This window comes from Onychomys torridus, chromosome 8 (assembly GCF_903995425.1).
Source record: "Onychomys torridus chromosome 8, mOncTor1.1, whole genome shotgun sequence".
Taxonomy (NCBI): Eukaryota; Metazoa; Chordata; class Mammalia; order Rodentia; family Cricetidae; genus Onychomys; species Onychomys torridus.
In genome coordinates this window covers 106123653-106263360 of record NC_050450.1, presented here as the reverse complement: position 1 = coordinate 106263360, position 139708 = coordinate 106123653, and the positions used below count along the sequence as shown (strand labels likewise).

The 139708-nt window shown below is 50.5% G+C and overlaps 6 protein-coding genes across 14 annotated transcripts in view; 5 read left to right on the top strand and 1 right to left on the bottom strand.

The window, feature by feature from the left end:
- Window positions 1–2964, top strand: part of Cant1 (calcium activated nucleotidase 1) — a 22411-nt gene extending 19447 nt beyond the window's left edge. For 4 of the 5 annotated variants that reach the window (XM_036196632.1, XM_036196630.1, XM_036196631.1 and 1 more), the window contains exons 4-5: window positions 151–354; window positions 1073–2964. In XM_036196632.1, coding sequence (XP_036052525.1) covers window positions 151–354; window positions 1073–1443 — 575 coding nt within the window. In that variant the 3' untranslated portion in view covers window positions 1444–2964. The remainder of the gene's footprint in view (window positions 1–150; window positions 355–1072) is intronic. The other variant, XM_036196628.1, reaches the window with a different exon arrangement.
- A 3971-nt stretch (window positions 2965–6935) lies between these two features.
- On the top strand, window positions 6936–16589 carry LOC118589293 (galectin 3 binding protein). The gene is made up of 6 exons (XM_036196451.1): window positions 6936–7184; window positions 9567–9640; window positions 10767–10958; window positions 11115–11246; window positions 11630–11882; window positions 15183–16589. Exons 2-6 carry the CDS (start codon window positions 9589–9591, stop codon window positions 16294–16296), a joined length of 1743 nt encoding a protein of 580 aa, XP_036052344.1. The 5' UTR covers window positions 6936–7184; window positions 9567–9588; the 3' UTR covers window positions 16297–16589.
- A 6017-nt stretch (window positions 16590–22606) lies between these two features.
- Window positions 22607–23162, bottom strand: LOC118590307 (low molecular weight phosphotyrosine protein phosphatase-like). The gene has a single exon (XM_036198219.1). The coding sequence runs from the start codon at window positions 23142–23144 to the stop codon at window positions 22668–22670; it is 477 nt and encodes a 158-aa protein (XP_036054112.1). The 5' UTR covers window positions 23145–23162; the 3' UTR covers window positions 22607–22667.
- Window positions 23163–48208: 25046 nt separating this feature from the next.
- On the top strand, window positions 48209–95195 carry Timp2 (TIMP metallopeptidase inhibitor 2). Its single transcript, XM_036197065.1, has 5 exons — window positions 48209–48744; window positions 82904–83004; window positions 86491–86599; window positions 90620–90744; window positions 92293–95195. The coding sequence occupies exons 1-5, from the start codon at window positions 48615–48617 to the stop codon at window positions 92488–92490; spliced, it is 663 nt and encodes a 220-aa protein (XP_036052958.1). The 5' UTR covers window positions 48209–48614; the 3' UTR covers window positions 92491–95195.
- Cep295nl (CEP295 N-terminal like) lies at window positions 68836–70727 on the top strand. The gene has a single exon (XM_036197064.1). It carries the CDS (start codon window positions 68958–68960, stop codon window positions 70638–70640), a length of 1683 nt encoding a protein of 560 aa, XP_036052957.1. The 5' UTR covers window positions 68836–68957; the 3' UTR covers window positions 70641–70727.
- A 12749-nt stretch (window positions 95196–107944) lies between the features above and the next one.
- Window positions 107945–139413, top strand: Usp36 (ubiquitin specific peptidase 36). Of its 5 annotated transcripts, none has more exons than XM_036196082.1 (21): window positions 107945–108080; window positions 109991–110122; window positions 112214–112475; window positions 113104–113325; window positions 115797–115907; window positions 116369–116471; window positions 121385–121452; window positions 121939–122009; window positions 122584–122666; window positions 123805–123916; window positions 124974–125114; window positions 125708–125808; window positions 126471–126609; window positions 129331–129999; window positions 130661–130791; window positions 133380–133943; window positions 134839–135038; window positions 135686–135787; window positions 136340–136455; window positions 136804–136955; window positions 137359–137420. In XM_036196082.1, the coding sequence occupies exons 3-20, from the start codon at window positions 112223–112225 to the stop codon at window positions 136933–136935; spliced, it is 3318 nt and encodes a 1105-aa protein (XP_036051975.1). In that variant the 5' UTR covers window positions 107945–108080; window positions 109991–110122; window positions 112214–112222; the 3' UTR covers window positions 136936–136955; window positions 137359–137420. The 5 variants fall into 5 exon arrangements, with proteins under 5 accessions (XP_036051975.1, XP_036051976.1, XP_036051977.1 ...); XM_036196080.1 differs by lacking the exon at window positions 137359–137420 and adding an exon at window positions 137429–139413 and having other exon boundaries at window positions 107946–108080; XM_036196083.1 differs by lacking the exon at window positions 137359–137420 and having other exon boundaries at window positions 135686–135786; window positions 136338–136455; window positions 136804–136870.
- Window positions 139414–139708: the final 295 nt, after the last annotated feature.

Below are 139708 nucleotides of genomic sequence, written 5' to 3'. Positions count from 1 at the left end.
CCTTCTGGGCCTCTCATGCAGCCTCCAGTGAACTTCAGGTGTGGTAACTGGTGACATCCAGGAGGCTTGGTGCCACTCTGGATGCAGCTGAGATCAGAGAGCCGGGCTGGACGTGGGGACCAGGGTCTCAGGCTCGCCCTCTTGTCCCAGGCTTCAAAGCTGAGTGGCTTGCTGTGAAGGATGAACACCTGTACGTGGGTGGCCTGGGCAAGGAATGGACCACCACTACAGGGGAGGTGATGAACGAGAACCCTGAGTGGGTGAAGGTGGTAGGCCACAGGGGCAACGTGGAGCACGAGAACTGGGTGTCCAGCTACAATGCTCTGAGAGCCGCCGCTGGGATCCAACCACCAGGTAAGGCTCTTCTCAACAGGCTCCCAAGTATGAAGGTCTCACAGCTTGCTGGGGTTTGTTGATGATGTAGAGTCTTCATGTAGGTGGATTCTGAGACAAATAAGCCATTCCTGTCTCTGTCCCTCACTAACCTCGACAGATGACCTCTGCACACTGAAGTCCCCCTCATCCACAAAATTCGTCCTTAGTTTAGGGCTCTAATGGCTGGGGTCATGGCCCTCATAAGCAGAGGAGGAGATGTTTAGGGCCTGAGCTGCCTTCCCCTGGCCTCTGAGGAGGGTGACCTTTGTCTGAAAGAGGCAGAGTCAGGTGTGGGGCAAAGGGCAGCAGAGAACCAAGACCCAGAGAGTTCTTCCATGCTGAAGTGGGTGGAGATGCTCCCCTGAGCTTCCTGACTGTGCTGCTCGCTAGGTTTCCCTTTCGAATCTCTGACCTTCTCTGGCCCCTGTGCACCATGGGAACAAAGGCATAGACAAGTGAAGGCTGCAGACCCCTGAGGGGACATGACGGCCACTGGTGGAGGATGCGCTGTAGACTCAGAACCGCTCTCCAGCTGTGCTGCGTCTGCTGGTGGTCCCAGAGCAGCTGTGATTGTTCTCACCAGAGCTGGAGATTAGAGGAAAGGTGGGGTGGGCCCCCAAGTGTAGCCTCTGGGGTGGCAGGATTCTTGAGAAGAAGGCCTGGGATGTGTGGTGACTGGTCTGTGCTGTGACCCCAGGCTACCTCATTCACGAATCCGCCTGCTGGAGTGACACACTGCAGCGCTGGTTCTTCCTGCCACGCCGGGCCAGCCACGAGCGCTACAGTGAGAGGGCGGATGAGCACAAGGGCAGCAACCTCCTGCTGAGCGCAGCCCAGGACTTCAAGGACATCACTGTGAGGCGCGTGGGGGAGCTGGTCCCCACTCACGGCTTCTCATCTTTCAAGTTCATCCCTAACACCGATGACCAGATCATCGTGGCTCTCAAGTCAGAAGAGGACAGTGGCAGGATCGCCACCTACATCGTGGCCTTCACGCTCGATGGCCGCTTCCTGCTTCCCGAGACTAAGATCGGCAGTGTCAAGTATGAAGGGATAGAATTCATCTAGATGAGAAAGTTCACATGCCCAGCAAGGTGAGGGCGCGTGGCCTGACCCACACCAGGACTCAGTTCCATAAAATCCAGAGGAATGCACTTTGGCTTGTTTGCTGATTTCTTTTTAACTGAGCTGTGTGCCTGGATAGAGATTTCCAGAATAGGGAGCTGAGTCCCAGGCCATGTGACACCGCTTCAGGTGACATTCTGAAACTGAGAGCAAGGGCAGGCAGGGGTCCTGGACAGGAACAGCAGGGCCACGTCCACCCACGCCTCACTCTGCACTGCCACCTTGTGGTAGCCATTGGTCACTGCTCCAGGTACCTGAGCCCCTGGCCTTCAAAATCTAGCCACGCTTCCTCCATCTCTTTCCTGGCCTCTTGCCTTTCCGTGAGTTCTCTGGCCAGTACATGTCTGAGGCAGCCAGGTGTGTTGTCCTAGCCTCACCCCGGGAGCACAAGGCGGTTTGAGGTGGACCTGCCAGATGGGCACCCACCCCTCTTCCTCCTAGGTGACCCTGGCATTCCACACTCAGCAGACCTTTGGAAAGTAAATGTTTACATGGCAGGGCAAGGGCCCCACCCTTGGGACACACCTGCCCACATTTCTGAAGCCGCCTCTAGCACAGGGTTTGCCTCCCATGGCCAAGGCCTCCTTCCTGCCCTCGGGAGGATTCTGGCCATTCAGTCCTTTGACTTACTAACTTATTAAAGTAATTTCCTTTCCTATAGAACAGAGTCACCAAACCTCATCACACAGCAAAAGTGGAGTGTCCACATCCCCCAGCAGCGAGGGAATCGTCCCCACAGCCGCAGCGGCGACACTGTCTTTTACAGAAAGGGAGTCTGGATCCTTGGCCTCTGCCTTCTAGCAACTTCAAAAGCTGCCATGCCTTCCCTTTCAGCAGTGGCCGAGGGAGGGCTCTGGTTCCAGCAGGCCTGCACCTGACTGGAGGCCATCCTTGTTGTTCCCTGCATTTCTTGCTGGCTCCCAGTGAGCTTGAGCAGCCTTCTCTCCGGGAGGCTTCACTGTCTTCTGCTGTCTCTTCCTGTCCATGCTCGGCAGCAAAGGCCACTGTCAGGGTCAGAGGTTGTCCTGTAGGGGGCAGCCACCTCATCATCCTGCGACACCCTTAGGACAGGACACGGGTGCTGCCGCAAGCAGAGGGCCCTGATAACCCTCACAAAGCCCTTCCACTGGGAAGCTGGGGGCCACTGCCACTGGGGGTGACTACCCACTTGGCAGCCTCTTACTGACTCGTGATGGCGACATCTTTGTGTATTCCTGTGTTCTGCTGGGAGCTCAGCCATTTCTCTTTGATGTGTGTCAGCTGTGTTAGAGTGTGGGAGTCTAAACTGGAAGGTGAAGTGAGGGAGCCCAAGAGAAGCCTGGGAACCCTCACTGAAGAGACAGTGTGGACCTGGGACAGGCAGCGCAGATTTCACACTCCTTCCTTTCCCAAAAGTAAGCATAGTGATTGTATCCTTCCCTCTGTCCATTTGTTTTGTAAACAATAAAATGTCAGGGGAATGTGGTTCTCTTGTGTGTGTTGACTGTTGCCAAGGGCTCTGCCCCAAACGTCTGAACAGGTGGGTTGCGAGCCTCGGAGTCGTCTCCAAGCTTGGATCTCATGGGAAGAGCGGTGTGTAGAGGCTGGCACCACCCCACTCCGTGTCTCCCCACCCTGCATACTGGAGTCAGGACAGAGCCTGAAGTGCTGGAACAAGGAACACAGCAGTCACAAGCCAGCCTTGGTGTCCCCACCTCCACAGAATGGCAGAGAAGGGTTTACTCGGTGTGGCCACATTGGGCAGAGGAACAAGGAAAAGGCTCAGCGTGGACAGTGCCTGCCATGTAAACCTGTCAGATCCCTTGGCACATGCCACCTCACTTACACTTATACACAAACACACAGAGAGAGGGAGCTGGGGAGAGAATGACTCTCCCAAACCCTTCTTTGGGTTCCTGACACACAGTTTAGGTTTAAACAGAAGGCAAGACTTATGCCTGGCTAAACAGGCCTGGTCAAGGTGTGGTCCTGCCCATCACTGACCCATCACTGTGTCTGGCCCTGGCTCCTCGGCTGCCTGGCCAGGTAGTCTGACAAGTGAGACCATGTGGAATCCTTTCAGGAGACCAGGGTCTTCTCTGCTGGCAGCAGGCCTCAGCTTTTCCCTTCTCAAGTGAGTCCCCCCCCCCCGTCCCCCCCGCCGAAAATTTCAGTTTCTTGTAACCTACTACCTCAGTTGTCTGGTGGGCAAGGAGAGGGATGTGGGTGCCTGTGTCTCTGTCCTCCCTTGGTCCATTTTCTATGCAGAAGGCAGGTCATCTTGGAACCACTGCCCAGGACTGCAGGGACCAGAGTGTGTTCAAATAATGTGCACATGTGGATCATTTGAGGGAACCTGGAAAGTTTGCTGACAAACGACACCAGAGTATGTGGAGAATGTGCCCCTCCAAGGATGCACAGAGACTGAGGCTGAGACTGAGGGCACTCCGGAGGGGTGAGGAAGAAGAGTTACCAGTAAATTGCCCCTTTTCATGAGAGACTCCCCTAAACAAAGGCTGTTTGGTCACACTTCAACCTGTTACCATAAGAGACCATTTTCCTTTCAGTGTTGAAAAGCAAAGACAATCATGAGTTTTCTCTGTGGCCAGAGAATGGAGAAGTGGGGCCTGGCTTCCAAGGCTGAGTGTGGGAAGCCACAGATACAAAGCAAAAGAAATGGGAAGCTGGAGGCCCTGTGTCTTCTGGGAACTAGACACTTCTTTTTGAAGTTGCTATTCTGTTGGTGTCTTAGTGACTCACAACTGTCTTGGCTCTGAGCCTCTGTCTCTTACAGTATTGGGAGGGGATTTGGGGTCTGCTAGAGGTCACTGTGACCCCTCTTCAGGGCATTATCCTGAAGAGGCTCTTGTGACCTCCAGGCCCATTGTTAAAGATAAGCACTGTTGGTAGGGGGAAACCAGGACGCCCTGCTGTGATACTCTGCCCCGGGTAACCAAAATTGCCCTTTGTGCCCTCAGCTTGCTCTTCCCTGCTGTTTGCTCTGAGTCTCCATATGAGTCATGGAGTGGCTGGAGGAAGCTGCATGTTCCTGGGGACTGGCCCCTTGGAAGTCCCCCTGTGTTTCAATGTCTGGACCCATTAAACATCCATCTGTTGGCTTTGAGTGGCCATCGAGCAACTGGACCTGCTGCAGACTCTGCACCCTGTGATGGCCCTGTCTCTGTCTGTGGTCTAGCATCCTCCTCTCCATGGGAAGCACAGGGCCCTGGGCCCCAGCTGGCTGACGGAGCTGACCCAGAATGGAGGCACCAAGCAGGCCAGCACCCCCTCCTCCCTTTCACATTCTCATCCGAGGTGGCAGAAGCGACAAGCCAGCTGGCCCCCAGTTCAACAAGCCTGGACATCTCTGCAGAGTCAGTTCTGTCTCTCTCTCTCACTCTCTGCATGGGTTTCCCAGAACTGCAGGGTCCCACACCCTGGAAACTGCATGTCTCAAGGGAACCAGTCATTGAGTTCTGACCTCTAGGCCGTGGGGCTCAAAGCTTTGGGGTGAATCCAAAGGGGCTGTACATCAGAATTTCCTGGGGATTCCAAAACAACAATGCACCTCTCCCACAGGCTGCTGTGGACATTGGTGTCTGTCACAGGTGATTCTGGCCAGCCCAGGTTGAGATGCGCTGGGTGTGAGTCAGGCGGAACCTTTGGTGTTCTGTACCCTGCCCCACTGGGGCCATCAGGAGATTGAGTTAGTGAGTGTGGGTGACAGTACCATTAGGTGTGGGGGGAACCCAGCATATCTGCTCACCAGCTAATGCTTGGGCTTGGTGCTCCCAGGTCCAGGGCTCCCTGTTGTCATGTCTGGAACGAGGAGCCCAAGGCGCAGGGATAAAAGGACTTCGAATCGCTGAAAAAGTTTTAATAAGGAATAGACACTAGGGATGGGCTGGAGAGAAGGCTCAGCTATTAAGAGTCCTTGTTCTTGCACAGGCCTCTCGTGAAATTCCCAGCGCCCACATGGCAGCTCACAACCATCTGTAGCTCCAGTTCCGGGGGATCTGACGCCCTCTTGTGGCTCCCATATGCACATCCTGCACATGGTGTGCTAAATACAGACAGAATGCTCACACACATAAAGTAAATTTGAATCTTGGAAAACAGTAGACAGTGAGGACAGAGACACAGCAGGTGAATTCTAAAAGAGAACCATTCACCTGAAAAGGAATGGGCTGATTGTATCTATGTCAGATCCTTTGGGTAGAGTTCACAAGGACAGCTCAGTGTCTTGAAGTAGTAGCTCTTACAGGGCTAGAGACTAGGGTGAGGTGCAGGAGCCGTTAGGAATCAGGCCCCCACTGTATAAAGTTATCTTAAGTCTAGAGAATTTTGCCTTTTTAATTTTTATATTTTAATGTAATTTATGTGTACAGGTGTTTTGTCAGCTGTATATGTTTGTGCCTCACATGTGTGCCTGGTGCTCCATGGAGATCAGGAGAGGGCATTATATCCTTTAGAACTGGAGTTATGGGTGGTTGTGAGTCACCATGTGGGTGTTTCGAACTGAACCTGGGTCCTTTGCAAGAGCAACAAGTATTTTTTAACCACCGAGCCAGCTCTTCAGTCCTCTTTGATTTTTATTTAAGGTTTTACATTTCTTCTATTTGTGACCACATGCATGCATACATGCTAGGGTACACATGTGTGCATACATGCAGAGATCGGAAGAGAACTTACATGAGTTGGTTTTCTCCTACTGTGAGTTCCAGGAATCAAACTCATATGTCAGGATTGGCTGCAAGTGCCCTTACCTACTTACTATGAGAACTTTGCTAGCCTCTAACTCCCAAAGATCCACGTGCCTCTGCCTCCCAACTAAAGGTGCATGCCACCATGCCTGATTAGCCCTGCTTTGTTCCCCCTTTAAACTAGGTATTGTAGGAACCTTTTAAGATTTAATTTTTCAAATTGTGTGTATGCGTGCATGCACACACTTGAGTGTGGGTGCCCACAGAGGCCAGACGTGTCAGATCCCCCTGGAGCTGAGTTACAGGCTGTTCTGAGCCAACTGGTGCTGGGAATTGAACTCGGGTCCCCTGTAAGAGCAGGTCATTCTCTTAACCACTTAGCCAACCCCAGCTCCCATCCCTGCTGTCTACTCTTGACCTTTTGTCTCTATATATGGCCCTCAGGCATGGCCCACTCTGTGGTCCACATACTTTCACTCCAAGCACAGCAGGTGTGTGTGTGAGCACAGCCAGCCTTCCCAGATCTAGGAAAGGACTGTGCTGCCCACGTCCATGCTCAGTCTGTTCCACCTGAGCCTCTGCTCCCAGGCCTGCTTGCATCATCTTTCCACCATCCTCCCCCGCTCCTCCCCCCTCCGCCCCAGGGTGCCTGTCTGGCCAGCCTGGATATGCATCTGATGGTCAAACACAGCCGTAGCCTAGGTGCATTATCTGCTCAGCAACAGGGCACTTGGGTGCCTGCCATCTCCCCAGCAGAGCAGCGAGTAAGCAGAGGGCTGCTAGCCTTGTCTGCAGCCAACCCCAGAAGCGGCCTCTGTCATGTGTTTTCTGGAAACCGAAACCAGACTAGGTTTATGAAGCATTTCCTGGGACCAGGCTGAGAAGAACCACATGGTGGAGCCTCAGCCCAACAGTCTACAGAAAGCTTCTGAAGGCAGCCAGCAGGGAGGTTCCAGGGCCACCATCAGCAGCTGCCCAGTCACTCCTATCTCTTGCTTCCAGGTGAGTCCCCACTCCACACAGCATGGTCACTGGCAGGCCACCAAGCACAGGGGCCATCTTGTTCCTCCTAGACCTGCAGGGCCTCTATGCAGTTGGGTGGGATGTTTGCTGAACAAGCATCAGCTAAAGGGGCAAGTGCGTTAGAACTGAGCCCTTGGCCCTCTCCTGGGTCTGTGGACTCTCGCCCAGGCCTAATCCCACTTGCACAGAGGTACTGAATGATAGACAGACTTTTGTAGTAGACTTGTCCCAACTTCCCACACAAAGGAGTCAGACAGGGGACAGCCACATCCACCTGCAATGTTCCCAAGGCCAAAGTTCCTGACCCAGCATAGACAAACCTGTTGACCACACCTTATAGTAAATGGAGAGGATGGGCACCCAGTGCAGTTTGCCTTGGGACTCAGGTTTCCCAGAAGCCAGTGTTCCCTGGGATTAAACTGGGTGATGTCTCAGCACATGGATATGGGGCTCTCTGGCTCTTCCCACCTCTGTCAGGGTCTGTTTGGTAGAAGGTGACCCCAACCTGGGACTCACTGGCTGTGTGATCTGGAGTCAATTGACTCCTTAGCTTCAGCGTGTTCACTCGGGATGTGGAAACTTGCTTATTGCTCTGGGGTCTTATTTATTGTATGACTGGCTTCGGAAGGCTGACGGGAACCTGCTGAGTGGGGTGAGAGGGTGCAGAGCAATAACGGCCAGGCTTCTCACCCATTGGTGTGTTACAGGACTCAGTGGTCAGAGCCTATGCCCAGACAGCTCCCCTGATAACCAGGCTCAGCCACCCATCCCCCGTGGTCCAGTTACGGATACAATAGTGAAAAGCATAAAAAGGAACTTTACCTAATGTGGCTACATTGAGAAGATGAACAGAGATCTGGCCTCCCCCTGGAGTCCATCAGGGGGTATGAACATGAGGTTTAGATTTAAGTGGAGGGCTAAAGTGTGCATCACTAAGCTGGGCTGTAAATCTCTTTCCTGGAGACGAGGCCCCCCATCGACGGTCACCAGACTTGAGCCAGCACCTCTCAGCATGAGACACCCAGGGGAGTTCCAGCTCTTTGGGGTGCCTTGTTTTAGTAGTCTGACAGCCAGAGGGAGGAGCACAGTCTCTCTTAGAACATCTTCACCCCTGCCAGGATAGCTACAAGTGGACTGGGACCCCGAGGCCCTTCATGCTGGTCTAATGCAGAAGTGTCTGGGGTGGTGGTGGCAGGGGAGTGAGTGGGGGGGGCAATCCTGGTATTTCTACTGGTCCTGGGATATCTCTGTTGCCCATCCCTGGGCCCCTGGTCTGAGTAACAGAGATACAATGAGGTTACCAGCTCTTTCCTAGTAGATAATACTCCCCGTACACCACCCGCTAGCTAGAACCAAGCTTGTGGACTGCTGGGCATAGAGTGGGTGTCACCAGGGCTGTTGCACTATTGGTGAAACTATTAAGGCCACTCCACGTAGTGAAAAGGGAGGTTTATTTTGTGGGGTAACTTACAAATGAAGGGATGGGTTGTAGGGTCTGGCAAAGGTATGGCGCAGTCCAGCGGTATTCTCTGGAGAACTCTGCTCGGTCTACCTCCAGCGTCCAGGGTCCCAGAGCCAAGAGAGACCTCTCCTCTCTATCCTGGGTCTTCAGCTTCCTCCCTCAGCCCTGCCCTGTGGGCGTGACCATTACCGAAGCCTCAATGGGGGTTGGAACTTCCAGGCCAAGGCTGGAATGGCTACCCACTACACTTCACCTTGCTCTGTGGGTCATCCCCCTCCTTGAAGGGGTTAAAGGACAGTGCCTGGGGTGGGGGGCACATCCTACAGACAGGCAAGAGCTTAAACCATAGCCTAAGTACTGAGTCCTCCTCTGCCCACTTCCTCAGAGCTGTCAGCATCTTGGGCGTTGGCTCTGACTCACCCCCCACTGACCCCCGCTTCACCATGGAGCCCCAAGCCCTTCTGCATTGTCTCTGTTACTACTCCCCTCAGGGGTCCCCTGTTCCAACCTCAACCACAGCTGCTTCCCCACTGGTATCCCTTGTGCCTCTGGGGTGCACCATGCAGGGGGCCGCTGCCTGAAGAGTCGGCCAACTGTTAACAGGCTTACACCCTGTTCATGGCCAAGGGACAGCCCTTTGTGCTTCCTGGGTCCTCGTTGCCAGGAGCCCTCAACCCTCCTCTTCCACCTGGGAAGTCTTCCTGACCTGAAGGTTGTCCCACAGAGCATGTGAGAGAGGGGCCTCATGAGAGCCATCACGAGGCCATCTGGGTCCCACAGCAGAGGGACCACCCACAAAGCTGTCCTGTTTTCAACAAGCAGGGCTGAGGGATGGTGGAATTACTAGTCTCCAGTAGAAAACCGTTGCTGGTCTCACTCTGCTGTGCCTTCTGCTGCAGGGTTGGCCTTCTAGGCCAGGCAATGGCTCTCCTCTGGCTCCTCTCTGTGTGGTTGCTGGTTCCAGGGACTCAAGGTAAGTCGTGCCTGCTGGGAAATGTCTAAAGCAGAAGCCCTCAAGGCTGCTGCACCTTGCTCTGTGGGTCACCCCCTCCTTGCAGAAAACCCAGGTGTCATTCAGTGAGGTGCCAAGTCTCAGGATTCTCTTCATGTGGATCCCCAGTCATCCCAAATAATGGTGGTGTGTGGGCCCCAGGGCTCCCCTGGGCCCAGGTGAAACTCAGGTGATGGGAAAAATGCCAAGGAACCTTCCCATCTCACCAGTGTGCCAAGGAGGGAGTGCTGGGCCTGTGCTGTCCTGGAATGGGTGGCCTTGGGACACAGGTTAGAATTCAGAGTCCCTGGGAGTGGTCATCCTGCACCCCCAGCTGAGTGTCCCGCCTTAGCATGGGTGACCCCCTAAATTCAAGCACCCAGCTATTTGCTGGGCAGAGATAGGAGCCCTGGAGAGTGTCGGGGGTGCAGGAACCCCTTGGCTGCCTATGCCCGAATGCAGACTGTCTGTGGTTCAGGGTTGTCTGCTTGAGGCCGACACTGTGGGGTGAGGTGGAAACCCTCTGTGTGAGTTGGACCACTGCTGTGTTACCCACTCTTCTTCTCTCACCACACTACAGCTCCCTCAGGGCCACACTTTGGAGGAAACAAGCAACACTGTGCTGTCCACTTGCTGAGTGGGGGTCCAGAGGCCCCGAGGATGAGATGCACTTTCACTTGAGACAATTTCAATTCACTTGGGTTGTCAGGGCATCGCCCTATCATCCGTCGAGGAGCATCTGCTCTCTGCCTGTGTCTAGGGGCCAGGGACCACCTATTCAGGCCTCTTCTTCCCAGTTCTTCCCAGGAGCCACCATCTCCACTCTACAGGCTGGAGAGCCAAGGTGTCCTTTTGGAGCAAAAGACCCAGAGCTGAGATAGAAAGTCTGTGCCCGTGGGGTCCTCACAGAGCTTTCATGCCTCCTCAGTGGATAACCTTTCACACCCAGAAAGGGGGCTTTGAAGTAGTTCAAGAGCAACCCTAAAAGGCCACTCCACCCCAGTTGGGTAACCTTCACCCAGCAGACAGCACAGAGCATGAGGTTCATGGGGGATAGGCACCAAGACAGGCCAGCCCTCCTCCTAACTGACCTCGACTTTCCTAACAGGGACAGAAGATGGGGACATGCGTCTGGTTAATGGGGCCTCAGCGAATGAGGGCCGCGTGGAGATCTTCTACAGAGGCCAGTGGGGGACCGTGTGTGACAACCTCTGGAGCCTTTTAGATGCCAACGTCGTCTGCCGGGCCCTGGGCTATGAGAACGCCACTCAGGCACTGGGCAGAGCTGCCTTCGGGCCAGGTGTGGCTGCTATCCCACCCCCAAAGCTGAGATCACTTAGTTATGCGCCTCAAACATCCCTACTGTGTCAGTGAGCAACCCTGTTGCAGGACCTGCCCTCCACCAAGGGTCCAATTCCTCCTCCAGTGTGGCCCCTGGCTTCCTTTTGTACCACAGGAAAGGGACCCATCATGCTGGACGAGGTGGAGTGTGCAGGGACAGAGTCCTCGCTGGCCAGCTGCAGCTCCCTGGGCTGGCTGAAGAGCCGCTGTGGGCATGAGAAGGATGCAGGCGTGGTCTGCTCCAACGGTGAGCTGTCCTTGCCCTCCCAGCACCAGGAGGAAGCAGTAGTTAAGCCCATGCCCCTGCCTGTCCCAGCACCCCTGAGAAGGGCACTCCTGATATGGCTGGGATGTATGAAAAGCCCACTTCCTCCAAGAGAGCCCCTTGGGTTACCCACGTCACAGAAGCTTTGTAGCAGGACAGTTTCACAAGGTTCAGAGGGCAGCTGCACCCTTCCTCAAGGCCTGTTCCATCCTGCATCTTCTCACAAGCCCTTTGAAGCAAAGCCAGGTACCAGGACAGCTGGTACAGGTGAAGAACCTGACTCCTGAGGTCAGACGGAGCTCAGAGTTAGAGAAAATGGTCTGTAGAGCCCAAACCCTCACACAGCCGTTCCCTCTGTCTCCCAGAAACCAGGGGTGTCCATGTCCTGGACCTCTCTGGAGAGCTCCCAGATGCGATGGGCCAGATCTTTGACAGCCAGCAGGGCTGTGACCTGTTCATCCAGGTGACAGGGCAGGGGCATGAGGATATGACCCTCTGTGCCCACAAGCTGATCTTGAACACCAACCCTGAGGCTCAGGCCCTGTGGCAAGCAGTGGGCAGCAGCGTCATCATGAGAGTGGATGAGGAATGCATGCCTGTGGTCAAAGACTTCCTCAGGTAAGCCAAGCCTTCAGCTGCAGCAGTGCTGGGCTGCATGCCCTTCTCCACCTTCACACTCCTCCTGACCAATAGAGCAACCACTATGCTAGGATGGGGCAGCAGGGTAGTAGATCTGTCCTGCACACTCAAGTGTGTTTCCATGCAATACCCATACACATGCACTTGTGCATCACACAGCCATATGCATGCTTCCTTACACTGCACATATCTGCACTCACAGACAAACAGCAACAAACTCATATCTGCAGTCACATGTAGACACACATCTGAATGCTTGCTGCACTTGTGTGAACACACATTCACACCAAGATGCTTCCTGCACTTACATGAAAGCATTGAATACTTGTATATCTGAATATTCACTACCTTTGTGCGCGCGTGCGCGCGCGCGCGCGCGCGCGCGCACACACACACACACACACACACACACACACATATGCTTATGTATCCAAATGTTTCCTGTACTTGTATAAACACATGCCCATGCCTCTAAGCCTTACTTTTACGTGTGCCTGTTTGTCTACTTGTCTCAGTCACTGTTCTGTTGCTGTGAAGAGACACCATGGCAGAGGAAACTTTTCAAATGAAAGCATTTGATTGGGTGCTTGCTTGCAGCTCCAGAGGTTTAGTCCATTATCACCATGGTGGTGGGGGTGGAGCATGGTAGTATACAGGAAGTTGCTGGAGGAGAAGCTGAGAGCTTCACATCCTGATCCATAGGCACAGAGAGATGGGCTTGTCATGGGCTTTTGAAACCTCAAAGCCCACCCCCAGTAACACACCTCCTCCAACAAGGCCACACCTCACAATCCTTCGAAGCCTTTCCAACAGTCCCACTCCCTGGTGGCTAAGCAAATCTAGGAGCCTGTGGAGGCCGTTCTCACTCAGACACCACAACATTCTTTTTGTTTGTTTGTTTTGTTTTGTTTTTTCGAGACAGGGTTTCTCTGAGTAGCTTTGGAGTCTGTCCTGGAACTCAGTTTGTAGCCCAGACTGGCCTTGAGCTCACAGAGATCTGCCTGCCTCTGCCTCCCGAGTGCTGGGATTAAAGGTGTGCACCACCACTGCCCAGCTCACCACAGCATTCTTATGTACAAGCATCCCATGCACACTGAACTGATGTACATACATGTACTCTCACCCACATTCAGTGTATACAAATACATGCATTTCACTATACAACTCTAAATACTCTCTCCTAATCACCATGGACTCTTAGGAGAAGTTTTTGATATTCTGAGGTCATGACCTTAGCATGGAGTACCAGACCTGGAATTGTCTGTTGTCCCCTGGGAGGGCATGTGGAAATGGACTCCAGGTGGGCACCGGGTAGCATGGAGCTCTTACAGCAAGGCTAGAATGAAGTTCCAGGCTTCCCCCCCACCCAGGGGCGTGTTAGGAAGGCACAGACAATGCAAGTATAATCCCCTCCCCTCTCTGTCATGTGTCTTGGGTGCTGCAGAGACACAATGGAAGGTTCTTGTGTGCTTGTGTAGGGGAGCCCACATGGCACATGCAGAGGGCAGAGAACAACTTGCAGGAGTAGGTTCTCCCCTTCAACTCAGGTCACCAGACTTGGTAGCAGTTGACCAGCTTCAGCGTGAGAGTCTTCCCTGCCCCGTTATTGGTCTTGCTAAGAGGCAGGCAGGAAGCCTTCAGTGATGTCCATGGAGGGAAGAGGGAGAGCATGCTCCTCCGAGGAGCCTCGCAGACTACCTGGCTCCTGTCAGGTCAGGTGCAGGATTCTTACAGATGAGAGGAAACAGTTAGTGGGGTCCACATTCCTCCCAGCCTCTGCCGCCAGCCTGCCCTCTACACCTCCCCAGGGATTGTCAAGATCACACAGGTTCCCCACTCAGGAGGAATTCCCAGGCTTGTGACTTGAAAGCAGGGATTTTAAAACAGAACATTTATTTAAAAGTATTCTCTCTCATCCTTACAACAAGATGCTTTATATAGTGGAACGCGACATTTATGAGAACAATACTGGCAATTAAAGCCAGATTAGAACCATTTGCTTCAGGCTAGTGTACAGACCTGGCAGGGATCCTGTGTCCTGCTGGTGAATTCTATGTCTAAAGCACAGTGGAGGGTGGAGCAGATGCCATCTCTGCCTTCCTGTATCCCCCCTCATCCCCTCATCCCCCCATCTATGGCCCAAGGTCTGGGCTCTTGTTCTCTCTCTCTTCCTCTCCTATTCCCCTTGGCTTCCCTCTGAAGACACACACACACACACACACACACACACACACACGCACGCACGCACGCACGCACGCACGCACGCGCCACAGGAGACACAGCAGTCCTCCAGCTGTCCCTCAACCACTTGTCCTTGCTAGCTTTAGACATGTCCCCTCTCTGAATATGTGAATTATACTTGAAAAGGATGGGCAGGGCTGGGAGATCCACTCTGATTTCTGGAACCCAAGACTGGGCCCTGAGTCAGGGAGGCTTGGGGAAACATGAAAACAGAGAGGCACTCACAAGAACGTGTGTGCATCTCAGCCTCGCTTGGCACTTAGAGCTGCCAGCAGTCTGAGAGACACTCTGGTATGGGATGAGGATTAGGAACTGGTGCCAATCTTTCTTCCTGGTCTTCCCTCCTTCAACAGCAGGGGAAGGTTGGTCTCTGATGTCAAAGCTCACAGTGACATCAGTGGGACCATGTCCTCCCTATGAGGTGATTTCAGTGAAGGGTCTTCATTGTGGGTTGTGTGGGGTGGATCAGTCCAGAGGAGAGGGTTGCCATCCTATCTCTGGGGTCCCGTGAAGTCAATGGCAGGCATCCTCAGCTCTGTTTGAACACTTGTGCACAGAAGGGTGCTATCCGGGCATGGTGGGCTTAGGCCCTGGCATGGCTCATAGTCCCAGGGAAGCAGAAATAAAGTGACCAAAGAAGCCATTGTCACCTGACAGGGAGCAGATGCTTGGGGAGAGAGAGGTACCAACAGGAACCCAGCCAGGGATCCATGCCCAGACCTCTGCTGACCAAGGCTCACAGTGACATCAGAGAGACCAGGAGATGTAGGTGGGAAGCTCTCCGGGGAGGGCGCTCACAGATGAGGAACTAAGTGGCTGTGAGTGTCTTTGCCAGCCATTATCCACCACCCCATGGCCTGGCACCCCAAAGTTGCTGTCAGTTGGTGTGAAATAGAGGATGACTGACCCACCAGTGGCAGACCCTGATGTGAGGTCAGTGGGGAAGGTGTCATAGGCAGCTGTGTGGGAGAGCGGGCCAAACACACCTGCTGTCTGTCAGGGCAGACTTCAGATTCCTGACTTCCCTCCCACCCCCAGGTACTTTTACTCCCGAAGAATCGAGGTCACCATGTCTTCTGTCAAGTGCTTGCACAAGCTGGCCTCAGCCTTTCAGGCCACACAACTTCAAGACTACTGCGGACGGCTCTTTGCCACCCTCCTCCCTCAGGACCCCACTTTCCACACACCCCTGGACCTCTATGCGTATGCACAGGCCACCAAGGACTCTGTGCTGGAAGATCTGTGCGTGCAGTTCCTGGCCTGGAACTTCGAGCCTCTGACGCAGGCTGAGGCCTGGCTGAGTGTCCCTACCACCTTGCTCCAGGCTCTCCTCTCCAAGAGTGAGCTGGCCGTGTCTAGTGAGCTGGACTTGCTGAAGGCGGTGGATCAGTGGAGCACGGAGAGTGGCATCTCCCATGTGGAGGTAGAGCACCTGCTGGAACAGGTCCGCTTCCCTATGATGCTGCCCCAGGAGCTGTTTGAGCTGCAGTTCAACCTGAGCCTGTACCAAGGTCACCAGGCACTGTTCCAAAGGAAGACCATGGAGGCCCTGGAGTTCCACACTGTGCCTTTCCCAGTGCTGGCCAAGTACAGAGGCCTGAACCTCACTGACGACACCTACAAGCCCCGGCTCTATACCTCCTCAACCTGGAGTACCTTGGTGACAGCCCGTTCTTCAAGTTCCTCAAGATCACGGGGAGTGCAAGTGTACGACTACGATGGGTTCTACTCATATAACCATGGCTCAAGAAGCCGGTACGACCCCTACCGGTCCTTCCAGACCCCACAACACCCCAGCTTCCTCTTCAAAGACAAGCTGATCTCCTGGTCAGCCACCTACCTCCCCACCATGCAGAGTTGCTGGAATTATGGTTTCTCTTGCACCTCTGACGAGCTCCCTGTGCTGGGCCTCACCATGTCTGGCTACTCCGATCCTACTATTGGCTATGAAAACAAAGCGCTGATGGTCTGTGGAGGGTCCAGTGTGGTGGATGTCACCAATTTTGAAGGCTCTAAGGCTCCTATCCCCAGTGCCCTGGAGACCAATAGTTCCAAGAGTTCCTCTTTCTTTCCCTGCACCTCAGGGGCCTTCAGCAGCTTCCATGTGGTCATCCGCCCCTTCTACCTGACAAACTCCACTGACCTGGACTAGATGGCCCAGCTCTGTGGTGGGGACTCAGACACCCATGTGTCCCCTCCTTGGCTTCCTTCTGTGTAGCTGCTTCCAGCAGCCTGCCACCAGATTTCCCCAGCTTCCATCGTCTCCATAAGCTTTGTATTTGCTAGGTTTCAGCCAGCACTCACTCTGGTGCTGAGAGTCCCCAGGGCTCCCATTGCAGGCACATGCAGGTTCTGTGAGGTCCTGTGGGATTTCCCATGCCCACTGCAGAGCTCTGTCTGTCACGGTCACTAATCTGAAATCATTAAAGTCACATGTACTTCTCATGATGCTGGTCCATTCATGCAGTAGGTGTTACTGGCTTCCTCCAGTGTTTGGAGGGCAGGTGTGCTGGGTTCTGTGAAATGGGGAATGAGACTGTGAACCAGTGGGGGAGATTTACAGGGTGGGCAAACATCCCAGTCCCCCAGGGCCACCACAGAGGAACAGAGTGGGATGCAGCCATGGGTATCAGGTGAACATAGGGCTGACCTGATTGAGAATAGGACTATCTCTGAAAAGAGACTGCCAGGTTGGTACTCAGAGGCTACAGAACACAGCAGGAGACAGAGGAGGGCATGTGCAGAGAGAAAGGAGAGCCATAGTGAGCCACAGTTCCTTCAGAAGCCCTTGAGCCTGTGCCAGGGCAGAGGGACAAAGACAACTCAGCATCTGTGAGAATGGAAAAGTGGGGAGACTCTATACACATCAGTAGATGCTCAATCACTCAGAACAGAAGACAGCCAGGATCAGGAGTCAGGCGGAAGAGGAATGCTGGGTGCTGGGTGACCTATGGGGCCCTGGATCAGGCTTTAATGCTGTGCGGACATCCTGTGACAGTGTCGCCTTTGGGTCCTGGGCAGTGGATGCCCTACCAACTCCTTTATGACCAGCAAGGGTGTGTGTGTGTGTGTGTGTGTGTGTGTGTGTGTGTGTGTGTGTGTGTATGCACATGTGCGTGCATATGTGTATGTTCATTTTTGAAGGCAGAGGTTACCCCCAGGTCTCATTTCTCAAGATCAAGAGGTCATTCATCTTGGTCAACTTTACACAGCCTAGAATCATGAGAAAAGAGAGTCTCAATGATGGATTGTCTGCATTGCGTTGGCTTGTGTGCATGTCTGTGAGTTAATTATTGTGGGAAGACCCAGCCCACTGTGAGCAGCACCATTCCCTAGGTAAAGGGGTCCTTACCTGTATATGGGAGTGAAGAAATCGAGCTGAGAACAAGCAAGTGCATGCATTCATTTCTCTCTGATGTGGCCAGCTGCGTGTTCCTGCTGGATATCCTCATGATGATGAGCTGTGACAAACTAAAATGAGTCCTTTCTCCTCTGAGGTGTCCCTTTTGTCATGGCAACAGAAATGGAGCTGAAACAGCTTGTGCAGGGCTTGCTGAGCACTCCCTCCGCATTGTCTGACCTACATTCTCTTCCCATGAGTCCCATCACCTATGTCCTCATCAGTATTTCGCATTGTCAACATTTTTTAACTTCACCCATTCTGGTGGGTGTGTACACATCAGCCATCCCTTCACCACTGTGACAAAACACCTTGAGCAAGTCAACGTCAGAAGGTTGATTTAGCTCACACATTCAATGGTTTCAGTCCACCTTCACGTGATCCCACAGCCTCCTCATGGTCCATCCATTACAAACTCCCCCACAGATTGACTCCCTCAGGATGCAGTTCTCTCATAACCCACCAGCTGGAGAGCAAGCCTTCTACACAACCTCTCAGGGGCCAGAGTTAGGTGCCAGCTCTTAATGGCAACTTTGAAGTGACTATCTCTCATCTGCCTTCCTCATCCCCTTCCGCCTATAAACCTGCCTTGCCCAACCCATCTGCTTTCTACAACGAAATAGTTCTGATTCCAGAATTCCAACTAAAGCCAATTAAGATACTTTAAAAATGTGTTCCTTTGACACCAGAAAGCTGAGGACCTGTGGACTCCAGATGGTCAGGTTAGAATTGAGCCTGCCCACTCACTGCTGCACACGGGTGCACTGGCCTGGGGGTGCTGCAGACAGTCCTCACAGCTCACAGGCTCTGGGCAGGCTCGCACTGCAAGAAAAGGCTCTCAACATATGGAGGGAAAGTTAAATGCGTGACACAGGTGCAGAATGGGGTACTATTCAGCCACCCCAAAAGCTCTTGTCATCCCTGTGCTCAAGCCAGGCATGCTGGTGCTTGCCTGGCATCTTAGCACTCTGAAGGCTGAGGCAGGAGGATCACAGTTTTTAGACCCACGCAGGACATTTGGTGATTTTCAGACCTTGTTTGAACAAATAAGTAAGTAAGTAAGTAGGCAAATAAATAAATAAATAAATAAATAAATAAATAAACAAACAAACAAATAAATAAATGTGTTCATGATTGTTCTGGCTGGTTTTAGGTCAACTTGACACAAGCTAGAGTCATTGGAAAGGAGGGAGCCTCAATTGAGAAACTGCCTCCAGAAGATCAGGTTGTAGGCAAGCCAGTAGAGCATTTTCTTAACTAGTGATTGATGTAGAGGGTCCTGCCCATTGTGGGACCCTGGGCAGATAGTTCTGTGTAGTAAGCTTTCTCGTCGGACTTTCCCTGGATCACCAGCTCCCCAGGAATGACATGGAGACTTGTTATTAATTATGAAAGCTTGGCCTTGAGCTTAGGCTTGTTCCTAACTACCTCTTATAACTCAAATTAACCTGTTTCTATTAATCTACATTCTACCATGTGGCTTTTTACCTTTCTTCCATTCTGTATGCTCAACTGCCTCCGTGTCTCACTGGCATCTCCCTTGCGTGCCAAGATTCATCTTGAGTTCCCTTCTTTCCCCAGAAGTCCTACCTGTTTGTCCCTGCCTAGCTATTGACCATTCAGCTCTTTATTAAACCTATCACAGAAATATACAGTATAAGCAAATATCCCTCAACAGTTCTGTGCTGTGGGATGTTCTGTATGTCAAATGTGTTGCTCTGATTGGTTGAAATAAATAAAGTGCTGATTGGACAGTAGCCAGGCAGGAAGGATAGAGTAGGTGGGACAAAGAGGAGAGAAATTGTGGAAAATGAAAGGCTGGGTGGAGAGACATTGCCAGCCGTCGCCATGACAAGAAAGATGTAAGGTACTGGTAAGTCATGAGCCACGTGACAAAGTATAGATTAATAAAAATGAGCTAAATATAAGAGTAAGAGCTAGACAATGATAGGCCTGAGATAATGACCAAACAGTTTAAATAATATGTGTCTGTATGTTTATTTTATAAATGGGTTGTTGGACTAACAGGACTTGGTGGGGGCTGGAGAGAAGGTCTCCAACTACAAATGGCCCCCAACGTGGGGCTCGAACCCACGATCCTAGGAGTGCTGTGGATATCACTCTGTATAAATAAAATGCTCTTTGGCCAGTGGCCAAGGGAGGAAGTATAGGCGGGACAAGAGAAAAGAGAATTGTGGGAAGTGGAAGGCTGGGTGGAGAGACATCGCCAGCTGCTGCCATGACAAGAAAGATGTAAGGTACTGATAAGCCACGAACCAAGTGGCAAAGTATAGACTAATAAAAATGGATTAATTGGTTGGGGATTTAGCTCAGTGGTAGAGTGCTTTCCTAGCAAGCACAAGGCCCTGGGTTCGATCCTCAGCTCAAAAAAAATGGATTAATTTAAGATAAAAGAACTAGATAATAAGAAGCCTGCCATGGCCATACAGTTTATAAGTAATATAAGTGTCTGAATGATTATTTTATACATGGGTTGTGGGACTGCGGGGGCTTGGTGGCACCTGGAGAGAAGCCCTCCAACTACAGTTCTGGGTTCTATAAGAAAGCAGGCTGAGCAAGTCATGAGGAGCAAGCCAGTAAGCAGCACCTCGCCATGGTCTCTGCATCAGCTCCTGCCTCCCAGTTCCTGCCCTGTTTGAGTTCCTGCTGTGACTTTATTCAGTGACAGTCTACAATGTGGAAGTGTCAGCCAAATAACCCCTTTTCTCCCCACGTTGCTTTGGTCATGGTGTTTGATAACAGCAATAGAAACTCTAACTAGGGTAATGACATAATATAAAGACAATAAAAAGTTAAAAGGAAACAAGCAAGACTTGAAAGATGGCTCAGTGGGTAAAGGAGCTTGCTGCTGAGCCTGATGACCTGAGTTCAATCCCCTCCCCAGGACCCAAATGATGGAGGACACACACAAGCATGCACAAACACACACTAAATAAATAAACAAATGCAATTTCTTTGTTGTTTGTTTTGGTTTTGTTTTGTTTTGTTTTTCGAGACAGGGTTTCTCTGTGTAGCTTTGTGCCTTTCCTGGAACTCACTTGGTAGCCCAAGCTGGCCTTGAACTCACAGAGATCCACCTGCCTCTGCCTCCTGAGTGCTGGGATTAAAGGTGTGTGCCACCACCAACTAGATCAAATGTAATTTCTAAAATAATATTTCCATTTAATTATTTGAGAATTTCATATAATATATTTTGATCATATTCATCCCCCCTGCCCAACCCCTCCGAGACCCACTCCTATCTCTCTCCACACACAACTTTGTTCTCCCCCCCACTGAATCTAATTTGTGTTTCTCCAATACTCTTGAGTGTGCAACCTGTCCTGGACTGTGGCTGACCTATCAGGAGTCATATCATTAAGGAAAACAGACTCTCCTGCCCCAGCAGTTATCAAATGCTGACAGTTCCTTAGCTAGGGTGTGACTTCATATCCCCTTCCTCTTCATGTTGGGATTGTGTCTCAGGCTTGAGCTCACTTAGGTCTTGTGCATGCTGCCACAACTGCTGTGGTCTCATTTGTGTGTGCAAATGCCCTGCTGTGTTCCCTCGCCATCATCCATAACCTCTGGCTCTCACTCTTCGTTCTTCTTCTTCCTGGATGACCTCTGAGCACGGGAGGTGTGATGTAGATGTCCCATTTAGGAGTGAGCGTGTCTGTGGTGGTTTGAGTGAGAACAGCCCCCATAGGCACATACATTTGAATACTTGGCCCCTGGTTGATGGAACTGTTTGGGAAGGATTAGGAGGTGTGGCCTTGTTGGAGGAGGTGTGTCACTGTGAGCAGGCTTTGAGGTTTCAGAAGCCCATGCCATTCCCAGTTAGCACACTCTCTGCCTTTTCCTTGTGTCTCAGCCACCATTCCAGTTCCATGCCTGCCTGCCCTCTGAATATGTAAGCCCCAAACAAATTCTTCTATAAGTTGCCATGGTGCCACATTATTCTCTACATGTTGAGCAGTCGTGGGTGTCTGTGTTAAACACCACCTACTGCAGAAGAAGCTTCTCAGTGAGGGTTGAGAGAAGCACTAGTCTATGGGTATAAATATAAGCACACACACACTTCTCATCCCAGCACTAGGAGTCAGAGGCAGCTTTCTCTGTGAGTTCAAGGCCAACCTATTCTACTTAGTGAGTACCAGGACAGCCAGGGTTGCATAGGGAGACCCTGTCTCAAAAAAAAAAATACTCTGTCCATTTAGCAGAATAATAATAGCAGGTTCTCTCCCAGGGCCTATGATCTGTCTAGCCACCAGTTCAAATGCAATTTTTTAAAAAAATCCTGATCAAATCTTTTTTTTTTCTATTTCAGTTGTATTTGTTAACTTCCCAGTTTAACTCACATTCTCTTCTGACATATAGCCATATGAATTTGAGGTCAATTTTCTGAAAATGCACTAAAATTACTTATGCTTGCCTGTTAACTTTTTTAAATGCTGATGAAAGAACACTACAAACATACCATTATTGAGGTAAAATAGGAACAAAGCTCAAAAACACCAGACAAAACCAAGTAAGAGTAAAAATGCTCATTTTATCAATCTGTTGCTCTCATCTCCACTGTATAGCCCAAGGGCCTGCATTATCACATCTAGCTTCTCCTCTTTCAAATACTTAAATGCCCTCAGTGTCTGAGTTTAAACTTTTCCAATGTTAAATGGAAGGCTGATATGGATGAGTTATTGTCACAAGAGTCTAGGACAGAGGTATAAGGCAAGCAAATGGTACCACTGGGTGCTGCCCATGCACATACTCTAGTTAGACCAGACTACTCAGGCTGGCTGAGCTCAGAGGCTGATCTGGACCTTGTAGGTCATTCTTACTTTATTGGGTTCTATTTTGCTCCATATCTGCTTGTTCCACCATTTTGTAATTAGGACAAGGTGAGAGGTTCAATTAGTCTAAGAATGCTTAGCCACACCTCAAATTGTCTTGCTCAAATAATTTTATCCTTCTGAACATATACCTAATTTCCACCTATAGTTATTTTATAGCTATACAGTAAATCAGCCAAAAAGACAGGTGGGGCACGGGGCTGAGGACTGCCACCACCCTTGGGCATGGCTCTGGTGAGTGAGTTGCTCAATGGTGGTGGGCAGGACCATCTAGTGAGTCTTCTCCAGGAAGGCCTTGCAGCACGTGAGGCATTGCTGGTACACCACTTCGAAGTCAGAATCATTGCCATAATAGGGGGCTTCAATATTGAGTTGTTTCTGTGGATCATAGCTCCCAAGTATTTCAGTTTTAGCTTTGCAGTTTTTAACTTGATTACTTCTTCTGTTCAAATCTCTCAGGTTGCTTTCATCCATACATAGTATATAATTGAGTGTGGCAAAGTCTTCTCTTGTAATCTGTCTTGCCTTATGGGCTGTGCTAATGCCATGATTTCTTAGGCAGCTGACAGCTCTTGGGTCTGGGGGCCGGCCCACGTTCCAGTCGGAAACATTGCTGCTGTCAATGGCCCAATTGTTGGAAACATTTTCATCGGTTACCAATTTTCTGAAAACTGCTTCTGCAATGGATGACCGGCAAATGTTACCGAGACACATGAACAACACTGACTTGGACCCAACCTCTGCCATCTTTTGGTACGGACGCTGGCGCCCTGATCAAATCTTAAAAGAAAAAAATGGAAACAAGCACTCCTGTCCAAGTGATCTGCAGAGTCTGTGTCCAACTCTTCCTCTTTCCCAAGTGGCCTCAGTCTGCTCCCAGGACACCCTTCCTTCCCTAGGCAGAGCTCCTGCAGTGCAGGGAGGGAGGACCCCTTTTCTTTGCCACAGGGCAGTCTGCGGTGGACCTGTGCTGACCCCCTAGAGAAGGGGCTGTCTTAGAGAACCTGCTTAAGAAAAGCATCCCCTTGCACATCTTGCTATGAAAAAAACTCTCAAAAATCTCCTAGGCTGGGACTGAGGAGATGGCTTAGAGGTCAAAGTGCATATTACTCTTGCAGAAGACCCTGATTCAAATCCCAGCACCCACATGGTGGCTCACAACCCTCTGTACTCCACCTCCAGGGAATTGGATGCCTCTGGCCTCAAAAGATTTCTGAACACATGTGGTGCACATAAACTCACATACATACCTACACATGGAATAAAATGAGTATGTTTTACAGTCTCCTGCATCTCCTCGCTCTCCACACCACCCTGCCCCAGCCTTGGCTGGCTCCTTACTCTCCAGAGTGGAGGGGCCAGGCGGTGATCTTCCAGACCTCTGAGTTCTGGAGGGAGGTTTGCTGTGTCAGCTGCTGGTCTGGAAGAAAGCCACTGGAGGGCACCAGAGTCGAGCTGAGCAAATTGTCCTTACCTTGCTCAGTATCACATACGGCCTGTGTCCTTTTGTCTGTGTGCTCACCCTCCAGCCCGCTCTGGAAAAACTCCACCAGGACTGCCCTGGGCAGAGTTGGGGTCCCGAGGGAGGACTACATCTGTCTACAGGGCTTATCAGGGCTGGTACATTTAAGTCTCCCTGCCGCTGGCACAGCCTCTTAAGGCTTCTGAATGTCCTCAAGGAAGAGATGGGAGGAGCCTGTTCTGTTTTTCACGAGGCCCTTTGGACTTTGCCTGAGTCTATGCAAGTGAGGAGGACTCAGTAGCCCCAGGTAGCTTTGGGATGGGGCTGTGGTTACTGGCAGAGGACCGGAACCCCTGCTGCACCTGACCTCCAGGGCAAGTCAGTACAGCCAGAGACCACAACGGAGCCAACTGTCCCCTCATGATGGACCCAAAGGGCTCAGAGGCTCCAGACCCGAAAACACACACTGGTGCTAGGAGGGCCACATATTCCAAACTGCACAGGCCAGAGACTGTCCTCTGGAACCTTCCTGACTGCTCCCCATGTCCTCATCCCTGTGCCTGTTTACCTGTAATCCTCCAGTCTCCTTTATAAACATGCCACTAGCCGTAGTGATGTGTTTCCCTGAGTTCTGAGATAGCATTCTAGAAAATTCCTGAGAAAGGGACCGTGGGGAGCTCCAACTTACAGCATTCAGCAGCCCCAGCATGTGAGAGTGCCATCTGATGTGGGGAGTCCTATGTGGCTGAGCCCAACTCCATGGGCTTTTTATGTGGGTTTTGTAGTTGCCTATAGGGTGCCTGACTAGTGTCAGGAGGACCTGGTGAGTGAGTTGGGGTGGGGTGGAGAACCCAGGAAGTGTGGTAATAAAGAGACAGACTTCAGTTGGACTCTAACAGGGATCAGACAGAGGTGCACACAGCTGGCATGTCAAGAACAATGTACCTGAAGCAGAGAGAGGGCACAAGTTGGTCCCAGATGGAGAAATGCGGCCCTGGCTCTGCCCAAAGACTACCTCAGGCTGTGCCTCATAGGAAAAGAGGAGAGAGATGTCTGAAGGTGGTATAGGCAAAACCAAACATGCCGAGGTGTCAGCTGGGGGCTGGAAAGGTCCAGAGGGTAGCTGTGGAGTTTCAAGACCTTGAGCATCCTCATGCTGCCAAGGTAAGGTAAAAAGCAAAAAGTCTACCCACTGCTTGTTCTGTGCAGTGACAGTTAGCCACCTTCCCACCACCTTTGCCCCTCCTCGATCTCCAGATGACTCAGGAGGAAGAGGAATTCAGATATATTTACCCCCAAAGTTTAGGAAAATCAAAGACCATGAAGTCAGTCCTAAAAACAACAGGAATACTTTTTCATGGCTCCAAAGACCAGAATCCTGAGACCCAACTGTCACAGGGTCAGTTCCTTCTGCAGGCTCCATGGGACAGTATTTCTAGTGTCCCCTGACACCCTCAGTATGTGGACATGACTGTCTAATGGCTGCTACTTTCACAGAGCATTGGCTGTGTGTCTGACAATGTCATCAGCCTCCCTCCCTTCTCCTGCAAGGATACCAGTCAGGCCTGGGGCCTCCCAAAACGTGAGTGATCTCCTCTCAAGACCCTTACCTTATCTTAGTCGAAAAGACTCTGGGTCCAAAAGCTGCACTCAGGTCCTAGGGAGTTAGGACTCAGTCATATCATTAGTGAGGGGCTGAGGAGTGGGCACAATTCATCTCGTAGGCATTCCTGATCAAAGCTGGCCAGCGGCCCATGGATGCTGGTACCATGGAGCCCTATGCAGTAAGTGCTACTGCTAAGGGGTAGAGTCTGCTGCTGGGGACCAGCCCATGTGCTGGAGTGTCACAGCAGATGGGCCTGCAGCATCTTCCCCTCTCCACAGTGCTGGATTCTCATATCCACTGCTATGTGAATGGTCACTGCGTTCTGAAGGCTGCCATCTTGACAGCCTCTGTGGGAAGCATCCAGAAACTGCAAATTGGGTAGCTTAGAACGTGGTGGGATCAGTGAGGTGGTTCAGTCAATAAAGGTGCTTGCTCCCAAGACTGAAGCCTGAGTCTGAGCCTGAGGACACACATGGTTGAAGGAGAAGCTGCAAGAACCAACTCTTGGGAGTTGTCCCTAACCTCCACATGTGTGCCACAGCACACACATGTGCCCTCCCCAGAAAAAAATTAAGATTGATTTGATCAATGTGGAGGCATCTAGGTGGGTGGGGGGGGGTTGATCATAGCAGAGTTCAAGGGACCAAAGCAGGGAGTCTGTAGGGCACTAGAGGGGGAGACGAGGCAGGAAAACAGGACAAAAGAGGAGGAGGAAGATCCCAACACCTGGCACGGATGGACAGAATGCCTCTGTTTCCTGGGGTCTATTGAAGAAGCCTTCCTCTAGTTAGGAGATGGCCTGACTGGGGCTGGGCTCGGAGGTCCTGTCTTGGTTACAGAGCCAAGTCTCCCCTCCCCAATGAGGCTCCACTTCTAGAAACTGGGTCACCACACAAGACATATCCTATGCTCCCACCCTTTAGCCAAAGCCACCTGCCTTTCCAGATGTCAGTTCTGAGACAGTGACAAGAAGCCACCTGCCTCTTTCTGGTGGTGGTTCTGATACAGTGACAGGCCAAGAGACAACAATCACCTTGCTACCTCACTTGTCCTCAGAGTGTCAGGTGGCCCAGGTCAGCATGTTTGCTTAACAGGTCTGACAGGCAGATGCCACATAGAGCCTGGGCTCCGGGCCAGGCCTTCTGAAGTGCCAGTCTGTTCTGGGATCTGAAGACAGAGTCTGGGGAGGGGGGTGATCAATCAGACTCAAGCCATCTCAAGCTCTCCTACGCCATATGTGGCCTTGCAAACTCCAGTGTTAGCAAAGAATGCCCATTACATCAGCCCAGCAAGAAAGCAGTGCCCTAGAAGTCTGACTGTGCTTGTCCAGCCCCTGGTTTCCCTGGCCTGGCTTTGGCAAGGTCCTTCATCCAGTTCCCCTGGTCTCTCGTGTGTCTTCCTAGTTGTTCATCCAGTGGCCAAGCCTTCTCCCCAGCTGTTCAACCACCCACCTATGTTATGTTGGGAGTTGAGCCAATGAAGGCTCTCTGTTCACCATACGACCCCACGGCGGGGGGACCCTGCATCTGTCAACATGATCAAAGGATTTTCCTGGGATTTATTTAGTCTGTGTGACCTTATCTCTAACACGATGATGGAGCATGGCTTTCAGCTTATATACAAATGAAGAAACTTGAACTGGCTATGACATTAGGAACAGTGTGGGTCACCTTGAAACAATTTGTACAAATCAGAGCTTCTTGAGGGAGTAGGGTTGATCAGCCAGGCTCTAAGCTAGCAATGTAAGTTTGGATGGTGATGCAGAGCTTCCCTGGGAGGAGTGGAGGGCAGGTCTGCCACATGGGTTTCCAGAGCCCATGTTGGGTACTGTGTGGCTTGGTGCTAAGTGTTTTGGGAGCCCAGAAAACTAGGTTGTCTTGAGTCAGCTCCCAGGTCTAAACGGGCTGGCTCTGTCCTGGAGGCTCCTTGGCCTTGACATGAGAGTGGACTAGACAAAAAACATCCCAGGTCTGGCCAGGTATCTCCTGTGAGGATCTCTCCACAAAGAAAAAGCACCATCTATGATGGAGAAGAAGACTGGCCTCAAGCTCCCCTGAAGGGGTACCTGGGAGCTGGGAGGGGCCAGAACCAGCATGGTGTAGATAGTTCCTCAGTCCCTGTGGGCCTGTGATGGGCAGCTGATCTGTGTTAGAGCAGCCTTGTGCCCTCCTAAGTGAAGAGCCCCTGCAAGCTTTGGGTCATCACTGTGGTAAGCCCCGTGTCTGTGGGAATGAGTACCACAGGAGTGGTGTTGCCATGGCAGCACAGACTTGGGAAGGGATGGCAGTGGTAACCAGAGCTGGCCTGACCTCCACCATCTCCATTGGCAGTTTTCTCAATTCCCATTTCTTCTTTCTTGGGGAGACAGTTCCAAGGTTACAATGAGACTCAGCTGGGGAGGCCTTGGGCTGCCCCTCACTCCTACTCACAGGACCCAATTCTCAGGAATCTTAAAGGCCTCCTGCACTCAGTAGCCAATGCTGTACCTTGGCACACTCTGGACATCTCCCCACCCCACCCCCATATTCCCATGGACCACACCTGTGGATCACTTTGCAACTGCTGCACAGTCAGCGAGGGGGCCCCTGAGTTCTGATGTGTCATCATAAATATGACCACGTGTCCAGGCTCTAGAGTCCTGGCCCCCAGCAGTGTGACCTTAGGCAGAGGCTGTAGATGAATTTGTCCCCCTCTGAACCTTAGCCTCAGGTGTGGACAGAGGACCTCCCTTAGGGTTGTGAGTCCTCAGTGAAGCAGCATCTGAAGATGTCTTTGACTCCGATGGATGCTGGATGTTTACTTGTGAACCAGGAAAGAATCCTGGCCAGGCAGATCTCAGAACCACGTTCCAGAGAAGTGAGATTCTGAGGCCTGGCCTGGAGCTTCCTGGGAGGGGAGTAAATGCCTTCTCAGACCAAGAAGGAAAGAAGCACGTCAATGGCTTTCCCTGCTCTCCCTGCTTCTGTGAGCCCATGACTCTCAGGACTGGGTGCTAAGCTGTCACCCAGCCAGCTGGCCCTGGCTGTTGAGAGACCCTGGCACCTTCTCCCCTCAGAAATGGATTTTCCTAGAGTCAGCAGAGCTTAGGGCTTCCTAGGACGATTGGAGAGAGCGGCCCCTAATGTCAATGAAGAAAGAGAATTGGCCTGGTCCTTTAAGAATCTGAGTTGCAGCAGGCAAGGAGCTTAGCTGAACACCTAGGAGCTTGCTAGATAGTGGAAAAGGCTGTGGTCAGCTTGGGTGGAGACCTCCCTGGAGCACCATAGGAGAGGCCAGAGATCGGAGGCCAGGTACCGTCTTTTCCAGGGTAGTGGATGGACCATGGATCTATCAAACCTCCTAAGTCTGGACATTTTCCTTAGTCAGGGCCTTTTTCCAAGTGCATGACAAAGGAAGAAGAGAAGGGAAAGGAGGAAGTGAGGAAGGATGGGAATGGAGAGGTGAGAGGAGGGAGGGAGTGTAGCTTCCTTCCCAGAGAACAAGCGAGAAAGGCTGGCCTTTTACCTGACATTGGATGTCACAGTCCCATCTGCACTGTCTTCTGCTGGGCAAGGTGGTTACAAAAGCCATCCTGATTCAGTGGGTGGAGCTGCAGATCCCATGGTGGGCGGAGGGCCCAGGTCTCATTGTGGAAGAGCCCGGGAGGGGCATGGCCACCACTGCCCAGTGTGTACTCTCTCCACTATGCTGCTCTGGTCACAATGCAAACCCCAAACCCAGGCTAGCAGAGAGGACAGGGTCACTGCTGGAGCCAGGGGTGACTCAGCTCACCGTGCTAAAGGGTCTGAGTTGGTAGATTCTAGATAAGAATGGGAGCTGGTGTAGTGGTGAACGTCTGTGATCCCAGCTACCTGGAAGACTAAGGCAGGAGGGTGGCTTGAACCCAAGAGTCTGAGGCCATCCTGGGCAGCAGAGACTGCTTCCCCTAGAGCGTGGCAAAGTGAGGCATGGCTGCTGGAGAGTCATGATGCAGGGTTGGTCAGAGGAGGGCAGATCCAGTGAAACAGCTTTGTCACCACAAAAGCCATTGCCCAACACACAGCTCTCTTCATTTTATTTTTCAAAGTTAACTTTCAGAAATCCCCTCTCCCCACCCCTACCCCTCCATGGATCACTGGCGCAGAGTGCTTTGCTGAGCAGGACTAAAGAAAACCTCAGAAAATGCCAGAGCGTTCTAGAAACATGCCAGTCTGCTCTTGGGACAGAAGGCTCCCCTGGTCACAGCACATGCAGCCTGGGGTCTAGATCAGCAGGGCAGGAGCAGCTCTTGGACGCTGTTTGTTTGCTTCAGGATCTCACCCGTCGGTACGGAACCCCTGCTCCTCAGCCTCCATCAGCCTCATGCGCCCATTGGTCCGGCTTTCATGAACGGCTCCTCAGAATGGGCAATGGGGTGTTCACATCTGAAATTGCTCCAGATGTGAGCGGGTGAGCGGTTTAGACAGATGCATTGTCAGCTTTTCCCTAGCCTGTCTCCCTGGTCTAGACAAGCATAGAATTGGAGACTCTGCTGGTAAGAAACCAAGTTTAACCCTACCTAGCAGTGGCTGTTTTCTACCCAAATAAAAATTGCTTTTAGGTTGGGCATGGTGTGTGGTGTTATATTGTATCCCCCAATATATTGTGTACCCTAATAAAACTTATCTGGGGTCAGAGAACAGAACAGTCACTAGATTAGACATAGAGGCCAGAAAATGGTGGCACACACACACCTTTACTCCTATCACTCAGCAGGCAGAGATCCATCTGTGAGTTCAAGGCCACACTGGAAACAGAGCCAGACAGTGGTGGCACACACCTTTAATCCCAGGGCTTGAGATCTCATGTCTTGCTTGGGAAAATCACACCCTTTAATCCCAGGAAGTGATGACAGGAAGCAGAAAGGTATATAAGGTGTGAGGACCAAGAACTAGGGCTTTTAAACTTTTAGGCTTTTAGCAGCAGTTCAGCTGAGATCCATTCGGGTGAGGACTCAGAAGCATTCAGTCTGAGGATTCGTGGAAACAGGATCTTATATGAGGAATTGTTGAGGTGAGGTTGGCTGTGGCTTGTTCTGTTCTCTGATCTTTCAGAATTCATCCTAATACCTGGCTCTGGTTTTTTTTTAATATTCATTCATTCTTTCTTTCATTTATCTATCTATCTATCTATCTATCTATCTATCTATCTATCTATCTATCTATCTATCTATTATGTTTATAGTATTCTACCTGCATGTATGTCTGCAGGCCAGAAGGGGGCACCAGATCTCATTACAGATGGTTGTGAGCTACCATGTGGTTGCTGGGAATTGAACTGAGGACCTTTGGAAGAGAAAGCAGTGCATCTGGAGAGATGGCTCTCTTCCTCTGAGCCATCTCTCCAGACCCTGAGTTTTTTTTATTAATAAAACCTTTTCAGATTCTTGTTACAATGGTGGCTCAAGCCTTTAATCCCAGCACTTGTGAGGCAGAGACAGGAAGATTTCTCTGAGTTTGAAGCCAGTCTGATATACATAGTGAATTCCAGGACAGCTAGGACTATGTAGGTGACCCTGTCAAAAACAACAACAACTTTTGTAAAAGTGACTGGACAGGTTTCTGGCCAGTCAGGCTGTGTGTTTGGGAGGGTCTGCTGTGACAGACAAGGCCCAATGAGTGTGCAAAGTGAGTCCATGATGCAAGAAGCAGGAAGGGGGCTCCTTCTAAGCAGGGACAGTGTTTGGGAGGGGGGTCCCCTCTAAGCAGGGACAGTGTTTGGGAGGGGGGTCCCCTCTAAGCAGGGACAGTGTTTGGGAGGGGCCAAAGGGAGGTGATGCCCAGACCTACGATGCTCTTCTTATTCTCAGAGGTTGTCATGGCATAGCCACTGTGAAGATGCACCATGCTCTTCTCTTAGAACCCAGGTACTGTGGACATGTGTGTGCATGTGAGTGCATAGTTATATGTACTTGCAAATGCACATATGTCTGTGGGTGCACATATGTTCACATGGTATGTGGAGGCCTGAGGCTCACATTATTTTTTGAGATATGATCTCTCACTGGCCTGGAACTTAACCAAGTAAGCTGAGTTGGCTGGCCAGGGAGCCCCAGGGACCCACCTGTCTCTGTTCATCCAGGTCCAAGATTACAGGACATGTCACTACATCAGCTTTTTTTGTATGGGTTCTAAGGATCATGCTTGTATGGCTGGTATTTACTCACTGACCCACTTTTCTAGCCTAGAGCTTGGGTCCTTCTCTGTGTGGAAGCTGGCCATGAAGGAAAAGCAGGTCTTGGTCTCTGGGAAGGACCAGTAGTCCTGGATGCTCAGTTTGGGGGTCAGACACTTCCCCCAAGCAGCTGACGCCAGCATTAAGGAATGACAGGTCTGTAGGGGGTCAGCTCCCAGATACCACATCTGTCAAGACAGGTGAGCAGCTTGAGGCTTCTGGCCCTGATAATGATACTTCCAAAATGTCCTGGGAAGGCCAGCTGTCCAATGACACAGCTGTCCCGACTCACACACAGTGAGAACAGCTCTGCCCTGGGCCCCTTCCAGGACTCGCCCTGGTGTTCACTTGCCATGGGAGGACATTGCCTCTGCTTGGGACTTGCAGCAAACACTTGGTAACAGCCAGCTGCCAGGCAGCAGAGCAGTTTCCTAAAGCTGGTGCAGATGGCAGCCAACTGCCGGCCTGAGGCCATGCCCTGCACAGCTGCAGATCTAAGATGAGGACAGACAGAGGCTGTAGGCAGCATTTGCAGGAGAGAGGAGGCCCTGTCTTGGTCTTGAGGGCTGCCTGCCTTCCCTCGTGATTCTCCATTTCATCAGTGCCTGAGGAGGAAGAGAAGAGCTGGTCGGCTAGCCCACAGGAATCCTGAGGAGCCCCACAGGGGACTCCTGGCACTCCGTGGGAGCAAGGTAGACCTGGCAGGAGCTGCTGATGCTGGGATGCTGCAGCTCTATCCAAGTGAACATCATCCACCCTGCAGGAACACCATAGAGGGGAGCAGACAGGTACTCACAAATGACATTTAGGGCAGTGACATCCTCTGAGAGACACTGACAAAGCAGCTCCGTGTTCTTACAAACTGGCAGAGCCCACAGAACATTCTGTAAAGGCTGAGGGACTCAATATGGGATCTGTTGCGCTCAGTATATTACTCTACAGAAAGAGGCAAATAGTGTGAGGAACCCACTGGGGCAGGGGGCAGCCTGGAACTGTGTACAGCCAGCTCAATTGTCTACAAACCTAAAACTGCTTTTAAAAATTAGTCTGCTTGTCAGAAAATGAATAATTTAAATTTTACTTTGATCTAGACTTTGGGAGGCTGAGGCAGGAAGATCAAGATTCCAAGACCACCATGGGCTATGTAGTGAGAAGCCAGCCTGGGATTTGTGAGACCCTGTCTCAAAATACCAAGATAAATTCTCTACTAGTGGGTCTACAGAGTTGGCTCAATGGTTAAAAATATTTGCTACTCTTGCAGAGGACCTGTGTGGTGATATATTGTGCACCCTAATAGAATTTGTCTGGGTTCAGTTCCAAGCATGCACATCGTGGCTCACAACCATCCGTATCTATGGTTCCAGGTGATCCAATGTCCTCTTTTGACCTCTATGAACACCAGGCACACACATGGTACATATACATATATGCAGACCAAAATAACCCTACATACACACAAAGCAAAGTTTCTCAGCTGGGTGTGGTGGTGGCACACACTCTAATTTTAGCATTCGAGAATAGAGGCAAGAGGATGAGGAGTTCCAAGCCAGGCTGTGCTGCCTGGGAAGCAAACAGACAGAAAGACAATGTGAGCATTGACTGAAGCCTTCAGAACTCTGCAGAACCCTCCCTCTTCCTTCCTCTTCTCTCTCCTCAGAATCCGCAATGGCTGCTTGCCCACAGCCTTCACCTCCTGCCCCAGCATCTCCCCAATCATCTCTCTCTGTCTTTTGACCCCTGCCATACTCCCTCTGCTCACCAGAAAGCTTAACTTCCCATTTTCAGTCTTCCAGCAAAGCCCTGTCTGAGTGTGAGAAGCTGGAGGGTTCTGTGTGTTTAAGGCTGCATGTCACGTAGCCCAGGCTGGCTACATAGCTGAGGATGTGCTACCTATACCTCCCAAGTGCTAGAATCATAAGCCTGAGACACTATCTGACCCCAGACACTGTTCTTACCTCCTCCCATGACATCTCCCTCCCCAATGATTCAGTCAAAGAATGGCCCCTAAGCCCCACAGCCCACTGTTCTGGGGGTGGGACTAATGTAAGCCACAGTAAAGGCTTCTGTGTTCTCTTGTCCCAAGGGGAGTTGGTAATGACGTTGATTAGAAAGCATGTCATGTTTCACTCCCCCTTTTACCCCTTAGGACACCACCTTCTGGGTTTGAGGAACTGGCTTGGGAATGGGAAACACAAGATCTGGATACAAATGTCCAGGAGAGGGCAGGGCTGAGCATTTGGGACACTCTGTTCTTTCTAGATGGGTTTGTGACTCTACAGGTGGTTTCCCTGAAAGCCATTATGTTGAACCTTTGTCTTGCCCCACATCCTGTTCATTGTAAACAGAGTTTCTCTGTCCCACCCTGTCCCACAACTGCTTCCAAATAATCACTCAGAGGCTTATATTAATTATAAATGCATGGCCAATAGCTCAGGCTTATTATTAACTAGCTCTTACACTTAAATTAACCCATTTCTATCCATCTATACATGGCCACATGGCCCGTGGCTTACCGGTTCTCTGGCATCTTGTTCCTTGGGTGACTGAGAGTCTGTCCTGACTCTGCCCCTCTTCCTTCAAGTCCTCAGTTTGATTTTTTCGCCTAGCCTTATCCTGCTGTGCCTTAGACCAAAACTGCTTTATTATCAACCAATGAGAGCAATACACACTCAGAGCACACAGAAGGACCATCCCACAGCATTAGTGTCTGTGCTGTCCTCTTCCACCCCACCTCAACCCTGACCAGCTCTGGAGCTGCTCCTGGAATACTCTGGCTGGACAGAACTGGAGAAGTGGGTATCTACCCTTGTGCACCAGCTCTTATGTCCCTGCCACCAACTCCCCTCCTCATCAGCTTCTCAGAAGAGGCCTCTGCCAATCAGCCTGCCCATCCACCATGCCCATCAGTCTGTCCATCAGTCTCCCCATCCATGCCCATCAGTCTCCCCATCCATGCCCATCAGTCTGCCCATCAGTCTCCCCATCCATGCCCATCAGTCTGCCCATCAGTCTTCCCATTCATGCCCATCAGCCTACCCATCTGCCATGCCCATCAGCCTGCCCATCCACCATGTCCATCAGCTTGCCCATGCATCAGTGCTCTACTCCTCCCTGCTTTAGGAAGCTGTCTGCCACTCTTCCAGGGACAGCTTCCTGTCTCTGACTTTTAAACAACTCAGCTTTCAAGGTCCCAATCCATGTTTCTTTCCTTCCTCCTTATTTTGCCTTGAACTTGCTATGTAGTTAAGGATAACCTTGAACTTCTGATCTTTCTCCCTCCATCTCCCAAGCAGGAGCATTACAAACTTGCACCACCATGCCCTGTTTATGCAGTTCTGGGGATAGGATCTAGACCATGCACACTAGGCAAGCACTCTGCCAAGAAGGTGACGTTCCCCAGATCTCTTCTTTTTTAATAGTGATACTGAGATATGATTCACATATGCATAGTTCACCTATTTAAAGTATATGATTCTGCTTGTGTTATTGAAAGGAATAAAAAAATATATATTATATATATATAATATATATATTACATATATATGTGTGTGTGTGTGTGTGTGTGTGTGTGTGTGTGTGTGTGTGTGTGTGTTTTGCCTCCCTGTATGGATGTACACATGTGTGCAGTGCTCACAAAGGCCAGAAGAGGATGCTGGATTCCCTGTTTTTACAGATGGTTTCGAGGCACCATGTTGGGGTTTAACACGTTCACTGAGTCACACACTGCCAATGAACTTGAGAATACTTTTATCTTTGTTGTTGTTGTTGTTGTTGTTGTTGTTTTTCAAGACAGGGTTTCCCTGTGTAGCTTTGCGCCTTTCCTGGAACTCACTTGGTAGCCCAGGCTGGACTCGAACTCACAGAGATCTGCCTATCTCTGCCTCCTGAGTGCTGGGATTACAGGTGTGTGCCACCACCGCCCAGCACTTTTATCATTTATAAAGAACCTGCCCATTCTTTAGCTCTCAACCCTGTGTTCCCGTTGTCCCTGTCCCTTCCAACCCCATCTATCAGCAGCCACTGTCATGGGAGGGACTCATACAGTGAGGCTTGCCTGTGTGAATGCTTTCAGTCGGCATCATGGTTTTTGCTTCTGTGTGTGTGTAGTATTGGGGATGGAACCCACAGTCTTGCAAATGCATGAGCTATGCCTCTAGTCCTTGCTTACTTTAAGATAGGGTCTTGATAAGTAAGAAAAACTGGCCTCAAAGTCATAATCCTCCTGCTTTAGCCTCCAAATATTGGAAATATGAGTGTGAGTCCTGGCTTGGCGTAATATTTTTAAGGTTCGTTCATGGAGCAGGCATCAGCACTTCATTCTTTCATGGCTGAATAATAGTCTGTGGCATAGATAAACTCATCCACCCCCCATTGGAAGGACACTTTTAGAAGATTCCTTTATTTTTATTTTTATGTGTATAGCTATTTTCCCTGTATGCATACCATGTGTACACAGGGCCAGAAGAGGATGCATACCCTGGAACTGGAGTCATATATAATTGGGAGCCTCTATGTGGTGCCCGGAACTGAACCCAGGTCCTCCACAAGAGCAGCCCACACTGACTCATCTTTCCAGCCCTGACGGACATTTTGGTTGTCTGTTTTTTGTTTGAGTTTTGTTTTGTTTTGTTTTTGTTTTTTAAACTAAGTATGATTATATAGCCTTGGCTGGGCTGGAACTCACTGTAGACCAGGCTAGCCTCAAACTCAAAGAGATCCACCTGCCTCTGCCTTCTGAGTACTGGGATTAAAGGTCTGGCCATGATGGACATTTTTTGATGGGAAATTCAGGGCAATGATGACGCCCCTGTTCATGCTCCTACATCCCAGAACTATACTTACAGTAGTGGCTACCACACCATGGTTCCTCGGAACAGTAGACTGACCTCTTGCCACCCTGAGGAGAGTGGGAGGCTTGGAAGTTCAAGTCCAGAGGAGAGAGAGGATGGCCACGGAAGCCGGGCCTGTCTCACAGCGCAGACCTGCTGTGTTTCTCCCTCTGCCAACCAGGCCAAGGGTCACGGTTGTATCCTTGAGTCTCTGGGCTCTTGGAAAAAGCCAAGCTTCCCTTCTCCTCCCACAGGGTGTTGTTTTCCTCCTCAGCTCACAGAGAACCTGAAAGTGCTATTTTCTCTCTCAGCTACTATGAAAGCAACAGCCTGGGGCATGCCTTCCAGATGACACTGCAGCCTGGGGCAGCTGCTGGCTAGACTTGGATTCTGAACAGTGTTCCTCTCCACCAGGGCCACAGAGATCAGAAGCCTTGGGGAGTGAGGCTGTGGAAGACCTTCTGGAGACAGACCTCCCTCAAGCTTCAGGCACAGGACTACCATGTCAGAAAGTGTGGTGTGCTCTCTGGGGCCAGACTTTGAGAGCATCTTCCATTCTGGAAGAGTCAAGGGGGCTTGGGTCTCCTTGGCAGGCTGTCATGGCCGACTGTCATCCTTTCCACCCAGGAGCTTCCTGAGGAGGCATGATTATTTCTCTAGAGTGCTGTCTTTTTCCATTCCCACTCATGCAGACCCATCCAACAGACCCCAGGGCTTTGTACACCTGGCAGAGATGTGGCTACAGCCATGGAACCAGGCATGGGGTAGTTAGCTGGCCCAATCAGATCCTCAGCTACATTCAGGTGGAAGACAAGTCCTGGAGAGGAAAGAATTGCAAGGAAGGATTTGAACCATGAGTGCTGGCAGAGTTATGGGGGACAGTGGTACAGGATCATGGGCCAGTGGAAAAGCATATAGAGAAGATGCAGATGGGGAGATGTCATGCTGGGAAGTGGGAGAAGCCATGCTAGGTAGGCAGTAAGGGGAGTTGAGATGCATGCACATGCACATTTTTTTAAAAAAAAGAAACTAGGATATCTGGTACTTGCCACAAAAGGACCTCCTTTGGGTGGACCATAAGGAGACCAGACTGGCTGATGTGATCCTTTGGGGTGATCCTCTTAGAGACGGAGCCTTAGTGCCTCCAATGGAGTGAGTGCTCCAATGGAGTGAGTGCCTCCTATGGAGTGAGTGCTCCTATGGAGTGAGTGCCTCCTATGGAGTGAGTGCCTCCTATGGAGTGAGTGCTCCTATGGAGTGTCTCCTATGGAGTGAGTGCTCCTATGGAGTGAGTGCTCCTATGGAGTGAATGCCTCCTATGGAGTGAGTGCTCCTATGGAGTGAGTGCCTCCTATGGAGTGAGTGCCTCCTATGGAGTGAGTGCTCCTATGGAGTGAGTGCCTCCTATGGAGTGTCTCCTATGGAGTGAGTGTCTTCTATGGAGTGAGTGCCTCCTATGGAGTGAGTGCTCCTATGGAGTGTCTCCTATGGAGTGAGTGCTCCTATGGAGTGAGTGCTCCTATGGAGTGAGTGCCTCCTATGGAGTGAGTGCCTCCTATGGAGTGAATGCCTCCTATGGAGTGAGTGCCCTCCTATGGAGTGAGTGCCTCCTATGGAGTGAGTGCTCCTATGGAGTGAGTGCCTCCTATGGAGTGTCTCCTATGGAGTGAGTGTCTTCTATGGAGTGAGTGCCTCCTATGGAGTGAGTGCCTCCTATGGAGTGAGTGCTCCTATGGAGTGAGTGCTCCTATGGAGTGAGTGCTCCTATGGAGTGAGTGCCTCCTATGGAGTGTCTCCTATGGAGTGAGTGCTCCTATGGAGTGAGTGCCTCCTATGGAGTGTCTCCTATGGAGTGAGTGCTCCTATGGAGTGAGTGCTCCTATGGAGTGAGTGCCTCCTATGGAGTGAGTGCTCCTATGGAGTGAGTGCTCCTATGGAGTGTCTCCTATGGAGTGGGTGTCTCCTATGGAGTGTCTCCTATGGAGTGAGTGCTCCTATGGAGTGAGTGCCTCCTATGGAGTGTCTCCTATGGAGTGAGTGCTCCTATGGAGTGTCTCCTATGGTCTAGTTGCATAGTCCCTCAGGTGGTGACAGTGAGCTTCACTTTGCCACTGCCTGCTGCCAGCTGCACCCCCACCCCGTGCTGTTGACTCCCGGGTTCAACAGGAACCCTCAGCTCTGAGTAATGAATGCGTGAATGCGCCGCCTCTCCGAGGGAACATGTGTTTCCAATCTTTCTGCTCAGCGGTGAGTCACCACCAACAGCTGCTGCTGGCTCCCTCCACCACCCTCATCTCAGACCCTGCTGACCGCTGGCTCCACCCCCATTCCCTCCCCACAGCCAGCCTGTCTCCTAGGCCCTGGCTTTCCACATCCAGCACACTAGCCCTCCAAGTGTGCCTACCCTGGGACTCTAACCCAGCTCTCTTCTGAACCATTATGACTCCCAGGCAGCAGCCCTACCCCTTCACTTGGCACCACCACTGCCTGGCACCCATCATAGTCTGTATTTTACACTCGTGTGTGTGTGTGTGTGTGTGTGTGTGTGTGTGTGTGTGTGTGTGTGTGTGTGTGTGTGTGTTCATATACAAGCGTGTGCAGGCTAGAGGTCAACACTGGGCTGTCCTTCCTCAACATTCTCCACCTCATTTTATAAGGCAAGGTCTCACTGAACCTGGAGCTATGGATTCAGGTAAACTGTCTGGCCAGAAATCCTCAGAGATACACGTGTGTCTGCTGCCCCCGTGCAGGGATTTTGGGTACCATTACCATGCTCTGCTTTTACTTGGGATCCAAATTCACGTACCCACTGAGCCATTCTCCAAACCATGCTTTTTATTTCCTACTAAGCAATGGTTTGTGCTACAAGAGAGGAGGGATCCCTTTTATTTATTTTAAATTTTATTAATTTATTTATTTTTTGATTTCTTAGGACAGGGTTTCTCTGTGTAGTTTTTGGTGCCTGTCCTGGATCTCACCCTGTGGACCAGGCTGGCCTCGAACTCACAGAGATCCGCATGCCTCTGCCTCCCGAGTGCTGAGATTAAAGGTGTGTGCCACCACCGCTGGCTGGGATCTCTTTTATTTCATCCATCACCCAGCTCCTGAATGGCCTGGGCACATGACTTGTGCCCAAGAAATACTCTTGTGCAAATGAATGAAGACCCTCTGATCTATAACCTTAGAAGATATTCAGAGGCTGGGCATGGTGGCACATCTTTGTAATCCCTACACTCTGGAAACAGATGAATCTCTATGAGTTCAAGGCCAGCCTGGTTTGCATAGTGAGTTCCCAGTTAGCCAGAAACCCTGTCTTGACAAAACAAAAGAAAAGAAATATTCAGTCAGTAGGGAAGACAGACCTGAAAACAATGCACCTGTGAGATAAGCCACAAGCAGCCTAAAGATGGCCAGTGTGATGGGCCAATGAGCATGGTACCCTTTTTAACTCTCATCAAGATCACTCTGTCATCGTGCAGTCCCAGTTGGGTACCTCTGTGAGACTGGGAGGGTCTGTATCATGTTCAGCTAGACAGGATTCTGGGGGTTGAAATTTGAGGCCAGTGCAGGGTACACAGGAAAGGGATATTTAATAAGGCAGGGCATAGGCACCAAGAGTGACTAGGAGGTCATGTTCCAGACATTCTCTGCCTGCCTCCAGCACAAAATGACCAGGTGCCAAGCGAGAGCTCACAGCACCCTCCGGCCTCTGCATGGAACCAACTGGAATCCTGTGCTGGGAGATATGGCTTCCATCTACCCAGCCTTCCATGACTTACCTGTGAACACCCTTGGTTGACATAGCTCTGCAGCCAGGAGAAGGGAATTGAGGAGACAGGTGACTAGCTACCACCTTTATTCCCAGGCCATAGGACACCAGAACAGAACCAGATGGCAGGGTCATTTAGTACAGTCATTGGGTCCATTTCTACGCAGGAAGGTCCAGGCACCAATGAACAGCCACTGTCCTGAACTCAGTCCCTCTTGCCTTTGATACTGAACAGCCCTTTGTAGTTGAGGAAGAGTTGAGCAGGCCAAAGCAAAGCCAACGAGCCAAGACCCAAACTTCAGACAGCAGAGGAGATAAAGTAAGAATGTTATACTTCCTTTTCCAAGAAGCCTTGCTTCCTCTTCCCTTACCCATCTCTTTGCTAGGGTGAGACCCACCCCAAGCCTGCTCCTCCAGAGATAATAGGGCTGGTTTTGAATCTAGAGGTGACAGCCTGGTGCACTCCTGGCTGAGGAATGATGTCACAAGGAGGCTAAAGTATCTCTAGAGAAGTAAGAAAAGAGGAGGGAGAGAGGGGGAGGCCAGTCAGGAGCACGGAGAGGAAAAGAGGACCCAGGAAAAGGGAGAAGTAGGTTCTCTACACAGATCTAATCACAGCCTTGCGATTGACTGCAGCACTCAGCACAGGCCTGCAGCCTGCCACAGAGCCCAGCCTCCCTTCTGTTTGGATTAGGCGATGACATCATGGCCAAAGGCTGTCACTCCCCAACACCAAAGGAAGCAGAGGATGGTGGCTGGAAACCTGAGCCTCTGAGCCTCCCATCCCTGACCAGCAGGCTAGGGAACCTGAAGCCACCAGCCCCAAGCAACCACTGCTGATCTGGGCAGCAAGCTCTGGGTCCTTGACTCCTCCCTGCTAGCTGAGGCCACTTCCTGGGAAAAGGCAGACTAGAGGGGTACAGGGTTTTCATCACAGCCTGCTCATGAGCAAAAGCACACAACCACATACCCAGGGCCAAGAGGAAATAGCCTGGGCATGAGGAAATGTGAGCAGCAAGCCCCAGGGCGTCCACTCCTAGCATCATCTACATTCCTGAGTGCTTCACTGAACTGGTCTAGAGGGTCCCCCAGAGCCCACTGGGGGCAGAGGGGAGCCAGAGACTCATCCAAAGCTACAGGAGCCTGCTCCCTTTTCTGGGAAGAGGGCAGGGATCCCTGGCTTTGGCTTCCTTTTAGGACGAAAGCCCCGAAGAACTGAGAGAACAGACCTGGCCCTGCAGGGTCTCCATGGAGCCAGCCAGCACAGGCTGATGCTGTCACACCAGCCTTCCTCTGTCTGGGATGCTGGCCCAGCCAGCGTAGAACTATGTGGCAATTCTTTGGGGCCAGGCATCACAGGGCTTCCTGTTCCCCTCCAGGACACCCTCCCTCCCTTTCCCCATTCATCCTCCCTTCCTGTCTGGAGTCCTTGTACCAATGTGGGTGGGGGCAGGAATGAAGTTGTGCCTCACATAAGGCTGCCTGTACAGGCACTGACAGCCCCCAGACTGGCTCAAGTGGACATGGAATGCTGGACTCATGGGCTCATGAGATACTTGTCTGGGAAAGGGTAGAACCGGGCAGCCATGTTGTGGGAGACACCAAGTCCTCACTTTGAAGATGAATGGGACAGGGCAGGAGGAAAGCTGAAGGGAACTGTGGGCCAAGAGCAAACATCTCAGGCGGTGGTGCACGCCTTTAATCCCAGCACTTGGGAGGCAGGTAGATCTCTGTGAGTTCGAGGCCAGCCTGGTCTACATTGAGTTCCAGGACAGGCTCCAAAGCTACACAGAGAAACTGTCTCACAAAGCAAACATCTCCTAAAAGTGGGTACTTGATGAGCTGTGGCCAAGGCCTTTCCCACCGCCCTAGAGAAAAGAGTTCTACCATTCGGGGAGTGGTGCCCTGTCACTGCCAGAATGCACGTTCACCTGACTCCCAGAGCTGGACAGACAGCCCGTTATACCCCCAGCTCCTGATAACCAGGATGCCTTGGTGTACATTTGTTCAGACTAGGGACATTCTGTGTCACACCCATGAAATGTTAGGGACACTATCTTATCACGCTTGGCTTTGTAAGTTATTTTATCTCCTCTCTCCCCTCTGTCCCTGGCCAGAATGGGACTCCCACCTGGGGCTCAAAGTCCCTGGATCGTTCCTAAGTGGAGTGTTACTTGCTCCACAAAACAAAAGCCTGCTCTTCAACATTCTATTCCTTGCTTGACTCAGGGCCAAAATTTTGTAGCTATTTCTTTCTTTCTCTCAATCAGTCAATCAATCAATCAATCAATCAGTTGATCCATCAATCAATTTATTGTGTGCATGATTTGTGTGTGAGTTCCAGCTCATGCACAGGACAGTATTTGTGTGACATCCAGAGGCTCTCAGCTTCTACCCTGTTGAGGCAGATTCTCTCTTGTTTATTACGCCACTGTGTACCTGGAACCTCATCAACATGCCAGTATTTAGAAGCCAGGCTCCAAATGAAGAGTGTGAATAAAAAAATGAAACTTCTGTGGAAATGCCCTTTGGTGTATCCAGCACGAGACTGTCGGGCTGTGGCAGGGCTGCACCCTGTTTACAGGTTTAGGCAGTCTTAACTCACCATCTTGTCAGCCTAGGAATGTCCTGAGTAAACAGTCCCACCAGAAGGACGGACCCCACCTGCCTGATGCAGCCAAAACTCTGATGCCCAGTTGGGTGTGGAGGATCATCATGGAGCTGATGGGAATCACAGGTCATACTAGTTCAGTTCCTCCCAGAGAACCAGATCCATTAACCCATGCCCACCTCTCCATCAGTCACTTAAGTCTTGCCTAAGACTCTTCCCCCCACAATTGCTTCTAGAGCTTCCTGTTGTTGGCTTGGGAACTACTTCCTTGGCATGTGTGGCCAGTTTTGATGCCCGCGTCTGAGAAGAGCGTCTGGCTCTCCAGGAACCTGCCGGAAAGAGTTGGGGGGGCTTCTTCTCTGCTCAAGCTGTCACTGAGGAGAGAACACCATGTGCTGGGGGAGATGGGGAAGGCAGGGTGGGTCCCGAGACACAGAGCTTCCCATCCTGGGCAGATTCATCTTGAGTGCCAGAGTGCCTGTTCCACCCCAAGGCACTCTGAATCTGTTCACCTGGGAGAAGCATGAGGGAGGTACCCTTGGCGCTTCCTCCTGGCCTGGACAGTGTTTACTGGGTCCTCCCAGCACATGTTTGCTGGGTGTGCTCAGATGTAGGAGGGACAAGCAGACAGCTCTACATGGCTCCAGGCCCCAGCTCTGGGCTGGGAGTCTCTTGCAAGTGTGATAGCTCCAAGAGTGGGATCCATAGGCCTGGAAGACCTCTCCACAGATGCCCTACACTGCCACCTCCCATCTGTCAGGAGAGTACCGGAGACACTAGGCGGGTGTGGTTCATTTGACACATGTCTACCTAGCATTCACCGTGTTCCAGAACTGCATTAATGGGGTACGATGGCACATACCTGAATCCTGACACTTAGGAAATGATCAGAAAACACAAGGCCATCCTCAGTTTTAGCACGCTTGAAACCAGCCTGGGATACCAGACCACTGAGACGCTCTCTCTTCTCCCTACCCCCTCAAAAACAGAGAGATGGAGGAGGCTGGGGTTGATGGTGACAGTGGGGAGCGGCCAGTGCCCTTACCTCACCCACACTCTTACTTCTTCCCCACAGAGGAGAGTTGGAGGAGGCTGGGGTGGCGGTCCCTTCCCCCAAGGTTGCTCTGTGTTGTGAGCTCCCCAACCAAGGAGCATGAGCACTATGGAAGCCTCCAGAAGGCTCCTGATCTAGTCTAGGCCTCTTGATTGGGGACAGGCAGTTTCTTATTGCAGGAGAGACAGAGGGTAGGCAGGGTCTGAAGCTGGGCAGCCAGTGCCCTGCAGGTACCAGGCTCCAGAACATGGGCAGAGGCTGGAGGTGAACTGGAATAAAGACCCAGGCATCAGGGCATCTCCTCTCTTATGTAGGTCTCAAATGCCTCCTGGTGCTGTGGCCACCTGGAGTCAGCCACCCCAACTTTACAGTCTGGGATTGTCATTCACACAATGCATCAGGAAGGGTTTTATTTGTTTCCTTGTATTTGTTTTAACTTTTTAAGATTAATTCATTCTGTTGTATGTGCACTAGTGTTTTTGCCTGCTTAAGTATGTATGTACATCATGTGCATGCCTGGTGCCTGCAGAGGGAGATTGGAGGTACAGATAGTTGTATATCTCACCATCTGAGTGCTGGGAACCCCACCCAAATCTTTTGCAAAAGCAACAAAAGCTCTTGACTGCTGGTTTTCGGGTTTTTGTTGTTGTTGCTTTTGCAGAGATGGGGCCTCACCGTTGTTGAGGCTGGCCTCAATACGTGGCAATCCTCCTGTCTCAGCCTCCCAATTCTGGGATTCCATATGTGTGCTTCCATGTCCCATTTAGGAGGGTGGAGGCTTTTATTTGTTTGATTTTGTTTGTTTGGGGGGGAATTGGTACCCTCAAACTCACTATATAATGAAGAGGGCATTGATCTTCTGATATATCTGTCTCAGCCCACCCAGCTGAGATCACAGTCCTCGGACTCTGACCTCACCTGCCTGTCCTTCCTGAAGCAGCAGCCCATCTCGTCCCGTTTCTCTCTGCCCCTCTCAGATCCCTACCACGTCTCTCAAACATGAACATGTTCGTCCTCTTGCTCCTGTCCTCCCTGTGAGCACATTCTGTCTCAGCCCTCTGACCCGGCTCCAGCCTCTACTCTCCTTCCTCTGTCTCTTTGGGCACATCACTGGTGCCCAGTAAGGCCAGCACAGTCCTGCCTCAGGGCCTGAGAGACTACCTAGCAGGTCAAAGTAGGACCAGGGACTCTGTTAGCCCCCCCACACACACATCAAGAGGAGAGGTGACGGACTAGAGGTGTGCTCATTTGATAAGTCTGCCTAGCATTTACCCAGCCCCAGCACTGTGCTAATGGGGTGTGGTGGACTTCCATCACCCATAGGTGCAATGCTCAGAAAAATGGAAGAAGGAAGGAGTCCAGGAGGGAAGCCAGACTTGGAGACACGGAAGGGTTCTTCCGGCCTCATGGGCTCCTGCTTGGAGAAGACAGCTACAGAGGGGAGCATGGACATGGGGTGTTTTCTTGAACCAGAAATGAAGTATATATACTGTACCCCTAGGCTCACTTGTGGCTTGAGAAAGCCAGCATCTGGCTGGGGGTGGGGCTCAAGTGGTAGAGCACTTGCCTAGCGTTCATGAGTCCCTGGATTCTATGCCTAGCACAGTCAAAAAAAAAAAAAAAGAAAAAAAAAAAAAAAGAAAAAGAAAAAGAAAATACAGAGCTGGATATGGTGGTGCATGCCTTTAATCCCAGCACTTGGGGCAGAGGCAGAGGCAAGTAGATCTCTGTGAGTTCGAGACCAGCTTGGTCTACATAGTGAATTCTAGGACACCCAAGGCTATATATAGAGAGATCTTGTCTCAAAAAAAATAAATAAATAAAATTAAGAATATTTTCAAATGTTTGTTTATTTAATGTGTATGGGTAGTTTTATCTGCATGTATGTCTGAGCACCATGTGCATGCCTGATGCCCCTAGAGGCCAGAAGAGGGCATCAGATCGCTGGGGACTGGAGTTACAGACAGTGGTGAGCCGCCATGTGGGTGCTGAGAACTGAAGCCAGGTCCTCTACAAGAGCAGCCAGTGGTCTTAACCACTGAGCCGTCTCTCCAGTCCCACAGAGAGAATGTTAAGAGAAAGTCAGCACCTTTGCACGTGGATGGAGACCGCTCATGGGGGTGAAAACGGTGGTGCAGGAGAGTGCCTATAGGCGGGAGAGGTGGTCGTCCAGCCATAGCCCCATCGCCTCCCCTGCTCACCAACAGTAGCCCTGGTCCTTTCTCATGACCCCTTCAATCCGTACATCTGAGGTATTTCAGTCCCTGCTTATGTAGTGGCAGAAACTCTACAAGACAGTTACCCATCTCTAAGCTACCTACTTCTTTTATAAACTGTCATAGACTCATAAAATCCAAAAGTGTTTTTTCCTCATTTGCAACAACAACAACAGCAAATGAGAGAGGCTGCAGGCAGCTGACCCAGAATAACTTTCTGAATCAACTGTCCTCTGCCTCCACCCCTGTGTGAGTGTGTGTACGTGTGTATGCACACTCTCACATACTTACAGATGTGCACCGATAGCAGAAGCCAACTTTAGGTGTTCTTGCTCAGGGGCCATCTGCCTGTTGCTTAATGTGTGTGTGTGTGTGTGTGTGTGTGTGTGTGTGTGTGTGTGTGATGTCATATGTTTGTGGGTGGCAGATGAAGTCAGAAGAGGGTGTTGGATTGCTTGGAACTGGAGTTACAGGCAGTTGTGAGTCACCTGATGTGAGTGCTGGGAACTGACTCTGGTCCTCCGGAAGAGCACCAAGTGACCTTGGCCATGGTTTTTCTTTTCTTGTCTTGTCTTGTCTTTTTCTTTTCTTTTCTTTTCTTTTCTTGTCTTGTCTTTCGTTCTTTTTTTGGGGGGTGGGGTCTCTCGTGGAGACAGATTGAGCATCTTAGGATGGCTAAGAAGAATGGCAGGAACACTCTCCTTCTTCTGCCTCCCCAGTGCCGGGATTACAATCACATGCCGCAAAGTTGGGCTTTCATGTGGGTTCTGGGAATCGAACTCAGGTCCCTGTGTTTATACCACCAGGCACTGTACTGATGGATCCATCTCCCTGGCCCCTCAATCCTACTTTTAAAAAGTCAGCCTCAGGCATCACTTGACGGATGACACAACTCTATTTTAGGTTAGCAACAGTCAAAAAATGACTTTGGATTTGTCAAGGTGCTAAAGATAACCACCCTGTCTAACATTTGTCTGAATTGTCTGTCTCTGAAGCAAAAACTGCTTCTCCATTCTTTTCATGTTTCCCAGCATTCCCTGGCTCAGATCCGCACCACATATTATAGCGGGAAATTATGCTTTTTCTTTTTTTCTTTTTAACTATGTGTGCGTTGAGTTCAGGTGTCCTTGGCGGCCGGAGGCACCCAATACTGGTGAGGCTGGAGTTACAGGCAGTTGTGGGCCACCCAGCCTGTGTGCTGGGAATTGAACTCCAGTCCTTTGCAAGAACAGCACGTACTCTCAAGTGCTGAGCCATCTCTCCAGCCTCCTTTTCTCCTGTCCCCCACCCCAAGTTTGAGACAAGGTCTCCTCAGGTAGTTAGGCTGGCCTGGGATTCAGAACAAACCCAGCTGACCTCAGACTCTGAGCTGTTGGCATGAGAGGTGTGTGCCACTATACCTGGGTGTCATGGCTCTTTAATTCTGCCATCCTCCTCAAGTTTTGTCCCTCTATTTTGATGGCCGACATCTGAGGGCAAGGGTGATGATATTCCTGTGCAAAGCAGGTTCTCTGGCCAGCAGGCAAGGACTGGCCACCTTGGTCTTTCCTAGAATACAGAAGTGTTTTGGAATAACTCCTTCCATGCAGCATCTCTGGGCAAAGGTGGTTCTGCAATGCTTACAGGCCCCTGGGCTCACTTCTAGCTCCGGATAGTGTTCTAAAATCTGGCCAGTTTTATCTTCTTTTGTCCACCATAACCACACCCTAGACTCCCTTTAACAACTAGCCAAGGATGCTTGAAATTCTAAGGCCTCCAAGCACTCCAAGCACATGGAAGGGGGCCAAGGGGAGTGATGCTGGCCCCAGAGTCACTTTACCCTTGTGGAAAGAGAAGTGAAGAACTTGGAGCCAGACCTGAGGAAAAGGTTGGGTCGGAGGTCGTGGGGGTGGGGGTCGGCCTGGTGGCTTTCAGGGACAAGGCCTAAGTTCCACCCAGAGTCAGGGCCCATCAGGCAAAATACATCGCACAGCCAGCCTTTTGGGGAGCCGAGGCTGCGTGGGTGCGGCCCCAGCGGGCAGTCAGGTACGCAGCGCGCGTGGCCCTCCGGCGCAGCGTGCCAGGTGGTGCGGGAAGCCCATAGCCGTGCCAGGCTGGGCACAACAAAAGCCGGGGTTCTGGGGAGGGCTGGGCGGCGCGGGAGGAGGGCTGCTGGGAGCGCCCGGCCTGCACTGGCCGCCAGCCACCGAGAGGAGGAGCAGAGGATCCTCGGAGCGCAATAAAACGGCGGCTCGGCCCGAGCCCGCAGCAAACACAGCCATAGAAGGCAGCCGAGGAGCCGAGCCGGGCTGCGCTCGCTCGCCGCCCCCCAGCCTCTTTCTTCTCCGCCGGGTGCACTGCTCCGAGCCCTCTTCTCGCCGCTTCCCCCTTAGACAAAGAGGACAGAAAGTTTGTGCGGGGGAGCGGGCCAGGTGAGGAGGGGCGTGCCCGGCCCCCCAGCCCGCGCCACAGCAGCCGGACACAGGCCCCCAGCGCGCCATGGGCGCCGCGGCCCGCAGCCTTCGGCTGGCGCTCGGCCTCCTGCTGCTGGCCACGCTGCTGCGCCGGGCCGACGCCTGCAGCTGCTCCCCGGTGCACCCGCAACAGGCGTTTTGCAATGCAGACGTAGGTAAGCGGCTGTACCCGGTTCGCGCGGCCCACCTCCCTGACGGTGCAGCTGGCTAAGGCTCCCTCTGCCATCCTGCAACTGAACGCCCCAAGCGCACTTTCTCCCACCTCCGTCCCCCCCGTGCCTCTTTCTTCCCTTCTCTGAGCTGGGAGATGCTTAGCGACCTCAAAATTCCACCGAAATTCCGCAGCAGCTCCGGCCCCAGGAAAGGGAGCCAGCGAACGCTTGGATGTTGGCAGGCGGCCTCCCTGGGATGCCAGTGCTGGGGGCGGGGAGTAGGGTACACATGCGGGGTGAGATGGCTAAAGGATTGGAAACCCCGGGAAGAAACTTCCACAGGTGAGGGGGTGGCTGTGTGAGGAGGGCTTCTCTGCAGCCATTTGGGAGTTTTTGCCTTTAACAGGGCAGATCCCTGTGCAGATCCCATGAGCTCAGAGGGACCGAGGGAGGCTGCTAGAGTCCACTTCCCTGCTGCGTGTCCCCTGGAAGGCCCCACCAACAAGGCCGGCGGGGTCCAGAGCCTAAGTATCTGCTGCTGTCGACTTTTTTTCCCAGAACATACGTGTACACACACACACACACACACACACACACACACACACACACACACACGGGGGGGGGGGGGGGACTTGGTGACTATGGGGGTCACGGGACTGTACTTAGGTTGCCCAGCATGTATGTTACCCTGAGGATTCCTTGACCCAAAGGGTGTAAACAAGCGAACCAGGTAGGAGGGACATAGTTATATGGTCTGGAAAAGCTGGCAAAAGTGGAAGGCTCTACTTGGAGTTGACCTGAAGGCCTGCCTCTCCAGCACTGGGCAGACTCGGATATCCAGCAGGTGAGAGGCTCTGGCTCCCATGCTACCTTCTCTGTGGTTTTGGCTTATATGTCCCATCTATCTTGAGTATCCTGTGCCCCTCTCACACCCAGACTGAAGCCACGGTGCCTGTTTCTCCAGGTATCAGAAATGCCCTCTTGATGCCCTTTTCTGTGGCTCCTTGCCCCACCCTGGTTAGCTCTTTGGAGAGTTTTTAGGTGATCCTGTATGTGGGGCTACCTAACTCAGCCTACCTGGGCATAGGGCATGGTATGTGCTTGTGGAGTGGTTTGCAAATACTTATTTGGAGGAAATGAGAGCTTTCGTCCAGTTTAGCTTTGATGATTAGCAAAATTGGGGGTTGAAAAAATGGCCCCTTCCAATGAGGGAATCACTAGTGTTTTTCCTCAGGACCGTCCTTTGGGAGTACAGGCGTGTAAGGCCGCTTTGTCGAGACCTCACTTCTGACCAGCAAGTTGTAGGGAACTCAGAGAAAAGCAGCACACAGGACTCAGAGGCCTGGTTCACAGGGGCCAGATGGGAAAGAACTGGCTTGGGATGCCCACACGGCTGTCTGCAAGGAGGGGGATGCTTTGCCAGGGCAAGGCAGTGCCAGGCTGGGAGCTGGTCTGGATCAGAGGTCTGAGGCACTTGTCGGTGCCTAGAGGCCCCTTCCTGCTTGTACATGGCTCTCCTCTGCCTAGACTCCCCAGCATTGGTGTCCAAAGCGTTGCATCTAAGTCACCACGAGGCCAAGACTTTGGACTCATCCCAGCACAGAGGCGTCTCCTGTGGCTGCTGTGACAGATGACCACCAATGGGTGCCCCAAAGCAATGGAACTGACTGTCTCATGGTCCAGGAGTTCCAAAGCCTAAAATCCAGATGCTGGCAGGGCTGACTCCTTTTTGGGGTCTGAGGGAGGGCCTGACCCAGACTTTCCTCCCAGTGTGGAGAGGGCACTGCTGGTACTTCTTAGTGTTCTTGGGGGGTGGAGTGGATGAATCCGTCTACCTCTATTCTATATACAGCTATGCCTCCTCTTATAAGGACACAAGCGATTGGATTCAGTGTCTACTTGAACCCTTTCTGACTTGATTACGTCAGCAGAGACATCCCAATAGGGTTATATTCCCAGGTTCTGGCTGGCTATGAACTTGTGGGAGGGCAGTGTGAGCTCAGCACAGTCAGGGTGTCCTATGTTAGCCCTCCCCACCCCTTCCAGGATTGACCAACTTGGACTGAAAAGTGGCTGACACCCTCGGGTAGGGAGCTGCAGTGAACCGTCAGTACCAGCCTGTCACAGGGCTCTGTTCTCCTGGAAGTGGTACAGATGTGTGACTTGCTCAGAGGGGTGACCTGGTCTGGCCAGGGTCAGAACTGCCCAATGCTCTCTCTTGAGTTCCCAAGCTGATATGGAAGGCCCGACCCAGACTGGAGCTGCTCCAATTTTCAGAGCACCTCTGATTTTGTACATCCAGAACCATGACCTAGAAGCCTGGAAAGGGTGCACATCAGGGGTTAATAAAGGCTAGCTTTTCCTGTGGCTGCTGCACACACACACGGCTTTGCTGACTGGCTCAGCATCTGCCTGGGAATGGATTCCTGGGAGGACTCTCTCTGCCAGTGGCAGGTCTGGAACTCTGGTGGCAAAGAGAATTGCGGGCTCACTCTTGAAAGGCCCCGGTCTCTGTGCTTTCCAGTCAGGACACATAGGAGACATGTGTCTGCATCCTGCTCAGGCATGCTGCTGGTCTGATTCTCTCACCTAATGCAGTCTCTCACTGCCTGTTGCAAGCTATGGAACCTGGAGTGACTGAATCCGCTGAGCTACTTGGCAGACTCTGGCTACTTTGAGCAGTTAAAGCAGTTTCTGGAATCATGGTATTCAGGAATGGGGGTGGGAGAACATCCACCCCCTTCTGTGCAGGTAGTGAGGCCTGAAGCCATAGTCAAGACCCAAAGGGCCAGGTATGTGTCCCAGGGTGGTGGTGGGGGCATGCTGGCTTTTTATGGGGCCTGTTTGTATTTGTGTATGTGGTGATGGAGACCAGAGGGGTGTGAGTGGCCACTCCAGAGAACACAAAGCACACGCACTCAGTGGTGACTCTGTCTTTGTTGACTCGTGTAAAAAGCAAAGCAAGGCACCCAGACCCTGTGAGCTTTGCAGGACTTTGGCGGCTCTCTGAAGAAACCGCTGGCGGCAGGTGCAGGCTCTTCCTGGGTCCCCAGGCATGTGGTTTCATACTGGGCTTGTCTGTTCCAATGAACAAGTCTAGAGTGGCTGGCTCTGCCTTACGGGGATGTAAGGGAGAACTGAGCCCCTAGGAAGAGAAAAATCTAACACCAGGGCAGGGAACAGTAGAGGTGGGTTTAAAGGATCGGAGGTACCCACAGACCCTTGCCAGTTGCCAGCAGATGGCCAGTGGAAGGTGAGAAGCAAGTCAGACTTTGTGCAGTTCATGAAAATTATTAACTTAAGTGATAAACTTGCCAAATTCAAGGGTAAGCACATAGCAACTTGAAATGGATTTGCAAGTTACAAAGGTAAAATTCTGGTGGCCACTGAGGGGTGGGGGCTGTGGGAACACTGGTACCCGGGATGGATGTCTTCTGCTGGGGAGCGTCAGGAATCTGAGTCGCTGGCAGCTCCCAGGGTTGGAGCTATAGAGGAATGAAGTGCCAATTAAACAGGGAGATGCGGACCCTCCCACACCACATAGCTGAGCTCAGTGCCAGCCTGGGACCTGCTCAGGCCTCTGAAATTCACATCTCCTGGTGTGATGGTCAAGTTCCCCAGCACTGGCCTGCAGGGGGCCTAGGTCTCAGCCTTCCTCCACCTCACCTTCATTTGGGCCTCCAGGTGGCTTTGAGCAAGAACTTGAGACGGGTCTTTAGGTCGGAGGAGCCGCTGCCTGGATCTGGTGGGGGATTTTAGACTAACACTTGCATTGGAACACATTTGAGAGATGTGTTTCAGGGCTCGAGGAAGTTCAAGGGATGAGGGGGGCGGGGAAGAAAACAGCAAAGGAAGAAACAAAAGGAGGAGGAAGGTACAGGCAATCTGGCAGAAGGAGGAGGGTCATGTGGGAGCCCTTTCCCAGCCTAGGAGCTAGGCTCAGACACTTAGAGTGAGTGCTCCTCTGCCCCTGGTTTGTGCACACACACACAAACACACACACACACACACACACACACACACACACACATAAGCAGCCCATGGCTAGGATGGTATTTCTCCAGAGGGAGAAAGTGAGACATGGAGGGTAGGGTAGGCAGTGTAGAGGACACAGACTGGGAAAGAAGGCTCCAGGCATGGCTAAGTGCCCCTTGATGGTGTCAGGATCGAGCATCATTGGTGGACGGGCTGGATTGAGGTTAGAGGACTGTAGGTGCACGGTGGCTGAGGACGAGGCAAGAAGTGGCTGGTGCAGACTGGGGTCAAGTGTTGTCACTCTGACTGGTCACATGGTCACATGGTGCATTCATCCCACAGTGGACCCACAGCAAGTCCCTGAGGACACTCAGGCTGTAGATTGGTGGCTGGAATCATCAACACCTGGAGCCTTGAGATCTGGGTGTGGTCATTGGGATTTTTAAGACTGAACAGCAATTCTACTGGTGTTCTGCCCATGATGGTGTGGGACAGTGGGGTCCCCAAGATGATGTGACAGCAGCAGAGGCTAGAGATGGACTGATGAGCACCGTGTTTATTCAGATACAGTGTTTAATGGCTACCTATCCAATGAGAGTGCTTGGCCAGGATCTTGATTTGGTTGCTGGGTCTGCATAAGAATGGTGGTGTCTGTTAGTGTCCCCAGGTATGGCGAGAGGAATCCAGCAGGTGAGATGCCTAAGACTCCAGGAGGAGAGGTGGTCAAGGAATTGGAAGGAAGGTAGATTTCTAGACCAAGCTTGACCGTCACGACGCACAGTGTGTCAGGAGAGTCTGGTGTAGAGGCAGCACCTGCAGTCCTAAACCTCTTGGAACACATTCAACTGAACACTTCCACCCCAGCCTGAGCTGGCTGGTATCCATACAGCCTGCTGTCCCAGCCTGATGGATGGGTCTCTATTGTTGCTCTAATTTACAATTGTGGAAGGGAATGGTATGGGTACTCCCACACAGTGAACTGCTCCCTGGTGGGCTGTGTCAGATGAACATGTTAAAGCTTCGGGGTCCCTGAGAAGGCATTTTGAGAAAATATTCTATGCTACAAATTGAGGGGTAGCTTTTATTGAGACAAGTTTCTCTGTGCAGCCTGGACTGTCTTGGAACTCAACTCTGCAGATCAGGCTGGCTTTGAAGTTGGAGATCCACCTGCCTCTGCTTCCCGAGTGCTGGGACCAAAGTATGTGTCACCACCACCCTGTGAGGGGTAGCTTTATGAAGAGAGGTCTGTATATGTGGATGTCTTGGAGAAGGAGCACTTCCTTGGTCAACTGCAGCTGCTTTTCTGCTTAAATCTTGGTCGGAGCTGGCCGGTACTCCTGGGTTGGGAGGATGAACTTAATCCAGTGTGTGGAGGGCACGGTGTGGCTGTGTGACTTAGATACCTGTGGGCCCAGTGTGGGTGTGGCTTAGACACCCATGGGTCCAGTGTGGCTGTGCAACTATGTGGCTGTGTGGCTTAGACACCCATGAGCCCAGTGTGGGTGGGTGTGGCTTAGACACCCATGAGCCCAGTGTGGGTGGGTGTGGCTTAGACACCCGTGAGTCCAGTGTGGCTGTGTGGCTGTGTAGCTTAGACACCCATGGGCCCAGTGTAGTTGTGTGGCTTAAACACTTGTGCCCCTGCACCCATATGGCTATGTGGCTTAGCCGCCTGTGGGCGCAGTGTGGCTATGACTTAGACACCTGCTTCTTTTGTGGTTTATTCTTCTAAGCACCTTTGGCTGAATAGTTGCATTTGGATAGCTGACTATACACAAGGGTCTGAGGCAGGTGCTCCAGGAATTTTTAAAGAGTGAGTCAGCCACAACTCTCATCTTGAGGGGAGTGAAGGCTGGAATATAGCACCTGAGCGACCTTGCTCATTGCATCGTGGCCCTGACAGAAATCTGTTGGATTGAGGGATTATAGATAACAGAGCCCTGGGCAATTCTGAGGTGTGGATCTTATCAGCCCTATAGGTCAAGGGACCTGCATCAGAGACAGGACTGCCTGGGAAGGTTAAGGGAGCAAAAAGCTAGTGTGGTTGAGCTGATTGAGAAAGTGAGTGACATGGGAAAAGGTTACTGAGCCTATGTGGAGCTGCAGGGCCTGGGGTGGAGTCAGTGGAACCTAGGGAGACTTTGTTAAACACTTCCGGAGCAGGAGCCCTGTGGGGACAGTCTAGTGAGCCAGGGGGCAGTGCCAACACCTGAACTAAGGGTAACTCTTCAGATGAAAGGGGCCTTGCAACTGAACACCCTAGAGTGGACAGGCAGGTGTTTCCTAGCCTGGCTAAATGGTCAGGCAGACAGGACTTTGTGAGTTCTGTTGTGCCTGGGTGAGGAAGTGCCCAGTCAGCTCTTTAGCAGACTGTGGAAAATGTAGGGGGAAGGAAGCTGTGGAGAGAACAGGAAATGGGGGAGGAGCCAATAAGGGCGGGGCGCCTGCATTTACAGCAAAATGTGGCCCGAGGCTGGCTCTGCCCAGAGTGATGGCCAGAGACCAGCTGCATGACTTTGGACTTGAGTCCCTGCCTCCAGTCCCATCTCTGAAATGGAGACAGTAACTCACTGGTGTCTCTCTTAGGTTGTGGGTGAAGGAAGGAGGACAGAGGCTCGGGAGCAGAGCCTGCTGGGGGTGGGAGCCAGGCCATCAACTTCTGTGTCCGACACTGAGCCAGACTTGCCTCTCAGTCCTCACTAGCCCTCAGCCAACACTGAGGGCTGAGATGCAGGTATCACACAGTGGAGAGAGCAAAGGAGAAACTGGATGTCCTGCTGCCTCCAGAGGGGAGCAGGTGGCAGCCAGGGTCCTGGAAGGGAAGACAGAGTGACAGCAGCTGTTGGGGCAGCAGCACGTGCTGGAAGAACAGCAGCCATGCTTCCTGCTGTTCAACCTGCACTGTCTTTGCGCCCCGCCCCCCATTTTAATATAATAAAATCCAAGGCCCAGGGCTGGCAAAATGGCTCAGTGACATGGGACCTTGCAACACAAACCTGGCAACCTGAGTTCGAGCCCCGGGATCCATGTAAAGGTGGAAGGAGTGAGCTAACTCTGTAAAATTGTCCTCTGACCTCTACATGTGTACCCACATGTAGTCAGGCACACACAGTAATACAGATTAAAAAAAAAAAAGGCAAAATCCCCAGGACCCAGTCTGATAAAGGAGGGGCTCATGGCCCTGTGGGTAGGAGATGGCTGGGTAGGAAGTGGTTCAAGAGGAGTGTTTCTAGGTTGGTGCTAATTTGTACCTACACTGACTTGGAGTGGTCCCTGGGAGCAGGCTGGGGTTCCCTGAATGATACATGGTGCCGTGAAGGAGGGATGGAGTGTGAGGCTTGCCTGCCTGCTTGTTGGCAGAGAATTGAATGTGAGCTCAGTTGTTTGCTGTGAGACAGATTCATATCTCTGATCCAGAAACAGATCTGGAGTGGGACAGTTCTATAAGCCCAGGTGCAGCCTATGTATTTATTGAACGTGGTCATTCAATTCTTTCCCAGTGTGGTATCTGCTTTTAACATGCAATGCTCAGGGACCCATTTTAGCAAATGTATGGAGTGGACACCCAGGTCAAAAAGCCAAAGAGTTCTGCCACCTGACCTGGACCAGGACGTCATTCATTCTTTAGTGATAGGGTCCTAAGTGGGAGAGACAGGAGACGAGAAGATAAAGAATGCAGAGTTGGGGTTGGGAGCTCTTGCACAAGCTATGTCTTATGCCAAGCAAGTTTATTATGAAGTAGAGCATCTTAGATACTATTTGTGGGTGTTTTTTGGAATGGGACAGAGTTGGCAGAAAGCTATCATACCATGAGACGTAGCAAGAAGTTAATCAAACAGTGTTGCACAAGGGGAACACATGACATGATAGACGGAGTACACAGCAGCTTTGGGACAGTCCAGTCTCAGGATGGGAAGAGTTGGGTTCTCAGGATCTTAAGTGGAGCTCCCCCGGGACCCTGGCCCCAGGCCCTCACTGTCTCTGCCAAGCATATTCCTGGTTTTAGACAGGGAACTGTGTTCCTTCTCCATCCAGGAGGACCTCAGGGAAAGCCTTGGAGCAGCCTAGTCCTCAATAGCTACCACTCAGTGTGAGGCTGGGACTCCACCATCAGACAAGTGGGTATCTGGCTTCTACCCTTGTTTGGGAGGGTAGCTACTGAATTGATAGATTTGCTGACAATGTCCTGGCTTCTTTTCGTGTGTGTGTGTGTGTGTGTGTGTGTGTGTGTGTGTGTGTGTGTACTACAGTCAGAAGACAGCTTTCAAGAGCAATCTCTTGATTGCTCTCCTCCTTCCACCATGGATTGGGTTATAGGCATTGACTTGAGATGATGGTTTTATCTCTGACAAGGGCTCTGCTTGTCAGCTTTATTCATTATTGAGATATAATTCATGCACCATACAGATCATCCCATTAAAATGTACAATTCAGGGGAGCTGGAGAGGTGGCTCAGGGGTTAAGAGTGCGTACTGCTCTTCCAGAGGATCTGAGTTTGGTTCCCAGCATCCATGGCAGGTAACTCATATCTACCTGTAACTCTAGCTCTAGGGGATCCTATGCCCTCTTCTGGCTTCTGTGGGTCCTGCACTCACATGCACAAATACACATACATACACATAATAAGTATTTAAAGCATGTGATTTAGTGTTTTTTAGTGGATCCCAAGACCCTTCCAAAATGACCTCTGTCTAGTTCACAGCACCCAGAGCACAGGTAACCTATTTCCAGGGTAGCCTCAGGTTGTGCTTTTTTCCAGAGGAACTGGTCATTCCCTGTGTATGACAGGCATACCACACCAGGACATGTTGCCATCTCATTGGTGTGACTCAGCCCCACAGAAGGCAGCTGACATCCTGATACTTTCCTGGCCCCTTTCTGTGGTTGACAAAATTATTCCCATTGGTGGACAGACTCCCTGTTGTAAACAAAGTTTTGTGGAGATTGGGCATTGTCTGCGGCTGTATTGTGGGGTTGAATGAGTGTGATAGAAATTGTTCAGACCCTCACAGCCTCAGTCCTCAGTACTCCATCCTTTGCAGAAAATTCTTTTCTGTCCTTGGCCTCAGTGACATAGGTGGTGCAGGTTTCTGGTTGTGTGGTGTGGTAGCTTTCATCTGGTTCCCTGCTCTGTAGTTTCCAGAAGTGAGCAGGAAGACTTGAGAAAGGATGCCTGTGGGACCATTTAAGCTGACCCTGAAGCTGCATTAAGTCCCCCCAACCTGCCTTGAGCTCCTAGGGGAAGGTCTCATGGGTTGAGGGGGAGGCTTTATGGCAAAAGCCTGGTTCTCTGTGCAGATTTTTCTGTGGGTATAGAGCCCCAGAGGTCTTGTCAGTGTGTCTTGGGGATCAGCATGTGACTTGAGACAGTATTTGCCCCCTTTCCAACCTGTGGTTGCAGGTGGCTCTGGCTTTCCTGGCATCCTGTTGGAGTCTAACCACCTTTTGTAGGCACAGCAGAGCTTATTGTGGCAGAGGCAGACTTTGCCAGGCATCTCTGGTTAGGACACTGGCCGGCTGGTTCTTAACCAAGAAAGAAGAGGTGTCTGGAGAGGCCCAGGCTTCAGAGCAGCAAGGTCTGGTTGAGTCCCAACTCAGCCTCTCAGGCTGCTCCCTGTTCCACAGCAACAGGCTGGTGCCTATCTAACAAACCCTGACGGTAAAGGTGTTGATGAATCAAATTCTGATAGACAAAGATAAGATGTCCTGATGGGCCCACAGGGGTCAGTGCCCTGTCTCCTTCCAGGAGTCCCCACTCCTGGGAAATCTGTGGCCTCTGCCCAGGAGCTATGGGGACAAAGGTACCAGAGGCCATCTCCCCATCATGCTGTGAATGGGAGCACACAGTGTCTCCTTTTCCTTTGGGGACACTTGAACCCAGCTTGGCTTCTCCACCCTCGGAAGACAGAGCAGGAAGGTCTAGGACTTGTCTAAGGTCACTAGTGCAGTGACAGGGCGCAGGAGTCCCTGGAGACTCAATAGGAGTAGGCTCCCTGCTTTGGATACGAGGGTGCTGTTCCTTGCAGGGCAGGAGGCTGGGTGTCCTTGTGGAGGCTTGGTGACAAAGATGTTGTATCTCAATGCATGCCTTCTGGAGTCTCCCATGGGCGTGCTGGCAGAGCAATCAGGATTATAAAAATAAGCCTGTATCCAGGATTTTTTTTTTTTTTTTTGAGAGAATTGGTAACAGACACAAGTCAGTAAGCACTGGTCACAAGCTTATTCAGTCTCACTTGTCTGGGAGAAAGGCTAGAAGCACCCGGATATACAGTTCCTGGGGTCATGGGTAAGTACAGTGTCAGGTGCTCTGTGGGTAACAAACGGTGCCAGGTCCTTCTCTTGCTGTGGGTGTGGGGTGAAGTCGGAAGCTCCTCATGAGACCACTCTCAACACTCTCAACACTGGGTGTTGGTCCCCCCCAAGTCTGGCATGGATATTTTAAATTAAAATGTAAAAGGGAGGACATATGAGAGAATCAGACTCCTGTTTGCAAATGCATTTTTTTTTCATTTTCCTAAAATGGACTTGAATTATATGTTTTGTTTTTTTCAGTTAGTACTTGCTATGATTGTTTAATAATGGGCAGCCATCAACCTGGCCCCCTCTAGACTTGTCTTGGCCATTGTGGCCTGTGTTGTTTAGCAGAGTGCATATTTGGGGGTTTTGTTGGTGGTGATAGTTTTTGTTGGTACTGGCCAGTGATCCCCATGGGATCCACTTGTCGTCTGGACTTCCTCAGCACAGGGATTACTAGTATGTGCCCCCACCCCCACCTCACCTTCACCCCACCCCAAGCTTTTTACATGCTGCTAGAGATCAAAGGAAAGCAAGCAAAACTGAGCCAACATCTCCACCTCCTGTAGGGACAAATCATATATTGGCCCAAGTCAATGGTCAGCGGCCTTTCCGAGACCTCATCCAACCCAGTCAGAGCCCTCAGTTCCAGGATTAGCTCTCCTGATCCTGTGTTCTCCAAGAGTCTCATGCCACAGGTTGCCTTGCAGCTTACTTTTCCTCAATAGAAGCAACCCTTGACTCTTTTCAAAACCACATTCTCCAAACTCGTCCTCAACGGTCCTACTCTTAGAGGATGCTCCAGCCCTTAGGAACACGGTCAAGCACTCTGACTTTGAGTTCTGTAGGGTATGAGTGACAGAGGGGCCAGAGCTAGGATTCCTTCTTTGCTGGCCTCGGTCAGAGTCCCAGAACTGTTGGGAAGTAGCCCATATCTCCTCTGCCTAAGTCCCGCCAGCTGCTGTCTCTACGGGAGAAGGTATGGGAAGCATTTGTCCTTGAGACCTTGAAGTATGTCCTCTTAATGTTCTGACAGCTAGGGTGGAAAGCACCACCTGAGGAGGTCATGATGTTGTCAGGCTAGGGAGGGAGGGTATCATGCACACCATCATGGCTGTAACCTGAGTCTCTATATTGCATGGCCTCTGCTCGTGGAAACCTCTTCAAACAAGCACCTTCAAAAAGCTCAGGACCCCTGCCACTTGGACAAATCTGTGACTGGTTTTCTCACCTGAAAGTTTGTGCTCTGGCTGGCCTGTCTCTGTCCCTGACCTCACCCCTGTGGTGATGTCACAGCACAACAGCTCTGCCGTTCCCATGGCAACAGCCTCCCATAGTTAACCACCAGGGCAGACACTGGGCTGCTGACAGAGGTGGGGAGTGGTGATTCCAGCTAACCTGGGTCAGTGACCCTGAGACCCCACTTGGACCACCTTAGGACAAGATTGTAAGAGTGTGGTGTCTGCTCCTTCTCCTCTGGGAGGGGGGTTCTTTTTGTACTCAGCTATTGGTGGAGGACGTATGCCCAGGCCAAGTTCTGATGCAGATTTAAAAGTCCCTGTCTTATAAGAAAGATTAGGTGCTGAGAGTTGGGGCTGGAGCTTGTGGACACTATAGCTGCATTGAGGAATGGGAGGGAAGTCATAATGGAGCTAGAGTGGCAGCTGGTGTGGGTGCCTCTGACCTGGCTAGGGACTTGGGAAGCAGTGGGTGGGCACCACCCCTATGTTTAGTAAGGCACCAGTTGGATCAGCCTTAAATGCTCCTCTTGGTTGGTGGATGCCTGGACCCTGAGGTCAGGGGTCAGCTTGCTGCAAGGCCTATCTTTGGAAATATGAGCTTGTCCTTCACCCCTCAGGTGGCTGGCCAGCTGTCTTAGCCTGGTAGAGCTCATCTGATCCTGGCGGAGTGTGAGGAGATGGTAAAGTGTCAGCATATAACCCCATCCCCAGGATTTGGGTGAAAACCTGCTATGAACTTAGGCAGGATGTAGGTTCCACCATGCCCTCCCCTAGGGGAGATTCTGGCATTGCTACATCAACACCCAGCCCAGCAACTTTAGGAATGACCCCTCTAGACCTTAGCTAGGCGAGGAAGGGCCAGAAATAGGGTATGAGGCAGCAAACTGTGTGTCATAGAAGCTAGAACTCAGAGAAATGGGGTTAAACACATTTCTGATATTTATTTCACCTGGGCTTGGCTTGGATGCCTCCAGTGATGGGTGACTCACTACCTACCCAATGATTTCAAGACAGCCCTGTGGAAAGTGTTTCCTTTCACCTGGCCAACTCTTGCCTCCCTGTAATGTGTCCTCGGTGTCCTGGCTCAGTTATCTGGAGACATACACAGTAAGTACCACCCTATCCCCACGACTGGCCGGGCATCTGAGTGGTCCTCACTGTGATGGGAGAGGCTGTCATCACACACTTCACAGATGAAGGGCCGAGGCAACAGCATTCAGATCCTTTCCCTGGGCTCCTCCAGACTCCAGCCCCGCAGAGGCCTCCAGCTTTTGTCGTTGTCCTCTGAGATCTTTGTTGGCGTCCCCTTCTCCCATTCTGCCTGCTTCCCTCCTAATCCAGAACCTTCTGGGAGGAAGTCTTTCCAAGTATGGCTCTCCCTCACACTCCCAACACTTCGTCCAGCTGTCCTCCCCAGCTCCTGTTTCTCTGTGTAGCTGTGGCTGTCCTGGAACTCACTCTAGACCAGGCTGGTGGCCCTCCTGTCTGCCTCTAGAGTGCTGGGATCGAAGGCGCGTACTACCAGGCCCGGCCGGCCGGCATTGTGCTTTTGGTTTGTTGGGTTTTGTACATGCCAGAGCGCACATCAGACATCTTCTTTATTTGCGTTCTACCATATATTTTGAGGCAGGGTCTCTCCCTGAACCTGGAGCTCACCGGTTTGGATACACTGACTGACCTACCTGTCTCTGCCTTCCCTACACTGGTCACAAGCGTGAGCGGCCATTCCCAGCTACTTTATTACATGGGTGCCAGAGACCTGCACTCAGGTCCTCATGTTTATACAGCAAGAGCTTTAGCGACTGATACTTGTCACACTCATAGATACTTCTCATCTCTTCAAAGTCACAGACCCATGACTGCCCTGTACCTTGACTGTTGTCTCTGTCTTAGTTGTTGGCAGATCCAGGTGACACAGGCCATCTCTTCTGCTGCTGAGGCATCCTGGCTATGGAGGCAATGTCCCTCCTTCCCTCTGTGTCCAAGGCTGCCCAGGGCTGTCGAGGCTGTCTGGCACAGGGTTATATTCTTCTCTGACTGCAGATAGAAGTCATACTGGTGTTTTGGGTGGCTGTGTGGCTCCCAGCCACAGGCAGTGTGTTGGTCTCCCAAGCCTCGTGCTCTGGTGGCTGAATGTGGTGAGATTTGGATGCATTCCTGTTGCATTTTGTCCTGTCAGATTTGGCTAGGAATACAATCTGTTGAAAAATGCTGTGATCTGGGCCTAGTGGCAAAAGGCCTATAATCCTAGCACTGGAAAGGCTGAGGCAGGAGGATCCCAAGTTACAGACTAGGCTATGGTGAGATACAATCTAAACAAAACCACACAAGAGTCATCTAAGCTGGAACCTTGCAGCCAATTTTCTGTCTTACATGTGGGTCATCAGCACCCATGGGTGTTGTGTTTTAGGATGTGTGAGCTTAGACTCCAAAGCTTGGGTCCCTGACACCAGCTAGGCCCATTGGTCCCTATACTCCTGTTTGCTTTTATGTCAGATTCAATTGCTACATGTTTATTCCTGTGGTGCCAGGCTTCTGTAAGAGAGGTAGTGGAGGGGGTCACCTGGAGGGATGGGTTGGCACTTGGAGCACTGGCTGCTCTTCCAGAGGACCCAGGTTCAACTCCCAGCACCCAAGGGCAGCTCACAACTGTCTGCAACTCCAGTTCCAGGGGATCCAGCACTCTCACACAGACATACATGCAGGCAAAACACCAATGCACATAAAATAAAAATTAAGATAAAAGAGGTTGGGGAAAGCCATAGCTGGCATTGAGGGTGCAGTAGCTGCACAAATTGACTTACTAAGTTCACATTGTGTTTGGGGACTTAGTTTAAGAAAACCCTCTTCTGTGTATCTTAGGAGCCCTTGAGGGCCCCCTATGTTGTCCCAAAGAACCAAAGAAAATACAGTGTGTTGCTTGTAAAGGATGAACTGTGTGTGCTATGTGCCAGCCATTCTTGTGCGATACAGCCATGTCAGACTGCATGCATGAGATTGCAAAGCTGGGCTGTATAGAAATGTTCTCTCTGGCTCATGTCACTAATCTATAACTGTCTGTGTATGTCTCCACAAATGCTGATGTCTGAATTCTGAGTGTGCAGGCTGCTGAAGAGCGACTGTCGTGGGGTATGGGGGGGTGTAGCAGGAGTCTGCAGATACAGATGGAGAATGTGGGGGTCACATCTATCTCATGAAGAACCCACATGGGCACAGTTAAGGTGCTGGGAAGCCATGGTCACTGGTGTTGGAGCTGGTGGGACAGCATGACCTGATCCTGCTGCTGTCTTCCAGGCTAGGGTGGGGTCACCCTAGGGTAGAGCCTGGGAATTTGCTAATGGTTCAGGTGTGTGTGCCGCCGCCGCCGCTGTTGGCCGTGGATGATATTGGAGACTTGCTGGTCAGGACAACAGTGGGCCAGTATAGGTTGGCTCCATGTACTGTAGCTGGAGAGGGTACAGGCAGGAAGGTGGATGGGAGACAGGAAGGCTTGTAATAAATCCTAGAGGCTTACCTGCTGTTGGGGGGAGGAAGAGAGCCACCTGTTGAAAGGCAGCAGGTGGAACATCTGGTGAACTCAGAGGCACTGCTGTGTCCTGTGGAAACACCCAGAAAACACACAAGCTCATCTCAGGCCTCAGCAGCAACCAGAAAACAAATACAGCCCAGAGCAGAGTTGATGTGTGTCTTGGAAGTGGCTCCCAGCTCTGACTCGTGTTCCTGCAGGTTAGGAACCTGGATCAGGGTCCATCTGCTGAGATTTGAGACCTTGGTGCATGCTGGGTAGGAGGTGGAGGGCCTTAGGCAAGTTACTTAACCTCTCTGAGCCTCAGCTATCCCATACGGCATCTCCAGACAGATGTAGGGATCTGTGTGAAGCCTGGGAGTGACGGGAAGTCATCCTGCTCTGTGACCTGCCAGCTTTGTGGTTATCGGTGCTGAGTCCACCTAGCTAGCTCCACTTGGCTGTTTTTACAAGCCTCACCTGGCAGCTCTAAAAGGGCACATGCTCCCAGGGTCCCCCTGCCATCCCTAGAGGTAGTAGCTCTGGGCTGTTGGTGACCTGTGTCTGGGGAAGGCAGCGGTATCTGCTGCACTCACTGGGTAGTGAGTGTTCGTTCACATTGATGGTCAGCTGCAGTGGGTGGGTTTATCCCTGTGGCTACTGTGTCCCTGGCAGTAGGAAGATGTGACAACATTATCACAATAAACCCCAGGAAGTAGAGGGCCTGGTGGCCACTATTTAGCTGTGTGCCTGTTCTCGTGGCTGTGGAGTAGGCATACCTGCGCATCCACATGGTAACTCTCCTGTCTAGTGAGACAGAATCTACATGGTCAGGACAACAGGGGGCCAGTAGAGGTTGCAGGACCCCATACTCTGCTACTGGGACCCAGCTGGTGTGAGCCCATTTATGGCTTTTCATGTGGCTTCTGATTATATTACTTTGGTTCCTGATTTCATTGGGGCAGGTAAAACAAGAAATCCACAGAGCTTGCTTAAAGGGTAAAGGAATTTATGAGGAAGGAAGGCTCACTATAGATCAGATTTATTGTAGGGTCCTGGAAGGCCGAGGTACAGTCTCACACTGTTCTTCCTCCTGAGTCCATCCCAGCATCCCAAGTCTTAAGGGTAGCCCCGAGGCCCCAGGGACAGGTACTTCAAGGTCATAGATAGGTAGGACAGTTGCTTGTTACATCTCTAGGGGCGGTGCTTCAAGGTCATAGACAGAACAGATATCCACTACAGGCAGGCACTGGGCATTCCTCTACCTGGCTGCCCAAAGGCACTGGGATCTCTTCCATGCAGCCTGGTATTGACCCCACTTGGCTCAGGTGTGTGTCTTGCTGGTGGATGACACTTGGGGACTTGCTGGTGAGAATAACAAGTGAACAGATGTTTCTTCTTGGCTGTCTGAGGCTCAGCAAGGACCCTCCACGAACCCAAGTGGAGCCCTGCCCTCTGGTCACCAGATAGGATGGGAGAGGGCACAGGAAGGAGCAGAAAGGCACTGCAGATGTAGCTGGTAGTTGTCATGGGGACATGGATTCCTGAACTATGGAGCTAGTTATAATTTTTCAAAGCTTACCCAAAGATTTCCCCATGAGGATGAGGATGACTGACTGAGATGGAGGCACCTCTGGTTGGCAGAGACTTGGCAGGTCTCAGTGATCATCACCGGTTAGAAAGGGTGGGAGCCAACAGCTCCAGGCTCAGAAATAGGCTTCACACTTCAGGTGCCATCAGAGAGATAGGCACAACAACACAGACCCTCCCCACCCAATGCAACACCCTGTGGCTCTTCCCCATGTGGTGAAGCTAAGGCTTTGATATGAGATGCACATTTACATCCAACTGCCCTGGGATCTGAGTCATTCAGCCTCTCTGAACTTCCATTTCTCCTGGCTAAAGACCTAGATGTGGTCATTCCAGGTCACTCAATAGACCTAGAGAAACAGAGAAACTGCCAGACTGTTGACAAAGTGCCTTGCCCCATTTCCCACACCCACCACCAGGGTGCAGGGTTCCAGTTTTCTGTCTCCTGATTGCAGCCATCCTTGAGAGCATGAAGCAGTAACTGTCCTTTCCTCTGGTGCATGTGCCTCTTGGCCATCTTTTCATGTGCTGTCTTAGCCATGCATCTGTTGTCCTTGGTGAAGTGCCTATCTGTATCTTTCTCTTACAAAAAAAACATTTTTTAAATTATGTTGTGGTGGGAGTGGGATGGGGGTGTGTGGGATGGGGGTGTGTGGGATGGTGGGGTGTGAGATGGTGGGGGTGGGATGGGGGTGTGTGGGATGGTGGGGTGTGGGATGGGGGTGTGTGGGATGGTGGGGTGTGGGATGGTGGGGGTGGAATGGGGGTGTGTGGGATGGTGGGGGTGGGATGGGGGGTGTGGGATGGTGGGGTGTGGGATGGTGGGGTGTGGGATGGTGAGATGTGGGATGGTGGGGTGTGGGATGGTGAGATGTGGGATGGGGGTGTGTGGAATGGTGAGATGTGGGATGGGGGTGTGTGGAATGGTAGGGATGGGATGGTGGGGTGTGGGATGGTGGGATGTGTGGAATGGTAGGGATGGGATGGTGGGGTGTGGGATGGTGGGGTGTGGAATGGTAGGGATGGGATGGGGGGGTGTGGGATGGTGGGGTGTGGGATAGTGGGGTGTGGGATGGTGGGGTGTGGGATAGTGGGGTGTGGGATGGTGGGGTGTGGGATGGGGATGTGTGGGATGGTGGGGAGGTGGGGGGAATAGGGGGGGGGGAGATGGGGTAGTAAGGTGATGAGATGTGCACATGACCCATGGAGGTCAGAGGTGTCAGATCTTTGGAGCTAGAGTTACAGACTAATGTGAAGCATCCCAACATGAGTGCTGGGAACTGCACCCTGGTCCTCTGGAAGAGCCAGGCTAAACCATCTCTCCAGTTCTGTTTGTATCTTTTAAAGATATCATGTTATTTTCACGTGTATATGAACGCATGTGCACGCTTCAGTGCATGTGTAGAGCTGTAACAACTTCCAGCAGTTATTCTCTCCTTCACGGGACCCCGGGGATTGAACTCAAGTGGTCGGGCGTACGTAGCAAGCGCTTTTACCTGCTGAGCCATCTTGCTGTAGCTCCTGTGCAGTTAGGTTGTCTCCCTGTGGAGCTGTTCAAGTGTTACAGACTGGAGTCTCTTACTGGCTCTGTGGTCTTGAAAACCTTGGCATCTGCAGAAGATGTTTTGATCATGTGACTCTCCGGATGCCATTCATCCGTCAATTTCTTCTGTAACTACTTGGATTTTCCTCTTCCATTTAAGAAATCTTTGCCTAAGTCAGGGGCATGAACATATATACTTGTTTTCTTCCAAACATTGATTTAGCTTTCGACCTGACATTAGGTCTATGCTGGATCGACTGTGAGTTGATTTTTGTATATGATGTGGGATCCTTTCCTTGGACTGTCAGAGAACATTTGTATTTAAAAAAAAAAAAAAAAAAGACAATTCTTTCCCATGCTGGATTGCTGTTCCCTTTAAAGAAAACATCGGCCTCTGAGTTTAGGGTACCAGCATCCTTTCCTTTTGGCCCATGGTGTTTGGCAGACTGGTGGGTGTAGTGTCAGCAACTGCTTTAAGAAAGTGCTTCTAATTGCAAGGGCATGGTATGTCCATGTCAGTGACAGTGTGACAGGCTGTGGCTGGCCAAAGGCCCTGTGATCCACCCAGTCAGAGAGGGTCTGTTAACCTCTTTCCAGTGATATAATCTGGCTTCACTGTTTGCTGCCTGCCTCAGCTTCCCCGTCTGTGAACCGTGGATCGTAATAGTTCTTTACCTCCCAGGGCTACTAGACACACACACAAAAAAGTGATCTATGCTATTTGTGGTGGTACTGCCTATATGCTCAGCACTTGGTGTGGGGGTGGGGGGCAGTGAGACAGGAAGATTACAAGTTCCAGGCCAACCTGGACTATATAGGGAGATTCCCTACCTCAGAATTAGAAGCCTGCATGATGGCTGCCCAAAGGAGCCTGAACTATACCGTTATCAGTAATGGACACTTGGAGCTGTTCTCTCGCTGCCATGACCGACACTGGCTTAAGCTGGTCAGCCTGTTCTATGAAGAATAAAGAAAGGACAGTCAGGGGCTCTTCCTACAGACTATAGTGTCCAAGTGGCCACAGGACTCTGTCCCCTTAGGAAGCACTACTTCTCTAGAAAGGTGTGGCAAAACGTGGGCCCTTCTGGTGCCACAGAGACACACAGCTGGCCTCCGATAACCTTGCAGTGGCAAGCTGGGCATCATGATGTGATGTAACACATGTCTCCTCTCTGTCTGGTTTGTATTAGATCCATATAGCAAGCACATGTCCACCCACACATGTGCCTGCCTATGTCCTCCTCTTCTCAAAGACATGCACATAGATATATGTGCCTGCATCTCTGGTTTGTATTGGATCCAAGTAACAAGCATGCATGTATATACATGCCCCTTCATGCACACCCCTGCTCTTGTGCATACAGGTGTGTAACACAGATGTATGAGCACACAGGCCCCTGCACACACCCTGCCTGCAGCTCCTCCCTCCCCTGCCCCTTCATCTCTTCACCTATAAGCAGCTCTCTCACCACATAGCCGTAGCCCCAACCTCTCCTTCCCCAGGCTCATTCTCACCTGCCCCTTTCTGCAGCCTCCTCCAATGCCTGAGTCCAGACTTCACCTCCTGGGGGGAGGCCTCTCAGTCTTAGTGCTGCTGGGGTTTTTTGTTTGTTTGTTTGTTTGTTTGTTGTTGTTTTGTCATGAGGCCACCCTGTGCCTTTTGGGAAGTTTATTGACACCCCTGGCTTGTCCCCAGCCAGATTGGTAGCATCTCCTCCTTCCAGTTGAGATGACAAAAGTCATCTCCAGACATTGCAGATGTCCCCTGCAGCCACACTCTGCTGAACACAGATGCCCCCACAGGCTCTTATCCAAGGTGTTCAGGACAGAAACCAAGAGGTAGGGAGTGTGTGCTAGCGGGCCGGGGCAGAGGAGAAATCTGGTGGGCATGTTTGTGAGTGTATCCTGCATTGAGATTCCCATGTACACTTGTCTCCAGGGCCTTGCATACTTTTCTCCAGCTGTCCAGAGCGGCCTGTGCCCTCCCGGCCTTGTAGGTGTGCTGTGAGTCTCTCCTCGTTTCTGCCTGTGCTCTACACCTTGGCTACGGCCACCTCTGCTTGCAAGTATGTCTGCAAAAATCACAGAAATAGAGAGAGACATAGAGCGAACCACCGAGCTGAGCCCCTCTTCTGAGGAGGAAGCCTTAGTTTTGAGGCAGAAGCCTGAACTGATGCAAGTCCCAGACGAGAGCGAGGACGTCACTCTGAAGCAGTGGAAGGCCCGGCAGCTGCAGCGCCTGGCTGAGGAGCTGAAGGCAGAGTGGCGGGAGGCCCGCCTGCAACAGGTCAGAGACATGGAACGCCTCTATTTAGCCCATCTGTTGGATGAAGCAACAGGACGGGCCGGGGGAAACAACCTCACCTTGAACGAACGCAACCAGAGAAGATCAGCAAAACACATCAGGGCTAAGGGGAGAAATAGAGCAGCCTTTAGAGAGGAGAAGGGCCACCGGGAAGAGCATCCCAGGCAACACCTCAAGTCCCGGAAAAAAGCAACATGCTCAGAGAGACAGGGTTCTTCCAAAGCCCGGGGCCAAAACCCCAGTGAGAAGGGTAAAGGGAAACGGGTACCTTCGAGTAAGAGCAATGGCGGCTGCCAGCCCTTGGGCCCTCGAATGGGCAGAGGGGCAGACCTGGTGAAGCTCAACCCACTCTTGGTTGACACTGGGGAAACTGAGTGTGCGGAGGAGGTACAGAAGGAAATTCCCCGGGAGGGGAGGAGGTCGATGGGAAGGGGGACTGCACACTTTGCTCAGAGCATAAGTCACAACTTGAGAGTCCAGTGTCCGCAGGACCAAACCCCTGACCTAGAAAAGCCCTTGCCCCTCAGCTCCGCCTTCAGACAGGAGGCCACGCCCCTGGGGGCATCATGCAAGTACAGCGATAAGAATCAGTGGCATAAAGAGATCGAGTCTGCCTTCGAAGAATTGTTTAACACAAATAGAAAGCTGAAGAAGCATCTGAATTTGCACCTGGAACAGAGGCTCAAGGCGGACCAGAATCCAGATGAGCCACAGAGCTGCACAGAGACTCTGGGTGAGCACAGCGAAAGCCCAAGAGAGGAGAGTACAGAGAAGGCAGAAAGGATTGCTGAGGAGTCTGGGAGTCCTTTGGAGATGGAGGCCCCCGAAACGTGGTCCAAAACCAATTTGAAACAGTTGCTAAGTGAGATTGAGTACCCCAGGTACCAACAGATGGCAAGGCACCTTTTAAAGAATGAAAGCCTGACACCTGATCCTGAGGCAGGAACATTGAGTGAGCAAGATGACTCATTCTCAGAAAGCCCAGAGCCAGGACGGGAACTACCCAAGTCAGCCACAGGGGAGGACGAGAGCCTTAAGCCTTACCTGGAGAAACAGGTGGGCTCTGCAGCAAGCTGGATGGCTTTGAGGCAAAAGCAAAAGGCAGAGCTGGAGGAGAGAAGGCAAAAGACATTGCTGGAGCTGACAGAGCACCCCAACATGAGCTTGGAAATCCATTACAAGGCCGAGCTAGAGGAGGAACGTAGGGAACGCAGAAGGATGCGCTTGGCCATCCTCAAGTCTTATCCTACCAGGGTCCAGACCCCAGCCCCTGACCGAACAACCACTGACCAAAGCGTTTCCCTGGACAACAGCCTTCTGGATGAGGACAAACAGAACCAGATGATCCGTGACCTTCAGCAGCAGATTTTAGAGCAAAACAAGTTACACAAGCAGTTTTTGGAAAAAGCCAGGAAACGCTTGCAAGAGTTTCAAAAAACATTTTAAAGGCAGACCCACCCGACATGAATACATCCCTGATGGCCACTTTGCCTGCACCATGCCTGCATCTCTTAAGTCTGTTTGTCCGCCATCTTGGCCAACTCCTTCCTGCAGAAGCAGAATCCCTGTGGGGTCCAGAGAGCGCGTCTAGCCCATGCTCTGCAGATGGAGTCTGTTTTTATGGGTTGTGGGTACTTAATGGAAACCCCAGGTAAACCAGCTCTTCAGATGGTTTAGTAAAGCACTGGGCTTTCAGGGGCACTCAGGGTCGGATGGGCATAGTTTCAAAAGATACATCATTGCTTGCTTGGCCTCTGGCTGAGACATTGTCAGAGCCATTAACTAAAACCTCTTTCCTTTAGAAGACACACACACACACAGAGAGAGAGAGAGAGAGAGAGAGAGAGAGAGAGAGAGAGAGAGAGAGAGAGAGAGAGAGAGAGAGAGAGGAGAGAGAGAGGAGAGAGAGAGAAAGCCAACATTGTTTCACAATATATGCATTCTTAGAATCTTTAGGGGGGGGGGAGGCAGGCAAGCCCAGCCCAGCTGGATGACTCTGTCACCCAGTGATGATGGAACCAGTGCTAATGTGTGGGGTAGGAGGGGGAGACCTGGGTGTTCAGTTTCCTGCTTCTTAACTTTTCAAACTCTGAATCAGCAGCCACCTGACTGTGGGGAGCACGTACAGGGTAAATGGGGATCACTATGAACCAGCAGCCACCTGGCTGTGGGGAGCTCATCAACATACTTTTCTATGCAGAGCCTAGAGGGTGAATGCTTGACTTTGCCAGCCAGTCTCTGGGCAATGCTCAGCTCTGCTTTTGCAGCCTCAAAGCAGCTGTGGAAGGGCCTGGCTTAGAGCAGTGTAGCTTAGGGTGCGTGAGGCCCTAGGTTCAGTCCCCAAAACTGCAGTTGAGGTATTGGTGGGTAGGAGAGGGGTCTGCCCCAGAGGATGCAGTCATGAGTGGGCGTGGCCAAGTATAATGGGACTTAATGGACTAGTGCTGTGGCTGCTGGCTGTGGCTCCTTGTTAGTTCCTGACATTCCCCTCCCCGCACCCATCTTCCTTTCACGGCCTTCTTCAGATACCTTGATTAATCATATCTGGTCATGACACATTAATAATAATTGGTCTGTAAATGGTCATATTTATCTCCTATGTGTTTTGTAGATAATATAATGAACAACTAAGTATGTCAGCCGAATCTGAGACCTAGGTGGGAGAGGGAGCCAAAACAGGTCCTCTGCCATGTACTGAGTTTCTTCCTTAACCCCTTGTGTCCCCCTCAGACACGTACCTGCTGAGCCCTTCAACATACAGATGTGTGCTGAACACGGCCAGTCATTTTCCTTGGGGCTGAAGTCACTCTTCCCTGCTGTGGTCTTAGCCTAGCTGCTGATGTTCAGCCACAAGTACAGGACCTCTGTTTGCTCGTGTTCACCCTGGTTTGATATTTTCATAGGCTTTCAGAGCCTGCCTTCCAGGATCCCAGCTGTGTTTGTGCCCCTCTCTGAAGAGCGCTGTGCGGCCAGTGCCTTTGGATCGGGTCTGGTGCCGAGAAGTGCTTTCACAGGCTAACCCCAGCTCTGGCACCATCTCTTGTTTAAAACGCTTTTGGAAGCTGCAAATGAAAACGTGCAGCTGGGACGTAGGTGGGAGGGCTCCGTTTACCACCCCTCTGCTTCCCGTTTGCACCATTTCTCCTGAAAGAGATCTGTCTGCTTTCCTGATATTTTTCATTTATGCCGAGTGCCAGACTCTGTCCCTGACCCTATCCCCAACTCTGTCCCAGGAGGTAAGCAGTAAACGGCACATGAGGACCATGCAACTAGTGACTGGTAGAAAACACAAGCCATGAGTAGCCTGTGTGATGAGTGTTGGCCAGGGGCTAGACCTACAGCAAGATGTGAGACATTTGGCCCTATGTGTGGTTCTGAGCAGCCCGAACCTGAGGCTTCCTTCCTTCTACCACACTGCTCATTTGCCTGGACGCTAATAGCATCCCACAGCAGTTTGCCTTTTGTGGCTCGGTCATCATACCTTGTTCCCGCCTGGTGCCTTACTGTCCATTGATGCTCAGTGTTGCATGGACACTTTGCAGGGTCACCTCTGTACCGAAGAGTAGAGTGGGTGTTGTGACACTCCTGGGCTTAAAGCTGTGGTCACAACTGGACCTCACAAGTTGTGGTCACAACTGGGCCTCACATTGCATAACTGAGCCTCTCAGCTTGGTTGGAAGCCGCAGCCCAGTGAGCAGACACATCTTCCTGGAGCACACTGGTTTGTTTCCATTTACAAAGGTGGTATTTGCAGCCCGTGTTCTGAGTGAGGAAGCACTCCTTCTTGGCTACACTGAGCTAAAAGTAGGTGTAGGGATGGGCAAGGAGACATGGTGGAGGGTGAGTCATCTCTGCCCGGACAATAACACCTACACTGTCCCTTGGCAGCAAGCATGAGAAGATGCCCTGCCCCCCCCCCCACCCCGGCTGTCTTATAGAAGGTTAAAGGGGAATGGGCTAGCCTTGGCCCAGGCCAGTGGTGTGGGTAGTAAGTCCAATCCTAGGATCTCCTCCCCCTAAAAATAGAACTTCCCAATGATTCTCTAAGGAGATGCCATGGCTGCCTCCCACCTCATCCTCCGCGGTTCAGGAGTCACTCTTTTGGTTGTGTTGAGACATCTGAGTGAAGCCCCCAGCCCCCTCCACTCTTCTCACCTGTCAGCCTCCACAAGGGACCAGTGCACCACAGCAGCAAGAATGAAGGCTCTGCCACTCTGAGTGCCAGGCGAGGGTCAACACTCTGACCTTCCCCAGCCTTGACACTGTCTCCTCCCCTCATGCCCAACTTCCAGCCATCTCTGTCACCAGCTTTCTCGTTCTTGATACAAGTAATCAAAGTGGACACTCTGGCTCCCACAGCACTACTCAGATTCTTCCTGAAACATTGGTTCACATAGACGGCCACGCTGGCCGGGGTGGAGGGCGGTCTGTAGTCGTACTCCAGTCCTATAAGCTGCCCGGCCAGCCTAGCCTCGGGTTGACTGAAATGGGGTGGGGGCACAGCACCACTGAAAGATGTATGCAGTTTCTGGGTTTGTAGGAAGCAGGAGAACCCAGGCATGGAGGCCGGCTTTGTATCCTCCTCCTCCTTCTGAAGCACTCTTGGGTTCTTGTCATGGACCTCCTCAGTGCACTGTGTACTCTGGAGCTTCTTCCTAGCTTCGTGTTTCTGTATTCACACGGCAGGGTGGGGGCAGGATCTTTATTCCTGCTGTGGACTGCATTTATCTGAATCCTGGTCATCAAGCTACTTCCTTGTGTCTCTGCCCCATGCATTTTCTCCAGAGTACACAGCCTCAGACAAATCTGGGGCTGACCAAGTGGTGACGGGCATCATGTTTGCCCAAGAGGTTTGAAGGACAACATCAATGTCACTGTCCACAGATTGGGGCATGCCCAGAGTGTCCAACAGGTGAGAGATGCAGGCACCGAATCTCCTGGCCTGCCCTGCTCACTACCACACTGGGTGCATCAGTCAGTCATGACCACGATGGTCCCCCGAGACACGCTTGGTTGAGTCACCTCTCCCCACCTAACCCCACGCACAGGCAGCCTCCGGGACTCCATACCTGTAAGAGGATGGGTTTAGAAAAGGTGTGAAGTTGGGAGTGGAGCAGGGACCTCCTCTAACTGTTGGGTCCCTCCAACAAGTAGATAATGGCAAGAGGTCAGTTCAGACCTCTGAGACCATCAGACAGGGTCCAGCCTCCAGCCAGTCTCCAGAGGAGCCAGGCTGGAGAAGGCACAGGCCCTGAACCATCTGGCTAGAGACTTGAGAGCAGTCCTGAATATCCTTCCACACTCCATGGCATGGCCGAGGGTGGGGCTGGGCTAATGAGAGGGGCGAGTAGGAACCCACATACATCCTGTTGTCTCCCTTCAGACGTGGTTTGTTGGCTCTGCTCACAGCCCCATGCCTTAGTGTCCCACTCATGGGCAGGGCCTGTCAGTGCTGAACGCTGAAGCAGAGGTCCAAAGGTCCAGTCACCTTAGGTTTGCTCCTGGAAATGAGTGGACGAAGACAGATGACTGCTGGCAGCCGCCACTGAGTGAGAAGATTCTGATTGGCCTCTGCTGTCATGTCACCCAGCCCCTTCCTCAGCACTGTGTGGAGACTGCTTATAGGGGTTGGCAGGGTTCCCCAGGGACCTCTCTAGGCTTTCTCCGCCTCCAGCACTGCCAGGCTACTGCACAGCTTACCCGGGTTTGGGATTTACAGGGCTGAGCTTGGCTTCCTCAAGGCCCTCAGCTCCTTGGCGGAGAAACTGCGGATCAGCAGCCTCCTCCACAAAGCCACACTGTTCTCAGCAAACCCTCCCAGGAGCGGGACGCATTTTTTTCAAATGATTCAGCAGCACGTGAATGGGAAGGGCCGCACTTAAGGCCCTGGCATGAAGTCCTGCTGGCCCACAGCTGGAAAGGAAGGGTGATAGGGTGTGGGCCTGGTCCCACCAGGCCTAGAGTGAAGAGCCAGGGTCCTGGGGGGCTTGACACAGCTGGAGCACTGGGCCGTGAATGTTGCAGCTGCCTTCTGCTCGCTCATGTAGACGTGCCATCGCCCTCCCCAAGAAGAGCCAAAGCAATGGGCAGGAAATGGAGATGGGAAAGCTGGTCTCCATGGAGACAGGCTTCTAGTGGACAGCCGCCCTCCTGTGCGTGCTAGCATGCTAGAATCTGAGTGGTGGGCAGGGAGCCTGCTGCTAGGCAGGCCTGGCACATTCCCAGGCACCAGACCATGCATGGTGTGGCCCAGAATGTCCTGCAGTCCCCTGGTCATAGCATTACAACCCGGTCCTCTTCTCTGCCTCACCCTCAGCCACACCCATCTGTGCGTCTTGGCCTGAGTTATAGATGAGCATGTCTGGACCTCATCCTGAGTAGGCTCAGCCCTACCCCGAGGCTGGGGCCCTGTTTGGTTTCACACTCCCCCAAAAGGCCAGTTGCTGCCTGTGAGGGGGATCGATCATCGATCATCAGAGTTGGGAGTTTCTGTGGTGGGGCCTGGTCTCAGCTGCTATGTAGGGAAGCAGTGGGAATCCTGCTCACCAGCACAGGGCTGCTTTGAATTACTGAATGACAGCCCCTTTTCCCTTTTTAGGGAAATGAGAGAAAAAAGGATTTGGAGAAGGCCTTTTTCACTAACCCAGCATGGCTGGGCATGGAGGGGACAAGGCAGAGAAGAACTTGGTCAATGACCTCAAACATCTACAGAGGACACCTAGAGGTGGCAGACTTGGGAAAGGTGGGCACCATGAGGCCAGAGACAGAAGTCAGAGCTGGAGTCCTTGATACCTGAGGACTTGTGGGCACCAAATTTGCCTTTGGTTTCTCGGGACACCTGGCTGCTCACCTATGCCTGTACCCCCACATGCTGAGGTGCTCACCCAGACCTGTACCCCCACATGCTGAGGTGCTCACCCATGCCTGTACCCCGACATGCTGAGGTGCTCACCCAGACCTGTACCCCTACATGCTGAGGTGCTCACCCATGCCTGTACCCCCACATGCTGAGGTGCTCACCCATGCCTATACCCCCACATGCTGAGGTGTGTGGCCTTAAGTCTGGAAGCCAGAGCAGGTTTTGGTACCTCAGGGCTGAGCCCCTATGTTGCTCACCATCCGCAGCAGCTCCTCCAGCCAGTTCTAAGGAACAAGGGAAACCCATTCAAGTCTTTGCGTGCCCTCCACAGCCCCAGTCAGGTGTGACAGCTCTTCAAGGACAGCGTTCTGGACAGTGTGACCATCTGGTGCCAACTGTCCTAGGACAAAGCCAGGAACTATGTGGCCGGTCTTATGTCCCCAGCTAAGGGTGTAGAATTGGGGCAGTGGGGACATGCCTCCTCCCGACAGGCTTTCAGGGTTAAAGACAAATTAATTCAGAGTCAAAGGTCAGGCAGCCTTTGCTGGGCTATGAGTGCTGTGCTGTCCACTCTAAAGGGACAAGAAACTGATCCCAAGTGGCAGCCTCAGGGTCTAGTTATGGACAGAATTAGAACTTTGTTACTGAATTGGTGTGAATGACAAGGCAGTGGCACACTGTTTCCAGGGGAGCTTAATGAAAAGACCTTGTAGCTCCCCACCCCCTGAGAGACTGGAAAAAGACCTCAGAGTCTCCCAGGTTGGGTTTATTCTGGGAGAGAATGATGTGTCTTTTATAATCTTCGAGCTGATTGGCATGTAACTCTGCCACGAAACAAAGAAATGGAGCAGCTGACCTTTGGAGGACATTTACAGCTAGGTCTGAAGTTACTGCATGTGCATCTATGAGATGATGGGGTCTTTCTGCAGGAGCTCCCCACTTGGGTGCTAGTAGCCTTAAAGCAGTGTACCTCTGTCTTCGGTTGACCCCAGTCTAGCTACAAGATCAGAGTGTCCCCATTCCCTGCTGATTTGTGCTGGCAGAGTCTTGGCAAAAGCTCCCATTCTGTCTCCTAGCTCCAAGAGGGAGGAACCACCCCAAATTAACCTGTTTTCTATAGGACCTTGCTGGCCCCAGGTCACAGCAGAACCCTAAAGGACAGGGTGGCCTGCTTGTGGCCCTCTAGTTATCCTGAGTACATGTTTTCAGCCTCAGAAGTTAGGTGTTGATACCCGTAGGTTCATTTGTGCTCAGCGTGGGAAGCACATACTTCAGAGAGGGAGCTAAGTGGAATCCATCCGTAGTAGAAAAATATTCACTTGGCATATGGGATTGTCCGAAGAGCAGCTGGGCCCTCAATACGGTAACAGAATCTGACAAGGAGGCATCTTGCAGGCAACTCTCCTTCAGGTTATGACCTTTCTGTGGACGGTGGGCATGGTGTGTTTTTAGATTCTCAAGGAACTTCCACACTGTCACTAGGGACACTATAAAATTCAAAAGTTGTTGGTAAACTGGGTGTGGTGACACACACCTTTACTCCCAGAACTAGGGAGGCAGTAGCGGGTGGATCTCTGAGTTCAAGTTTACATAGTGAGTTACAAGCCAGCCAAAGCGACATAGTGAGAGTCAGCCCTCTTTCTCTCTCCTCTCTCTCCTCTCCCTCCCTTGCTCTCTCCCTCCCTCCCTCTCTTTCCTCCTCTCTCTCCCTCCCTCCTCACTCTCTTCTCTCTTCCTCCTCCTTTCCCTCTCTCTCCCTCTCTCCTCTCCTCTCTCTCCACACACACACACAGTTGTTGGGTTTGTGAACATGTCTTTAGGACGCAGTGGACCATGTGCTGGTGGCCCAAGGGACAGAGAGGAGCTCCCTGGGAGGAAGAACCATGGCTCTGCTTGCCATGGTTGGGGTCTGTGGAGTGTGATGAAACCTCCACCTTCCCTTAGCCATGGCCATGGCATCCCGGGTTTCCAGAAAGTTCCCTCATAGGATAATAGCAGGAGGCCCAGCTTCTGTTGGCATCCCTGGGCAGTTGTGATTCTCAAGGTCCAAACACAGCCCGTCATCTTTGGCTCATCTTCAGTGCCCCTGACTTTCCACCCTCCTAGCTCTTGCCCATCCCTTGCTGGCTGGGCACACTGGGATTGTTTTTGCAGGCTCCTCTAGGGGAAGTGACATCATGTGGTGTCCTCAGCCAGAGGGATGGGGGTAGGGCTCTGCGGTTGTGTGTGCTTTGAATTAAGTCAATGCTTGTGCATTCCAGTAGCCAACATCTGGCAGAGAATTCATCAGCCAGTGTAGCACTCTTGATGGCAAACCCAGATGTTGGGTTAGCAAAAGGAAAAGAGGAAAAAGCAAATTTTGAGCCGCAGGGAGTGGGGGTGGGGGATAGTGGTTGGGGCACAAAGAAGTTAAACAGTCTCCTGCTGCTGTGCCCAGCTCCTTGGATAGGTAGTGGGACAGGGCAGGATGTGGCTAGCCCTGACCTGGTTTCTGCCCCCAGCCTAGCATCTAAGTGTCCAGTCAACAGGCACTCATGCCTTGCTTCTAGTTCATCCCAAATTCTTTGGTCTCTGCATTTCCCTGTCCTTCAGATGGCCTGGGACTTGGAGAGGTTGTCCTTTCTGTGATGTGGAGTCCTTTCCTCTACAGCCTTGGTGGTCACCCTGGAAGTCACAGTGATGACCACTGCCGTGCATGTGGGTTATGCTTCTGGAGAAGTCTTTATTTCCTCTCCTTTCCTGTCTTCCACCCCGGATTTCCTGTCCATCTGTCTGCCCGCTGCCTAGATCAGACGTCCCTCTAAGGCCGGGACTGTGAAAGTTACTGGTAAGACCTCCCCGTCCCCTTCTCTACCCACTGATCTTACCAGCTGACAGCTACAGCTGAGACAGGTGTCTGCCGAAGCCAACAGCGACAGCTGACGGCCACATCTCGCAGCAGGAACACCACGTGAGAGGAACCATCAGGCTTCTGCTCTAAGGGATCCTTAGGTAGTCTTGGTCCCTGCAGCTAGCCAGAAGCAGCCTGGAGTCAATGTCTATGGAGATTCTACCTGCCTCTCCCCCACTCCCTACAAACATCCCTGACCTTCCCCCAGTTAACTTTCTAGCCTGAAAACCACTCTCTCTTCTGAAATTTTCAAAAATGGGCCACAGCCCTAAGGCAAAGTGAGCACAGGGCCAGGGCCAGCTTTCCAGATTCCTGTTGTGTAGGAGCGAAGAAATCTTCCTTGTTCAATCTTCCACCATGTGTCCTTTGTACTTGGTGCCCACACCCAGGGCCTCACTAGCCCTCCCCATCACCATCACTAACCCTAACTATCCCCATCTGTGTTAGATGTGCAATCAAGTGGTAAGCACAGTGGTTATCGCTCATCTCTGCAGCACCTTTCATGCACATTTTCACACCTGATTGCTCTTGGCCTTTTAGCTTCGATCATGTCAGGGATTCGGGTGTATGGGAACTTGGGGACTTCCATTAAGACAGTAGTATTGGGTCCTCGGTGCCATGGGAGAGAATGAGACCTTTTGGCTGTTTGGAAGTATTAGGCTTATTTTCTGATTGCCAGGTGGGTGGTGCATTTTTGTTGTTGTTTGTTTTGTGTTGAGACATGGTCTCAAGTAGCCCAGGCTATAGCCTCAAACTGTAATAGTTCAAGGGAATGCTGAGATTCCAAACACGTGCCGTGTCCAGTTGTATGTGTTGGGACTTGAGCTGAGGGCTTGGAGGTTGCTATATAAGCCCTCCACTGACTGAGCTACAGCCCCAGCCCTTAGCGAACACACTTGAGCGTTAAGCATTGTGCAGTGCAGTGGGCCACTACTGAGAAGCAAGTTCTCTAGGCTGGTAGAGGGAAGTAGACCGCTCCTTTAGGATCCCTGCACCGTCTTGTTTCTGAGCTGACGATAGGACTATACAAAGAACAAACTCATGGCAGTGTTTACCTAGCATGCTTACACATTTGCATAAGCATTTTGATGATGGTTGTATAGATTCCACTGGGGTGTTGGGAGGAGGGAGGTGAAGACCAGCTGCGCCTGCGCCATCATCCCCAGGCTGTCAGTCAGTCTAGTTCCATCTGGTAGTTGTTTACTGAGCCCCAGCTGTTCCACAGCATGGCCTCTACTTGTCAGGGCCTCTCAGCAGACAGGTGCACAGACATTTACAGCAGAGTGTGTGAGAGATGAGCAATACACCCATCGCTGCAGGAAGAAGACAGAAAGGGGGCTGGTTTTCAAGGCAGGCAGGGACCTGGAGGTGACATTTTAGGTAGAAGAGCTTTCGAGGTAGGACATATCTGAATATCCTGGCATGTGGGGGACAGGGAGCAGAATGCATTAGGAAAGAGCAAGGGACAAGTGGGGTTGCAGAAGGTGTGTAGCCCTGGCTGTCCTGGAACTTGTTCTGTAGACCATGCTGGCCTCAAACTCAGAGCTCCTCCTGCTTCTGCCTCTGCAATGCTTGGATTAAAGGCGTGCATCACCGCTCCTAGCTTGAATTTTAAGTGAAGGCATTTTGCAAGAAATGTTTATGGGGAAGGCACAGAACCAAGAGAGAACCCTGTGTTCTGGGGTGGCCTGCCAGGTAGCTTTACCAGGTTGTAGCTGTTTGAAGTGAGGCCTACTTCGGGCTGGGAAACAGGAACCTGTGGCCAGGCCAGTGGTGACTCAGCTGCACAGAAGGACCAATGTAAATGGGCCTCAGAGCTGGGTGGGGCCTGGGCTGTGGTGTGAGACTCGGGTGGGGAGGGATCCAGAGTGCATTGCTGGGGTCTGAGGAGCAGATGGCACTCCCACGTGCCTGGACCTCCCTGCCTCTGTGGGAAACAGTCCTGGGCAGAAGTTTCCAAGACTCAAGCTGACCGCTGGAGACTCTGAGCTGGCACTGTCTGCCCCCTTGTCTCCATCTAGCTCATGTGCACAGTGACAGAACCCTTGCCCAGAATGACCCTACACCACTGCCTTTTGAAGGTCAAATCTTTTAAAGCCATTAAAACAGACCCTGGCCCAGCTAATAACCTCCAAGTAAAGAAAAGGAGAGCCTTGCCTGTGGCGAGATCTGCTGAGCCTCGGAGGTAGGGACCGGGGGCTTAATCCTAATAGACAACCCATGTTAGGCACAGCCAGGCTCCAGAACATTCTGCAACTTTCCTGGTGTATCTCTTCCCATTGCTTCTCTTGATTGTTGTCTTGAATGCACACTAGCATTACTGACCAGATCCATTACTGATCTTGCATAATATGCTTTCCAACTCCATGTCTGTCACACTTCTCATAGAATGCATATTACTATAAAGAATGTCCCACAAAGCCATATGTGGTGGCGTGCTCTTGTAATCCCAGTACTGGGAAGGAAGACACAGGATGAACCTGGAGGCTTGCTGGCAAGCCAGCCAGTGAGCTTCAGGCCAGTGAGAGACCCTGTCTCAAAAACCAAGGTGGAGAGTCAGTGACATGACTCAGTGTGCAGAAGTGCTTGCCCCAAAGCCCACATGGTGGAGAGAATTGATTCCCACAAGTGGTCCTCTGGCTTTGACATGTTGGCTACATCGTGCAGCATGCAAACCCTGCCCACCCCTAATAAATGAAAATGGAAAAAAATAAAAAACCAGAAATGGTACATGAAGCTGTCTGTCCCTTGACTTTCACATGTGTGACCCATAGGACATTGCACATGGAAACCTCTTTCTTCTGTATTACTAGGGAGGGAACTTGGGCCCTCTTGCAAGCTAGGCAGGTGCTCTGCTCTGAGTTGTACGTTAGTGCCCCCAAGAGACCCCAAATCTCAATAAACCGGGCTCCTTTGAGGTGGATGACTGCTCCTCTGCTCTAGCCCCCAAAGTCTGTTTGAGGATGAGGTGCTGGAATGTCAGGGCCTTCTCACGGGCTCTCCAGCAGCCCTGCCTGAGGGGCAGGATGGCATGCCAGGCCATTTGTTTAACTCTTTCCCTAGCCGCCGCCGCTAAGTAGGAAGAACCGGGCCCATGGCCACAGCCTGCTGTACAGAGCCGCTGGGGTCCTAGTCAACAAAGGATTCATTTGGGGGACTTGGTTGTTTTGTTTGACACAGGGTCTCACTTTGCAGCCCTGGCTGACCTGGAATTCACTACTTAAACCACGCTGGCCTTGAACTCACAGAGATCTACTAGCCTCTGCCCCAAGTGCTAGAATTAAAGGTGTGTGCCATCACACCAGCTTTTTGGTTTTTGATTTTTGTCTTTTGAGTTAGGTTTGTGGCTGTTTGTTTATTCATTCATTCATTCATTCATTCATTCATTCATTTATTTATAGGCAAGATTTCTCTGTAGCCCTGACTGTCCTGGAACTCACTCTGTAGACCAGGCTGGTTTCGAACTCAGAAACCCATCTAAGTGCTAGGATTAGAGGTGTGTGCCACCACACACACACACACACACACACACACACACACACACACTCATACACACCCTACCTGGGAAAAACAGGGTTTTATTAGCCCAGGCTGCCCTTGAAGTTCTGACCCTCCTGACTCCATCTCCTAAGGGCTGGGGTTAAAGGTGTGCCCACTTTTATATGGTGCCAGGTGCTAGACACTGAACACAAGCCTTTGTGCCTACTAGCCAAGCACGCCAGCAATGGAGACGCATCCCAGCCACAGCAAAGAGCCCTTGCTGACCCCCCAGGATGACAAGCCACAGAGCCTCCTCTCCTTGCTTGTGCTTCAGCAGACTCTTCTGACCCCTCAGGTCACAGCAGGTGGGCAGTAGGCCCACCTCCCCCTCCCACAGGGAGGACACCTTTCTCCCCTGGGCAGAGCCTGAATCCTGGTCCTCAGGGACTCTCCTCAGATCTGTGTCTCTGTGTTTTGCAGTGATCAGGGCCAAAGCAGTGAGCGAGAAGGAGGTGGATTCTGGGAATGACATCTACGGCAACCCCATCAAGAGGATTCAATATGAGATCAAGCAGATAAAGGTAACCCCTGACTTGGGGGGGGGAAGCTGGGGTGGGGCCTGGGAACGCCTCCTAGCCACCGTAAGGCAAAAAGCTGAGTTGTCAAGCCACAAAGAAGCTCAGTTCTTCTTAGGCCACAAGAACATGAAAAGCTGGCAGAAATTTTAGGTTTCCAACTGTCTGAGTCACTGTCCTATGCTGTGAAGAGACACCAGGACCAAGGCAACTCTTGTAAAAGAAAGCATTTAATCGGGGGCTGGCTCTCAGTTTCTGGGGATGTCATGATCATCACGGTGGAAAGCAGACAGGCATTGTGCTGGAGCAGTAGCTGGGAGCTTCATATCCTGACCCAAAGGCAGCAGGTGGAGAGAGAAAGACACTTTTGAAACCTCGAAGCCCACCCCCAGTGACAAACCTCTTTCTCCGAGGCCACACCTCCTGATCTTTCCCAGACAGTTCCATCGTGGGGGGGGGGCAAGCATTTACGTATTTGGGTCTTTGGGTCTATGAGACCGTTTTCATTCAAACCACAATGTCACCCTAATTCCACACACAGGCTACCTTGATTTTACCTGGTGACAAACTGGTGAGTAGCGTGGCCTAAGAGGGTGAGTCTGGCAGGCAGGTGTGCTCATGGCCAGCTTCCTGACTGTGAGGGGCCACTGACTGAGAAGGCAGCTGATGGGTGGACAGGGCTGTGGTCGGAGGGACTGTGGATGGCCGCACGGGTGGCTGTGGTGGTGCCGGCTAGTGTAATCAGAGAACTTCCCATGTCAGGGACAAACGGGAAGAAACCAATGTTGAGAGAGAGAGAGAGAGAGAGAGAGAGAGAGAGAGAGGTTAAGGAGAGGCTGGGGATGTGGCTCAGTTGGTAACATACTTGTCTGGCATGCATGAAGTTCAGAGTTTGGTCCCCAGCATTGCAAAACTAAGTAGGGTGCTCCATGCCTGCTCTGATGGTTGACATCGACTAACTCGGTGTTCAGAGACAGACAGCTGGCTACTCCAGTGCCAGGGACAGCTTTGTCACACAGTAGTGGCTTAGCCATCCTTATTTACCTCTTCCAAAGGACCCAGGTTCAATTCCCAGCACCCATATGGCAGCTCACAACTGTCTCTAACTCCAGTTCCAGGGGACCCAGCACCCATGGCAAAACACCAATGCACATAAAATTTAAAAAGAAGAAGAAGAAGAAGGAGGAGGAGGAGGAGGAGGAGGAGGAGGAGGAGGAGGAGGCCAGGCGTTGGTGGTGCATGCCTTTAATCCCAGCACTTGGGAGGCAGAGGCAGGTGGATCTCTATGAGTTCCAGGACAGGCTCCAAAGCTACACAGAGAAACCCTGTCTCAAAAAAAAAACAAAACAGGGGCTGGGCTGGAGAGATGGCTCAGAGGTTAAGAGCACTGGCTTGTAGCATGAATCTTAAAAGTCTTATTAATAAAATCAAACCCGAGGCCAGTTATTGGGGTGAATGCTGGAAGATCAGAGAAGCAGAACAAGCCACAGTTTCCTCACCTCGTCAGTTCCTCAGCTGGTCTTGTTTCCTCAGACTGGAAGCTTCTGAGTCCTCATCCAAATGAATCTCAGCTGAACTGTGCTGCTCCAAAGCCTGAATGCTTAACCAGCCAAAATGCTTAACTAGCCAAATGCTTCTAGTTTCTGGTCTTCACGCCTTATATATCTTTCTACTTTCTGCCGTCACTCCCTGGGATTAAAGGCTGGATTTCTGGGATTAAAGGCGTGTGTCACCGTGCTTGGCTGTTTCTAATGTGGCCTTGAACTCAGAGATCCAGAGGTATATCTGTCTCTGGGATGCTAGGATTAAAGGCATGTGCTACCACTGCCTATCCTCATGTTTAATATTGTGGCCGTCCTGTTCTCTGACCCCAGATAAGTTTATTTCGGGGAACACACAGTATTTCGGGAAACACAATACCACCACACTGGCTGTTCTTCCAGAGGTCCTAAGTTCAATTCCCAGCACCCACATGGTGGCTCACAACCATCTGTAATGAGATCTGGTGCCCTCTTCTGGCCTGCAGGCACACATGCAAACAGAACACTGTATACATAATAAATAAATAAATCTTTAAACAACAACAAAAGACAATTAATGTTACCAACAGACCAGAGGAGTGCGCACTTGCTCATCACATGTGTCATCTCAAGGGAACAACTAACCTCTCAATACCAAAGTCTCTATGAGGCAGAGAAGCAGGTGGGCTTTCATAACTTCCTTGTGGCTTCACGCCAAGGAAGTGACTCTGACCCCTTGGTGTCATTTGAGATGCAAAAGGAGACTGTTGCCCTTGCAACTTTCCTCCCTACAGGATTAGAGCCAAGCTCCCCAAAGCTGCTTTGTCCTGGAGAGGGACTGGAGCCTGAGGGCTCAGTGGGTAAGAGCGCTTGCTGTTGTCTGGATTTTGGGTCCCAGCACCCTGTCAGGCAGCTCACAACTGCCTACATCTCCAGCTTGAGGGGATCTGGCTTCCGAGGGCACCAGCACGCACGTGGCAGCAGACACTCAGACACAGACATACCAGCCTCTTCTGGAGAGTTAGGAAGGGTGTGAGCAAAAGGGGAACTCTGTCCTCTGTGGGACAGCAGGTGCACTCCTGAAGAGCGGAAGTGAGTCAGACCCTGAGAGATCAGCCCCCCACCCCCACCCCGACCCTGTGCTTATGTTCTGGTTCTAGGGAACGCCCCTCTCCCCTCTGTTGTCTTCAGGTAGCCAGAACTTCACCAAAATCCCTGGACATAAACGGCGTGTTGTAGTACAAGCCTATAAACCCAACATCCGGCTGAGGCAAGGGAATGGAGAGTTGAATTCAGGCCTGGCTACAAAGTGAGACTTTTGTCTCAGAAAAAGACAATTCTAGAAGTAGGGCTGGGGTGTAAATTATTGGGCTTGAGGCCCCAAGTTTAATCCAGGAGAGGGGGATGGTGGTAGGTAAAAAGTAAAGATCAAAAGAAAAGGGGAAAAATCCTTTTTTGTTGTTTGTTTTTGTGGTTTTGGTTTTGGGGTTTTTTTTTGGGGGGGGGTTGGTTTTTTTAAGGCAGGGTTCTCTGTGTAGCCTTGGCTGTCTTAGAACTTAACAGAGTTCTGATTACCTCTGCCCCCTGAGTGCTGGGATTAAAGACCCCCACCCACACACTTTGTTTTGTTTATAAAGCAAGCAAATTAACGCTGTTCCTCAGGACAAAGATGTGACCCTCTGTGGCAAGTGAGACTCTCTAGAATTTTCCGGAGGTTCTGAAATGACCTCATCCTCAGAAATGTCCTTGGACAGTCTCCTGCAGATGACAAGGCTGTGCTCACTTGCTGAGAGCTGCCTGAGCAGATATGTGACTCTGAACGTCTTCGCAAAAACAGCGGTAGCTTGTGAATCCCTGTGACATGCCTGTTTACCCTCTGTGCACTTCTGTGTGCAGTCATGTACCTCTGTTCCCGTCACGTTCTGGTTGGGAGGCCCATCTCGGCTTACCCCTGCCCTGCTGTGTTTTGCAGATGTTCAAAGGACCTGACAAAGACATCGAGTTTATCTACACGGCCCCCTCCTCAGCAGTGTGCGGGGTCTCGCTGGACGTTGGAGGGAAGAAGGAATATCTAATTGCAGGTGAGTAGGAGCTCGGCCTTACTGGATGGTGGTACCCTTCAGAGAATTCCTCTGCATGCCTGTGTCCTGGTCCCTAAGGGACAGCCTTCCTACACTGCCCTCTAGGGGCGAATCAGCCAGTCTGCATTGGCACTGGGACTGCTGATAGCCCCGGTCCAGGAGACTCTGGTGAAGGGGCCTTTGTCTTGCCAGCACCTACTTCCAGAGGCACCTCCCAGGTCCTTGCCTATACAGAAGCTGTCTGCATTAGCAGCCTCTCCAGTGGGCTACAGTCCTGGGAAGTCCAGTAGCAGCCCCTTCCCTGGGCACAGGCTGGGAGGTAGGGGGTTTCCCATTTCTTTCTAAAGAGATTGCACAAACTCTCTACCTTCATGTTGTAAAGGTATTCCCATGATCCCCCAGTGCAGGTGAAGGTTTGCCTCAGGCATGGTGATTAACATGGGGTCCACTTGCAACACCTGTGGTTCTGTTTCTTCTGAGCTGATTGATGTCATATTGGCTTAAAACCAGCCAGAGTGGGGACATTTCTGGCATAGAAGTCATCAGCCACTGCAGAGAGGGCTTTTCCTCTGAGGAGAGCCAGTAGATAGAGGTTCCTTTGCAGCACTCCTGCTGGCTCTACATAGTTTCCTTTTTAAAAAAAGTTTATTTTTATGTGTATGTTTCGCTATCCACTGGGATTCCTTGTAACCTGTGACACTCCAGATGCCCAGGCTGTATCTAGTGCAAGTCAAGGAGCGTCTAGGGCTGCAGTCTGTCCTCTGGTGAGTCCCTGTGTAATCAGGGCTAACAGCCAGTTTCTAACCAGAACCTTCCCCGACAAAGGCCAGACGTTGCCAATAGCTGATTAATGCACACTGGGAGGGATGCACCTCGGTAGGCAGGCACTGCCATATCCCATGAACACGGGCTCTATTTTTTGCCTCCTGGGGCCAAAGCTGTCAGTCAGACTTGCTTACCATTTGGAAATTCCAAGCATGGGCACGGCTTTCTGTTCCATGAGATGGAAACCAGCCCATCAGACCAATAAGGGGCTCTGGACAGGCAACTTACAAATAGGTAAGCCATGCCTTGCTAACAGGAGCCCTGACACACAGTGACTGCTACAATTAGGCTCAAACTCCTGCCCCATGCTTGGTGCCCTGACAGTATGAGGAAGCTTGTGGACGCTTGAGCAGAGGGGAGGGTGCAGTCCTACAGGGCAGCAGTGTGATGAACATTGCTGGAGCTGCTCCGTTTTTATACCTGCAGGCACATTAGGGCATTCTCTCCAGCTCTGCCCCTCTTCTTCATGAGCCAGGCTCCGGGTGCACGCAAAGCCTGGGGAGTCAGTCCACACAGGAGGCCAACTTACTTCAGTGATGTGGATGTCAGTTTCTAGTATGCAGAATCCCTGTCTTCCACGTTGGCTGTCAGGTCCCCACACACCATCTGTTTTGTACTGTCCCTGCTACTGCTATGTGTGTCCCCACCCTCCACGCCTCTGTCTCAGTAAGGAGAAACTCACACAAAGAGTAAAGCACAGTTCCCCAGGCCTGCTGAGACCCGACTCCACTACAGCTGCAGATGTAATGCAGACTGCAACTGCCCAAAGCCTGTCATCTTAAACTACATCACACTTACTGCCCAGACACATGGCACATTTTAGTCCCCTGACCGCCCCAGAGCATGACATCAATAAAAGACATCTTTAAACATTCTGCATGCTATTTTAAAAGCTGCACTCGTGTCGTTGGGCATGAGCCTTTAATCCTAGCACTTGGGAGGCAGAGGCACACAGTGAGACCTTGTCTTGAGAAACAAACTGGCCACTGAGCCCGACAACCTGAGTTTGGTCCCCAGGACCCTCATGGAAGAAGAAGAAAAAGGATGCTAAGTTGTCCTCTGACCTCCACACACACACACCATACCTGTGCTCACTCACTCATACACACACAAAATAATGAATGTAACAAAACCTACAGAAAATACATGCAGTAGAATTGTCTTTATAGCCCCACTTGAGCATGGTACATATAGTGGATTCGCCTCTGTCCCCCACCTGAGCATGGGCTTCAGTGGCACTAAATGGATTCACAATAGCATGTAACTATTGCTGTCTATCGGGAATGGTGTCATCTTCCCACTCTACATCTCTGTCTGCGGGGCAAGAGCATCTCACTCCTTGTCTTTCCTTGCCATGCGTCCCAGCCCCCACCTTCTACGTTTAGTTTCTGTGAACTTGCCTATCTAGCGAGCTTACGTTCTAGCAAGGCAGATCCCCTCTTGTGGCAGCTTATTTTACTGAGCATGATGTCAGGTTCTGTCTATGCTACAGCAGGTGTAAGACTCACCTCCTTTGTGTGTGTGTACACACAGGCACATACCTACACATGTACACATACATACATACACACATACCACATATACAAACACATATGAGCATGTATACATGCTTCTGACAGACACACACCACACGCACACACACACACACACACACACACCACGCACACACACGCACCACAACCATCCTTAGAATAACTGTGATGCCGGTATACCACTTCAGACAGCCAGAGATGTTTTTCTGTGCCTCTTTTGGTCTCTCCATGAGGATCATTCTTTGGCACAACTCAGTGCCTGCCTGTCAATCACCTGCTCTACCACACACCTCATTCTTCTCTTGGGAGAGGGACCCAGCGTGAGGCACACTCTCCAAAAAACCTCTCATCTTTCCCTTTTTGGCTTGGTCAGGTGACTCCAGATTGAATGATCTTTAACTGCTCAAGGCACAGAACCTGTTTCCCATTCTTCAGAGTCAGGACCAGCCCTTTAACGGGAACTACCCAGAAATCACATGTTCCAGCCAAGTGCCCTGCCAGCTGGCTGCAGACACCTCTCCTCCCAGGCCGATGATTCAGCTTCACATGTGGGCTTGTACAGGTTTTCCCTGTCATTTTCTTTTAAATTTCTCTCTCTGAAAGGAGAAGTAAACGTATAACCCCAGCTGCACATTTCACTCCGTCCCCGTTCTCCTGTGCCCAAGACTCATGCTTTGCCTTTTCCCAAGTTAAAATGTTGCAGCAGATGATTATGCCATGTGAGCCCGACCAAGTGTGATGATGCTAAAGGGGCTTCTTATTTTTTTTTAATTAGTGTTTTAATTATACAAATAATAGCAGACCTTCAAGATGGCTCAGCCAGTAAGGGAACTTGCCAAAGAAGCTTGATAACATTTGTTCAACCCCCAAACCCATGTAAAAGTAAAAGGAAAGAAAAGACAATATGAAGTTGTCCCCTGACTCCCACATGCATGCTGTGATGTGTAGGAGTGCTCTTGCACACATAAACATCATACATGCAATAAATATTTAAGTAAGAATCATTGTGACATTGTCAAACATGTATTTAGTGTACTTTGGTATTGGGCTAGAGAGATGGCTCAGTGATTGCTCTGCAACCATGAGGACCTGAGTTCAGATCCCAGCAGTCATGTGAAAAGCCAGGCATGGTCTCACACATGGAGGGGTGTGGCAGCTGCAGATAAGGGAATGGGGAGCTCCTTCTCCTTCATTGTTACACTCCTAAGTTTTCTACATGGAGCATTGTTTTAATTTCATTTCTGTTTCTGTGATAAAACACCCTGACAAAAAGCCAGTTAGAGGAGAAAGGGTTCACTGGAACTCATAGTTCAAGGTTATAGTCTCTCAGTATGGGGAAGTCAAATAACCTCAAATAACCAAAAAAAAAAAAAAAAAAAATGAGGGTGTATTTTTGTTTTATTTTATATGAGGAAGAAATTATATGCCAGGGGTTATAGTGCCCACAGAAGCTAGAAGAGGGTGTCATATCCCCAGAAGCTGGAGTTACAGGCAGTTGTAATCTGCCTGATGTAGGTGCTTAGAATTGAACTCTGGTCCTCTGGAAGATAAGTAAACACTCTTAACACCGTGGTATGTTGGAGCTGACCCTCACATCCAGAGCTACACCCAGATGCAGGAGGAGTCATGCCCACCACACTGAGCCTGGTGACTCTCCCCACAGGAAAGGCAGAAGGAGATGGCAAGATGCACATTACCCTCTGTGACTTCATTGTGCCCTGGGACACACTGAGCACCACCCAGAAGAAGAGCCTGAACCACAGGTACCAGATGGGCTGCGAGTGCAAGGTGAGTAAGATCCGTGTCCCCTCCCCTCCCTGGCTCTGCCATCACAAGGTCTCCAGGTGGACAGCAGGGGACAGGTCCTTAGCTTCCCAGGCCCTCAGGACAGTGAGTCCTGATTTTGGAATGAACTCTGGGAAGATAAGAGAGTGAGGCTGTCTATCTAGAGACAGAGCTTTTGGTCTCAGGTCCCGAGAGAACCTTGTGTTGTATCCTTGGCAAGGAATATTTGGGAGATAAGGAGGTATAGGGATGGGGCAAAGCACATAAATCAATCCACATGATGGACAGCTCCTAAGAAAAGCTCCAAGGAAAGGAGATTTTGTGGGGAGAGCATGGTCCTGGAAATATTTTCCTACCCATGTATAGGTAGGTGTAAGCCTTGTGTGTCCAAGAGCCGAGGTACTGCTCCCAACATTTTAGACTACTGGGCAGGGGTCTCTGTGAATCTGCCCAGAGGTGGCACTAAGCAGAGTTGTAGATGCACACATGCTTAGATGTGGTGGAGAAGGGTGAGATCTATTCCCAGATTTGGGGACTGTGTCACCTCCTGATGCTTTTTCCCACATCCATACTGGGTACCCAGCATCCCTTCATGCTATCAAGAGTGAGTCTGGGGCTGAGAGTTGCCAGCAGAGTCCTGTCCTATGGGCCTGTGCCAGCTGACACTTTTTCTTGGTGCCTCCTCCCCTTCTGGCTTGTGCTTCCCATCACTTGGTTATCAAAGGTGTCATTCCATGCCCAGGTATTCAGCCAAATAGAGGCCAAGCATGGCTCCTCTGTGCCTAGCAAACTCTAGTTTGGCATGCTTATATCCACACTTGGGAGAGTGAAACAGGAAGATTGCTGAGTTTGAAATCAACCTGTGCTGCTGTAGAGTCAGTTCCTTGCCAGCATGGGCTATAGAGTGAGATTCTGTCTCAGAAAACAAGACAAACCAGGCTGGAAAGTAGCTCAGCTGATAGAGTGCTTGCTAGCACACATGAAGCCCCCGGTTTCATCTCTAGCACCATGGGAAACCATGTGTGGAAGCACATTTCTGTTATCTCAGCGTTCAGGAGGTAGAAGCAGGCAATCACAACTTCAAGGTTGTCCTTTGCTACACAGAAAACCCAAGCTCTCTTTCTTCACCTCTGTGTGGCCAGAGGTGGGCACTCTTGTAGCTCCATAATCTTTTGTCAAAAAGCTAGTGACCCATTGGCCCAAGCAGGTGCTTTAGAACAAGCATGGGAATTCTTATTTGGCTCCGCTCTCTACAGTATAAGCCCCTTGTGGTAGCTGTGGCTACAGAAGAGCCTAAACTGAAATCATCCCTTTAAAAAGGTAGACCAGATGGCCCAAAGCAGAGGTGCACCTGTTGCACCAGGGTTACATAAGTAGGTGGGTGCAGAGGCCAGTGTATGCACAGGCTTCCTCCAGGCCTACCCTCAGCTACAGTGTGGGGACCCAGGACTCAGCAGGACTACTGTCCTTGAACATCTTCAATAGGTTGTGTTCTGGAGGTACATCAAGGGCCCTTGGCCCCGACTAAATCTGCCTGCATGTGTCCCCCAGATCACACGCTGCCCCATGATCCCATGCTACATCTCTTCCCCGGACGAGTGTCTCTGGATGGACTGGGTCACGGAGAAGAGCATCAACGGGCACCAGGCCAAGTTCTTCGCCTGCATCAAGAGAAGTGATGGCTCTTGTGCGTGGTACCGCGGGGCGGCACCCCCCAAGCAGGAGTTTCTTGACATTGAGGACCCGTAAACAGGCTGACAGAGCCTCTGCGGCCAATTGAAAAGCCTCTGAGGGTTTAGACTGGTCCAGCTCTGACATCCCTTCCTGGAAACAGCATGAATAAAACATCAATCATCCAAGTGGGTTCACGCTAGTGTGATTCTGCACACCTCCCCCATTTTCCCTAAACATGGTTGTGGGTCTGGAGGGGCAGGCGGGCCAGGGTTGCTGTCACACCCCTTCCATCTGCCAGGCTGAACACTATGTGTCTCAGCCTTTGATCCTTGGGTACGGGCCGGAGTAGAAAACAGACTTTTTACCAGGCCTCTTGGGCACTGTCACATACAGCAGACAGGCAATATTTAAGGGCTTCCTAGCCCTGTTGGGGCAGAGCCTGGGAATGTGCATTTTGCAGAAACTCTTGAAGGTTGTTGTAAGACTGTGTAGCCGGCCTACCAGGTCCTTTTCATCCTGAGAGGGACATGTCCCTCATTTTCTGCAGTGGCCACCCCTCTGGCCCAAGGTAGTAGTCTCTGGCCCTTGCAAGTACCCCCATCTCCTCTGCACCTGGTATGGACTCTGAGCACCAGGGTCTTGCTCAAGTCCAAGAGTAGCCCTCCAACCAGTGGGTTCATTTGTCTAGGAGTCCTGGTCAACCCCATGAATCCACAGACTTCAGTGACACCCCCTTGGGCTCATGGAATGGGAGCCCTCCTTGAGCTGTGTTTCTGGCTCCAACCAAGTCATTTCTGTCCTACCCTTCCCCATCTCCACCCATCCCCTAGTGGGGATCCATGAGGTCTCATGCTGGGGGGTGAGACTCTGTGGTGAGGATGCTTGGCTGTCCTCACAGTCACTCCTAAGTCTCTGGAGCTATTCTTAACCCCCTCCCAAGTGGCTTCAGGTGTCTGGGTTGAGCAGCATAGCTCTGCTTTCTGTAGCATCATGCCCTGCGCTGTTGGGATGCTGGTAGCATCCCTTTTTTTTTTTTTTTTTTTTTTGCACAAACTGAAGATGTAAGAGGCCAGTCCTGTAAGGCCCCAACAGAAAAATTCTAGGGAAATCTCCCTGCTAGATTGTCTATCAACACTACGTGTGGATTTCTGTGTTACTAACCAAGCCCATGAATCCACACAGCGGGAGTCTGAGAGGCAGGCAGCTCATCTTACCAAGCTGCCAGGATGCTGTGGCATGTTTTTAGAGCCCTCTAATTCTCCTAAAGGTGAATTCGCAGATAATGTATGAGGCTGAGAGGCATGTGTACTAGGCTCTGCTTCTGTCTCTTAATGTCACAGAGGCTGCCCACTTAAGGCCCTTATAGGGAACTGGGGCATCTATTTGCTCCCTAAAAAAATTGATATTCTGATGTCAATAGGATAGGGGTTAAGATAGGCAGAACTTGGTCACCAACAATACAGATGGTTGTTCTTCCTCCTATCCAAGTCTTAAAAATAAGCTGTCCCGAGAACACACATGTATATTATCCAAACATGCACACACACAAAAACAGACCCTGAAGTTTGGCAGCCTGTGGCTGGTTCTTTTGTAAAATGCTTCCATAGACTTCTATCTTCCAACCCTGTCCTAACCATCAGAAACCCCAAAGCAACTGCTAAGATCCTCCCCTACCCATGCCCCCACACCAGGATCTGGCCAGCTCAGAACTTGATTACTTCCCCTTTAAGACAGACTGAGAGGATGCCCAGGAATCAGACTGCCCCATCCGAGGGCATTTTCATGTTGTGCAGTGATGTTCTTCCTAGGATGCTGTCATGGACCAGCCCACAAGACCCTGCCATCTATCCCGCCCAGCCTGTTTGCTTCCTGTGCAGTGATAGCATATGTAACAATGCCCATTTCTGCTGACTTCTTGACATGTTCTGGTTTGTTTCTGGTGTTTGCTGTGAGCATTCTGTGCTGTGTTTATGCCCTTGATAGCATTAGACTTTGCACTTTTTCAAAACAAAAACAAAAATATTTTGGAATCGAGGAAGCATTTGACCCAGAGTGGAAAGCATGGCATGGTAGTTGACCTGGGACTGAGGAACCCTTTTGATCTTTGAGTTCTTTGAATATCTGTTTTTCAAGCCTCCTATGTTTTGTACCTGGTTCAAATCATTATGAAGGAAGGAATCTCTGAGTAGATTGGTTCTAAAAGATGGCCTTTATAATTTCTACTTACGTTGGTTTTTCTAGCCCTACTGGGCAGACGAGAGGAAAACAGACAGCAAACTATTGGGACAAAGTGCCAGATGGCAGCTGAGCAGCGGCCACTCAAATGCCTTCGCAGCAGATCAATTGTAGTCTATAGTTGAAGGAATATCTCCACTTGGCATTGTGTAACTTCTGTTGTGTTCTAAGCACTGGGCTTCCCTCCCTCTGCCTCTGTCATGCCAGCAACTCGAATATTTCAGATGACGTTTACATGGTAGTTATTTCCAAATCTCTGCTTGATGCATATTAAGACATATCTGTGAGCTTGCCACATAATTTAAAGCTTTGTTGATTTTGTTTCCGTTTGAACTCTTGGTTGTTGGGGGGAAGCACCATGTTCATGCTGGAATATGAAGTCTGAGAGGAACCCCCCGCCCCCCACGCTGGCAACACCTGAGAGTTGTTGAAAGTCAACAAGCCAACTGCGCGTGTCTCTGATGCTTTGTATCAGTTTTGATTTTGATTTTTTTTTTTGAGTGATTGCTCTGTCAATGGACAATAAACCATATTATCAAAGAGAAGGTTGACTCCCTGTGTGGCTGTTTCTGCTGTTTTTTAGTGAGGGATGCGGGCCAAGTCTCTACCAGCTGGAGGGAAAGGGAGTCACAGGGGGAAATGGAGGACCAAAGAAGGCATCTGATGCCTTGGAACTGGAGTTAGAGGCAGCGGTGAGCCATGTGAGTTCTGGGAACTAAACCTGGGTCCTCTGCAAGAGCAGTCAGTGCTCTTCACTGCCAGGCTGTATCTTCAGCCCCTGTATATCTGTTCTTTAATATCCAAGAAGAACATTCCTGCCTGGTAAAAAAATGTCCAGCGTGGCTGAAGAAACGGCTCAGCAGGTAAAGGCATTTGCTGCCAAGCCTGGGGATCCAAGTCAGGTCCCTGGAACCCACAGAGTGGAAGCAAAACCTACTCCTGCAAGTTGTCCTCTGAACTCCACATGTGCACACTTGAGCATACATACAGACAAGTAAATAAACATGACTTCAAGTTTTAAAATGTGAAGCAGCCAGGCATGGTGGCATGCATATAGAATTCTGGCTCTTGAGGCTGAGGCAGGAGAATCATGAATTTGAGGGTAAGTTGGACTACATAGTTAGACTATCTTAAAAAAAAAAAAAAAGTGGTAAACCCAAGTCTGAGAGTGAAGAAAGACGGAGTGTGGTTGTGGATACAGGAGTACTTCTACAGGCATTGCCTAGAAATAAAACTGACGGGCAAAATTCTGTGTGTAGGTCAATCACTGTGTCTCATTTTGCCCCTTTTAAGGGAAGCCAGGCACAGTGTTCCAAAAGTGCTGTCCCAGGGGAGTGTGTTGTGGGACTTTTCTGGGCCAGTGTAATGTTTATTCACTCTAGATAGAAAACAGTGACAAACCAGAGAAACAGTGTCCCCAAATTCACCATGATAGAGGCTGGGGGTGTGGCTTGCCTTGCCCAGCATGGATGAAGCCTTGGATCGCATCTCCAGCACTGAATGCCCTGCCTGTGGTGGTACATGACTATAATCCTGGTATTCAGGAGGTAGAGGCATGGAGATCAGGATTCACAGCCATCCTCAGCTACACAGTGAGCTCCAGGCTAGCCTGGGCTACACAAGACTGTCTCAAAACAGCAACAACAAAAGCCCAGCACTCTCCCTTGATGAACCAAAGAGCTTTGGTGTTATTTAGCGGGGCATGGGTGGCTTAAAGGCAGCTGCATCAGCAGAAAGGGTGCCCCACCACGCTGATGCCACACCACTAGAAACTCTGCTCAGCCTGAAGGCACCACCACCCTGATTCTCCTTTCCTGGCTGTTGCTTACTTCTTACATAACGCGGAGGCAGAGGGAGGGGTCTTGTGAATCTTGTGACTGAGGCTTCTGAGCCTTCTTCAGCTCTAGGAGGGAACATGTCAGTTCAGAGGAAGTAGCTGTACAGAGTCAGTGGGATATTCCTAATGCCCCAGCAATGAGTTCTTAAATATAGCCCCACCCTTGCAAAACTCTGGCAGGCAATAAAGCTTCCAGGAAATGCTGTGTCCAGTCTTTACAGTCTCCCCTCTGTCCAGCAAGTATTTCCTACTTTCTAAATTCAGTCATCTTGAAGTTATATTAAGAAAGTAAACCCACTGGGCAGTGGTGGCCCATGCTTTAATTCCAGTGCTCAGGAGGCAGAAGCAGGTGGATTTCTAAGTTCGAGGCCAGCCTCATCTGTATAGTGAGTTCCAGGTGAGCCAAGACTATACAGTGAGATACTGTCTCAAAAACAGAAAACAAATAAAACAAACCCAGAGTCAGAGAGTGGCTCAGCGGTTGAAGGGGCTTGCTGTGTAACCATAAAGACATGAGTTCAACTCCCAGCTCTCATTAACAAACTGGATGGAGTCTTGTGTGGACCTGTGACTCCAGTACTGTTCAGGGAAGGGACAGGATGCTCTCTGTGGCTTGCCAACTGCCAGGCTAGTCAAAAACACAAGCTCCAGATTCAGGAGGAGACCCTGCCTCAAAGAAACATGAGGTGGCTAAAGATGGTTCAGTGGTTAAGTGCACTGGCTGCTATTCCAGAGGACCTGGATTCAATTTCTAGCACCCACATGGTGGCTCATGGCCATCTGTAATTCTAGTTCCAGGGGGTTGGACACCTTCTTCTCGTCTCCATGGACACCTGCATACACACAGCACACACTTACACACACACACACACACACAAAAATAAATAAATAAATAAATAAATAAATAAATAAATAAATAAAAAAAATAAAATATTTTTTAAAGAAAGAAGGGAGAGATGGATAGAGGAGACCTGATGCTCTTCTTTAGCCTTTACATGTGTACAGGTGTGAGCGCCTACACACACATGTGCACACACACTACACTCACATACTAGACATCCAAATCAGTTTGAAAATCATGAATCATGAGTCATCTTGTGTGGGAGCCCATTACTGACTCAGTTTCCCACTTTGAATATGAAGTCTATTCTGAGTCAATAAAGTTCGAGCTTGCTTGTTTCAGGGCAGTGAGAAAGTCCTGATTAGCCCACAGGAAGGAACACACTATCTAGCTAAATGCAGGCGGCTGACGCCAGCTGGAGGTACATGGAGATAGAAAATGAAACTGCCTGCTCCTTGATTCAAGGATGGAATAGATAGTGGGTGAATGCCTGTGCTGTGCATTGTTCTAACTCTGTCCTTCAAGAGTGTACATAAGCTGGCTGTGAAGTAAACTCAGGAGTGTCCAGCATTGACTGGCAGTCCTCTCAACTCCGTTCTGTCTCCATCATCTCTACAATCCGCACGCTTCCAGCCAGCTACCTGGTTGACCTGTCGGCTGGCTCCGACAATCTTGCATACACATTTTTTGTTGTTGTTGTTGTTTGTTTTGTTTTGGTAGGAAGGGGAATCTAAGACAGGGTTTCTCTGTGTAACAACCTTGGCTGTCCTGGAACTCGTTTGTAGACCAGGCTATCCTCAAACTCATAGAGATCTGCCTGCCTCTGCCTCCCAGGTGCTGTAATTAAAGGTGTGCACCACCACTGCGCAGCTTTGCATACATATTGTAAAGGACTCAGGAGAACCTCAAGCAAGCTTAGGGACACACCTGCTTTACCTGCTCTGTGTCCAGATGGCCTTCTCCTAGAGTTCTGGAAAGTGCTCACCATTCCTGTCCTGGACCTGGGCCTCTATTGGGCCCTCCCTCTGGGACCTTCTTTCTGTTCTCAGTCCTGGTCCTTGCTCGTCTCATTCCTGGTTCAGGTTCTCATGGTGTGTGTCACACTGGAAGAAGGTCAGGCTGAGATGTGGATGTCACCTGTAGGTCTCATTATGAACACAGAATCATTCCATGTTACTGGAATGCAGTTTGGTCCTGTGGGGAGGATGTAGGAGTGACCAATCATGGAATGTGGAAAACAAGAAATGTTCTGCATAGTGCCAGGGGTGGGGTCATTGGGAAGGGGTGTGGCTTAGTGCTGTGGGTGGGGTCATTGGGAAGGGGTGTGACCTCTGGACAGTGGGAAGGCTGTGTGTCAGAGTCCTGGGACCTTCTGAGGAAGAGAAGAGGCTCCTGAGCTCAGGGTTGGGTCCTCTCAGCAAGCTTTCCATAGCACCAGTATGTCCTACTGAGGATAAATATTGGGGTGCAGGGAAAGGTATATAAGGGCAAAAGAGCACAGGGCTTGGCACAGGACTGTAACCCTAGCTACCTGGGAGGCTGAGACAGGAGGATAGAAAATTCAAAACCAGCCTGTGCAACTTAGCAAGACCCTGTCTCAAAGAGTAAAATAAAAAGGTGGCAGCTACTTGGGAGGTGAGCATCAGTGATGGGAAGAGCTGTTGAGTGTGTGAGGGCCAAAATGTGAAGGTGTGAGTGGGCATGAGTGTGGAAAATAGAAGCTCACATGAGGTGTGTGCTCAGAGCAGGAAGAAACAAGTGCATGGAACACGTGGCTGTGAATACTGTGTGGATGTGTGTGGTACGTATTACGGAAGTGTGACAGGGAGTGTGCACGTGTAGGTCTGCACAGCAGCAATCCTGGACCAACATACTCATGGAGAGAGTGGATCCTGCCCAGCTTCATTCCGGGGAAAGATCCTGCCAGCCTGGGTACAAGCTGGCCAGGGCCCCAGGGCAGTTCCAAGGGACAGATATAAGGACCTAGGATCCCAGCAGTTTCCTGTTTTAAAAAATGGCCACTTGGAGTCTCATTAAGCCCTGGAGTGGACTGATGTATCCCAAAGAGAAAGGGAGCCCCAAATGACTGAAGCTAGGGTTCCTAACCATACTGTGGGAAGAGCATTAAATAAATATACATTGTTAGCACAAAACAAAACGGAAAACTGTGAATAACTTTGTCCTGGCTATGTAGAAGAGTCCCACAGCAGTCACTGAGTTTGCTGAGGTCCTGGGGGGCCCTGTCCTGGCCTCTGCCTGCCTTGCTGAGAAATATTATCATTTAGGAAAGTCAGTTTCCTGCATTTTTTTTTTTCAGTGTTGTTGTTACAGGTATGGCGATTATCTGAATGAGGTATTCACTTCAGGTACCAACAAGTGGCAGTACCATACATGTTTTCCCCAAGTGGCTAGGTCCAGCAGGATGGGCTTTTACTTGCCTTAGTCAGGCTTCTGGAAGAATACCAATAGACAACAGCCACCCTGATTCCCTGGTCCTGTCTGCATGGGTAGGGAGGATGGCGTGTACACTATTGTCCCTAAGGACTGTGCAAACAAAGTGAGGACTCTGTCAGAGGCCAGTGGCCAAGGCTGTCAGCACATGTCACACCCTCTGAGCTGCAAGCACCATCTGAATGGGCGTGGGCTTGAGTGGCACTCAGATGGAGCAGAAGCTCAAGAGAGGCGAGTTCCACCCTCAGCATAGAGCAGCCTGTGCCTGGGTCACTTTGTTCATGAATGACAACCTCAGGGCATTGGAAGGTCAAATAATGCCTCTGCTTACTGGAAAAGTCCATTGCCATGGCAACTCAGGGGCAACGTGCCCCCTTAGCTTGCTGGGGCTGCGGGGGGGGGGGGGCGCTACAACTAAGCTGGCAGAGTTAATGCAATTTGGAATCGCTGTCTAATATGCGGAGGCACCAGCAGTGTTCATGATGGGGGAGAGGGGCATCTCAGTTACTTTTCTACTGCCATGAAGACACATCACAATCACGGCAACTTATAAAAGAACTTAATTTGGGAACTCGTGGATCCAGAGGGTTAGAGTCCATTACCATGTACGGCAGCAGTCAAGCAAGTGTAGTGTTGGAGCCATAGCTGAGAGCTTGCATCTGATCCACAAGCAGGAAGCACAGAGAGAGCTCACTGGGAATGGCATGGGTGAGCATTCACCTGTGATGGCCAGAGGTTGACACCAGGGTGTCTTCCTCAGTTGCTTCTCTACCTTGTATTTGAGACCAGGGCTGTCTCTGAACCTGGAGTTTGCATTTCAGTTAGACTGGCTGACATCAGAGAGCCCCTCGCATATGCCTGCTCCCCAACTGCCACAGTGCTGGGGTAAAGATGTGCACCACCACATCTAGCTTTTCTGAGGGTGCTTGGAGAGCTGCAATCAGGTTCTCGTGCTTACCCAGCAGGCACTCTGCCCACTGAACCATTGCCCCAATTCTGGTCTTGACATTTGGAGACATCTTCCAACAACCATGGGCCCTGAAGTTGGGGAGGAACAGAATCTGTTTTGCTCTGACCTCCAAGGCAGGGAGCCGACCAAGTAACTTTTGAGCAACATTACAGTTCTAGCAACACATTTTTTTCCCAAAGTAAAATCGAATTCCATTAATTTAGAGTAGAGCTTTAAAACAAAGTTGTCCTGTTGGACAAGGTGGCTCACACCTTTAATCCTAGCACGAAGAGGCAGGCAGATCTTTGTGAGTTCAAGGTCAGTGTGGTCTGTAGATTGAGAAAAACAAGAAAGCTTTCCTTCCTTTTCAGCATCTCTCTGGGTTTCTCTTTTAGGATTCTGAGATCATTCAGTTGTCTCATCTAAAGGCTCTTGCTTTGCATTTTGTCTCTCCCAAAACATCTGTCCACAGTGAGTCTGCAACACACTAGTTCCAGAGATACAGTGGTTTCTGGCTCTTGGGAGTCACTGTAGGCACAGAGAAGTCCACAGAATATTCCAAAAGAATGACAGGGAAGGAGAGAATCCAGGGAGACTTAGAAGTGGCCAGTGCCTAAGCCAAGGGTTGAGAGGCAGGTGCAAAAGAAATTCCTGGCCAAAGACTAGCTTGAACCTGAAGCAGAGACATCTAATTGGGGCAGAGATAGGGAATTTGGATTTGTCTGTGAAGAATCTAGAATTGGAAGTGTCTTGAGGCTGATGTCAACTTGAAAGGCGGGAGGCAGCTGAGCAGCTTACTCAGCTTCTCAGTCAGCACCAGGGTTCAGGAGCAGTTTCAGTCAGGGGAGCTATGCATACATTCAAGAGGAAGCTATGAATGTTATTATTATTTTAGATCAGGGTGTGTAGACCAGGCTAACCGGGGATTAGCTAATGTAGTTGAGGATGACCCTGAACTCCTGATCCTCCTGTCTCTGCCTCTTGAGTGTTGGGATTAAGGTATCTGCTACCACCACACCCAGCTTAAAAATGTGATTCTGTTTGGCACTTGAGCAAAGTTTTGGCTATTCCACTAATATTGATGAAGATTGTGAGGGATTTTTCTTTTGTTTTTGGGGATTATTTTGGTTTTGTTTTGTTTTGTTTTGGGGTTTTTTGTTTGTTTGTTTGTTTTATTTTTCAAGATAAGATTTCTCTGTGTAACAGCCTTGGCTGTCCTGGAACTCTCTCTGTAGACTAGGCTGGCCTTGAACTCAGAGATCTGCCCGCCTCTGCCTTCCAGAGTGTTGGGATTAAAGGTGTGCACCATCACCACCCAGTGGGACTTTTCTTTTGTAAAAGGTATTCATGTGTGTGGGTGTTTTGCCTGTATGTATGCCTGTGGGCCAGTGTGCAAAGCATGATGCCTGAAGAGGCCAGAAGAGGGCGTTGGATGCTCTGGAACTGGAATTACAGTTGTTAGCTGCCATGTGGTGGTGCTAGGTCTTCTGCAAGACCCATCTGTCTAGTCCCAGGCAAGAGCTCCTTCTTAAGCAACTGAATAGGAGGAATGTGTTTTAAGAAATATTTGAATGGTAAAATTAACAAACTTGATAGGTTAGTTTTGAGACAGGATCTTCTATATCCTGAGGCTAGTCACTAAATTTTGCCAAAAGAAGGTGAAATGGTCCTTCAGGGTCCTGCTTCACAGAGGAGACTGCCAGATACCTGTAGAGGAGACTACAAGACACAGGGAGAAGAGACTAAAAAACTCTAGACCTATAGACTGAAGATGCATGTCCCAACATTACAGAGGATCTTTGGGTGACTGTCCAGGCAGCCAACTTCCTCTGTCATTCTAGATTTTTGGAAGTTGCTTACAATGTTCTTCCTGTTTACTTAGGTAAAATTATATCCTTCTGGAATCTTTGATGTAGTTGAAGACTAGTTATAATTATACTTTTCCTTGGTTTTGATAAAAGATAAATTAGATATAAAACCTTAGACTCAGGCTGGAGAGATGGCTCAGAGGTTAAGAGCACTATTCTTCCAGAGGTCCTGAGTTCAATTCCCAGCAACCGCATGGTGGCTCACAACCATCTGTAATGACCAGCTGGCACCCTCTTCTGTATACTAAATAAATAAATCTTTAAAAAAACAACAACAACAACCTTAGACTCACAAATATAGGACAGATAGAATATTTTCTCTAATTTTGCCAAATACAAATAGACTAGATATTGTAACTGTAATTCTTGCTTAATAACTGTTCTATTATATGTAATTTTACTATGTTAAAGTTAAAACCTTCCTTCCCCCCCCCCCCCCCCCCCCGAAGCTGAGGACTGAACCCAGGGCCTTGCGCTTGCTAGGCAAGCGCTCTACCACTGAGCTAAATCACCAGCCTCCAAACCTTCCTTTTTGATTAGATACAAAAGGAGAGGTGCTGTGGGATATCTTTTTGCATGCTATGAATATGTGTTGCTCCCATTGGCTAATAAATAAAGCTGTTTTGGCCTATGGCAAGACAGCTTACAGGCAGGTGAGAAATCTAAGCAGAGATATGGAGAGAAGAAATGAGATTAGAGAAATGCCTAGCCACCGCTCAAGGAGCAGCAAGATGCCAGCAGACTGGTAATGCCACAGTCATGTGGCAAAACATAGATTAATAGAGATAGGTTAATTTAAGATGAAAGAGCTAGCTAGCAAGAAGCCTGAGCCATAGGCCATCCACTTTGTAAATAAAATAAAGCCTCTGAATGATTATTTTATAAGCAGCTGCAGGACCACAGGGTAGGGGTGGGACCAGAGAAACTTACCATTACACTATGTAGCTAAGTATGACCCTGAACTTATGATCCTTTTGGGATTACAAGTATATACCACCACACCCCATTTATGAGGTGCTAGGAATCAAACCCAAGACTTCATGCATGCTAGGCAAGCACTTACCAACTGAACTATACCACAACAGGTTGGTGGTTTACTTGAGGGAGAGGAGCCCAGGACATAGAGCAGTGGTAGCTATAGGGTTATAACTGTATAGTCTCAAGTAAAATAACCAGAATGTTTCTGTGATCAGAGATGCAGGGACTGGTCATGTCTTCTTTGAAGAACACCAGAGATGCCAGCTGGGGAGCAGTGGCCAACCAGAAACTAGCAATGGCAGGGAATTGGCACCACCTCAACTGGAAGGAGAGAGAATGGAGGTGGGTGGTGTCAGCGTCTCAGGAGACCACTCACAGGTAGAGAGGGTCACTGCTAGACCACAAGAGGGAAAGGGAGGACAAAAGGAGTCCCGCCTCATCCACCTGAAGACATCTGGAGGAAACTGGAGTCTGAGTGTTGCCCCACCAGTTTAAATGGGCAACAGGGTAGAAGAATGACCTCTTCTGAGAAGGTGGAGATGTGTCCATTTCAGGACATGAGGAGTTTGAGGTGAATGCCCAGGGGAGCATTCAAGGGGAGCGACCCAGCAGTTGGAAGTTACTGGCCCAGTTTCAGAGCTGAGGTGGGGTGAGAAGGGCAGAACTACCTAAACAGCTTCCAAGAGCAGACCATCAGCTGCAGACCATCAACCGCAGACCGTCAACCGCAGACTGTCAACCACAGGCCATCAACCACAGACCGTCAAGTGTGGTGCTCCTACCACTGGGCCATCTCACCAGCCCTGGGCCATCTCACCAGCCCTGGAGCTGGGGTCTCGAATGCTCTGTCTTCTCATTTGTAAAATGGGAACAACAGTATGTTTTTTATGGGTTGCTCTGGGTATTTAACTGTGGCCAGCTTGGTATTTGCTACTTATTAAGTTCAGCAGTTATAAGTGTTGGTGTTTGTGTGTATGGAGTGAATGTGGAAGCCAGAAAACAAACTCAGGCATATTCCTCCAAAATGCCACTAAAAAAAAAAAAAAAAAAAAAAAGACAAGGTCTCCCACTGGCCTGAACCTGCCAAGTAGTTAAGCCAGCTGGCCAGGCAGCCACAGGATCTACCTGTCTTTGGCATCAAACACAGGGATTACTGTTAGGGGTAGATGTCTGCCCACAGCATTCTTGAAGGACGGTAGGACAAGAGCACAGAGAATGAAGGAAGTCCCTACAGACTTGTCTCATTACAAGTGCACACTGCGCATGCAGGAGAAACTGAAATAGAATTGATGGTATAAACAATTTCCTAATGATTTGCCTAGGATACATTACATCACACAAAGTAGAATTTAGCTAAGGGAGTGCTGCCTCTAAAATACCCAAAGATAAGTAGTATACTAATTAGGCCTCTTAAGAAATAAGCAAAACTTACTGGGTGGTGGTGGCACGCCTTTGAGCCCAGCACTTAGGAGGCAGAGGCAGGCGGATCTCTGTGAGTTGATCCAGAGGCCAGCCTGGTCTACAGAGATAGTTCCAGGACAGCCAGGACAGCTACATAGAAACCCTATCTCAAACCACAACCCCACCCCACCCCCCCCCCCCCCCCCCCCCAACAAAGAAGGAAAAAAGCAATACTTGCAATGCTAGGATATAAATGTTCACAAGGACTGACCAGCTATTAGGCTCATCCCCATAGAACATCCTATCAGGAAGTTTAACGGGCTTGTGCAGTGCCATAACTACCACTTAGTCCTGGTCTGCCATTAAGGCCCATATGCTCTTATAAGGAAAAGCATAATTCTGCCAGGTGGGCAAGATAACCCTGGGTAACAACTATTCAAAGGCAACACTGATGTACTTAAGACATAATTCTGACAATATCTTTGCTCTGTAGATCTCCCATCTGCCCAAGTGGTCAGACTAGAGTTTCCCATCTCTATTTAATTTGTTGGAAATGTAATGGGGTCTGAACCTGAAAGAGATTTAAGGGTGACAGGCCTAACATGTATGTAAGTTAGTAAAACCCTTCTATTCGAGGCTGGCTTTCCCTTTGGGCATTAGCCATATCTGGTTTCATACAAAGAGCTTTTTCTTTACTGATTTCTGAGTGTTCAGAATAATTTCTCATATCATTTCTACAACTCTACTGTGCCAGGCTTTTTTTTTTTCATTTTTTTAATTTCATTTTTTTATTTTTTGGTGGGTTCTGGGGATTGAATTCATCACCCGACAATTGAGCTATTGACTGTCTCTAGGTTAGTGGTTCTTAACCTGTGGGTTGTGTTGGGGGGCCAACGACCCTTTCACAGGGATTGCATATTAGATATCCTGCATCTCAGATATTTGTATTTGATTAGTGTAACAGTAGCAAAAATTACTGTTATGAAGTAGCAACGAAAGTAATTTTATGCTGGGAGGTGGTAGGGCACGCCTTTAATCCCAGCACTTGGGAGGCAGAGCCAGGTGGATTTTATGGTTGGGGCTCACCACAGCATGAGAACTGTATTAAAGGGTTGCAACGTAGGAAGATTGAGAACTACTGGTGTAGGTGATCCCCTGCCTGTTCCCCCTCCACACACACAGAGATGAGAAATCAAGCCCTGGGTAAGAGAAATATTCAGAGTAATAGGCTACTTAGGGCAAAGTAAGGATGAAAACCTAGATCTCATCCAGGTGCCAGCTCCCACACAGGAAGCATGGTGAAACAGTGTGGAGAGCAAAAGTAGCAATTCATTGTATCCAGCCTAGAATAGTGATTTTATAGAGGCAGTTCCAGCCAGGGGGCTAAGAGTGGTAGGAGGACAAAGAAATCAGTCTAAATAAAGGAAGGATTCTGGGACTGGAGAGATGCTCAACAGTTAATAGTCCATACTTCTCTCACAGAGTACCAGAGTTTGGTTCCCAGTCCTCACACTGAGCAGCTCACAACTTAAGGGTTGCCTGTAATTCCAGCACTAAAAGGGGATAGGACACTTCTGGCCTCCATAGGCACCCTACACTCACATAGAAATACATACATAGGGGCTGGAGAGATGGCTCTAGTGGTTAAGAGCACTGACTGCTCTGCCAGAGGACCTGGGTTCAATTCCCAGCACCCACATGACAGCTCACAACTGTCTGTGACTCCAATTCCTAGAAATCTGACATTGTTATACCAATGCACATACAATAAAGTTAAATAAATTATTTTTAAAAAGAGAAATACATATATAATTTAAAATAATAAAAGTAAATCTTTAATAAATTAAGAAAAAGCCAGTGGAGCACACACCTTTAATCCCAGCACTCGGGAGGCAGAGGCAGACAGGTCTCTGTAAACTCAAGGCCAGCCTCGTCTACAGATAGAGATCCAGAACAGCCAGGGCTACACAGAGAATCCCTGTCTCGGAAAGCAAAAACAAAAACAAATTAAGAGAACTTTTTTTTTTCCTTTACCGTTTATGCGTGTGTTCATCTGTGAGTGTAAAGACATGTGTGTGCATGTGCCCTTAGAGGTCCAAGAGTCCGGCCGAGTCGGTGTCACAGGAGGTTTAGAGTCACTGTGTAGGTGCTGGGAAGTCCTGGGCAAAAACAAGCCCTCTTAACCTCTCTAGCTCTAAAGGGGGCATTTTTATAGCTAGACATAAGCATAGGCTAACAGGATTTCATGATTCTTCAATCTCAGCCACTTAAGAGACTGAGGTGACTTTTGCTTTATTTATCTACACACAGAATATCTGTATCACAAGGACGACTTTTAAGTTCTCATCATCCCCGCCGCCACTCCTCAGAATTGCAGTAACTGCATTCTTGTGCCACCACGCCTGATTCAGGCAGTGATGGATGGAACCCGGGGCCGCATCCCAAGCCCCGCTTGCTGGTCTTTTTTAAAAGGACACCAGCAGCCAAGAAATCAACAAATGGTGAGATCTTCAAAGATTCGATCCCAGGATGGCCAGGCTTGCACTGAGCGTTGTCTCTCTCTCTCTCTGTCTCTCTCTCTCTACCAGCGTCACTGCAGAGCCTTCAGCCCTGTACGTAGCCAGTATCCAGCTCCCACCCTTTCACAGTCCAGACCAGACCTGCGCACTCGCGCGGTCAGGCACGCAGGCGGAAGTGACGCCACCTCACCTACTCCGCGGGAACCGCGCCAGGCGGCAGCGGAGCCTCTGGACTCCGGGGTGCTTCCGGAGCTTTTAGCACTGCGCGCTTGCGTCATCGCGTAGACTGGCAAGGCTGCCGAACGGAGGGGTGACATGTGAGTCGCGAAAAGCAGAGGAGGGCAGGTCCAGGGCGAGGATTAGGAGTTAGCCCCGCCTCTTAAAGGAAATCCTACCTCTCCTTGAGGCTTCGGGGCGCGCTCTGTAGTGTGGCTCCTTTAAAGGTCGTCGTGACACGTGTGTGAGGCTCCGGAGGCCCGGATGGTGCGCGTGCGGGCCCGGCCCGGAGCGGACGCTAGTGCTGCGCCGGCCTTCCGCAGGCGGCCGAGAGGCCTGTGAGGTTGAGGTCGAGCACGGCGGAGCGCAGGTGAATCCACGGGGCTTGGGACGAGGGAGGGCGGGAGGTGTGCGCTCCCACCCGCGGGGCTTGGGGACGCCAGAGAAGGCTGACAGGTGCGTGGCCGGCGAGGGCTCCCGGGACCGTGAGGAGGACGGACAGGGGACGTGAGGAACTGGGCTTCCCGAGGAGGACAGGGGATGCGAGGGGCGCCTGCGAACCCTAACGTGACCAGGGAATTGCATCAGCCCTTCTGCATCCCGGGGTTTTTCCGGAACTTGGGGTCGCAGGGATCTGAGTGACCCCGAGGTTGCACTCTCTGAGCGTGTTGTTCCTTAGGAGGTTCCCGGCGCTGCAAACCTCAGGATGGTCAGGCAGAACTGAAGTCCAGCTTGTAGACTAGGGTGGGGACAGACCCTTAACGCGGATCCATACCGAATTGTAATAGCAGGGCAGCATTCTAACCAAAATGCCCGTTGCCTCTGGTGAATGAGTGTGTGTGTGTTCGCGTGCGTGTGTGTGCGCGCGCCCTCGCGCGCGTGTGCGCGCCCTGGCGCGCCCGCCTGCGTCTGTGGCGTACCCCTTAGGGATGGAGATGGTATAATAGCATCCTAAAACAGGGAGAGATGTACCCCGGCACCTTCATAGTCTATCTTAGGAATGGATGCCAAAGAGACGTTTATTTCAGCTGTTCCTGGTTAGGGATGTCCTGCTATAGAGCCTTGGAGGCCCCAGCCCTGTCCCTCTTCTTAAGTGAGGTTTTCTTGGGAAACAGTTTAAGAGGGAAATGCTTTGTTTAAATGGTGTCTGTCTGAATGGAGGAGGCAGGCTTGAGTTCAGAGTTAGGTATATATATTGAGGGCACAGAGTATCCTAGACCTTAAGAGACCTGGGTAGGCGAGCGCATCCCTCAGCCTCAGAGTCACACATGCTGCGTGTGGTATCAGAGTGCTTGCTGGGAATCAGAAGAGCATTTTCCTTGGTTCCTACATCACGCAGCTATATCTTTCAGGTAGAATTGTATAGACTTTTCTGTCACAACTTCAAAAATTATCCTGACTGAATGAATCTGACTTAAGTGTAAGGTGCTTATGACTTTGGTCATGCTTGGACCATGTTAGGTCAGGACAAAATTCTCATCTCCCTGTGGGAAGGTATGAGTGGTTTTGGAAGTGATGTTGATGGAGCTTTCGGAAGACAGATTGGCTTTCTTCTGAAGCTTGAGAACATTCTGTTGGGGGTGGGGTATTGGCTAGATGGAGTGGAAGTTCTGAGGCATTCTGTAACAGAACCTAGGAATGTGGAGGTGAACCAAGACTGGGCAGACAGTCATTAAGCCCGTCAATGGTGTGCTGTCCTTTGAATTTGTGTGTGTTTGAATAGATGGAAAATGCCTTTACTTTATGTGATCAGGTGGGAACTGAAGAAAGGGTTTATAGTTAGTAAAATGTCATGATTATTTTCTTAAAAAGAAAGAACTGGCTAATAAAATAAAAACGTTTGAGATTTTTATCAATTATTCTTATGGACTTATAGTCTTTGGACATGATATTCAGACTGGAGTTGCTCCAGGGGTGTGGGAAGTGTGAGGATTGTGGTGTAGAGCAGGGGGATAGTGTGTTCGTGTCATAAATTTAGTGATCTGCTAGCACAGCTGTCCTCTGGACTCACTGTGAATTCAGCACAGAGTTGTTTTGTTTTTGTTTTTGTTTTTTTTTAAAGACAAAGTCTTGCTATGTAGCCCAGGCCATCCTTGAATCCTTGATCCTCCTGCCTCCACTTCTTGAATGTTGGGATTATGGGCATGCATCTTTGGGCTTGGCTTCCTTTAACATTAGTGGTGCAGCTTTCCTGGTAGAAGGTCACAGTTCACACAAAAAGTGTAAAGGGACAGCAGGAGAAGCCAGCCATGGGTGACAGTCTTGCTGCTCATCCTGAAGGTGCTGGTGCCTATTCTGGACTCTCCACTTGGCAGTGTTGGTGACGGAGCACCTGCCGGGTCAGTGCCGTGCCTGCCTTGAGAATCTGATTCCCTGCTGCAGAGAAAGCTGCACCCGGGCTTAGACACCCAGGTAAGCCCTGGAGGTTTCCTTGTCTCTTTCTTCCAGAGGCCAGAGCCTGGTAATGTTGGTCCTGTGGGTGAAAGTCCTGGTGTCCGCACCACGACAACTTTGTGATTCTTGTGTCAGAGGACTTGATGCTTGCTTTTGTTTTTAATTTTACTTGTTTTGGGGTACACCTGTGTAACTGCTTTTTGGGTAGAGTAGTGGGTGCCATCTGTCCAATGTGAGCTAGTAGTTTCAGGGATATATTTTTATAAATGTGACTCAAACAGCTAATGGTGGCCAGGTGGGTTGAGAGTTAGGAGGTAGGCAGGATGGGGGTACAGGTGTGGCATTCAGGTGATGGAGGGGCTCATCTTCGTTACAGTGTCTGTGCTGTTGTCCTGGCAGACTGGGCCTCTGTTAGGGACTCCTGGGCAGTAGGCTTCCTGACCAGTTCCTGCAGCCACCTTCCCAGTTAGAATCCGAACATTGGGGCTGTGTGAAGATAAAGGTCTGCCACTCTTGCAGCCTGTGTCCCTGCTGCTCACTTAGCTTTTCTTCTCAAGCTGTTCACTCAGGGATACATAGATTGTGTGTGTATCTCTGTGTGTGTGTGTGTGTGTGTGTGTGTGTGTGTGTGTGTGTCTGTGTGTATCTGTGTGTGTGTGTGTCTGTGTATCTGTATGTGTGTGTCTGTGTGTATCTGTGTGTATCGTGTGTGTGTGTGTGTGTGTGTGTGTGTGTGTGTGTGTCTGTCTGTCTGTCTGTCTGTATCGTGTGTGTGTCTGTCTGTGTGTCTGTCTGTGTCTGTCTTTCTGTGTGTCTGAGACATGGTCATACTCTGTAGGCCAGGCTGGCCTGGAATTCACAGTTGTCCTTCTGCTTCAACTTCCCAAGTGCTGGGAGTAAGCTATGCCCAGCTGAGAAAGACAGTCTGTATGTCCACTGTCTACTAGAAACAGAATGGTCAGATGCAAGGTCAAAAGTTCACAGTTGCTACATGAGAAAAATAAAAAGCTAAAATTGATTTTTAATGCTGTTTTATTTGAACCAATTTATGTAAGATATTATTTCAACACTTGCCAGGTGAGAGATGGAGATGCCTTATGTTGTTTTCTTAAAGTAGGCGGTGGAAACCTGATGGTGAGTCTTTGTCGCTCTTGGCCTGAACCAGGCTTGTTCCACATGCTCAGTATTGAATGTGGCCCCTGGCCTCTGTAGAAGAACATAGAGAGGCCTGTGCAGATGTACCTGGCCATCTGATTTATATGCTGATTCATTTGTGTGTGTGCATGGTTGGTTTTTGGTTTAAGAGAGTGTCTCCCTGGGGCTAGAGAGATGTCTCTGGTTAAGAGCACTGGCTGGTCTTCTAGAGAACCTGAGTTCAGTTCCCAGCACCCACATGGCAGTGGTTGTAACTGTAACTCCAGTTCCAGGGGATCTATTGCACCAGGCATGCGTGTGCTGCACATATATGTGCATGCAGGCAAGATAGCCATACACATAAAATTAAATAAATCTTGAGAGAAAGAGTCTCACTGTGTAGCCCTGGCTGGTCTGAAACTCTGTACAAAGCAGGCTGATCTCCAATTGACTGAGATCCACATAGATTTGCCTCCTGAGTGCTAGGATTAAAGGTGTGTGGACTACTCCCAGACAAGAGTTCTTTTTTAAATATCTATTTTTAGTTATAGATATGTGTATTTATGTCCACGTGAGTGCAAGTGTCTGTGAATTCTAGAAGAGGGTATTGGATCCCCTGGATCTGGCTGTGGTGGTTGTGAGCTGCCTGATGTGAGTGCTGGGAACCGCACTTGGCTCCTCCTCAAGAGCAGTGCGTGCAGTGCGTGCACAGAGCCGTCTCTGCAGCACCGCCCCAGTTCGTTTTTCACATTTGTTGCTGGTAACCAAAGTATGAGAATTAGCCATCCACTGTCTTTTAAATAGTTTCAGGAAATAATGCCAATTCACACATGCAGCGCTGCTTGCTCTGCCTCTAACTGCCCCTGTACTTTTGGGTAGTTGTCCTGATGGCTGCTGTGTATAGTGAGCAAGCAGAAGTCATGTGCTTGTTCTGGGATAGCTATTTATGGGTCTGGGGTCCTTCCCACCCCACAGGAATGCACCATGCCAATAGTCGATAAGCTGAAGGAGGCGCTCAAGCCTGGCCGCAAGGACTCAGCAGAGGATGGGGACCTGGGCAAGCTGCTGGCCGCCTCTGCCAAGAAGGTCCTTTTGCAGAGGATTGAATTTGAACCTGCCAGCAAGAGCTTCTCCTATCAGCTAGAGTCCTTGAAGAGCAAATACGTGCTGCTGAACTCCAGGGCTGAGGGAGCTAGTCGCCACAAGAGCGGAGATGAGCTACAGGCCAGGAAACCAGGTACTGGGGAGCCCTGAGTTGGCAGCTGGAGTAGTTTTGGGCTTCCAGGAGTCAGTGGGCTATCGTAATAGGTGTCATGATACAGGGTGAGTAGGAAGGATGTACATGATCATCCCTTGAATGTGACCCCCTTTAATGAGGTCAGAAAGCAGGTCCTAGGCGCCAAGGAAATGGCTCAGCTAATGTGAAAGCATTAGCTTTGTGAGCCTGCAACTCCAACCAACACCAGTGGCCAGATTTGGGTGCTCTGTTGTACCTGCAACCCCAGCACACCTGTGTGAGGAGGAGACGGGAGGGTCACCAGGAGGGTCACCAGGAGGCTTGGGGACAGCTATCCTGGAGTGTGCACCCTGCAGAGAAACAACAGGAGACACTGCCTCAGCCTGGTGGGAGGTGAAGAACTGACTCCTAGAAGCTGTCCTCTGACCCCAATACACAACCATCTTACTCTCATGTACACCCACACACAGTTAAATTGGGGGGTGGGGAGTAGGGGTTGAAAATACAGAAGTAGGGTAGGTTCCTTAGCACACAGTACGATACAGAGCATCTTATCCACGGGGGCTTGACCCCTGGACTGAGCATGGAGGGCCCCAGGATGACCTGGTCTCATCTTTTTCTCTTCTAGGCACCGAGCGTGTGTCTGGAAGTGGAGGTGATGGAGTCCCTGCCCCACAGAAAGTGCTCTTCCCTATGGAGAGGCTGTCTCTACGGTGGGAGCGCGTTTTCCGTGTTGGTGCAGGGCTGCACAACTTGGGTAACACCTGCTTCCTGAACTCCACCATCCAGTGCTTGACCTACACACCACCTCTGGCCAACTACCTGCTCTCCAAAGAGCACGCACGGAGCTGTGAGTGGGGCTTAGGGTGGGGCTTTGCTGTGAGTCAGCTGTCCCTCACTTTAACACCAGCTAGATAAACCCCTGTGCTTGAGGGGCCGTCCTTCTGTCTGTCTGACAGTTAAAACGAAGCGAATAGAACATGGTAGCTGGAGTGGTGAGACTTAGCAGAGCTAGCTCAGGTATTTCCTCGTGGCTATTCTAGTGAACAGGAAGATGACACTCACAAGCTTATGCTAGGGGGTTCTTAACCCTTGAGAGCAAGGCCAGGACAACACGAGAAAGAAGGATCGCCATCCTGCCTTACTAATGAGCCAGTCTAAACTTGTCAGCAAGAACGAAAGCATTCTGGGCATCTGGAGAAATCATCTGGAAACACTTGGGTTCATCCTGAGAGTGCAGGCTGTGGGGAGCCTCCCACAGATGCTGTCCCATCCTCCCTCCTGTCTCTGCCCCAGTTCTGCTGCTAAACAGCTGTGTTTCTAGAAGGTTCTATGACTTTCCTCTGCCTGCTGTCCCTGCTTTACAGAGTAATACTGACTTCCGTACAGAATTTTAAGGATGAAATGAATTCTGTCAAAGGCTTGGTATTATATCACTTGGCATGGAGGATGTGCTATGAGTGTTCCTATCTAGGTGGTCAAGTGGTCACTCTATTAGTGAGTGAAAGAGGACCTGAACACATTGATGGTGATAACAGCAAAACCTCTTAGAGCAGTAAAGAAGGCCTTTCCCTTCTGACGAGGCACGGAAAACAGTGGAGCGTTAGTCTAGATAGTGACCTTGTAAGTACATGCTGTGAGGTGCAGTGGAGCATGGGTGGCCACATTACCACCTCTGTAAGAGTGCTCAGCTGGGCAGTGATGGTGCTCACCTTTAATCCCAGCACAGTAGGGAGGCAGAGGCACAGGATCTCCGAGTTTGAGGCCAGCCTGATCTACAGAGCAAGTTCCAGGACAGCCAAGGCTATACAGAGAACCCCTGTGGGGGTGGGGGGTGGAGGAAATGCAGAGAGAGAGAGAGAGAGAGAGAGAGAAGTCATGGATGATGGTTAAACAGTTGGGAGTCAGCCTGGATCCTGAGGCAAGTGGATGGGGGACAAGGAATGGTGTTAATATGGCGTTGGGTTGCATGATGAGTCAGGGACATTCTGTTACTTAAAGAGTGAGTGTGGCTGGGGTAGTGTCCTTGTCTGTCATGTGTGGGGTCTACGATTTGATCTCAGGAAGGGCTGGAGGTGCTGTAAGAGTTTTTGGACTGTCATTTTGACCTCATGGTCTTGGCAGCAAGATCCTCCTGCCCAAGCCTTACATAAGTGCTTTTCTCTGTTCTTTTCTTGTCCGTTCTTTCCCTGTGGAGCTCCCCTCCATCTTTGATTGCTCCACAGGAGTCTTTTTGAGCCACTTGTCAACTCTGTGGGTTGATTTAGGTAAATGCTATAACTGAATCCTGGTCACCTGGCACAGGTTAGCTGCAGTGTGGATTGGCAGGCATGAAATATCACAGCTGTGCTCTGTGTCATCTGTGTGGGCCACTTGTCCTGTGAGCAGCACCTGCCCACCCAGCGGCAGCCAGTGCTGTTGGTGAGGGGTTAATACACTGGTCTCAGCTACTGAGAGGGGAACTCCTTGGTTTGGGTTGGGTTTTGTGTGACAAGATTGGCTGGAAGCATCATGTTCGGGGGCTGTCTCAGAATTGAAGGTACATCTGACAAGGCAGCTAGCAGCTAACCTGTGCCAGGTAACCAAGATTCAGAGTTGTAACATCAGTCCTCACAAAGTTAACATACTCTTTTGATCCCGGAATTTATTTTCTAGGTGTGTTCCTTAGTGCCTAAGGAGACAAGTGACGGGTCCTTTCATTGCAGTGGTGGTAGGAGAAATTAAAAGGTGGAGTTTGTTAGGTGGATAACATGAGAAGGCCTGTCTGTCCATTCATAGAATGTCCCAAATGTAGGGCAGGGAAAGACCTTGGTGGGCAGTGTGGATGTCAGGAAAGCAAATGGCAGGTGTGTGGTATAGCTGGAAAGTCTCGGTGAACCTGTCACCCCTGGCTGTGATGGCATTGCTCGTAGTGTGTTGCAGTGAGTACTCGGATTGGATCCATCATGCCTAATTCAAGGTCCAGGTGCCTGTGGGTGAAGGATTATAGGGAGTTGGACTCTGATAATCAGTGTTTCGCTTAAGAGATGCCCAAAGCCAGTTGAAGCAGGGTGGGGTCATATTCTTTCTACATGTCTATTTAAAAAGTCATAGTTGTAAAGACAGGAATGTGTCCTGTTCTAGTGTAGTGTCTAATGAGAAACCAGCCCGTTCGTACAGAGTAGGAGCAGACCATCTGACCCGTGGCTTGCTAGTCATTAAGCTTCTGTTGAACTTCTCTAGGCTGTCATACATGGTCTGTGTTTATTCTGCATGTGGAATGAGGTATCGTTATGAGTTCTGGAAATCACTTGCTCTAAAGTTGCTTCTTCCCCACTGCAGGTCACCAAGGAAGCTTCTGTATGCTGTGTGTCATGCAGAACCACATGGTCCAGGCCTTTGCCAACAGCGGCAATGCCATCAAGCCTGTTTCCTTCATCAGAGACCTGAAAAGTAAGAATGGATTTTTGGTGGAGTATCTGCCAAGCATTAGGTTTGTGGTTGGAGAAAGGAAGAGAAAAGCCATGCATGACATCCCAGGGATCCTTGTGTATGGAAGGTCCCGTCCAGTGGTCAGACCCCAGCATGGTCGTCAGTGCAGACCCTGGGCTCAGGGTTTCCCTGAAGGAAGGCTTTCTGCTGGGCACTACCTGGAAGAGCAGTTAGGTTTTAGCCAGATGGAGGGCTGTGTTTGAAATCAAGTTGGGCAGGTGAGCATGAAAGCTGGGTGGGGGTGGCGGCAGAGGTGCTGCTGATGGACGGCATGAGAGGATCCACCAGCTGCTGTGTGCTTTCCAGTCACTTGGCAGAAAGGTTGTAGCACTGTGACATGATATTGGCTCTTGGGAAATTGGCCTCAGGCAGTTGACCTAGCACAGTCATCAACCTTCTGCATCCCTCTCTTCTTCCTCCAGAGATTGCCCGGCACTTCCGCTTTGGGAACCAAGAGGATGCACATGAATTCCTGCGGTACACCATCGATGCCATGCAGAAGGCCTGCTTGAACGGTTATGCCAAGTGTGTGCCTTGCCTTCCCACATGTCCTCCTTGTCTGAGGACCCTTCTTTATGTCGAGGGCAGCACAGCATTCTTGTGAACACAGCCAGTCTCCCTCTAGGCCATCCTCTAAGAAGGTTTTGTGTCGGTGCTCAGGCATCTGACTACCTGGTGCTCTAAAACCTGGGCGGCTAAGCTCTGCTGAGGGGAAGGGCTCTAGAAAATTTCTTCAGAAGTTCACCTGTAGCTGTGAACTCATTCAGCCTCTCTAAAACCACTTCATTACTCTGAAATAGAGAAGGAAATGAGGACACACACTTGGGGGGGGCCTCACACTTAGAGAAGGAAGGTGAGGGACTCACACTTAGAGAAGGAAGGTGGGGTTCACACTTAGAGAAGGAAGGTGAGGGACTCACACTTAGAGAAGGAAGGTGGGGTTCACACTTAGAGAAGGAAGGTGAGGGACTCACACTTAGAGAAGGAAGGTGGGGTTCACACTTAGAGAAGGAAGGTGGGGGTTCACACTTAGAGAAGAAGGTGGGGTTCACACTTAGAGAAGGAAGGTGGGGTTCACACTTAGAGAAGGAAGGTGGGGTTCACACTTAGAGAAAGAAGGTGGGGGACTCACACTTAGAGAAGGAAGGTGGGGTTCACACTTAGAGAAGGAAGGTGGGGTTCACACTTAGAGAAGGAAGGTGGGGTTCACACTTAGAGAAGGAAGGTGGGGGTTCACACTTAGAGAGGGAAGGTGGGGGACTCACTTAGAGAAAGAAGGGGTTCACACTTAGAGAAAGAAGGTGGGGGTTCACACTTAGAGAAGGAAGGTGGGGTTCACACTTAGAGAAGGAAGGTGGGGTTCACACTTAGAGAAGGAAGGTGGGGTTCACACTTAGAGAAAGAAGGTGGGGGACTCACACTTAGAGAAGGAAGGTGGGGTTCACACTTAGAGAAGGAAGGTGGGGTTCACACTTAGAGAAGGAAGGTGGGGTTCACACTTAGAGAAGGAAGGTGGGGGTTCACACTTAGAGAGGAAGGTGGGGGACTCACTTAGAGAAAGAAGGGGTTCACACTTAGAGAAGGAAGGTGGGGGTTCACACTTAGAGAAGGAAGGTGGGGGTTCACACTTAGAGAGGGAAGGTGGGGTTCACACTTAGAGAGGGAAGGTGGGGTTCACACTTAGAGAGGGAAGGTGGCGGTTCACACTTAGAGAAGGAAGGTGGGGTTCACACTTAGGGAAGGTGGGGTTCACACTTAGAGAGGGAAGGTGGGGTTCACACTTAGAGAGGGAAGGTGGGGTTCACACTTAGAGAGGGAAGGTGGGGTTCACACTTAGAGAGGGAAGGTGGGGTTCACACTTAGAGAGGGAAGGTGGGGTTCACACTTAGAGAAGGAAGGTGGCGGTTCACACTTAGAGAAGGAAGGTGGCGGTTCACACTTCTGTGAAAATGCAGAAGCCTGTAGGGAAACACAGTGTGTGAAGTTATAATTCTTTTTGATGCTAGGTGGTTTTCTTTTTGGGTTTCGGTGTTTTGTCAGCGCCTAACTGTGTGGCCTCAGCTGGCCCCAACTCTTGATTCTGCTGCCTCATTTCCCAGCGCAGGAGTCCAGAAGTGTGGCACCTCGTGTGCACTGTTTTCCTACATTGGAGTGTGGAACAGGGTCACTTCCCTAGCTGGTTGCTCTGTGCAGCAGGTACTCCATGGATGGGCTGTTGCACATTTGTAAAAGGTGGTGTTAGCTTAAGAACCCTCCTGGTAACTGCATCCTTCTGGAATATCTGCAAAGTGATCTGGCTGACGGCAGTGGCTCTTACCCTTTGATATTCTGTTTGCTGTGATCTCTGGGCTGCAGTTCTGTGTTGCTGATTTGGCTTTGCAGGGTCTCTAGTTAGTTCTGTAACATTTTACCACAGTTCTGGTCTCAGGTGGTTTCCTGTCTGTAGGCTCAGGTCCAGTTTCACTGGGACAGGCTTCTTTATGCAGTCTCCACCTTGAAGGCTGTTTCTTTTTTCTTTTTTTTTTCCCCCAAACAGGGTTTCTCTGTAGCTTGGTGCCTTTCCTGGAACTCTCTTTGTAGACCAGGCTGGCCTCAAACTCACAGAGATCTGCCTGCCTCTGCCTCAGTGCTGGGATTAAAGGCGTGTGCCACCACTACCTGGCTGAAGGCTGTTTCTTGATTGTTTCTTTCTGCATTTCAGTTCATGCTATTTCTTTTTTCTTTCTTTCTTTCTTTCTTTCTTTCTTTCTTTCTTTCTTTCTTTCTTTCTTTTCCTTCCTTCCTCCCTCCCTCCCTTCCCCTTCCTTCCTTCCTTCCTTCCTCCCTCCCTCCCTCCCTCCCTCCCTCCCTCCTCTCCTCTCCTCTCCTCTCCTTTCCTTTTCTTTTCTTTCTTTCTTCCTTTTGGTTTTGGTTTTGATATTGATTTTGTTGTACACCAGGCTGGCCTTGAACTCAGAGATCTGCCTGCCTCTGCCTCCCAAGTGCAGGGATTTTTTTTTTTTTCTTCTTTGAGAGAGCCTTCTTTGTTGAGTAGCCCTTGAACTCTTTTTTTTTTTTTTTCAAATTTATTTATGTATATGAGTGCTTTGTCTGCATGTACACCTTTTTGCCAGAAGAGGGCATCAGATCCCCCTAGAGAGGGTTGTGAGCCACCATGTGGGTGCTGGGAATTGAACTCAGGACCTCTGCCACCCAAGTGCTGAGATTATGGTGTGCACCACCATGCCATGGTGCCTTTCTTAAAGAATTGATTTATTTATTTTGGTTTTTCAGGACAGGGTTTCTCTGTATAGTTTTTGGTGTCTTTCCTGGATCTCACTCTGTACACCAGGCTGGCCTTGAACTCACAGAGATCTGCCTGGCTCTGCCTCCTGAGTGCTGGGATTAAAGGCGTGCACCACCACCGCCCCGGCTAGGATTTATTTTTATCATTTTTATGAGTGTCTGTGGATGTGTTTCTGTGTGAGTGAATATCGTGTGTGTGAGGGTTTCCATAGAGGCTAGAGAAGTGTGCAGATCCACTGAAACTGGAGTTACAGGCAGTTGTGAGCCACATGACATGAGTGCTGGGGACTGAGCCAGGGTCCTCTGCAAGAGCAGTCAATCTCTAAATCACCGAGCCTTTTTCCAACCCCAAATGAGATCCATGTTTTAGCCTATTTTGTTTTTATCATGTTTGTTTGTTTGAAATTTTCTGTTCAGGATTGTTTCTTTCTGTCTCTGTTACGGGCTGTTCAGTTACACTTAGACCTGGCTGTCTCTCTTTTCCTCTGTCCCTGGGGATGGTTTCACTTGATGGTGTCCCCTTTCCATTGGTTGCCATTTTCTGTGCAGAACACCTGTGCATAAACTGAAGCCATTTGTGATTCTTTACTCCAGAGTCCGTCTGTCCTTTGCCAACATAGGGCAGTATGAAGGGCACCTTCTTGCATTGATGGCTTTTTCTGGAGTGGCATGTATGTCACTGCTCATAGTTTGGGTTTTGGGGGCATATCCTAAGTGTCCCTTCTACCCTTCCCCATCTAGTGTCAGGACCCTTGTCTGCCCCTTTGCCCTCTGTGCATGTTTGGGGCCTGCTGCCTCCCAGCTGCCTCCCCTCTTGCGGTTCTCACAGCCCCTGCCCTGGGCCGGGCTGGAGCTGCATCTGAGACCCTGCTGATCTAGCCTCTGAGCAGTAGCCGTGTGAGTTCCAGCAGCTCCAGGGTTTCATTGTACTCAATGGCAGTGTATCTGCTGATGTGGGCAGTCCATTGTCCCTTCCTTTTTTTTTTTTTTTTTTTTTAAGATTTATTTATTTATTATGTATACAGTGTTCTACCTATCAGAAGAGGGCACCAGATCTCATTACAGATGGTTGTGAGCCACCATGTGGTTGCTGGGAATTGAACTCAGGACCTCTGGAAGAACAGCTAGTGCTCTTAACTGCTGAGCCATCTCTCCAGCCCCCATTGATTAATAGTGATGGTTCATATTTTTTCATTGCCTATCACTGCACAACAAAAATTTGTTCTCCAAATGTTTTGGTGATCAGTGTCTACGAAGTTCATAGTAAATCCTGGCACCATCATCCATATAGAGGGCAGTGAACTGTGTAGCATGGGACATGGCCGGGTGATGTCAGCTACAGGAGATGGCCTTGGGAGACCTCCACATGTAGTGCCACTCAGCAGCAGTGTCTGAGGATGTAACAGCTGGCAGGAGCAGGGGAGTCAGCAAGTGGCTGAGAGCTGGCCACGCCCTCCCATTGCTGTCTCTCCTAGTGAATACTCCAGGGCTGTAACTAGTGCGGGGGTGTGGGAGGGGGGGTGGTGTGTGTGTGTGTGTGTGTGACTGTGGCAGGGTCACTCAAGTAGAATGCTGAGGTGAAGGAACTGTGTCTTGGCCAGGCAAGGAAGTGCTAGTCAGTGTGGCTTAGGGCTTGCTGCCCAGGTGTCTTGTTAGCAGTGTCAGGGAAGAAAGAGGGTAGGGTGGCCCTCCTCTATCCAAAGCCCCTGCTATCCTGTCCCTTCATGTGACAGCCAGTCAAGAAGTATTGCTGAGCCTGTAGGCTTAGGCTCCACAGCCCAGTGGAAGGCATGGCAAGGGCCAGTGCCGTGGGTCATGGGGCTGGACCTGCCTCCCAATCAAGGTTTGGGTCCTTCTACAGAGAGTGGAAAGCAAAGATGTAATTGGGTGAAAACACTGAGGTGTTCTGTGGAGTGGTCAAATGAAGTTGCCTGCTGAGATGGTTGTTCAGGTTGTAGGTGCTGTTGTAGGGGTGGGGGACCAAGTCGATAGAGGTCCTGTGAATAGTTAGGATTGCTGCCGGGGCTTAGGTGGGGTGAAGGCATCGCACCGTCAACTGATCTGGTGGTGACTGGAGGGGTGGGGATACTGGCTGTGAGTAGCATGCCTTGCTGTGCTGTACCAGCCTCTTCATGGCGATGGTTTCCTTTTAGGTTGGATCGGCAGACACAGGCTACTACCCTGGTGCATCAGATCTTCGGAGGCTATCTCAGGTCCCGAGGTAAGCTGATGTGTTCTCCACCCTGGCTAAGCAGATCTGCACATTGAGCCAGGAAGTCCTCAGCATTCCAGACAGATGGGGCTGCCCAGCTGTGAGAATGTGGGCACATGGGGGCTGGAGGTCCCAGGCCTTGTCTTTCTGCCTGGCCGCCCTTGCTTACTGTAGAACTATCCCCTGAGGGAGCTGGAGAAGCAGTATGTGAAGTGATTATGGAACTAACTCTTCTTAGCTCTCCTCAGTCCTTGGGGTGAGGCCTGTGCTCTGCTGCAGAGAGCTTGCCACTGGCCTGTGGTAATGGCCAGGCAGCCAGGCAGGCAAGGCCTGATAAAAGAACCTGGCATGACCCATATCTGTGTCTCCAGTTAAGGGGGATAGTTACCTTTTGTGAGAGCTGAGTTGAATGTTCTAGACCTGTGGTTCTAGGTGTCTGGACCTGGATGGTGCTTTCGTGGGTCACAGCTGCCCACTGCCTCTGTTCTTTTGCAGTGAAGTGCTCTGTGTGCAGGAGCGTCTCAGACACATACGATCCCTACTTGGACATAGCCCTGGAGATTCGGGTATGCTTGGGCAGTGACCTGTGTTCCTGGGGTGACGAGAGAGGGCTCACCAGCAAGAAGGGTGTGAGTCAGAGTAGACGTGGATAAGGGGTACTCGCTCCCCTGCAGCCTCTCTGCTGCACACAGTACGGAGAAGCCAGCATTTGTGATCTCTAGCCTGTGGCCGATGCAGATTCTTTCCAATAAAGAGTAAAAAGTAAAACTTGAGTTTTGTGTTCTGAGGCATCAACAGTGACAGAGCCTCACACTGGGGCTTGAGGAAAGAATGTGTGTGACATGCTGGGGACATTTGTCTCCTTCGCTGTCAGCCTATCCTTGCCTTTGCTGGCACCCACCCCGGCTCTGCAGTCACGGTGAAAGTGCCTGACTCACATGGCTGTCACCTGCCACCTCTAGAGGACACTGTCTGCTCCTTGCTCCTCTGGTGGGGGTGGGGGTGGGTTAGCAAGGCCAGTTTTTATGCAAGTCAGGTTTTATCACTTGCTGCCTCAGCTTGACAAACCCTTAAATCTGGGACTCTTGAGTCAGGCTTTTTCTTTTGCTGCTCATTCTGTTCCATTTCCGTCCTCCTCAGCAAGCTGCAAATATCGTGCGTGCTCTGGAACTTTTTGTGAAACCAGATGTCCTGAGCGGAGAGAACGCCTATATGTGTGCTAAGTAAGTGTCATTTGCTTGCAAGAAAGTGACCGTCCAGAACTCTATAAATAGTACCTGACCCTTCCTCAGGGATGTCCACTGCTCACATTTCCTGAGTGGCCTTCATCTGGCTCATGGACACGGTTCACCAACAGCCTGAGGCCCATAGCTGCTGCTCACCTAGCACCTGCCCTTGTGACAGGCTCCATATGTATCAGCATGTTGAAGAACAGTGTGTTGTTTTCTCTGTTGTCTGTGGTGTAAACTGCGTCATAGAGAGGCCGAGGGTCTGATTGTAGTCCCCCTCAGAGGATGCAGTGGAGAACCCTCTACCCCACTGTTGTAAATCTTAAATGAGACCTGTGTGTAGCTCCTGCTTGTGGGGGTTCAGTCATCTTTCTGTCCCAGCACAAGCAGCTGTCCTCATGAGGCACATCCTGGGGGTGTCGGCATGGGGGTCACTTGAAAGCTGTGGACACCCAAAGTACCTTCACTCCATTTTTCAGGTTTCTCCTGTCACAGCACTGTTTTGTTTTGTTTTTGTTTTTGTTTTGAGACAGGATCTCACTGTGTAGCCCTGACTGGCTTCACACTCACAGATCCACCTGCTCTACCTCCTGAGTACTGGGGTTAAAGGCCAGCAACACTGCATTGGGCTTTTGTTTTGTTTTGACACTGCATCTCATCATGTAGCTCTGGCTGTCCTGGAACTCGCTCTGTAGACCAGGCTGGCCTCATTCACAGAGATCCTCCTGCTTCCTGAGTGCTGGGAATTGAAGTCATGCAGCACCCTTCCCAGCTCTGTTGGGCTTTGGGGTTTTTTGCTTTTATCCCTCTTTAAATTTGCTTCCCCTGGCTTGGAATGAGATTGTCTCTCATCTCAGTTTCCTGCCCATGTCTCATCTGACTCCTTTGTGCTTCCCCTCCTGTGGTCACATTGACACTGTGTTCTTCCCTGGGTCATACAAAGTCTTTTGCACCTATCACTTGGGCTTCTGGTTGAGGAAGTCTTCTTGCTTTGGGACTTCTGACGGTCTAGCTTAGGGCATGTGGGTTTTGGTTTCAGATGCCTGTTGGCACAGGCCTTCCTGTTATGATAATAATAAGGCAGCAGGACATCTGCCAAGCACACCAATGGCTTTTCCATTCCCTCTTGTAGGTGTAAGAAGAAGGTTCCGGCCAGCAAGCGCTTCACCATCCACAGAACATCCAATGTCCTGACTCTGTCCCTCAAGCGCTTTGCCAACTTCAGCGGGGGGAAGATCACTAAGGTGAGTGCACCACCTGTTGACATCCGGGCTGCTTATCACAGGGGTAGGCCTTGGGAATCTGCATTTCTTTCTTTTAAATTTTTTTTATTTTGCTGGGTGGCGGTGGCACACCCCTTAAATCCCAGGCCTCAGGAAGCAGAGCCAGGCAGATCTCTGTGAGTTCAAGGCCAGCCTGGTCTACAGAGTGAGTTCCAGGAAAGGCTCCAAAGGTACACAGAGAAAGCCTGTCTCACAAAACCAAAAAAAAAAAAAAAAAAAGGTTTTCATTTTATTTTATGTGTATGAGTGCTTTGCCTCCATGTTTATCTGTGCATCATTTGTAAGCTTGGTGTCCTCAGAGGCCAGAAGGAGGTGTTAGATCCCCCTGGAAATGTAGTTACAGATGTTTGTGAGCTGCATGTGGGTGCTGAGAATTGAACCTGGGTCCTCTGCCAGAGCAGCCAGTGCTCTTAACTGCTGAGCCATCTCTCCAGTCCCCCCCCCCCTTTTTTTTTTCCTTTGAGACAGGGTTTCTCTATAGCCCTGGCTGTCCTCAAACTCACAGAGATCCTCGTGCTTCTGCCTCCCAAGTTCTGGGATTAAAGGCGTGCGCCACCACTGCCTGGCTGTAGAAGCTCTATCAAATCTTGAATCTCTAAGAGGATTTATTATAAGAAATTGTCTATGGTTGATGAGATTGTCAGTGTGTAAAGGCACCAACCACCAAGCCTGATGACCTGGGCTTGATTCCTGGGACCTACTTGGTATAAAGAGAGAACTGGCTCCTGAAACTTGTCTTCTGGCCTCCACATGAGGGCCACACCACACACATACATAGAGAGAATGTAAGGAAAAGAACTAAACATAATCCTCTTGAGCTGGACAGTGCAGACATGGTTGGTAGGTAAAGTGCTGTGGCGGTGTCCTGAGGAGCTTAGAGTTCATGGCCAGCCTAACATAGTGCGTTGGAGTCTGTCCTAGGGCACATAGTGAAGATTGATCAAACATTTCTGAGGTCGTGGATGTAAATGAACCTTATTCTCCTGAGTGAGTGTTACTTGCTTTCCTTTTTAAATAGGATGTTGGCTATCCCGAGTTCCTGAACATCCGCCCATACATGTCGCAGAGCAGTGGTGACCCTGTCATGTATGGGCTGTATGCTGTCCTGGTGCACTCAGGCTACAGCTGCCATGCTGGGCACTACTACTGTTATGTGAAGGTGAGTGTTGACCTGACTGCTGAGCTCATCTCTGGTGGCAGGTGAGCTTGTACTGCCTTTAGGGCAAGTGGCCAGTGCCCATAACAATCTAAATGAGGCCATTGCACTTTTTGTTTTGTTTTGTTTTTTGGAAACAGCAGTGCTTTGCATTTGTGTTTTGTTCCTCCTTTCCATGAATGTGTAGAAAAGATGTGTTTTATAGCCTGGTCCTGGGGCCAGCAAAATGGCTCAGCAGGTTAAAAATGCTCACCACCAAGCCTCACCACCCGAGTTCATCCCAGGGACCCACAAAGTAGGAGAGCAGATCTAACTCCATTAAATTGTCCTCTGACCTCCACACTTGAATTGTGGCACATGCACCTGCCCTCCCCCCAGTAAATACGTAAATAAATGTAAATTTTAGGAGGTTTTTAAGACCCACTAGTGGATATAGTAAACCGTGCCTTTGTAATTCCAGTATTCTGGAAGATGAGACTTTAAGTTCAGCTGAAAACACATAGTGAGCCTCTGTCTCAGAATCGAAGAGAAGTGTGGCTTGTGGCCCATCTGTTGATTGCTGTTTCCTATAACCATCCCCTCCCCTTGCTGCTCAGGCTAGCAATGGACAGTGGTACCAGATGAATGACTCGTTGGTCCATTCCAGCAACGTCAAGGTGGTTCTGAACCAGCAGGCCTATGTGCTCTTCTACCTGCGGTGAGGAACCTCCACCCACCCTAGATTGTCCGTGCCCTAGAGCATGTTCTGCTTGAGCCAGGGGTTCTCCACAGCCCTTTCCTGTCTATAAGCTCCTGGGAATTTGCTGGAGGGGAAACACTTGGGCAGATCATTCCCAGGCACATGTAAGGAGCTTGTGTCCTGGGAAGGACCTTTCAGCCGAGCCTCCTGGGAGGTGGGGAAAGCTGGAGGGCAGTGAGCGGGGGCTCTGACAGCCTACAGCCTTGGGTAGGTGATTGTTACTTATGCTCTTGCCTGAATGAGGCCTTTGCCTTAGTGTGGCAGCAGCCTGGACAACTTCCTCTGGTGAAGTGGCCCATTTCACATTGGGGATGGGCATGCAGCAGATCTTAGGAAGCCACCAGGAGGCTGACTGTCCCTGGGGTGTTCTTGTCACTTGGTGTCACCCTGCCGAGTCTGGGTGGCAGATTTGGGGCTCTTTGGTTTTCTGGCTCCTTGAGGATCTGCTCTAGAAGGGCTCTGTGCACTCACATGTGGATGTCCAAGGCTTCTGTCCAGCCTTTAGGATGCAGAGGGCAAGGCGGGTTCCTGGAAGCCTGTTGGGACCCAGGGCCTCTGGCGCTCTTTGCATTCTTTTTGGTACAGGTGGGAAAATCTCCATCCCTTTCTTTCCTATACAGAATTCCAGGTTCTAAGAAAAGTCCTGAGGGCCCTGTCTCCAGGGTGGCTTCCACTCTTCCCAGTCGTCCCAGTGTCATTCCAGATCACCCCAAGAAGAGCCCTGGCAATGGAGTCATTTCCTCCCCGCTGATGGCAAAGGTACTGTGTAAGTGGAAGAGCCAGCTTGGCTGCTTTGAGCATTTCAGAGGTCCAGGGATTTCCTCTGGGGGACCTTGCCATGGTGGGAGGAACCTGCAGGCTGTGGCACTGTACCAACCATATTATTCCTTAAGTTGGTTATCAGCTGTCTTGGGAAGGGAAAAATGGGAATGTAGGGCTCAGCTGCTGCCCAAGAGTGCTAGACATGCTTCCAGGGAAACCCATTGTGTTTTCTGTTAATGCTGGTGTCCTGGGTTTAGTCATGACCTTGTGTTTCTTTACAGTTCTTTGGTGCTAGATCAGACATACCTGTGGGTAAAAGGATGCAATGTCTGCAGTTTCTTCAAATGGTTCAGAGTAGAAATAGATATGTTTATATACACACAAACATATACCCACATACATACACAGCAATAAAACTTAGTCCTCTGTGGACTTCTGGTGTAGGAGGAATCTTAAAAATCTTATTAATAAAAACAAACCTGAGGCCAGTTATTGGGATGAATGCTGGAAGGTCAGAGAGACAGAACAAGCCACGGATACTTCACCTCGCCAGTTCCTCAGCTGGTCTTCTTTCCTCAGACTGCAAGCTTCTGAGTCCTCATCCAAATGAATCTCAGCTGAACTGTGCTGCTCCAAAGCCTGAATGCTTAACCAGCCAAATGCTTCTAGTTTCTGGTCTTCACACCTTATATAATCTTTCTCTTTCTGCCTCCACTCCCTGGGATTAAAGGCGTGTGTCTCCATGCCTAGCTGTTTCCAATGTGGACTTGAACTCACAGAGATCCGCCTGGTTCTGCTTCCCAAGTGCTGGGATTAAGGGCGTGTGCTACCACTGCCTATCCTCATGTTTAATATTGTGGCCGTCCTGTTCTCTGACCCCAGATAAGTTTATTTCGGGGAACACAATACCACCACATTCTGGATTTTAACCCACATGATTTAACTACAGAGTTGGAAGTCATTGCAGCCCTTTGGGAAGCTGGCAGCCTCACTTGCAGAGGTTCCCCTGGTTGAAGGAGGCAAACCTGGGCATGCAGAAGCAATGGCAGGTACAGCTATGAGGGCAAGGCTGCTTTACTTGCATGAGCCAGGGCAGCACACATCTTCCTATACTGCGCATTTGTAAAGCTGCATTTGGAGGGAAGAGACCAGGCCTTACTCTGTAGCCCAGGCTGGCCTTGGATTCAAAGTGATCCTTCTGCCTCTGCCTTCTGGGTGCTGAGAATATGGGGATTATAGACGTGAGCTGTCACACCCAGCATCGTTTCACTTTCACTAGTCCAGGCAGATGTAGCGTTCAACAGATGGCTAGGTTTTGCAGAGAGAGAGATGTGTTCTTGTCAGGAAACAGTTTGTAAAAGTATTATAAAAATTATTATAAAATGTAAGCCAAAAACTCAGAAGAAAGGTGAAGTAATTAAACTTCTGAAAGAAAGAAGGCTTTTTAACTTTGAATTGGTAGGAAAAGTAGCAATTGGATAAAGTAAAAATTTTTAGGTAAAATAAAATAAATATAAAATAAAACAAAAATTGCCAGGTGGTGGTGGCTCCCACCTTTAATCCCAGCACTAGGAGGCAGAGGCAGGCAGATTGCTGAGTTTGAGTCCAGTCTGATCTACAGAGTGAGATCTGGGACAACCAGGGCAGTTATACAGAGAAACCTTCTCTCAAAAAACTAAAACAAAAAACAAAAACAGAGATACAGGTAGGTGTGTGCTCAAGCAGGAGGTGGCCACCATGAAAGATTTACAGACAGTGGATTGCTCTCATATGATCTTGGTCTTAGGATGTCGGAATGGCAGGGATTTTTTTTTTTTTTTTATGTCATAGTAAATATATATAAAAAAAGCAGGTTTTAACTCTGTTTAGATCTTCAACCAAGGGTAGTGAAAGAAACCCTCTTTGGAAGCGCATTTTGGTACATTGTGGGCCTCAGTTCTTTGAAATGGGCAGACTAAGAGGTACCAGAAGAAAATGGCTCCCTTTTTTAAGGATTTATTTTTATTTCTGTGTATGAGTGTTTTGCCTGCATGTATATCTGTACACCATGTACATGCAGTACCCACAGAGGCCAGAAGAAGGTGTTGCATTCCTTAGAACTGAAGTTAACAGATGGTTAGCCACCTTTGTGTGCTGGGAATTGAACCCAAGTCTAAAAGAGCAGCAGTGCTCTTAACCACTGAGCCATCTCTCCAGTCCTCAAAATTGCTCCCATTGACTTCCAGGGTTTTAGATTGACCTTTTGGACTTTTAAAAATGGCTTCTAAACTATCAAATGTTTTGTTCATTTGTTTGTATGTTTAGTCATGGCATAGGGAATAATGCAAGCATATGTAAGCCATGAAGAGATGCAGAACTGCCAGTGAGACACGGAGGCATTTGAGGGCATACCCTGTGAGGACGGTTTAGCTTGTGGCACAGTGATGAAACTGGTGCAGAGGAGACCCAGTGAACGGTGTTTATATGATGGGCTTTGTACCGTGCTCTTCCCGTGTGTTCTCTCAACTCTTGGTGAAACCCTGTTGCTGTTATAGTGAGGACAGTCACAGAGTGTGGCCTATTTGATTATAAGTCCTGAAGCACTGAAAGTCTCTACCATTACCCAGAAACCAGCTTGCCCCAGAAGCTGCCCTGATTGGGATGCATGCTTTGCCTTGACCGTGATCCCTGCTCAGTGCTCCCTGGGCTCTGAGGACTTTCTTTCTTGCTCTTCCTTAGCGACAAGACTCTGTGAGAATGAGAAAGCTGCAGACCCCTGAGGAGATTGGTGTGCCTGTGTCCAGGAATGGCTCCGTGCCTGGCCTGAAGTTACAGAATGGATGTGTTCCAGCAAAGGCACCTGCCGGGTCCCCTTCCCCAAGACTCACCCCAACACCCACACACATGCCCACCATTCTAGATGAGCCTGGAAAGAAGGTGAAGAAATCAGCTCCCCCGCAGTCCCTCACCGCATCCCCTACCACTTCTCAGGGCTCTCCAGGGACCAGCGAATCCAGGAGCCAGCGGCCTGGCTCCTGGTCAAGCAGGGACACCATCTTCTCTACCTCACCAAAGCTCCTGGCCAAAGCCTTTGCTAATGGGCACAGGCTGAAGGGGGAAGGCCATGGTGTGGACCTGGAGAAGGGGGCCTCGAGCGCCTCGAGCCCTGAGCACTCTGCCAGCAGTGACCCTGTCAAGGCCCCACAGACCCCAGAGGGCAGAGCTACACATTTCTGTGATTCTCAGGGAACAGACTGTCCCGCCACTGGCCATTCCAAAGCACTGCTGAATGGAGTAGATCCCAAGATAGTCAAGCTGAAGTCCCCTGCCCTGAGCAGCACCGTCACCGAGCCCACAAGCCTCATGTCTCCTCCACCAGCCAAAAAACTGGCCCTGTCTGCTAAGAAGGTGGGTCTGTGGGGTCTCCTCTCTGGAAGTGCCTTGGGACTCCATGTGAGGATAGGAAGATAGGAAATTATGAGGGAGTGTGGCCTCCTTCACTCCTGTAGTCCAGAGCACCAGAGTGCCAATTGGTATTCCCAGCAATTTGCCAGTTGAAAGGGCTGTTTGGGGTGGAGGTGGTAGGTCTTGAGGGTATACCAGTTATTCAGCACCTCAGGTTACTGGTGGAGTGTAGGCTAAGAGTCCTAGCCAGTTTTCTATAAACAAGTCTGCTAGTTGAGCCACAGAGGAAGAGACCTGTGGGCCAGCAGGCTGCTCAGGGTGGAGGACAGCTGATCCTGGGCACCAAGAGGGGCTTAGTGGGGCTGGGGAGGAGTTCGCCATTCAGAGCTGTGTGGTCAGTGAGTGATACGTGGGAATTGTGTTGGGATACTTGTTTAAATGTCCTTCCTTTTTCCTTTTTATTTCTAACCAACAACACTCTCTGGTTCTTCTTCTGCCATCCCCTCTCTCCCCTCCCCCCTCCCTGTTTTTTTTCTTCTGTCCCTTTATTCATCTTTCTGGGCTCTTTTATTTTATTTTTATTTATTTTCAATTTTGTTTTCCCTCTTCACTCACGGAAACCTTTTTTAGACCACCAAGTTTTTATTTATGTCAATAACTGCAGGCCAGCACCCTGCGGAGGGCGACCGGCAATGACATCCGTTCACCTCCCCCCTCAACATCCTCCGACCTCACCTACCCCATGAAAGCCACCCACCCCGTCGTTGCCTCCACTGGGCCTGTCAGTAAAACCAGGTGAGCTTGGGCAGAGGCCCCTGGGTGCTGACTCCTTCCCTCCTGTGGTTACATGTGCTTGGCTGGTGAAGAGCCATGGGTCATCGAGGACAGAGGCCCCTCTTACCCACCCCTGTCTGGTAAAAGAACCTCAGTTGGTCAGCATTGGGTTAGTCTTCGGAGTCCCGAGTCTTGAGTTTTCAGCTGCCTGCCACAGCATGTTGTAACCTGAAGTGCTGTACACTGTCCTGACTTGTGCCCACTCGAGAAGTCAGACCCCGTGTGAGTCCAGAGGCACGGGAACCCCGCAGAGACAGCTTCCCTTCATGGCCCATGACTTGGTCTCCAACAATGCCTCTACTGCCTTAGCCCTCCCTGTAAGGCATCCTGAGTCTCCCAGCTGCTGGCTGTATGCCAGGCCTGCAGGAGAGAGACTGGGTTCTCAAGTGCTGTAGAATTCTTCAGGGCCCTTTCATCTTACCCGTGGATGACCTTCCCAATCCAGTGAGGTGCTGGAACACATGGTGCTGAGTGCAGGATAGGAAGATACACAGTTGTCTGGGTTCACTGGGACCAGATGCCTCGGCAGCTGGGAGACAAGGACTGAGAGAGGGCAAGAGTGAGACTCTGTGACTCTTTTGGGTTCCTCCTTCATGTTTTTGTTGGAGACAGGGTCTTACTTTATAGACCAGGCTGGCCTCAGGCTCTCATCCTTTTCCATCTCCTCCCAAGTGCTGGGGCTAAAGCTGTACACCACCACACTTGGCATAGACGATTTTGTTTTAATTACTTTAGGTTTACGTGTATGAATGTCTTGCCTGCATGTATATCTGTGCACCATGTGTGTGCCTGGTCCCGACAGGTCAGAAGAGGGGACCTGGCGTTACAGGGGAATGTGAGCTAATGTGGGTGCCGGAAACAACCCACCAGAGCAGCAAGTGCTCCTCACTGCTGGGCCACCTCCCAGCCCCATGTAGGTGTGTCTTAAAGCTCTGACAGACACTTAGAGTCACATTAGACTGGCTGTGCCTGCCAGTCTTTTCTAGTTTGGATGATGGCAAGTACAGTCTCCATGAATCCACTAAACCTTTGCGGGTCACAGAGGCACGATTCGCCTACTCAGCCCGCCTTACTTCTCTTAGGGTAGTCGCCTCTGTGAACGCGGGTTCCCAGACTCCACCCCGAATTCAGAGGAACGTAACCATGGATGGTGCATGGCTTGTTGGGCTGTTCTTGGAATGCTCAGTCCCCAAGGGCAATGAACCATGGAGGCTTCTGGAAGATAAACCTGGACAGGATGTCTTGTCCATTTCACCTCCTAACACATTCCAGTTGAAAATTTGAGACATTGGGGTTTGGTTCCTTCCCTTTGCTTTTAGTTTCTGTTGTTTGAAGGGAGGATTTTGGGCTTTGGTTTTGAAACAGGGTTTTACTTTTGTATCCCTGGCTGGCCAGGAACTTGCTCGTTTCTGTCTCCCAGGTGCTGTCTGAGGCCTCTGGTGGGATGCCCAGTGGGTTTGTTTGTTTTGTTGTAGCTCTTGGATGTGTGCTGGAGGATGACCTTGAACTTCTGATCCTCCAGCCTCTATGTCCTAAGTTCTGGGATCACAAGCAAGTGTTTGTAAGTCTGTTTAAGGACAGGCTGTCAAGTGGTACAGGCTGGTCTTCAACTCACTTAGTAAACGCTGGCCTTGAATGCCTGATCTTCTTGCCTCTATCTCCTAAGTGCTATGATTGTAGGTATGTACCACCATGCCTCAATTAAAAAAATAGAGAGAGAGAATTTATAATACTCAGATCTGTGCTGGGTGTGTAGACCCAGTGCTTGCTTGGTATACCCAAGGTTCTTGGTTCAACTTTCAGCATTACAAAAAAAAAAAAAATGCTTTGTAACAAGAAGCTGAGACGTGTTGCTTTTATTAACTCTGATTTTAGGTAAACTGATTTTTTTTAGCCTGTCTTCAAAAACCATAGATAGAATTTGTGTATCTAAGAATTACAAGGACAAAAATAACCTTTTTTTGAAAAAAAGATTTATTTATTTATTATGTATACAGAAGAAGGTGTCAGACCTCATTATAGATGGTTGTGAGCCACCATGTGGGTGCTGGGAATTGAACTCAGGACCTCTGGAAGGGCAGTTGGTGCTCTTAACCTCTAAGCCATCTCTCCAGCCCCACAAAATAACCTTTTAAAATTCTAGGGTGAACTGGGCATGGTGGCACTCACCTTTAACCCAGGCACTCAGGAGGCAGAGGCAAATACATCTCTGTGAGTTCAAGGCCAGCCCAAGCTACATAGAGAGACCTCATCTCAAACACCTCACTCCCCAAACTCTTTTTTGTCTTGTTTTGTTTTGTTTTTTGAGACAGGGTTTCTCTGTGTAGTTTTAGTGCCTGTCTTGGATCTCGCTCTATAAACTAGGCTGGCTTTGAACTCACAGAGATCCACCTGGCTCTGCCTCCTGAGTGGTGGGATTGAAGGCGTGAGCCACTACTGCCCGGCTCCCCGCAAACTCTTAGAGTGTAAAGGGAGGTGGAGTGGGGCTGGCGGAAGAATGCCTTGTGCAGATCTTCTACAGTGGCTTTCCCTGTACTCACTGTCTACAGGGCTGTTGCACCTGCTCCCCAACCACCCGCCCTCCTGAAGCATTCCACCCACCCCAACTCTGCATCACTGTCCAGTAGTAGCGCCAAACCCTTAGGGACATCAGAGCCACAGAGCTGCCGCTCCTCTGCCTGGATGCCCCTGCCTCAGGTCAATGGGCACTTCATGTCCCACTTACACCAGCTGCCAGAGGCCAGCGAGGCCCCGCACAGCCCCTCCAGAAAAAGGAAAAAGACCCCTAATGGAGATCCCCAGAGACTGGGCATAGATACACACCTCCCACAGTGCCTTGGGGGTGCACCTGCAGCAGCACGCAGGAAGAGGAAAAAGAAGAAGTGCCTGGAGAATGAGGCTGCCACAGCTCCCCAGCAGGAAAGCCAGTCTCAGGACCAGCCTTGGAGTCCCAGGGGCCGGAAGGAAGAGGGTACACATCCCCAGGTAAATGGCCATCAAGTGAATCATGTCTTGGACAGTCACCATGTGAGCAGCAAGAAAAGGAGGAAGAGGAAGAGATCAGAAGGACTTAGCCAGGAAGCCACCCCGTCCCAGAACCTACTACAGCATGGGTAAGAGCATGGCTGGGATATACCCATAGACTTCCCAGGTGGTGTGGGCTGACAGTATAGTGCTGGCCTTGACATGGGGTGGAATGTGTCCTGTGTCAGTTTATGCCAGTTCCCTTAGGGGTAGGAGAGGACAGCCACATCTAGGCCATGGCTATCACTGTGCATAAGAACAGCCAAGCACACAGGGTCAGGTGGCCCCAGGCCAGGCTCTGTCTTTAGATGCGGTTGCAGCAACATGCTATGGATGCAGTGTATGTGCTCTGAATGTGTTATCTCTACCATCGTGCTGACTGGCTATGGACAGCAAGCCTCACACTGCACAGCCAACTCCTCAGCTCGGTGTGGAGTGAACTGCCACCATTCACACAGCACTACCAGCAGTCTTAAGAATGTTGTGGGGAAGCTTGGGAATTGAACCTGAGTCCTCTGGAAAAGCAGCCAGTGCTCTTGAACGCTGAGCCATCATCTCTCTAGCCCTGCTTTGTTCCAAGTTCTTTTTCCTCCCTCTTAATGTGTGTGTGTCTGTGTGTGCACATGCATGCATGTGGAAGTCAGAGGACAACTTGCAGGTGTTAATTCTCTCCTTCCATCGTGTAGGTTCTGGGGATCAAACTCAAGTTGTCAGCCTTGATGGCAAGCATATTTACCCACTGAGCCATCTCAACAACTTTTTTTAAACCTGTGTGCATGTGAGCATGTTTGCACACCATGACACACGTGTAGTGGGCAACTTGAGGGAGTGGGAATCAAATTCAGGTCAGTAGGCTTGGTGCCAAGTGCCATCAATAGCTAAGCTGTCCCACAGACGCGGGTGAGGCTGTGGTGCCATCGAGAAGTGCTGCTCTTGCCTGCGGGTGGACCTGGAGGGCTGACTGGCCTTCCTCTCCTCCCACAGCCGCTCCCCTGCAGACCACTGTGAGCCTGAGGCCAGGTCAGAGTTGCAGAAGAAGAAGAAAAGGCGAAAAAGGAAACCTGAGTCACGGCAGGAGGAGGAGGAGGAGAGCAAGCACCTAGAAGGCCAGAGGAGCCCGATGCCTAGGGTCACCCCAGTCCCTGAGCTGAGTGTGAACGGCCATCTTTCTAGTGACCACCTGGGTGAGGACTCCTGATAGCCACTGAGGTGGCAACTTACTGTTCCTCATTGCAGGTTACTGGGAGCATTAACCGCATGTAGGCTTTTTGTCACTAGCTAATACCTGAGACAGTCATCATAGAGAAAAAGCATGGCTGGGCATAGTGCCTGAGTGTATAATCCAAGAGCTCGAGAGGGAGGCAGGCAGAGCTCTAGTCTCAGCTCCGTGCCCCGTGCAGTTCTGGGCTTCTGGTGCAGCTTGTCACAGTGGCACATGGCAGAGCAAAACTGCTCACTATGGTCAGGAAGCCAGAGAGAGGGAAAGGGTGGCTGTGGTCCTACTCTTCCATGGAGGGCAAGCACCCAGTGACCTGAACATCTCTAGCAGTGCCTTTTAGGGTCCAGGCCTCTAGGGCATGGGCCTGTGGGGGACTTTAAGGTCTCCGAGGCAGCAGGCCCTTTGTGGCTGGCTAGGTAGCGTCCACTTAGACCTAGTCCCCTTCTTCTGTCAGACAGAGGACGGGGTCTCGTGCTGGCTTTTGTTGTTGTGGAGTGGGTAGGATTATCACTGGGAAAGGAGCAGCTATTGGCAGCTAGTCCTGTGGTGCCGTTATAAGGACGTGTGGTTGTCTCTTCAGTGATTCGGTTTCAGTGTGTCTTCTGATTATAGGGCTGGGACAAGCACCTCTCCTTACCTGGAACAGAGATGGAGAACCTGATGTGGTCCAAGAGTTGCTCCAGGACTCATCTGATAAGGCTTATGGGAAAAAAGGTACGGATCTGAGGCAGGGCTTTGCTTCCTAGGGACTGATTCATTTGGGGTGTGTGGGTGTGTGTTGGGGGAGGGTTCTGGTGTGCTGATATGTGGTAGACATGCTATTCAGATTTATAGAACTTAAACAGTTATTGACTATGTTTAACCTGACCCTACTGGGGCACAAAGGCATATTCTGTTCATGGATCCCAAAGATCTGAGGCCCAAGAGCAGGACAAAGTGGGGAGCATAAACCCTGGATCCAGAATATTCCAGTCCTCGGTTCAGAAGGCCAAGGGGATGAAACCCTCCATTTCTAGGGTTGGCAGTCCTGACTTCGGCGAGCATGAACAAGACTTTCTGAAGTGAAAACACGGGTAGAAAGGAAGTTTACAGTTGGAATTGGAGCTCACACTGATCACACCCACCTCCCCTTCATGTGTCTTCTGTTAAAAGGCAGTCAGAACCTGGCGTAGTTAGAGTAGATGGGCCTTGGTGGTAAATGAGTTCTGAGGAGAGTCTGCAGGGTGACTGGGACCCATGGGCACTGACGGAACCTATCTTGTACAGTTTTGACCTGGGATGGCGAGCTTTCGGCAGTCAGTCAGGATGCTCTCAGAGACAGCAGATGGGCCCGGACCCAGACTGTGCTTGACGACTGGGATGAAGACTTTGACCGAGGGAAGGTAAGGTATACACATGGCTGTGACCACAGGCTTGGGGCAGCCTGAATGCTGAGAGCAGTTTGTGGTGCAGTTGTGCACAGAGCAGTTGAGGCCAGGTTGGAGTCAGCCTCCTGGGTCCCCTCCCACTGGGATGTTTCTCCTGTGCATCCAGTACCCTGGGCAGGTGTGGGTCTCTTCCACCTATCTCTTCCTCAGGAGGGTGGGGGCGGCAGGAGCCTCCCCCAGAGGCCACTGTCCATGGGCGGTAACAGCACCTATGTCTAGGAGGCATATGCCGTGTATGCAGCAAGAACCCTCCGAAGCTTGGGGGAGCCTCGCTGGGAACTGACACTGTGATTCTTAATGTAGGAAAAGAAAATTAAAAAGTTCAAGAGAGAAAAGAAGAGAAACTTCAATGCTTTCCAGAAGCTTCAGAGTAGACGGAACTTTTGGTCTGTGACTCACCCTGCAAAGGTCGCCAGCCTCAGCTATCGCCGCTGAGCTTGCTGCACTTGTTAGAGGTCAGCTTGGGTGTCTATCTGCTGTGTGTGTGCTCTGTGGTCTGTGTGTGTATGGTATGTAAGTCTGTATTTGGTGTGTACCTCTGTCTTACATATCCGTCTCTGGTGGTTGATGTGTGTGTATCTGGTGTGTGTGTAGCATGTGTAGTCTCTGGTGTATGGTCTGTGGTGTATGTGTTCATCTGTAGTGTTTGTCTTATGTGTCTGTGGTGTGAGTATGGTATATATATATGTGTATGGTATGTGTGTCTGGTATGCATGTGGCACATGTGGCCTGTGGTATGTATGGTGTCTGTGACCATTTGGTATATGTGTCTGTCTGGTGTATGTGTTTGTGGTATTTGGTAATGTATTGCATGTCTGGTGCATAAGTTAGTGATGCGTGCCTTGTGTCTATTTGTAGGTGTGACTGACAATGTCTTTTGAAGGACCCAGGGATGTCATAGGGTTGTCATGGTTTCTCTTCTCACCAGGAAGACCAGTATGCCTGAGCCACTGCATCCCAGAGCTGTCACATCACCCCCGGGAACTGTCCACTTGGATCTGAGGAGCAGCCTTGCAGCCTCTACTGCACTGTGAGCCTGCCATGGCAGAGGCTCCAGGTGCCGCAGTTCGTAGGTGATCCAATGGAGAAGCCCTGGGGCTTCAGCTCAGGGCCTCTGGTGGCATTCATAATGAACCTCACAAGAGAAAGCCTGGCCTGTGGTGTCATGCTGACAGTAACCTAGGAGACATCTGGAAAGGCTGAGCATCCTCATAGACCCTGGGGTCTAGGTAGGAAAACCCCTCTGTTCCTAGTCTGGGACCATCAGAGACAAGGGACTGGAGCCAGCATCTCCCGGCATGTCCTTCACTCAGGATGGCGGCATGTTAGTGCCTCTTTTGGTGAGCCCTCCTTTGCTTTCCTAAGCTGGAGCTGACTGGTGGCCCTCTCCTCAGAGGGACCCCAGTGTGACTGACTGTCAGCTGCAAGGAGGAGGACCCCCTGGTGACTACACTGCCCCCCACCCCCAAGTGCATCTCCTCAAAAGGACTCCACCCCTTCTAGAAATCAGCGGCTGCTAGGGCTAGGAGAGCCTTGAAATATGTGCCAGCGCCTCTGCTTCTAAGGCTGCTGTCCCTGCCAAGGTGACTTTGATGAGCTGCTTCTGCGTCCGCAGTAACCTGCGGGTCTCTCAAGGTGGTGGCTTTAGAGGTGAATTCTCCGTTATTTTACTACTTACGATAAAGCATTTATTTTTGACCAGGCCTGTGGCTTCCAGTAGCAGTTTGTTCCCCTGATATGCAAATACTGGCTTCATTTGCTCAATTTTATGAGTGCTTTGAAAGTGAGCTGATTGTACGACTCAAGAAGAGTCCTTTCCTGCCTTGTTCCAGCTGCCCCCGTGGACTCAGGATTTAACAAACAAGACTCCTCAGGGAGGGGAAGACAGCACCCAGGAGAGGGAAAGTGCCAGAATGTTCCTCCCCATGGGGCACACCTCTTCTTTCCCAGAGTCCTAGGCTGCTCTGGGCTTTGGAGGAGCGGGAGCTGTCTCATCCGTTCCACGAGCAGCATTTTACCCAGCTGCCCGGTCAGGGCCCCACTTGCTGCCAGTGTGGAAAAGAACTGTGTTCTCCGCGTGGGGAGGTGAGGTCCTGTTTCCTTGTGGGCGCTTCTGAGCAGCAGTTCATGGTGGTCTGCTGGCCGAGTCTCCCAGCCAACTGTGATGAGTCTTGTGTGGGCCGGGTTCTGGATATCATGTCCAGGGCTCCAGGTGTTGTCTTCAAGGGAGGCAGGCACCTTCATGGCCAGGGATTATCATTTCCTTTGAGGTATTGTCAATTGTCCCTGTATCAGTTGCTTCCTGGCCACATTTGTTTTTTCCTACGACATTCTCTAGTTGAAAGTTGTAGGAGCTGCCAGCACAGAATTGATCTGTCTCCCACGTTTCCTCTACATTGGTTCCTTCCTTTGTCTAATAGATTATCTGTTGCAAAATCTCTTCCAGGGGAGTGTAATCTACTGCTTCTTGGGTAGTCGGTGATCCCCCACTGACACCCTGACTTCTGGCAGCATGTGTTGCTGTCAGTGAAGGCAAGTCCTCTCCTTCCTTAGAAGCCATTAGAAACAGGCTAGGAACAGAATGGGCCTGGAAAAATCATTAAAGTTCTAGGTGACAGTACTGACACAAATAACTGAAGCTTTTCTAAAAGTAGCCATTTTGTTGGATCAAGTCACATCATTTGAACTGCGTGCTTGGCAGTAGCTATGGTTTGGGCCCATGTGCATAGGGCCACCTCCCAGTGTTTCTGTTCTCCCTCACCTGCCTGTTGTTAGGGGCTCTTCTCATCCTACATCCTTATGTGGCTGCATCTATATGTATACAGGGATCCCCAAACTCTCCACTCCCTCTTCAGGAGCCCCCAGATATTGCCAAGATCTTGGTGCAATAAAGTAATGCATTTTTGTGAGTTCCTTCTGTGTCTGCCTTTTCCTTTCCTTTTTTAAAAAAGCACATCCCAGCAATGGCCAGGCTGCCTCCCCAGGTCAGGTGGGTGTGCTTCCATGCTGCACTCTCGGGTGGCCATCCACAGCTGAGATCAGAGAGCCTAGGAGTGTTGGGCCATCTTGAGCAATGTACTGGAATCCCCTTCTCGGGGGGAAAAAAAACGTTTTGGTTTTTTTTTTTTTTTTGGTTGTTTTTTTTTGTTTTGTTTTGTTTTTTTGAGACAGGGTTTGTATGTGTAGCTTTGTGCCTTTCCTGGATCTC

Bases quoted from the DNA above. Each gene is read 5' to 3' on its own strand.
- LOC118589293 (XM_036196451.1), top strand. From the start codon at position 9,589: ATGGCTCTCCTCTGGCTCCTCTCTGTGTGGTTGCTGGTTCCAGGGACT. The intron at 9,641-10,766 runs GTAAGTCGTGCC...CTTTCCTAACAG, and splicing joins GCTGGTTCCAGGGACTCAAG to GGACAGAAGATGGGGACATG. The intron at 11,883-15,182 runs GTAAGCCAAGCC...TCCCACCCCCAG, and splicing joins GTGGTCAAAGACTTCCTCAG to GTACTTTTACTCCCGAAGAA.
- LOC118590307 (XM_036198219.1), bottom strand. From the start codon at position 23,144: ATGGCAGAGGTTGGGTCCAAGTCAGTGTTGTTCATGTGTCTCGGTAAC.
- Timp2 (XM_036197065.1), top strand. From the start codon at position 48,615: ATGGGCGCCGCGGCCCGCAGCCTTCGGCTGGCGCTCGGCCTCCTGCTG. The intron at 48,745-82,903 runs GTAAGCGGCTGT...TGTGTTTTGCAG, and splicing joins GTTTTGCAATGCAGACGTAG to TGATCAGGGCCAAAGCAGTG. The intron at 86,600-90,619 runs GTGAGTAGGAGC...CTCTCCCCACAG, and splicing joins GAAGGAATATCTAATTGCAG to GAAAGGCAGAAGGAGATGGC.
- Cep295nl (XM_036197064.1), top strand. From the start codon at position 68,958: ATGTCTGCAAAAATCACAGAAATAGAGAGAGACATAGAGCGAACCACC.
- Usp36 (XM_036196081.1), top strand. From the start codon at position 112,223: ATGCCAATAGTCGATAAGCTGAAGGAGGCGCTCAAGCCTGGCCGCAAG. The intron at 122,667-123,804 runs GTAAGTGTCATT...TCCCTCTTGTAG, and splicing joins AACGCCTATATGTGTGCTAA to GTGTAAGAAGAAGGTTCCGG. The intron at 136,456-136,803 runs GTAAGGTATACA...TTCTTAATGTAG, and splicing joins AAGACTTTGACCGAGGGAAG to GAAAAGAAAATTAAAAAGTT.